Source organism: Notolabrus celidotus, chromosome 21 (genome assembly GCF_009762535.1).
Source record: "Notolabrus celidotus isolate fNotCel1 chromosome 21, fNotCel1.pri, whole genome shotgun sequence".
Taxonomy (NCBI): domain Eukaryota; kingdom Metazoa; phylum Chordata; class Actinopteri; order Labriformes; family Labridae; genus Notolabrus; species Notolabrus celidotus.
The window spans coordinates 27,827,629-27,971,807 of record NC_048292.1 but is presented as its reverse complement, the minus strand read 5'-3'; the positions used below and the strand labels follow the sequence as shown (position 1 = coordinate 27,971,807).

Genomic DNA, 144,179 nt, shown 5'->3' with positions numbered 1-144,179 from the left:
AAAAAAAACAGCTTTTTTGTTCTTTGGTTCTATAATATTCTCACTCAGGTACACGGTGCCAATAAGTGGCTTGTGAATGTGATTTGTTGTTTTTGTGCTAAAAGTTTGAATAATAATAGAAAAAAGAGACAATTCCTTTTTCCCTTTTTGTTGTAAAGCACCTGAAGGCATCAGTTTATTTTTAACAAGGACATCTTTTCTTTGACCGTGCAGCGTGCAGTCAGCAGTCAGCACCCTTTTTCTGTGTTTGGTGACTGCCTGCTCCCCCCTTGTACAGAATCCAATGGGACAGTCCAGCCAAGGACTGACCAGTGCAGCGTGGACTGTCCCACTTTGAGGGATTTTCAGGGGGGAGCGATGGGAAGTCTGTTCTTGGGTTGTGGAGCAGAAAACGAAAGCACTGTGTTGTGAGACAATCCACCCGTTTATCTTCTCGCTCCATCCCTTCTTCTTAACTTCTCACGGGGCGAGACGTCAGTACAAGTTCTCTTGAAACACCCCACAGTGTGAGTGTGTCTGTGTGTGTACTCTGTTCTTTTTTTTTATTTATCTATCAAGCTCTTCTTCTTCTGTGCAAGAAAAAGAGGTCGGAAGTGTATGATACAGAAAGACAGGCAACTTACTCTGCTGCTGTTATTTACTGTACCACGCACACACACTCACACACACACACGCACACACACACACACGTATACACAAACACACACACACTGCTGTTCTGCCCATGTTTTCCTGCTCCCTCCAACCAATATGGTCCTGCTGTTTCCAGCCGGCAGAGCTGAGATGAAGTCAGCCAGTCAGTGTTTCTGTTTGTATTTGAAAACTGTATTTTATTATTTCTCTTCAAACTGCCTCTAGTCTAATAATATTATTAACAATAATTATAAGGATGGTCAGCATTTCCTAAGTTTAGTAAGTTATGTACAGTATAATTTATTTTTCTCCTCTTTATCGGGTTTTTATGACCATATGAAACTATGACAGTCAATGAAACATTATTCTATTTAGCTGGTAGGTATTTAGATCAAAACAAAAGTTGTCCTTTTACCTTGCTTTGTTTTGCCTTCTTATGTTCCCTTCTTTTACAAGGCGTTCATTTTTTATTAATCCTCCGGACAGGCGGGTGGGCGGAGTCAGGACAGCGAGCGACTCGATGCCAGCCCTCCTCCTCCGAGCTGAAGACATAACCTTTTCACGTCCAGACCCGTTTCTAAGAAGCACTCAGACTCTGTGCAGTCAGAGAAAAAAGAAGAACATGATTTTTTTTTTATTAATGTTATTATAATTTTATTTGTAATGGTTATTATTATAATGTATAATGTGAAGTTTCCTCTCTTTATTTTCCTCCTCTCTTATTTTAAATCACTTTTGGAAACTGTTTCTGTGAACAAAGAGTCCCGTCCCCGTTTACTGGTTTGGCCACCTCACCGAGACACAGTGGAGCATCTTTGCCTTGGATCCCCCTCACCCTTATACACACACACATTTGTGCACAATCACTTACACACACACACACATTTTAAAAACGAAGAGATTATCCTGACAACCAAACAAATCCTATGCTGTGTTTTCTGTTTTCTTGAACCTGGTTTAAATCTTGTATATAACTTTAGTTGATGGTTTTTTTTGAATCATAGGAAAACAGTGTTTACTGTGATCCACAAGGATGTTCCACTGTCTGTGTGTGTGTGTGAGATGGCTAAGCTTATCTAACTTTAAAGTCACTTCTCATCACGAGCCCTTTGCTTTGTTTGAGCTCCACGCAATGCTACAGGAGCCATGACTACTCTTCAGGTGTGCTGTCACGTAGTGATCCCCACAATCATTCTCGCTGTAGATGTTTGCTACACGCCTCATAACGAGCCTCTGGGTCTTAATTTGCTGTATAGTCCCCCCTATTGTCACGCCATGGTTCAACCAAATGCTGGAGACAGGGGACTCAATGGATGAATCCATTTTTAGGGTATCAGGTGGGCGGGTGGGGCATTAAGACGTCAATCATCCCTGCTGGCAAGGTCAGTCCCCATACGAAGACAATGAAAATGATGAAGATGATGATACTATTATTATAAGACAATCAAAGTCATGAGTGGAGCTCAACACAAAGTGAGAATTATTACAAGTAAAAATATCTTACCATCTCAACTTGAAAAATCAAGAAAGATAATTATGTAAATATAACATAGAGTTATAGATTTATATTTTGTTCATAACACAGTGTAATATAAGTTGTATATTTCTTTTTTCTCTCCCTACTGTCTCTTTTATTGATGTTATCCATGCCACAGAAAAGCAGGAGTCGCAGTACTCTAACAAAAAAATGAAGAAAAATATCAAAGAAATAAAGAAAAACCAGGAAAAAAAAAGCCGTGGGCTGCCACCACCATCTGTTCTAAGTTCACTTTTTTTTCAGTATTACTGCCAGACAAGGCTCTAATAAAGACAGCAATGTGTTCGGTAAAAAAACTTGTGCTGGTCCTGGTCACTTCTTTCCGCCACACATGCATTCACACAATGGGTTTTTAAGCTCCAACATATTCACAGGAGCATGCAAGTTCACACTGCCACGGCCTTCTTTTTTACACAACACTGCACAAGTTGCTAAAATTAAAGCAACCCAGAGAACAGTTTCCATTCTTGCATTCACACAATGGTTTTTAAGTTCTAGCATATTCACAGGAGCACCGCCAATGGCCTTGTTTCCCATCAAAATATCAAAGCAGAGGACAGTGAATGCATCACATCTCACATTAGCTTTTAAAGACCAGATCATAAATACAATAAATCCTCTTTCATGTGTTTGATTTTTGGCTTCAAAGTCTCACATATTTCCCTCAAGCAGCCACACAATGTGAGTCACTGAGGTGTTGGCACTGCCTGTGTGTTGCCGAACAATTCAATCATCTCCATAACAACATGTTAATTAAGCCAAGTCCACCTTCTTGCCCCTCCAATCAGAGGGCCAGCTGGGAGACATAGAGTCGAATCACGGCCCGTTAGCAACCTGATAACCTAATTAAGCACAACAAGGGACAAGGGAAGGGAGGAAGGGGGGGGGGTGTGTGATGAAATGTGTGTATGTGTACAAATCACAAAAAACCCCAGAAGAGTGTGTACTCTGACCTTCTCTATAAGCTCCATCCGAGTGCCTGATGCCAGCTGCATGCGCTGCTGTTGCCAGTTTAAAAGCAAATCTTTAATTAATGCTCACTTAGAGATGTTGAGGATGTTCATGCCTCCACTTTCAAGGGTTAAAAACACAAAACCCCACTCAGTGGACCCATTAAAACGCTATCCCCATCTGTGTCCATATGTTCCACAATCAACCCCCACCACCCTCAATAATGCTTTGCACATAAAAACTGTTAAAGCACTCCGAGGAGATGATTTTACTTGGTTTGCTAATTACCATAGCTTCACAAAAAAAGGCCTTTTGATGCAATAAAGAGGCACGATGGGGGCAGATCCCCAACTCCTACAGTAAGTGAAGGACTTAGTTGTTCTCTGGGCGTTGTTGAATTTTTCAAAGCCTGCCTGGAGGTAAAAACCTGAGAAAAGGTTTATGTGTGAATAGTTGAGGAGCAAAAAAGGGATTCAGATTTTTCTTCTTCTTCTTTTATTGTCAGCAGAATACAAGATGCTGGAGGAAGAAAAGGGGTGGCTAGATTCACAGATTAAACCACGTGCACACACTCTGTTCAAACACGCCTTTAGGTGTACAGTAGCTCAGCTTAAACCACAATTATCCACCGGCTATTTCAGTCACAATACTTGAGACAAAAGCAGGAAAACTATTACAGTAAGCACAAATTTACATGTGAATGTGTGCTCAGAGTTTTTCCGTGCATATTCACAATATGATTCAATTTGCTCGAACTTTTTCTGCTCCAGCAAATCCTTCGAGAAAAAAACTTCAGTGTGAATCAGAAGCATGTTCTGTATGTTTATCTAAACGCTCGCCTCCTGCACGCATGCGTCTGGCAGACTGTGACTTTGAGTGCGGGCCTCTCTGTGCACCGGCTCAGTGAAATATGCATTTTTCGACCGTGGGTGTTTGGAAATTGAGTGAAAACGATGTCACATTAATGATTTAAAGTCGGTAATAGGATGTGCTGTGACGCTGAGCCGCCAGCTAAGCTGAGTTTAAGGCTCCGGCGTTAATGTATTCATGAGGAGGGGGGATTATACAGAGACAAGAGCAGTTAGAGAGCTGAGTGCAGCAGAGCAGCCGGGCCAACAGGCCTGCTAGATATTATATATAACTGCATACTGCGTGAGCACACATTGCAGAATGCAGGGGAAAGGACTTAACACAAACACAGAATATTGTGGCGTTGCTGAGTGGAATTACAAACATGAGCAATGCGAATGATGATATCAGAGTTAAATCACTGAAGATGTTATTCATATTTTTTTTTTTACTGAAGAAAAGAAATATTTGTGAATGAATTTGAAATTAAATCAAGATGCCTTTACTGACGGTATCAAACATGAGACCCCACAGGTGAAAACAGGACAGGCAGTGAAGTGGTTAAACTACAATTAACCACTAGATAGAATAGAATAGAATAGAATAGAATAGAATAGAATAGAATAGAATAGAATGTACTTTATTAATCCCTAAGGGAAATTCAGTAATATAATGTGATGGAACCCAAGGAAAGCTATATAAATATTTTTTTTCACAATAAAAGCACAATAATTGTATTTTTTTTAAGCACAGAAGCATTTTGATTGTTTAAAAAAATCACAGTCTTCCACTAACTCAGGCCTTAAACCCACTTATAACACAAATACATATTTATCTACTGCAGTTGTTTCTGCACAGCTCATCACAGACTAACATGCTAATGTACACACAAACTGCAGCATCATTAAAACTGTAAAAGGTGATCATAAAAGCCTCATAAAAATGATTTCCACACTGTACTTAAGCCACATATTTTTTCTCATTATTCATCATCATAGTGCCTCATTCTGAATCATGCAAAAATGTGTCTGCCTGGCTATTAATCTGCGGTGGCTGATACATAAAGAGTCCATAAAGTGATGCTATAAGAGAAAGTGCCTACTCTTAAACCATAAAAATAAGATAATATGATGCTGGGATGGAAAATAAAATAGAGATATGAGTTCATATGGTGTGTATTAAATATATTAGTGTGTTATCATGTTGGCAAATAGCCATTCTGTGACTTTATTTTCCATGATTTCAGTGTGTGTGTGTGTGTGTGGGGGGGGTTTAACACAGAGGATTAATGTGTGACAGTTCACATGTAGCACATATCACATTATCACGACAGCACTGCTCACTCCGTGTGTCGTATACATGACAAATTCTCTTCAACCGCCGCTATCTGGCATCTGTTGTTTCTGGGGGGGGAGAATCGGTGACTCAACATGAGACAGGCTGTGACATGATTGGGCAGGTTTAAGGAGACGTGGCCAATGACCAAGCAGATATTAGCCTCATTACCCGGTGTGACTTCCTCTCTACAACTTCACTCACTTCCTTCAGTCAGATTTCAATGAGCAAAGTAATCAGCGTGACAGAAGACAAACAATCACAAAGCGCCGTCAGTGTTTGAGCGACGGCCCTAATGTGACAGATCTGAGAGCTGCGGTGTGTGAGGGACAGGCGTGGCACGCAGCGGAACAGCGAGGCCTGCGGGCTGATCCCCAATCAAGACTGGGAAACTGGCTCGACGCCCCTGACACGTCGCCCCTCTGCACAGCCGCCACTCTCACATGAAACACTCACTGGCTTTATCAGCAGCAGCGGCGGCGGCATCGGCTGGCCTACTTTCACCCCTTTCTCTCTCTCTCCATCTGTCTCCATCAATACGTATAAATTCATTTATTTCTTTTTATACATTTCATATCTGTACACTTGGCCGTCATTGTTTCTTATTCTTAATACCAACTCTCTTCTTTTATCAGCCTTTCTTTATGTTTTGTCTCATGTGTTCCCTTTTGTCCCTTTTCTTCAACTTTGACCTCCATGAGTTCAACGACACTCTGACTAGAAACACCACATACAAATAAAACACACATTTACAGAACTTCTGTCTTTCTGGGGTTTGAATAAATGATCAAGAAGTTTTTTCAGATGGATTTAATTGTATGCATCGCTAAAGTGGTGAAAGTATGGACGTTTATGTAACTGATCAAATCATAATCGTGATATAACAAACCAGAACAGAAGCATCAGATGTTAACGTGTAGGTGGGCCAGTCACATAAGAGCCACCTAACTTTTCACAGCAAACTTGAAACATGATGTTGATCGCTGTGAAGCGGTATCAAAGCGAGGTAAAGAAGACCGTGGGCGCTTTTACGTCATCCCATGAAATATTATATTTTTTTGAAACCAGAAAAAAAAACCTGTAAAACTGTTATTTTCTCTCCCCATCAACACCCTAATGCACACATGCAAATATTATGCTAATGGTATGTTAATTGGTGGAGTAGCTGCAAAGCAGCCCTGCTGTTCAAATGACTGGTGAGAAAATAGGTGGGGTCAGTCGCAAGCTGTAAAAGCAGCTTCAACACAAATAAACAAAACCCTCGGGGATTAACAGAACAAGGGCCAGTGATAAACGGATGAGAAGAGAGACAGGGAATACAACAGGCTGTAAGCGAAGGGGACAAGGGAGTCGGCTCAGGGATATGGAAATACGAAAAGGCAGAGGGGGAAAGGAATGAGGAGGGAAGAGGGGTAAGAAGTGCTCATGAGGGAGACACGGGGATTAGAAGGGGACTCAGTACTGGGAATAAGAAACAGGACAGAGGTGAAACAAAACAGAGTGCAGAGGGCTGAGACTACAAGGAGTCAGGGTTTAATTCAAAGGATAAACTCACATGCAGTATGAAAGAAGAATACATAAGAAAGTATAAAAGATGAAGAGGATGGAGATGAAGACTGAGACGCCTGTTGATGTGCATCATTTGGGAATGGAATGGAAAACATAAAAAGACACGCAAGAATTTTAAACACTTGACGGCAAATCAATCAATCAATCTTTATTTGTGTAGTGCCAAATCACATCAAACATTATCCCAAGACACTTTTACAAACAGGTCTAGACCTATGTTGAATTATTAACAAAGACCCAACACCAAGACAGGACATGATCAAGTCCCCTCTTGATAATAATAATAATAATAATAATAATAATAATAATAATAATAATAATAATAATAATAATAATAATAATAATAATAACACATTTTATTTGGAGGCGCCTTTCAAGTCACCCAAGGTCACCTTACAGAGAATAAAATAAAAAACCTTCATCATTAAAACAAACAGACTAAGTAATAATATAACAGAAAAATAAGAAATAAAATAAAGTAAATAATAATAAATAAATAAAATAAAAACATGTGAAGTGCTCAGTGTTTAGTTAGAGGGGATATGCCAGTTTGAACAGGTGAGTTTTGAGTTGGGATTTGAATGATATGATGGAGTCTGACTGTCTTATGTGTGGGGGGAGGGAGTTCCAGAGTCTGGGTGCTGAGCAGCTGAAGGCTCGGGCACCCATGGTACTGAGGCGTGACGGTGGGATTGATTAATAGTCCAGCAGAGGTTGAGCGGAGGGAGCGGGAGGGAGTGTATCCATGAAGGAGGTCGTGGAGGTAAGTGGGGGCCAGGTTATGGAGAGCTTTATAGGTGAGGAGAAGGTGAAGTTTGATGAGAACAGGAGTGATGTGGTCAGATGATTTGGTGCGGGTGATGATCCGGGCGGCCGAGTTCTGAATGAGTTGCAGTCTGTTGATGAGTTTGGTGGGGAGTCCGGTGAGGAGGGCGTTGCAGTAGTCGATACGTGATGTGACTAATGAGTGGACCAGGATTTCGGTGCTGGATTGGGACAGTGATGGGTGGAGTCTGGAGATGTTGCAGAGGTGGAAGAATGCAGTCTGGGTGATGTTTTGAATTTGAGGTGCGAATGAGAGGGTGCTGTCCAGAATGATGCAGAGGCTCTTGACTTGGCAGGAGAAGGGTACAGGGAATCAGTTGACATGACATGCAGTACATGGTAGCGATCTTGAGTCCAACCAGCAACCTCTGCGACAAGGACTCTAGCCTCTGTATGTGGGGCGCTTAGACCGCTAGGCCACCAGCGCCCCGATCTTATCTCATCTTTATCCACCCTGAGCATTGCGCCTCGCAGTATTTAGCTAGTTACAGTAAAAACTTCCTTTAACAGGCAGAAACCTTGAGCAGAACCAGAATAACCAAATACTAAAAAGGATGACAAAAACTAAGTAAAGGGGTGTAAAGAGTACAGCTATGTTTGTTTTCGTACAAGTCAAGTCAACTTTATTTATATAGCACATTTAAAAACAACCAGTGTTGGCCAAAGTGCTTTACAAGGTAAAAAGTAAAAGTACATGAAGACAACAATAAACAACAACATATCAGGATATTAATGTCCTCTTCACCAGTAGAAGGTCAAAGAGAAGAGATGGGTCTTCAACAAAGATTTAAAACATTCAACAGTTGGGGCCGATCTTAATTGGAGTGGCAAGCCATTCCAGAGCTTGGGGGCCGCTGCCGCAAAGGCTCGGTCTCCCCGGGTTTTAAGGCGACTTTTAGGCACATCCAGGAGCAGCTGGTTTGTTGACCTCAGTGCTCGGGTTGGGTTGTGAGCATGGAGAAGATCAGCCAAGTAGGATGGAGCCAATCCATTTAGGGCCTTGTATGTTAAAAGTGCAACTTTAAAATCAATCCTGTGACGGACTGGGAGCCAGTGGAGAGCACGCAGCACAGGTGTGATGTGCTCCCTCTTTTTCCTGCCAGTCAGGAGGCGAGCAGCTACATTTTGTACAAGCTGCAGGTGCTGAACAGACGCCATGTCTAAGCCCACATACAAGGAATTACAATAATCAAGCCTAGCTGTAATAAAGGCATGTACAACTCTCTCTAGATCCTTAGGAGGGAGATATGCCTTCACCTTCACTATGAGTCTCAGCTGGAAGAAGCTGGACTGAACCACAAAAGAGATTTGTTTCCCAAATTTGAAGGCACTGTCAAAATGAACTCCAAGGCTCTTTACAGAGGAGTGAACATTTGCTGCAAGAGGGCCCAGAGTGCTCCCATTGAACTGTTGGGGCTGTCCAAATACAATGACCTCAGTCTTTTCGTCATTCAGGTGCAGAAAATTTAGGCTCAGCCATAACTTTACATCTTTCAAACAGTTGAACAAGGACTGCAGGGATCCATTCCTCTTTAAGCTGAACGGCATATACATTTGCACATCATCAGCATAACAATGAAATGAGACGCCATGTTTCTGGAAAATAGATCCCAGGGGCAGCATATACAATGAGAACAGGATAGGGCCCAAAACAGACCCCTGAGTTACAACATCATTTTGTTGTCTAGGACTAAAGTACTTCTTCAAGGTTCAAATTTCAGTGAAGCAGTGCAAAAACACCTCAATAGAATTACATATTTAGTCATCAGTCTATGAAACATTTTTGTATTTTTGAGATTGTCACAGCTACTTTCTGAGATTCCATGACCCAGCTGCTGCACAAAGTATTTTTCCCTTTGGACCATGACCATCAGATCTGTTTCAATATTACAGAGGTGTTCAGGAAGGAGGCATCATCACTGTCAAACTGTAAACACACACACAAAAAAAAAAACAGGTTTCATGAATGAAAATGAACCAGGAAGCTTTAACTGCCTCTCCGCAGTGAGGGTGGGCTCAATCTTTACCTCCTCCAGTGGGAGGAAGGAGGAGGAGAGTGTAAGAGTGTGAGAGTGTGAGTGCAAGGTATAAATCTAGGCTCCATTAACACCTGATATGAATATGTGATTTGTATCTGGATCCAGTCCTTTCATTCACACCTGGTGTTAATAAGCATTCTTCTTTCACTCTATTCTTCCATTGTGATTGAATCTCGATGTGCATCTTAAGCTGGCAGAGCCCAACACAGAAGAAAGCAAAGGATTGCACAGACTGGTGTCATTCATACCCAACAAAGAGTGACCTGCTGCTACCATGTGTGCCTTCTGTTGGGTTGTGCTCGTACAAGAAGGAGAGGAGTTGTAACTTAGAACTAGCTGGTCAGATCTTTTTCAGGTCTTTTATATCAGGGGTTCCCAAACTTTTCAGCCCGCAACCCCCAAAATATAGGTGCCAAAGACTCGCTACCCCCACTGTCCCTCAAAGGGATTTAATGTGGCTTCATTTAGCTGGTCTGCAGAAAATGACCCTACCTATATGAGCATGTGTCTGTGTTTCCTGCTCCTTTATGAATGAATCTACTGCTACTGATGCTTTTGATAATTAACTGTTCACTAACCCTAAACTTAGGAGTCATCTGGAGAAAAGAAAGGCAGAAAACTCATTACACTTTATATTTTCAAGGTTTTATTTTAAGTTTAGTACTACTTACTTACTGTTTCTGTCTATATTGTTACTAGAATTTGTAAAATGTACTATTTTTAGATAACTTTAAAAAAAAAAGCATTCTGGGAGACATCTCACGACCCCCCATTTGTGTCTCACGACCCCCCAGGAGGTCCCGACCCACACATTGGGAACGCCTGTTTTATATAATGCTCACAATTCCCCTTCAGTTCTGGTGTGGATGATCCTGTCAGATTCTTGTTCATATATGTGACAAACTGATGACGCATATTACAAAGAACCACAGGTTCACAGAAATCAGATGAAACATTTGCCTTAACAAGTTGTCAGTGTTGGGGATAACACAATACAAAGTAATCTGGGACAGTTCTTCAATCAATCAATCAATCAATCAATCAATCAATCAATCAATCAATCAATCAATCAATCAATCAATCTTTATTTGTATAGTGCAGAATCACAACAAACGTTGTGTTAGACAGCCTGGAAGGGGAAACAAGAAAAGTATTTTTGGACATGCTGGTCGTTTTTTCTGATAAAGCATCATGTGGCATCCTAGAAGCTGCTCCAGTCTATCTATATAGTTCTAATATAAAATTAAAATGAACTGAATGTTAAGATTTTAAAAAGTTAGAGTGCACAGCTTTGAATAAGTTCTGGTAAATTCCTCACACTATTACCAAGATACTCTTAACTCAGTTCTCCACCAGGATTTCTCCTCTCCATCCCACTATACCCCGTGGTGCACCATATAATTGTTTGGAGTATTGAGAGTTGTGAAACATTAAAGTACGGACACCCTAAATAAACAAGGCGCCCTATGCTTTTCTTATGAATCTGTCAGGGGCTTTGAAGCGCCAGGCGTTCGGTGCCTCTGGTCTGTTCCTGTGTGTAGCGTAATGTGTAAGAGCGCAGCGGGCCCTGGCAGGAAAACACTATTTGGAAACTGTCAGTATTCGCTTCATGCCAACCAGCCACAAGATACCCTCCACCCCCCTCACACACACACACCTCCTCCAAACCCTCCTGCAAAACATCCCCTCTGGAACCCCTATGGCTGCCAGTTTCTCAGACAGCCCACCGCTGACCCCTTCAGGCCAGGAAACTGTTGTCCAGCCAAGGAGCCAAGGAGCTCAGGGGCCTCCATTACCAACACAGCCCCCCCAAGATGGTTGTTTGGCGGCTTCTTCGGGGCTGGGAGAGAGAGGAAGAGAGACAGAGAAGAAGAGAGAAATGGGAGCGCTCAAGTTTGCATTTTTAATTTGATCGCCTCGTCACTTAATTTTGCTCCAAGATTAAAAAGCCCACTTACTCTTCACTTTGCATGTGACTTTTTTAATATGACAAGGATTTCCCCAGCATGCATGCTCTCCAGACTGTATCACAGACGCCACAAGCCATGCAGCAGACAACCATGTGTCCTGACAGTTGACTTTGAATCCGAGTTGAGATAAACTTGATATCACCAGCTTTGTTTTACTATTTGTGTTTATTTTTCGAACAGAGGTTGCAAAAGGTTGCGCAAAAGACACTCTGCCCTCCCAGTTGTCGTCACTTATTTGTCCTCCCCTGCTTTTGTGTCCCCTCTTATTGCAGCCAAATGTGACCGGTTGGCTCCGTTTCCCTGCCTCTGGGCGCTGTGTGGAATTGTTGAGACTTTTTCAATCGGGACAGATCAGGACAATCCAGCGGCGGCGGCGTGGCAGAGAGAGAAAGAGAGAGAGAGAGACAGAAAAACATAGGGGGGAATAAAGAGAGAAGAAGAGACGTGACAGCGGAGGGATTGTCGGTTTAAAGTTTAGACTTCAGACAGCTGTTGTACCATGAGGTCGGAGGGATTTCCTGGATGGAGGTGTCCTAATGGCTTGGTGTTAATAGGAATTCATAGACGACCCATTAGTGCCCCTCTCTAACTCTCCTCCTCCTCTTCCTCAGTCACATCATAATGGCCCTGGCTCTGTCCGCTAGTCTGCGTGTAGCGGATATAGCCTGGATTTATTCTGATGTTCCCAGGGATTACACCCTCAGTGAGCTGTGTATTATGAGTAGATTTAGGCCCATAACTCCTGAAGATAAGGGAGGATTGGGGCGATTGTTTAAACGGCATGTGTTAGCCATCATTGCCGGGACACGGGTCTGTGTGTGTGTGTGCGTGTGTGCGTGTGTGTGTGTTTGCGTGTGTGTTAGACAGAATAAATGTGATGGAAAGAAAAAAGGTTTAGTAAAACAAAATGGTCAGCAGTGATGTTCATTGAAATTCCAATCCAATCTCATTCACGATCTGAAACGCTGTTCTGAATTGCTTTAAATGAATTCAAATGAAGGCTTTATGTAACCAAAATGCTTTTCAGATAATGAAAAGCTTTTGGTTGCATTAATCAAAAAGTAAATTCCAACGATTATGCGCGATAACTGGAATTTATTTTCACATCATCACAGCTTTGGTCAAGTTTCATTCCAACCATTTGAGGAGGAAATAAAACAAAATAATGGATTGTATAATACAAATCAAATGATGGCTCCTTTTTTGCGTGGCCTTTGAGAGATTCTTGCTTTCTCACAATGTTTTGAAGAACTTTGTCATTATTTGTAAAAAGGCTTTTGTGATGGTAGAGTTGAGTCGCTGCCGTAGACATCCAGCTTCTACGGACGTGCTGGACTCCAGCGGCAACAGCCACTACTACTACTATCCGTCACATCACTATCATCCCTCTCTCTCTTATTTTCCTCTATCTCTCTTTCAAACCTCAACTCGGTGTGTGTCTAACATGAGTCTGGTTCTGCTCGAGGTTTCTGCCTGTTAAAGGAAGTTTTTCCTTGCTGCTGTAACTAGCTAAATACTGTGAGGTGCAATGCTCATGGTGGATTAAGATGAGATCAGACTGAGTCCTGTCACAACGTTTGTTGTGATTTGGCACAATATAAATAAAGATGATTGATTGATTGATTGATGGTAAAGTGAACCACAAAGGCAGACTGTTTTACAAGACAAAAAACGTACCCCTCAGTAAGACATCCAGTCTTTCCTGATGTCCTGTTGGGTTCCAAACATAAATTTTGAGCTCAGACACGCTGCTGCTCAACAGATGTGTATGTTCTAGTGTTGTGGTTGGAGCACAGTGCTGCTGAGCAGCTCTGCAGTGAGGAGCTTTACTAGGCCTCAGGGACGAGTGAGAGACCACACTGACCACAAAACGGCTTCATAAACACTGTCAGCAGAGGACTGGTGTGTACACAGAGCCAGGGACTGGAGGTCTGTGGGATTACTTCACCAACAATAATGAAGTCTCAAACTGACACAGCCGAGTTCTGGTATAAATCTGTGACACTGACAACACGGTTTGTTCTGATGTTCAAAGCTGAATTCACATGTTGTCTTTCAAATTGTCATATCTAAATCCAAACTAATATTCGAATGTTGAAACTGTTACAAAAGTTTCAAGATTTAATAACTGATTATGTAAAGTAAAGTATAAGTCAGTGTTGTGTTCACTGAACAAAATCTCAGATGCAACTTTTTTTTTTAAATGTAATACATTGAAATCAGATTCACAAGTCTGAAAAATGACATCTGGCTCAGACTAAGAGACCCAAATCAATGTATAGCTGTGAACAGTAGGTACAGAGTGTCCTATCTGCAAATGCACTTAATGCATCTGAAATGTTCTCTGCAAAAAGCATACACTGCTGTAAATATTGTAAAGCTGGGAACAGGGAATTCTTTTTATTTGGACATTTTAAGGAATTAATCACCCAGAAACTACATACTGTGATGTCAATAAACTGCATGTTGTCAGGTATTCCAGCTGTTTTCCCCCCTCATCTGTCATCTTTCATTCTACAATACCACAACATCCTTCACTGTCTCAAGAGTGGAAAATAGTAGATTCACATAAATAAGTTCTTGGGAATTACAACCCACTTTTGACTCAGTCTTTCTGTTGAGAGTTGTTGTGCATGTACAAGAGTAGTGATGGTTTCACTGTTAATGTAAAAAAAGAGAAGAGTGTTTCCTCACCAAATCAACCTGTGAGGTATCAGTCAGGCAAAGTTTCATAAGAGCAACAGAGGAGCATGATAACTAAGTTGAAATAAGTTGATTACACTGTCTTTCAGGATAACAAGATACATCTGCTTTCTCCTTTTTTTACGTCTGATGTTCAAGCTCCTGTGAAGGGTTATTTTATTATTATTATTATTATTATTATTATTATTATTTACAGACTGAAATGAACACTGATGCATCTGTCTAACCAACAAAAGCAAACAAGACTATCAATGTAAAAATTGCCTATTTTTAAACCATAATTCTTAATGGCTTAAACAGCAGGTGGGGAATAGATGCTAGTTGTGCTAAATCACAACACAGTGATTTAACAGTCTTACGTACATTTTCCATTGCAACATTTTTTTGATTGATTTGTTTTAAATAGTTCAAAAATAGTTAAAATAAATTAGGTTATTTGTAAATGTACAGGACAAGATCAGCAAAGAGATAAGAGGTACTGATTTGTACACAGAGGTCGTCTGAATCAACACAAACCAAAAGTTCCTTACTGGAGTTTTCAAAAACAGCAAATGAATCCATTACAGCTGTAAGTTTTCTATCATTAACCAGTACAAAATTACATCAACGTGCTTTATGTCCTCAGACAAATTCTTCATACCAAAAATACAGTGTATTTTATAATAATACATCTCTGGTTATAGGGTTATACAAAACATGGGGTAACATGTTACCCCATGTTTTAAATTAATTTTGCATTTTGAGCAAACTTTGATGCAGATGTGCTGAATTGCAGTTCTTTGACTGTCCACTTGAAGCTGGCTGCAGAAGCACTGGATACCACAAACTAGTGTTGTAGTACCTGAGACCGCTTATTTGAGGTCTTGGTCTTGTCTAGGAATCCAAAGCATTTTTACTCAGTCTTGTCTCGGTCTCGGACTGGGCGGACTCCATGTTTTATAGACGACCGGTCGAGACCACCACTGATGCTCTCTGTGTCCCTGTCATTACTGTGATAAGAGTATCCATTTTTTCCTCACCTATTACAGCCGCAACTTTCGAAGTGCTACGGTGAGTGACACCCCCTGCACTCATGCATTAATGAAAGGAGACAGACGACAGGAGAGACTGTGTGTGCCTGTGACCAGAGAGGGGTATAATTAATTACCTGCCACAGGATTACACCTACAACCCATCAGATAAAAACACTACAAATATTAACTAAAGAATATTAAAAAATGCACACAACTAATGAGAAAAGGAAGGCTTGACAAATAATCCTGCCTACCTCGTACCTCTCCTGAGATCACAGGCAACAGAAAACACAGTTTTCTCCTCTATCCCTCTTTCCAGACCCAACTCAGTCGAGGCAGATGGCTGTCTAACATGAGTCTGGTTCTGCTCGAGGTTTCTGCCTGTTAAAAGGAAGTTTTTCCAACACCGGGGATGATAGTTGCCAAGAGACTTATTTTGAACTAATGGAAGTCCCCATCCCCTCCTTCTTTTCAGGAATGGATTTCTAACATGATGTCAGTCATACAAATGGAGAGACTAAGGTTCCTGCAATCTAGCTCTGTGAAGACATTCTCAGCTATCTGGAGCCCGTTCCTTGCCTTTTTGGATGAGGCTGATGTGTGATGAAAGTGGAGTATTTCTTTATATATGCAGACTTGACGCATAGCACTCCAGAGTATGCATCTTAATTGGCAGCTTTGTATGGTCTTTTTATGTTTGTTTGTTTATTTGTTTGTTTTTGTTTTGTTTTGTTTTTCTCTCTACATTATTTATGTGTGTATGTATGTGTATGCATACGTATGCATGTGTGTGCATATGTGTGTTTATGTGTATATATGTATTTCTATTTATTTTATTACTTATCTTCATTTATTTTGTTATTTAAAATCATTTCTCAACTATTTTTCTTCACGTGTTTTCTATTCATTTATTTGTCTGTTTTTTATTTTTCATATTATCAATTTTATTTTATTTCATTTCACATGTCTGAGCCCCTGTTTGATTGTATTTGTTTTGTCTTGTTACATTACAAAAGTTATAAATAAAATATAAAAAAAAATAAAAATAAAAAAAGGAAGTTTGTCCTCTGTGCTGTAACTAGCTAAATACTGCAAGGTGCAATGCTCATGATGGATTAAGGTGGGGTCAGACTGAGTCTTACCCTGTCTTGGTGTTGGGTCTCTGTTCATAATTTGACATAGAGTGGTCTAGACCTGCTCTGTTTGTAAAAGCGTCTTGAGATAACGTTTGTTGTGATTTGGTGCTATACAAATAATGCCAAAACCAAATCTTGTTTGTTGCTGTTAATTGTATTTAAAGCAAACTTAAATAAATTAAACAGAAGTCTTTTATTTTGTTAACTCTCATAATGATTTTTCATTGATATATATGGTCTTGGTCTTGTCTGGGTCTTGCCCTGCCTTGGTCTTGGTCTTGACTCGGTCTTGATCCCTAAATGTATTGGTCTTGTCTTGGTCTCAGTGCACTCTGATCTCGGTCTACAACACTACCACATACACACCCATTTAAAGAAGACGATATTTACAGCTCAAATAAACATGTTTACAGTCTGGTTCAAAAAGCTGTTTTGTTTTGTATAGCAAATTTCAGCAACTCATTCATTTTAAAGATATTAAAATGAGAAGTTTTGCATAATAGGGGCTGTGGTTTCCTTGACTGACAGGCGGGCATGCTGTAGCTGTTAGAGAGGAGGCTAAAAGTTGTTGTATCTTGTTAGGTTGTGTCTGCATTTTCAAAATGCTGACGATAGGCTCCTACACGCTTCAGAAATCAATGGATGAAGTCACGGACCCTACGGCCTATTTATTTATACATACTGACTGTGAGGCATGTGGAAGCTAATTTGATTCTATGAGACTCTCCATACAAACACAATACAACAATTCACGTGCATTCTGTAAAGCAACAGAACACATTAAAGCTAAAAAAAATACAAGGGAGGGATATAATTTGAGAATAAGGAACACATTTCCAGTGTAGTGACAATAAGTTCAGATGGACCCATTTAAAATAGAGTTTAAAGTGATTTTAATTAACCCTTCTATTATCCTTGGGGTCAATTGGACCCCATTCAATGTTTAACATCTCTAAATTAATGACATACATCATTTGTTTGGCTTCATATGTCATGACTTTTCCTCATTTAATGAGGACAACTGGGAAAACATAAAATTAAAATTTTGATATGTTCCAATTTCCTGTAAAAAATATTTACACATCGGTGTTCCTTGGGGTCAATTTGACCCCAGGCTGTTTTAACTGTATATAACATAAGAAATATCAACATTTTACACACATTTGTTTTGGTTGTTTTGGATGAAATTGAGGTCACTATAACCAAGGACACTTCCACATGTGACTGCAGGAGCTGAGATCGAACCTCCAACCTTTATATTGAGATATAATATTTCCAGTCACCATGTCTCTAAAGACATTCAATGATGAGTCCTGTGTCATACGTTTTGATAACATAGAAACAAGGCAGGGCCGAGGAGAGCATGACAAACTCACAGCAGTTTGATGTTCTGTTTTATAAATAAAGTCCTTCTAATGCTTTAAATTGTGTTTATGCTTCAAATATATTTTATTTAAAGGGTTATTTAGGTAGTCAACAAAGAAACATAAAGTACCTGACACATAAACCTGGGTAACAATCAGTTTCTGGAGGTTTAAATTTCTGGGGTCAAATTGACCCCAAGGATAAAAGATGTTGGTAAATTTGAGGGTAACAGGAGGGTTAAGAACATAACAGAAATGCATCAAGGCAGTGCAGCAGTTTTTACTTTGGTAGTTTTTATAATAATAATAATAATAATAAATTTTATTTAAAGGCGCCTTTCTCAGCACTCAAGGACACCGCACAGATATAAATATATACATACACAAATTTACATTAAAGGAAACAAAATCAGAGTCAAAAATTAAAACAACATAAACTAATCTACTAAACTACATCTTTTCTTCCTGCTATGGTCAGACTCCATAACCAATAATATATATATGTGTGTGTGTGTGTGTGTGTGTGTGTGTGTGTGTGTGTGTGTGTGTGTGTGTGTGTGTGTGTGTGTGTGTGTGTGTGTAAGATATGCTTATTTTATAACTTTTTTTAATAATTGGTACTTAATAGGCTCTTGTTTGCTTTATATATTTCTTTGCACTGTCTACTCTGTTACTGTGACACTTCAATTTCCCCGTTGTGGGGCGAGTAAAGGAATCTCTTATCTCTTATCTCATCTGAACATGGTTATTACAGATGTAATGTATTCTTCTAGTTGTCTTTGATTCTAACTTGTAACCAGCAAAGGTACATTTTTAAACTCCATGATAAGCTATTATTGTAATGATGTAAACGTTGTGGTATCATAAATCCTCCAGCATGATCCACTATATTACGAGGTGTTTTTGGGGGGCAAAAGCTTGCCTCAATGATTTGGCACTTTCCTTCTGGAGGAGCTGCACAGCATCACCTAAAACTGCATTTTAAGCACTTACACTAACCACAGAGATGATTTATCCGCCCTTCACTGAAGATTCACGACTTCAGATTTGATTATGAGAAAATCATCTTTGTGTTATAAATATGTGTGCAGTTAAAATGTCGTACATGTGCAGTAACAGCCTTCATCCGAAGGAGTTTTCTTTCCCCCCCATCCTCGCCAATCAATCAGTCCTGATATTTAGCCACGGTCCAGAGAGCCTTTGCCTTCAGTATTGTGCCAATCTGTCAATTTCAGAAGTATGCTGGCTCTAGAATGTTCCAATAAATAAATATTACTGTGCAAAAGGACAGCTCTTTCTGTGTGTGTTTGTGTGTGCTCGTTAGGTGTGTTGCCAGATCCGCAGCCTACCAGACAGCGACAGACAGACATTATGTAGCTGCGTCACACACACACACACACACACACACAGAGGGAGAGAGGAGTGGGGACAGAACGAACATCTCGGCTTGTTATTCAGCTTATGGATTATGTTCTGTTTAAATGACATCTCCTCAGCTCGGCAAAAACAACTTTAAAGCCCCTTTTTTGTCATGTAACATATTTCATCAAAGTTGTTCCAAAAATAAATGCGGTTACAATGAACACGCTCAGAGGCGGAGCACAAAATGAGCTGGACGCTGACCAACTCGGAGGATGTCGACTAATCTTCTCCAGCCGGAGGTCAGAGGTCAACTTCCTGCTTTTGAAGTGGAAAAAAGAAGAGTTGACAGATGAAAGATATTATTGTCTCGTCACATTTTGTTTCAGTGTTTTTATGTGACAATTGTTTGCCTTCAGCTCGGCTTTTTTTCTCCCCTCGCACAAACTCACAGAAATGCCCCAGACGGGTGTAATTGGTGTGTAGGGACGGCTGCCGCAAATAACTGTAATTACCAGAAATGACTTGTTTCATGAAAACAGTCACGCGTGTCATTTTATGTTTGAGTGTGGGGGTCAGATGCCGGTGGAACTTTGGGTAACAGCACTTTGCGAGTCATTTTTTACACATTACAGCTCATTGTTTTCAGTCACGCTGCGGTGTCTGCTGAACTCTTCACACGCTGGTGTGGAATGAACTTCTGAGTGTTTTACCGCCGCAAAGCTGGTAGAAAGAGGGGTCAGCAGCTGCCCCCTTTGATAATGATAATGCATAACACACGCAAGCATACAGATACTCATAACAAGCAGGCGCGCGGAGGACAACAAGCGTGTATGCAGAAGCACTTGTCAACAGAGGCGTAAACACTCACAGACACAAAAGTCGCTCATCGTTTCAGTCGTGCCCTTTGAAGTCCTCAAATATCATGAAGCATTTACAATCTAATTATGTGCTTTCTGTTTTTTTCCCCCTCTTTTACTCTCACTCTCTGCTCACCCCCCATCCCAGCTGTGATTTAGGGGGGGGGGGCTCAACTATCAGGAAGAGGGGGAAAAAAAGCATGGCAAGAGACCGCACGGAGAGAAACAAACACATGGAGGGAGAGATGGAGGAAGAAGAGGAGGAGGAGGCGGATGTGTGTTGACAGTTGGTATGTCCGCCACTCTTTGGGTCATTAAGAAAGCAATAGCCCCGCTGCCCATGCCCCCTCTCTGGGAAGTTGATCTAGAAGCTGCAGGGAAGCTTGAACCAGGTCCAGGACTCATCAGCCAAACAGACCTAGCCCAGGAGCATGAAGGCAAACTGGGATAAGAAGAATCTGAGCTCCCCTTAGAGCTCCACGAGGATGGCTGAAGGTGCTTTCTCAGTGTTTAAGTTTAGTTATTAGATTTATGTGCAAATAAAAAGCAGCCTCGGGCTGCTGGGCCTCTCCGGCCACGTCTGCCTTCTTTGTAAATAAATCTAAAACTGCCTTTTCACCGTGAGCCATAAAGAAACATTAAATCAAAAACAAACTCTCACTCAGAGGGAACAAATTAGTAAAAGGCAATCTGGGTAACAAGCTGTAAGTGTTGTGTGTGTGTTAGGACAACTGCTCCTGTGTGTGAACGCGTGTGTCTGCTGTCGCTGCTCAAACAGTTTGAAGTGATACAGTTTTATTTGCGATGGTATGTGTGTGTCAGTATAACAAGAACAGAATCTATAGGAGGGTGCAAGGTGTGTGTCTGTGTATGTGGGCGGGCGATGGCTTGTGCCTCGAGTTTGTGTGTTTTTTTTCTTTCTGTGAATGCTAAGAAGGGAAAGAAAATACATTTAAAGAATCTGTGTGTGTACGTGTGTGTGAACAGGGGAGGATCATGTGCGTCGGATGTGTCCCCATTTCTAAAACGCTGCTCGTTTCTACCCTGTTTCCACCCTCCGCAAATCTCGGCGGTGGCAGCGGCGGCAGTGACATTTGGGAGCAATTTTTAAGTGCGCCTGCAAAGGTTGTCAAGGGATTAATCTCATCTCACGCTGGGGCGCAGAAAAAAAACGGCTTCCTCCAAGAATTAAACACAATTTACCCATCAAGACAAGTCTTTCAGGATGGGAGACAAGCATAAATAATATCTCCTCGGTCCAGATTCGCTAATTTACAAGCTTAGCATCTCCAAATGTTATTAGCGGGACTGACGAGGTTACCAGAAGGCGCTGTAGGGAATGATTTGTTATCCGGGCGAGCAGCAGCTGCAGCAAAAAGCGCATGTTGGAGTGCTGGGATAGAAAGACAGACATACCTGACACCCACTGCCTCACCCCTCCTTCCCCTCTCCTCCCCCCTTCACTGCCACTACAACACCCAGGACTGCACACACCTCAGGCTGGCAGATAGTGAACTTGGCATCTCTCAAGCTAATGTTCTTTTCCACTCCTCTCATTCTCATTTGCTTTCAGTCTCCCCTTTCTCCCTCTCTCTCTCTCTCTCTCTCTCTCTCTTATTACTGTTTATTTTCTCTTCTGTTTCCCCTCTCCCTCTCTCCCTCTGTATCCCTCTTTCTCTCCCACTTGCTCTTGAGGCTCGAAACATCAAATAGAACATTTGGGCAACCGTTGTCATCTTGGCAAGTGTTGAAGAAGCTCTTCGTCTGCAACGAAAAAAGAGAGAAGGAAGTTTTTAGATATTCACTCGCTCTCAACATATCAGTCAAAGCGAATACAGATGTCTCTATGCCTCGTCCAAAAATATGTTCATCTCTTCTAAAGATCTATATCGGCATCTTTGCTCGGTCACCGTCAATCACGAGGCGCCTGAGTTGTCTGGCCAAGTTTAGCACAATTTTCCATGATTAACTTTGTAAATAACCAGGTGCCTCCTGAAATTTGGATGCCGTACCTTTTCTAAGCTGACAAGGAGCTAACACCCTCAATCTGACGTTGTCGTTGTGTTAGATGGTTCACTCGCTCTGTGTGTGTGCCTTTGTGCATGCATGTAGGTGTGCATGCATGTGTGTGTGTGTGTGTGTTTAAGGGAGAGTATTTTGATCTGTGCTGGCTGTTTATCTTGCTGGAACAGGAGTCTCCCGTCACTCCAGCCCCTTTCTGATCCTGACAGATGAGTTCAACCCCAGCCTGCAGCCTCCGAGGGGAAGAGAGGAGAGAGAGAGAGAGAGAGAGAAAAGGAAAGGAGAGGAGGGGTGGAGGTAGAGGGGGGGGGGTGGAAGAAAGAAACAGATGGATATAAGAAACGGAAATAGGAGAGAAAGTGAGTGAAAGAAAGAAACGCGCAGAGAGATGGAGAAAGAGAAGAAGACAGACAGAAAAGGGAGAGGACTGGAGGAGAAAAGAGCGGGCGCTTAGCTTCACCTGCCAGTCTGTGTTAGCGGGGATGAGCCAGAGTTCCCTGCTTCTGGAAGCTTAGTGTCAAAGGTGGGACTGCAGGGCTCTGTCTGACGTTTGTGGAAGTGTGTACGGTACCAGAGTGTGTGTGTGTGTGTGTGTGTGTGTGGGCATGTGTCTCTGTGCCCAGTAGGGGTTCCCCCGCACATTCCCACTTCTCGCCTCTCCTTGGCTCCTCACATCACTTCTCCCTTTTTTCCTCGCATCACTCAGGGGTTTTGTTGGTTGAGGGATGCATGCGTGTGTGTGTCTGTGTGTGTGTGTATGTGTGTGTGTGTGTGTGTGTGTAGGTGTGTCTACAGTGGTGAAGATGGGTATGTGGCAGGTTGCGCCTTAGACACCCAAACAGAGGACCCCGATTTCTGCCAGACTAATTGGATGATGCATGTGTGTCTTGTTTTGACAGTATTTCATTTTTAACTACATTTTAAAATTATTTTCTGGGTCACGTTGTTTGGAGACAAATGTATTTCAAGAATTAAAAAAAGATTTCTGTGCTGTTATGTTAAAAAAAAAAAAAAAAAAAAGGATAATGGGAGTCTATAATAATAATATAATAATCTTTATTTATAGAGCCCCTTCAAAATCTTCATTACAAAGTGCTTTACAATGCATCAAAGGACAGGTGCAACACAAGCGGCAACCTCCGGTCTAAAAATATCTAATGCAGAAGGGTTTAAAAACTGCAGTTCATTGAGGATCCGCTTGAGGCTGGCTCCAGAAGTACCAGAAACCACATACACACCAATTCAAAGAGACGATCTTCACAGCAGAAATAAACATGTTTACAGCCTGGTTCAAAAAACAAGTGTAGTCTGGATAAATCATTTCTGTATCAGCACACTGTACGAGGGGGGGGGGGGGGGGGGGGGGGGGGGATTTGAAACTGCTCTCCCCTTGTTTAAATGTGAGTAAAAATCCCTTTTACAAATGAAACTGAAAGTGTTTCTCGATGCCATGTGACCTGTTGTGAATCTTATGTAAAGACATCTTACCTACTCAAATACAAAGTTCACACTTCCATTCAAAGATCTTGTATGACGCTGAAAATCCAGGCTTATAAAGAAAAGGGATGGAATGAATGTTCAGATTTGTGCTCCATTATGGCTCATAGTGACTATGTCAGATTGTGATGAGAAAAAAAATCAAACTTACTCTCTCCCTGGAATTCTGTAGTTCTGGCCAATTGGAGGCGTTCAAAACAAGCTATAGATATAACACTGATTGTCCTTATGATGCTGAAAAGGTACAGGGAAATATGCACTTTGGAAATAGCTGCCCAATTTCAAAGGAGCAACCATCGACTGTATAAAAACATAAAAACAGTGGAGATGGCGGCGTGAGGTCACCTATGGTTTGAGGACTTTTAATTTGAAACCTCAAGTTGGCTTTCGAAAAGTAGCATATTGGTTGCGTGACGGCTGCAGCTCTGCTGTCGTGGTATTAGTTTTTTCGACTGCATAAACACTAAAATCAAAAGTATTACACAATCATTAAAACCTTAAACTCAAGGAGAAAAACATCAGCCCAGATCTGCACCTCTATAAGCACAATGTCAGCCTCACACTTTCTGCAAAACAATACACACAGTGATTTACAAAAACACTAAACACACTTGTATACCTTAGACACAGAAGTATATCATGATGTCACTTCCTTCAATTCCAAAGCACTGACTGTCACATGACCACACCTATGAGCCAATCAGTTAACAGCCATCATGTGCACAAACACACAGTTATTTAATTGTAGACACACCAATCAGGTTTAAAGGTGACATATCATGCAAAATGGACTTTTTAATGGTTCTCTACCTGAAATATGTTTCCCTGGCATGTCTACAAACCCCCCGAGAATGAAAAAAATCCATTCTGCCCCTGTTCTGATTTCTCCACCTTTCTGTAAATGTGTGTGAAACCAGCCGTTTCAGACTTCAGTGTTTTTGTTACGTCACAACAATATCCGGTCTGTCACAGAGTCAGAGCTCGGAGCTTGTTCAGCCCATAGACTGTATAAAATAATACTGAATCCCCCCTCCGTTTTTCATTACCTGCACACATGTGCTAACAAGGAGCTTAGGAGGGAGGCATGCTAGTTGTAGGCTGTCTTAATAAACACAAAGGTCGATTTTACTCCCCACGTCTGCAGATTTGAAGATCTAGTGGATGATTTTTATTTATCATGGATAAGTGCTAGCGCTAGTTAGCATAGCCACATAGCTACATGTTCGTAGCTGTAGCTGTAGCTGTGTACCAAGACACACGTCTACATACTGATAAATAAAACAACAAGAAACACAGAATCTGTGACCAATCCTTCAGAAAAGGTCCTGCTGCCTTTCTGGTAGAGGTCAGTTTTACTCCCCACGTCTGCAGATTTGAAGATCTAGTGGATGATTTTTATTTGTCATGGATATGTGCTAGCGCTAGTTAGCATAGCCACATAGCTACATGTCGTAGCTGTGTACCAAGACACACGTCGACATACTGATAAATAAAACAACAAGAAACACTAAATCTGTGACCAATCCTTCAGAAAGGTCCTGCTACAGGCGCCTCTCTGTCAGGATCAGATTCTGGATCAGATTCAGAGGGTTGAAGTAACGTGATCTCTGAGCATCCGTGTATATTCAGCCAACATGTAAACATTAGATCAACGTGCTGGAGAGCCGAGGCACATCCACTTCCTGAGGGGGCGTGGTCAGAGAGAAAACAGAGTGTTCTGAAGAGGACTGAAGAAGAGGGCTTTTCAGGCAGACCAAAATCTGATTTCAAAGTGTTTTTTTTAGCATAAACTTTAAAGACATGTTTTGGGGACCTCTTAGACCAATATATATTGATGAAAAAAGCGTGATCACCTTTAAGCACTATAACAATACAGCAGGTGAGTTCACCTGTCTTCAGCTAGATACAGTATTTAATGTTCATCTGATATTTGCTGAGCCTACAGTGTTACACACACTACTGTAGTAGCATGAAAACTGGGACATGTTTTGTTGTGATTCTCCATGATGACATGTTTGGGTATACAGAGAGAAATTACAATTACAGTACTCTGATCACTGAGAAGTAGAATATAAAGTGTGTTAGGTTAGCAGCAGCAGCAGTGTGTAACTGGTTCAAACAGAATGAAGTCATGTGAAATGTGTGTTTCATATGGTAACAAAATATGGTTTTGATAAATTAGTTTTTACAAGAATGTTTGATTTTGCAAAGGATCTGAGGTGTTCTGCTACTTGTGTGTGTGGTTGTGTGAATTGTGTGTAGTGTTTTGACAAAATGGGCCATGTTTTCAAAATCGTGTTTAAACAATTTTAAAAAGCTGAAAAGAATTATAGAGAGAATAATTATCGAACTGTGTGTATTTATACTTATGTTGGCTCTGTGTCTACTTGTACTGTTTTTTAGTATGTGTAATAGGACAATCGTAGATGGGCTACTACCTTAGGAAGTTGGGAGGGTGAGGGTTGGTAGGGTACCGGGGATTTATTTTCTATTGCCTTATTTGTCCTTTCTATCTAATTTGGGATGTAAAATTAAAAAAAAAAAGCTGAAAAGAATATAACACTCTTTGGCATCACTTTGAAAAACACTCAACTTTACAGGACAAGCTTTCTTGAGGGTTTACATGAGAGGGAGGCCAAAGTACGTTTATCTGCAGCTTACAAATGCAGACGTACAACCCTGCACAGCCCAACAGTGACACAGCAGTGTCCCACCACGTGTCATGGACCTTGGAGAAGATGAAGTGGATGTTGACAGACCAAAGTAGTTCCTGCTGGCTGTTGTGGATGAAGTGATAAATGATGCCTTAATCAAAAACTTTTCAGAGATGCAAAATAATGGAATTTTAAATGTATGTTTATAAATGTCATTAATGGCATAACTACTGAAAATTAACATTTAATGCGGATTAAAAAAAATATTGAATGACAGCCCTAATATTTAAACAAGCTAGGAGTGAGAAAATGATAAGTTACCTCACTGCTACTCTTTACTTGTTCAGCTGAAGTGTGGTCAGAATGATTTTTTCAGAACACTGAATCATGGGTTAGTGACAGTCTATTAAAAATGTCCTTCCAAAAAGGTTCCATCAACACATTGTTCTATGCTTCACTGGAGTTCTGAATGCAAAGAATGGTTGTTTATGAAAGATGAGCTAAAGAGCTTTGAATTTAAATGAACAAGGATTCTGTATGTAACTAAATGAATACTAATGGATTTCATTTTGAAGAATTCAATTTACTCAGTTGAACCAAGCAAATGAAGCCACACATGAACATCCATCCATGAAATATGCAGTACTTGAAGAGACTGTTTGGAACCCTTTATAAACAATATGAACAAGAGAAGATATATTTGAATTCACTGAGGCCTCCTTTAGACAAGAGCAGCAACATCAAATACAGAAAAGTCTTTCCTTTGTGATAAAAAAAAAGATCAGTGCTCATATGACAACATTGTAAAAACTCTGGGCCTGATCTACTAAGATCCCAAATAATGAGCGCTAAATTGTGTGTGCAAACTAAAAAATTGCACCTGCTATTAATGTGCGTGTTGTGGGTGATCTACTATGACTGCGTGTGCAATTGATAACAGGTGCAAAAGTGGTGCAAACCGACCTTAAATGAGGATTTTGCGTGTGCTACCGGCTGACACCATGGAGAGTTTGAGAGAGCAGAGTGGCCGGAAACGAAAAATGAAGTTTGCAGCCATGGAGTTGGAGTTCTTGGTGGAGGAGGCAAATAAACACATGGGTGAACTCCAGCAGAGACATCTAAGCGTTGCCAGAAGAAATGTGACTTGGGAGGATTTTCATTATTTGAAAAGTGTTTTAGTAAGTTGTCCATCATGACCGTAAAAAATGAGAATCTCTTTTTTCTTAAATGGAGAATCTTCATCAGATGTCTGACATTCCCTGTTGCACTCCTCAAATCAGCTCAGACCAGAAAACACCTCAGCATTGCCTCGCAGGTGTCCAGATTGTTATGATGACATTGATCAGCAGTTGCTACAGCAACAAAGAAATCAGTTTGATGGGTTACAGACCACTGATCAGGAGGTAAGAGCTGTGTCCATTGTGGCGCGCGCCCTCCGCCGTGACACCCAGACCATCGTTGCGCACACGAGGCAGCTGGTCATTGCTGTGTCTGGGCTGACAATGGACATCAATGCCCTGGCAACAGTCAGGAGGTCATTAAGTGGCAGTCCTTCAACTGAGCCGCCGGCGAATGAAGAGGGAGTGGAGAGCACAGGAGTAGAACATTCATTACACACGGGTGGACACTGAGAGACCTCGGCACTAACTGCGATGGTGCGCTGGAATGACCCAGACTCAAGAAAATGCAGTGTTGAAGGAGTTTCTCCATAGGAGATATGGCATGGCTCCTTTAGTGATGGCTCCAAATCAGCCATTAATTAGGTCTTTCAGCAGCTCAAAAATGACATTACTGGATAGACGATATGTCTCTACTATTTTTATTTCTTACAGTCAAAATATGTTGACATGTGCACGGAGGATTCTCTCTCTCCGTCGTCTGTCATTGCACCTATGCCTCCTTCTCACCACAGTGACTGCAGACATTTGTGCGTAACGCTGTGCCAGTTTGCACCTGCCTTTCAAACATGCTAAATATAGACACAAAAACACCGCCCGCTATCTGCTTCAGGTTTGATAAATCACATTGCGTGTGCTAAATGATTACATTTGCATCTCCTCCTCCCAGTATTTTGCCCGTTCTGATGATCTACATGTATTCTGCATATTCATGAAGGCAAACACGCTAAATAGATAGCGAGTGCTACTTTGCTCATTTGACAGACGCAATCCTCGGTGCTCCCGGTTAGTACATCAGCTTTGCGCGCGCTATATGTTTGCATGTGTTTTTATAAGAGCAAACCTTTAGTAGATCGGGCCCACAGTGTGCATACAAATTACTGAAGACGATGTAGCAAGAATGCCATTCCAGTAGCTTATGATATATGTTAGTAATAAAACACCACTGAAGAATAAGTGCCTGCACACAAAGCTTCAACAGAGCGGTGAGTACAAACAAGAAGACAACGGTAAACACATCAAAGCTACACAATGCCGAGAAAGCAATAATAAATTCAGTAGAGTCAGCAGCCCGAACAGCTTGGTAGTCCTCCATTGTTGTTATTTGCTCCTTCAAATTGATCTCTTTAAGTCGTGAAGTTGTGTCGTTAAGTCACGAACAGGAAATGCTTGGTATTGGTAACTGATTGGGAACACCATAACTAGGCTTCCTCAATATTTCATCCGTTCACGTTAGCCATGTGGCCAACATGACTAAATAACACAGCTAATTTAAGCTAACGTCTCAAAAAGATGAGACCACTGGACCCATAGCGTTAATGCTACATCTGCATGACCAAAGGAAGGTTGTTGTTGTACTTAGGCTTTCACACGTTGTGGTATCGTCAACATTTTGACCAAAGATATTGCAAAACTATAAAAAGATTACTACATGTAAGTAAAACTAGATTCCATGGGCTCTGCCATTTCTGAAAACATTACATGCTTGTAACAACCATAGACTGTAAATAAAATGGACATCATCCGTCAAAATGAGACTGCCACAAAAACTGCTCCCCCTAGTGGCTGGCTGCAGTATAGGCCAAAACCTTGGTCTCCCCCATTCATTTGAATGGTGCTGCAGTCAAACTTTAAAAAATAAATCCACGTGGTACGAATGTTTCTCACATCCGTATGCTGTGGTGATATGTAGTTATTATTTGACTGTTTTGTGTTCAAGGCCTCTTTTTTCTGAAAAGTTAATTTTTTTAGTTATTAGAGGTTAAAAACAGGGTTTTACATCCGGGTTTACTTTGATTGACAGCTGCCGTAGAGAGAAACTCCATAGGACCTCGGGATGCTACGTTATAGGGCGGAGCTTGTTACCATGGAAACACACAAATTCCCTACTACGCAGACTCTGGTTGCAGGACATTTACAAGATGGCAGCATTCTGGAACGGGATATTTTGGCTTCAAAAGCGTACAATGGGAAAAGGCGGAGCAACGCTGTCCATTATATAAACATTCTATGGTAACAACTCTTAAACTTAGAGCTTTGTAGAAAAACTCAACTAACTGCGTTGTGAATACCTTAAGAGAGGAAAGGGCTGGCATAGGCAGTATAGGCAAATGCTAGGGGCGCCGGCTCTCTATAGGGGGCGCCACTTTCACCCTAAATGGGTGAGTAGGAAAATTTGAAAATAATAGGTAAAAGAATATTGTTTTATCTGATATCATTTGGGGTTAAATTGCAGAGTGATGCCAGTATACATTAAAAAGATTGTGATTCATTTTTTTTTTTTCAATGGTTTGCAAAGCAGTTTTTGAAGGTCATAAGTGTTTGTGATTTACTTGCTTTGCTTTGTAGTTTTTCTTCATACTTTGGAAGCTGTTAGCTTAATTAGATAGAAAATGCAAAAGCTTTTCAGTCATCACTTAATACATGACTGTTGCTTTGTTGAAAGTGTCTGTACTTGAGAATTTTTTTTTTTCACCGCTCATATGTTTTTGCAGGGGGACTCTGATACAGAAATTAAAGGGTTTTTAAAATTTTGATGTTTTAGTAAGATTTTAAGGATATGTTGTAATATTGCAACGTTGGGCCTAGTTGGGAGCAGAATTTCTGTATTTATACTCACCTTGTTTGGACAAATATACTAAACAACTTAGGTTTCCTTTGCAGTGTTGAGTGTTAGTGTTGCCTCATAACAGCTTATGTCATGGATAATAATCATAAAACAATCATATTTTTTCTGAAGTAATTTAATAATTTTTAAAAAACGAAGATAATACTGTATTTACAAAATGTACAAAATCCCTTCTGAGCATTCAAAGTCCGAGTGTCCCAGTGTTCAGCTTTGTTCATTTGCAGCAGTAGTCCCAGAAACAGTTCTTTTCCTCTGAAAGCAAAGACGAACATCACACTTGCTGCGTAGGGTGTGGGTATTTCGGACACAAACTTCTTGAAGTACTCTAGTGGTGTGTGGAGGGAAATTACATTATTGGTGATATCTGGACCAGAGAAATCAGTATTGGGACTAGTGAAATCCTTTTTTCAGCCAATAATACTGGTCGCGGGGCTTTTTGTGTTTGGTAGTTTGGGGCTGAATGTTCATATAATCATCAGCTGGGCAGTCAGTGGGCTGCAGATTTAATTTGTCCACTTTGCATGTTCATCTGCCTCTTGCACTGGTATCAGTGTCTGAATCCATCTCAAAATCCCTTTCTCCATTTATTAATCCCATCCTGCACACTGTAGAGAAGATATACCTTTGTTGGTGGCATTCTGAAATGGAAAAAGTGAAACAAACAAATTAATAATAAATATGTGCGTAAGCGAGTAAGACAGATGAGCATATATTCTCCAGGCTAAATAGTTTCAATTCAAATGTATCCTAATCTGACTTTCACATTCCACCAAATTTACACTATAGTGTGTGGATGGCCTATTAGGGTCTCTACTTATCATACTAAAAGGGAACACTTCACATCCCCACATTCCAGAACATTCTCACCTCTCCCTGAACAATACAACAAGCAACCCCCCAAAACATTCAGAACCTGTTTCTGCCTACTCTAATGCAACAAGAAGCTATTGGGCTAAAAAACAAAGCCCAGGATCAGTCAAATGATGTCTTTTAAAAAAATCTGTTAATTATTTACTGATGAGACATGGATGCAGTTTCAAATACTGCTACATATAGAATTTCATATACGGCAACCAGAAATAGTTTAATCAATTATAAGTCAAATTTTAACAGAAACCACATGAATAGATTGTATTAATAGTAATCATGATATAAATTATATTTTTAAAGCATATCTGTTCATATGTGAACATGTGAGAAGTACAGTGTCTCCATGGAATGTGTCAGGTGTAACTGCTATTTTGACTACCACTTTGACCCAGGGTTGTAGAATTACAACACAGACATAACATGCTTAAAATCACATTTGATGAATGAATTCCACAATATCTTAATATAATCATGTTATAGACATTGTAATCATCATCAAAAAAAATATTTGAGACATTTTACTCACTTGAATCATGGAAAATCCAGTCCAATAAAATAAAGAGATGAGTCTGGAGAAAAGTCTGCAGGTTGTGTGAGTTCATGGCTCACTTGCCGGACCTATGAACACATTGACCACCCAATGGCCATGCAGGGTGAAACAATAGGACCCGTTGACCATGTAAATGTAGTCTTTGTAAGAATATCTTAAACTGGGGCGCTGGTGGCCTAGCGGTCTAAGCGCCCCACGTATAGAGGCTAAAGTCCTCGTCGCAGGGGTCACTGGTTCGATTCCCGGCTGGTTGACCATTTCCTGCATGTCTTCCCCCACTCTCTACTCCCCGTGTTTCCTGTATATCTTCAGCTTTCCTATCCAATAAAAGGCAAAAAAGCCAAAAATATATATAAAAAAAAAAGAATATCTTAAACTGATGTTGTAATTTTGCAACAGTGGGTCTTACAGGGTTAATGAAGTGTATGAAGGTAATAGTTAACACAGAGTCGACTCAGTGTCAGACTAACCACTCTGCTTTGAGCTGCTAGGTTTTGAGTTTTCTTCAGTGTCGCTGTGAATCGATTCAGCTGAGTTTACATTCGGCTCCAAACGTCTTTAAGCCCCGACCACCTCTTACAATGTGAAATGATTGGCTGTTCAATGCAGTCTTCTTTCTTCTGTTACGTTGGGTGGCAACCATAGACTGTAAAAAATATGGACGTGGTATCCGTGACGTCACCCATCTGTTTCTGAAGCGCTGCTTTGAGGCCAGTCGGCGGCGGCGGCAGCCATATTGCTGCTGTCGAGCGATGACTTCAAGAGGCGGGCTTTGAGCCTCCTAGCCAACAGCTGCAGTGTTCCCGCCTGTCAATCAAGTCAGCTGTGCCTCTCATTGGAAGACTCATAATCTCAATATCTTTGAAATTGTTGTGTTAGAAAAAAATTCACCCCCCGAACAGTGTGTCGATCGAGACATGATCTATCCAGACTACACTTGTTTTTCTAACCAGGCTGTAAACATGTTTATTTCTGCTGTAAAGATCATCTTCTTTGAATTGGTGTGTATGTGGTTTCCTGTACTTCTGGAGCCAGCCTCAAGCGGATCCTCGATGAACTGCAGTTTTAGCACCTCCGCATTGGACTCATATTTCTAGACCAGAGTTTGCCGCTTGGTGGCACATTAGCGCCCCCTCCCTTTCCAGTAGTTGAGGGGTGTAATTACAGACGTAAATATATAGAATTTTTATCACATATTTGTTATATTTATATTGAGACAAAATATATCACAACAATTATCTTTATCGAATTATGTCCCAGCCCTACGTGATGCATTCACTGCACTGTGGGAAACAACTCCACTCCACTCGTAACCCTGAGGAACCTTAAAGGGGGGAGCACTGCTCCAGTCAATACTCTATAAACTGATACACAGTACACAATTCTGTTGTAAATGGAAATCAAAATATGGAAATCATCTGATAAAAATAAGAATCTATAAACTAAAACTTCACAAAAATCTCATCTTACACAAATAGACCTGCTTCCTGTTAGCACCGTCAGAAATGAGGGTTTGAAGAAGTTTATCAGAAAACTAAATCCAGATACAAGCTAACAAACCGCCTTCAACTTTCACTCAGGACCAACAATCTGTCTTTAAATTTAAATGAAATAATGATTTAATATTTATCCTGATAATTATCAACATCGACTGATATGAAAAATGTTATTGTGATAATATATTTTTCAGTATCGCCCAGCTCTAACTGGAGGTAAAATGTCTTTGTGGTGATTTCAGTTTAACAAACAATGCACAAAAACTCTTAATAAGAAGTTTTATGTACACTTGTTTTTATCCTGGAAGGTAGCTGATAAATCTTGATTTACATCTTGAAAAGGAAGTACATGAACCCACCGTTTAAAAGAAGGATACAGTCTGTTTACTTAAGACTCATCTCTGTGTGTATGTGTCTATATATCATTAATATATTAACATTTGCTATATTTTTTTCCAAAAAGTGGCTCAGCTGTGGCTTCTAATTCCATTCCATTACCTCCTTCCACCTTTCTTTACCTTTGTCACTCCCTCCAAACCTCCAACCTCACCCCATAACCCCACCACCACCTCCTCAACCCCAACATGCCCCTCTGACTGAGGTCTTGCCCCTCCGACGACCCCCCACCACCTCTCCAAATCATTTCATACCTCTGCCGCTTCCCGCCTACACAGACCTCTTCCTCGCCTGCCTCCCTGTGCCAAGTCAAAGGAGGCCCCGCTGATGCCAGAGGCTCCACAACTCTCTATCTCCCTCGCACACACTCACACACAGTCACACACACACACACACACACACACACACATCCCGGCCGCCACCACTTCGGCATCACCGGGCCAGAGTACGCTGGTGAGGCGGGCCAAATCACCTTGCTCTTACACAACTATGTTTACAACCTTTCACATGAGCTGCACATGCACACCTTCAATTAGCTACACAGTCTGCAACAATGTGCACCTTTGTGTGTGTTTCTGTTGGAGGTAGGAGGCTTTAGCTGTGTGTGGGGGAGTGGAAGTGTGTTTGTGCGTCTGAAGGAGATACTGTAGCAAGAGAGCACAAACACAAGGGGCCAATGTGATTTCAGGCCGTCTATTGAACTGGTGTAATTGGGAGCATGACCGACAGCGTAGCAGCTGGGAGGCTATATGTCAGACCAACATCTTTTAGCGCCGTCTCTCCCTCCTTTTCTCTCGCGTTCACGCACACACATGCACTCCTTCGTCTCTTACCGTCTCTTTACATTGCCCATTCTCACCTCCTACCCCTCCGTCTATGTGTCCCTCCTGAATGGGATGGCAGCTCATTCTTTTTGCCGCGGCATATCCTCGCCTTAAAGAATGCACTGCATTCGCAAGGGTTGGACCTCTCACCTCGATCCGACCTGCCCTGAAACAAGGAAAAAACAGCAGGTCTTTGTAATGGCTTGTAAGCAGGATCTGAAGTTTTCTCCCACTCAGCGACGCAGAGAGACCTTGACTTTGACCCTTTGTTGTATCTGGCGTTGCGAAAATGGGTGCTGTAAATGTAGAATAGTTTTTATTGAAAGGACGGTTGCACTGAAAGATGTTGATCGACAAATAGGCCAAATTGTCTGCAAACACCCCTCCTACAAGGTGTTCTGTTATTCTCTTCTTCTATCAGAGAGTTGTATTTTGTAAAGTGGTGATAATGCAACAGGACTATGAAAATAAGACCTTTCTGAGTTGTAGTTTGCCATTTATTCCACTTAAAAACCCTGCCTCTGAGTCTTTCTTCTGCCTTTTTTATCCTCTACTCTCTCTTATTATTTACCTTTAATGCTGAAATCTACCTCTGCTTTCATGTTGTTTCCCTCTCTTTCTCTGCGGTCTGTGGCGGATAGAAAGAGGATCACAAGGCCACGGAGCGGAGGCTGTGAAAATCTCACCACACTTTTAATGACTTATAATGAGATTCATAAAACATGCGGAAACTTGCAGGAAAAAATGGAGAGGGAGAAAGAAACAGAGGGAGGGACTGAGAGCGAGAGACGGAGGAAAAGATGCAGCACCGCCCGCCACCAAGCTGACAGCGAGCAGGCTTGACATTTGGCCTCTCGTAATTAGGGAAGTGCCAGATTCCGTCCCACTAAATCTCAGCTCAGAATCATTATTCACGACGGTGTTGACTCCGCAATGTCCAACCCGCTTAAGCCCTCCTCAGTGCTTTTTTGCCCCCCCCCCCCCTTCTCCCCCCTTCCCTCCCCCTTTCTCCCCCGTAAATATCCCAGCCAAAATTACATTACAGTTTTGCGCTTGCCTCCCCCTTAATTGCTTGCCCTCCAAACACAATCTGCTTTGGCAATACATAAGATGGTATGTGAGTTAACAGCGACAGTGAGTTGGCAGCGAGGCGGCTGAGCGGCGGTCTGTGAAAAAAAGGGAGCACTAAGACGAGGAGATAAAGTGTGGAGGAGAGCTGGAGAGGAGCTGATCACACACAGACAAGCTGGGGAGCAGCAGACAGATGCCATGAGAGCACGGCTGTCATCCGCACAGCCAGGATGGAGGGAGGAGAGAGGGAGCAGAGGGAAAAAGAGAGAGGCAGAGATGGAGGGGATGTAGGAAGGAAAAGGAAGGGAGGGAGAAAGGGAACTGTGATTGTGTGGATATGTATCAAAAAAAAGTGAGAAGGTGTGAGATAAAAGTCAGAAATGAAAACATGAAGAAACTTTTAGAAATTAGAGAAATAACAGGAAAGAAGAGGAGGAATAGATCCAACTTTTTTTTTTCTTGAAATGTATAATTTTCTTTCTGTCATTCTTTTTGAGAGATGCTTATTAAATTACATTTTTTATTCAAAGGAGAAAATGACATATTGTGGCATTTTGGAATAAACATTGTGTGCTTGTGTATGTTTACCAGAAAGCAATATGATAAAAAGAATAAACATTCTGATCTCTAATCATAAAAACATTAACTTTTTGTTCATGTTTTATTACATATAAAATATTAAAAGATGGGAGAAAAAAATCAACACATACTGTCATGTCGTATTCTTAATAAATCTCATTAACATTAGATTGAATGGATGAAATCACACAGGAAGTACAACAATAAGTTCTCTAATGCAATCATGAAAGCACAAATCATCACCAATCGTCTGCTTATCAATTTTTAGAATTAGATTAATAACAAAAAGACAAAAGATTTTTTTTTTCCATCAAAGGGATCATTCAGACATCTGAATACATCACTATAAATGCACTAAATACATGACACTGTCCTCTGTCCATCATTAGAAGACGATAACTAAACAAAGTACCAGCTTAGTCTTTAGTCTAGTTTTAGTCTTTAAGACCTTTGTTTTCCATAGGGCATCCTCCTAGTTTTCACCTGATCTCCCTTTCTGCTTTTTATCTGTTTTACTTAACCACACTGTTTTCAAAAAGTTGGCTGTTTGCAATTTTTATTCTTAATTTGTTCTTATCATCTGTTCTTAACATTTGCTGTTTTAATGATTTGTCCTGTAGCACTTTGGGATTTGCTTTAAATAAGGTTTGTAATAAATTCAATTTTATTTTTATTATTATACTTATTAGATTAGATTTTTGCCAAAGCATTTTCTATCTTAGCATAATTAATGCGGGGGCGCTGGTGGCCTAGCAGTCTAAGCGAGGCTTTAGTCCTCGTGGCAGAGGTCGCTGGTTCGACTCCCGGCATCGACCATTTGCTGCACGTCTTCCCTCGCTCTCTACTCCCCATGTTTCCTGTCTCTCTCCACCATCAATAAAGGCAAAAAAAGCCCAAAAATATAACTTCAAAAAAAAGAATAATAATAATTCATGTAATCGATCAGATGTTGGTATCAGGGTTGTACAAAAAGTTAAAATCGTCAAAATGTCACTCTTTTACCACCTTTACTTGTGTACTTAAGTTAAACAATTAAGCCAGTCCCTGCTATATAGTCAAAAGAAAACATTCTTCATGTGACTACTGCGTATATATATATTTTTTAATTCTCTTGATCAAATAAAAATGCCATGAACACAAAATACAATGGCTGTATTGCACATTTACGACCGTCCCTGAATGTACCTGCAGTGACAGGTGCACTGGACAGTCACTCTGAAATGCATCTGCATCTTTGATGACGAGGAGTTGATCTAAACTTACTAAATATGTCTGATGTATCACCAAACTGGATAAAATCAAGCTGTAGATGCAGAGCTCAAAAACAGATATTAAACAGACGTCCCCCGGTTGTGTCTTTGTCACTAACGCACACCGGGGGTAAAAATCCTCAATGAAGATGAGACAGATGCATGGAGGTGAGGAGAGCTGGTTCATAAAGCACACCTGCTGCAGGTAGAGACCAAGCTAACACTGAGCCCCTCAGATCATAACTCAGCCTGTCACAGGAAGTCATCACGCCATCTTTAAAGACGCACAGCACAGGGGAAACATGGATTCTTAATGTCCAGCAGTCCGCCACTAATGTTTTCGTCTCGTCATCACCTTGTCAACAAAATCAAAACACACGTTTGTCTGAGGGTTTTTTTTATCAGTGATGAACTTTAGCTCATTAAAACATTTTCAGTTGAATCAAAGAAGTTGGAGATAGATGGGTTGGAAATGAAAGAGATGTTTCATATTGTGGAAAAAGCTCTGTGTCAGAGCACGAGAGTTTACAATATGATTCCCACTGTGATCTGTCTGTCCCTTCTGTATTATATTTTCCAGCTGGTAAGATATGTAAGGAGGATGAGAGCGAAGCTGGAGCTTTCACTGACCCTGTTTTGGAATCTTCCACCATGTGAAGTAGAGTGCACGAGGTTCACGTCCTTCCCTATATCCATCCGAGTTCATCTTTCAACATCTGTTAAATCCAGAGGATCCAGTCAGTGTCATCATTTAAAAAAAAAAAGGAAAAAAGTACCATGATTTGTTTTAAGCCTTTGCAGTCAATCATGTTGCATAAAAAACACTTACTAAATGGGACACAAGCACAAGCTAATACCCCCTCCCAGCATGAACCATCATCAAATCACACATACAAAAAAAGCATTGCCACGAGCGTCTTTTTTTACCACTTTATGAGAAGTTTAGACAAAGTTCCCTCCTTTTCCTCACACTTGGAGGCTTGTGTCTTGCAGTGGGAGTCCATCACAAAGCGTCAGCTAATCTGGGAGATGGCAAAGAGGGGACATGGGTTTGACAGGGGCTCGCTTACTCCATAAGCCTGCCATTAACGCTAATCCTCCCGGGTGACGAGCAGAGGAGGGGCAGTGGCGAGCGAGGAGGGACAAGACAGCCTGTAAATATCAATAACAAATAGGGGATGTGGTAGTATTAAGCCCCCTCTGCCAAGTTCCACCGATGCCACCAAACCCCTTATCCCAGCACAGTTTGGCCCCCATGTCTTCGTCCTTTATCTCACAGGGATTGGGCTGAAGTTAATCTCTGCAGCCGTTATGACAGTCAATTAGCAGAGAAGAATGTATCCGGACTCAAGATGCTTGAAACTGAATGTATGGGGGGGTTCATGGGGTGCGTTTGTGTGTGTGTGGGTGTTTCGGTGAGTTAGGTTTGAGATGGGTGTGTGTGTGTGTGTGTGTGTGTGTGTGTGTGTGTGTGTGTGTGTGTGCCTGTGGAGAGATGTTCCACAATGACAACTATCTCTCTGTCCGCCCCCCTGGAGAGCAGATGGGATATGAGCCTGCCAATGAGACAAGAAGAAAGAGTGGCGTGAGTGTCTGTGTGTGCAAGTGTGTGTGTCAGTCATGCATATGCGTGCACACATGCACAAGGGCTCCTATGTGTGTGTGTGTGTGTGTGTGTGTGTGTGTGTTGCTATTTTTCTGTGCATTTAGAGCAACACTGTCTTCTGCTTTATGAGCCATTAGATGTAACTTAAAGAAGCATTAACAAAGACATCACAGTCACCAAAATGTAACCCTATGTGTATCAGATATCTGTCTTTATAGACTTCTATTATAGAGTAGTTTTAAAAGTTTGTCATGCTCATGATATTGTCGGATCAGTGTGAAATTGCACAATTACTTGAAGTGCTTTGGGCATGTAAGGAATCAAGTGTCCACACACTGCCAGGTAATTGAGCTGGACTCCAAGCTGTCCTTTCAAGAAAACAAGAAAGTTTATTGGAAATATTCTCTGTGACATTTTTCAAAAGTTTAATCAAATTTTTCAAACCTCCACAGACTTGGCTGTGAATTGAAGGTGGGTTGCAGTTTAACTTTATGGCTGCTTTGATTTCTTCTTTTCTCACACTTTTGAGGTAATATTAAGATCAATAGCAGCTGAGTGAATGATCTAACAGCAACAGATGGGTGATTCTGTACTTTTTCTCTGTCAGTGTTCTCCTTATGTAGGAGATAAGAGTGCCAACAGGGCCAGCACTCCAAAACTTTATGTATACTTTTCATCAACTGTTTCTTTTGATACTGCCAGTTTCCTGAGATGTGTTGCGTATCATCACTCAAATAATTGTTACTATCTCTCTGCGTGTTTTTAAAAGTAAACTTAAGACTTACCTTTTTAATCTAGCTTTTAATTTGGAGTAATACATTTTTACCCCTGGACTGCATTATTGTTTTAATTCTTTTGATTATCATTTTAACCATTATTATTTGAATCATTGCTTTAACATTTATTTATCTTATTTAATTATTCATTTATTTATTCATCTATTTATTTCTTGTCTTCATCTGATCATGTCAACACTACCTTATTTTTAACTTTTCTTTCCACTCTTATTTATTTTATTAATCTTTCTGTGTTAATTTTATTTGATTTTTTAAAGTATTTCATTTATAATCATGCCTTTTTTAATTTGACCATTGCTGTAGTTTTCTGTCTCTCTGTTATTTTGTGAAGCACTTTGGGGCTGCATGTTTATATGTCTGAAAGGTGTTATATAAATATAGTTGAGTTGAGTTCTACTGGATGTACGGTCTGTCTCTGATCCGTCACGGCACCAGAGTTGATAGGTATCTATTCTAGTCAATGTGTTAACTTCCACTGGATCCGCTCCGTTGCGTTCTGGCTACGTCTCTGATCCGGCATGTCAGAGTCCTCCAGATCAGAGACACAAGACTTCTATTTTTGCCGATGCTGGAGCACGACGCATCAATCTCAACAGAGCAGATGGAGTGGGACAGGAAGTCAGGTTTCACCAAAACAAAATGAAAACATCTGGTTAATTTTCAGAATAAAACACTCTGTGTTATCACCAGATCGTATTTCACTTAACTACAACAACAAACAGTCATGATGAGCGGAGCCAGGCCTGGAGTCAACACGTCAGAGGTTTTCAGAGCAGGGGTTCTCAAACTTTTTGGGGCCAGGGACCCCTTACAGGTGAGAACATTTTCAAAGGACCCCCTCACAATTGTAACATAGATTAAGCACATGCTTACATTTGCACTCTTAGTTGCCCTTATTTGTATTGTAAAACTTATCAATCTAAATACCTCCAACCTGTTCCACAGTGATAAACAGAAAACACTTCACCAGCTGTGTTTTCTGGCGGATGTATTCCTCGTCTTTTGCTGGAAAAAGTCTTTAGTTCTGTCCTTATATTCCGGGTGATCAGATGTTGCTTTAGCTTGGCTGGCTTCATAGCTTTGTTCGCTAGCACCTGAAGACACATGACGCATTTTAGTCTCCTGTCACTGTTCTCAATAAAACCAAACTCTACATACCTGTCGTCATATCTTTTTTAATTTAGCTAGCTTGGGCTTAGCATCACTTGACGATGTGAACTGATTTAGAAATGCACAATAGCTAGTAAGCAAAGCTAAGTAGTAGCAGGAACAGTTGTAAGTGGAGTGAAGTGTGTATGAGTAATACGTGACAGATTGATGTGAGTGTCACAATCATATCAGTTTCTATTTGCCCAAAGTTAACTAGGGTGGGAGTAATGGGCACAATATGCTGGTTTCATTGGCGCGAATGGTCCTCATCTGTATATATGCAGTTCTTAATGACACAGAACAATTTTTTTATTTATTAGATATTTATTATAATAATTTCACGGACCCCCACGCTATGGTTCGCGGACCCCCAGGAGTCCTAGGACCCCACTTTGAGAACCACTGAAAGGACCAGAAAGACAACATGGATGAGGAGAGGAGGAGGATATCCATTGATGCAGTAATTACTACAGGAAAGCCTCAGTCACATGCAGTGGCGGCTGGTGGAGTTTTCTCCAGGGGGGGCTATAACTCCAAAATAGTACATGTTTGCTTGCTTTTTGGTAAATGTCTGAGGTATCACACCAGTGTATTTACATACACGAAAACAGCAAAAGCAACATTATAAAGTCATGTACTGTTCTAACTTTTGTACATAAATTTTGCTCTTCTTTCCTTGAGAGAAGCAAATTTCTCAATGACTCTATGGTTAAAGTCAGGGATGCTTTTAACAAGTTTCTTCTCCATAGAGAGCACGGCCAATGCATTGAGACAATCCTGTGACATTGTGTTCCTGAGGAAGGTCTTGATTCTCTTCAGTGTTGAGAAGCACCTCTCAGATTCAGCGAGTTTCATTGGATTGTCTTGCTGCATCACCTGTAATAAATAAGTGACCATGGTGATGGTGTCTCGTGACTGTAGTATTCATGCTGCCACTGGTGCAGTAGGCTAAATAGCTACAGTAGATCATTGATTAATAAGATTTGTGTTTACCATGTGTATAAGCTGTGTAAGCTAATCATTGTCTCAGTACTTATTTAAAGAGGTGTAGATATTATTCATGTATCACCAATTAATGTGTGTGTAGTAATGATATTACATGCTCACCAGCAGAGGGCGCTGTTACATTATGTATAATGCTTGTTAACAAATAATCTGTCAAATAATAGCATTACTATTCCTGCCAGTTTAACTTTTCTGAAAAGTTCTTTAAATCAGTGATACCTGTCTTAATCCATGCTGGGTCAGATCCTGATGTTTGGAAAAGGAGGCAGGGAAAGCAGAATAACGCATTAGCATCACTGCAGTTAGCCTTGTTGCTAAACCAGGTCCTGGAAACAGACCGGGTGTATTGTCTCCCTCTGTCTTTGGACTTCTGATTAATGTTGATGTTGGGCTGATCAGGTCCGCGCTCTTTCACGTGGAGCTTCTCCTGGTACGTTCTCCTCTCTAAAGGTGATGTTTTGAGTGACTTTACTGAGTTATTTACTTTCTCTCCCTTCATTTTGCATCTCTGTCCGATCGTCTCCTACTCCCACGGCTTGAGCTGTCAATCAGCCGCACTTTGACGGCTGTGACGTCGGCCCCATGACAGGAGGGTGGTGGTATGTAAATCAAGCTGCATTCAGCTCTGGGCGCAGGGAAGGTGCGCCCCGACATGGCCCTATCTCTTGTACTGAAGAGGAGCTACTGCGCATGTACAACTTTTAACGAGAGTCTATGGCCAAAGATTTCTGCACCCCGGAGGAAAACCGGGGAAAACCAGTCTACGGGGAAAACCCATGGGGAACATAAGTCACCAATCAGACAACACAGATGAACGAAACAGCTTTACTAATAATTATTTAACTATATAATATTAATCTTGCTCATCTAAAAATATATATTCATACACTTCAGAATATTATTTTATTATTATTATTATTATTATTATTATTATTATTTTATTTATTTATTTATTTTTTAATGTCTTGTGGTGGGTGGTGGGGCGGCGCCCTAGCGCCCCTATTGGCCAGCCGCCACTGGTCACATGACTCCAGCTGTCTGGCGAATCTCCTCCATGCTGCGTTCTGAAACAGTGTGTGTTGACGGGTGAGAGAGCACAGAGCCGGATCGGAGACGGATAGTTAGAGCTGGCTCAGGCTTACACCAGCTCTTAGTTATGCTGCTAGATGCTTCAAATGCTGGGGGAGCTGGCACACTGGGATCCTATCCTGGGACGTTCCAGACTCCAGCTGCTACAAACGTGCAAGATTCCAGTGGCAACAGCTACTACTATTATCCGTCTCATCACTATCACCTCCCTCTTTCTTATTCTCCTCTATCCCTCTTTCCAACCCCAACACGGTCTCAGGAGATAGCTGTCTAACATGAGTCTGGTTCTGCTGGAGGTTTCTGCCTGTTAAAGGAAGTTTTTCCTTCCCGCTGTAACTTGCTAAATACTGCGAGGTGTAATGCTCATGGTGGATTAAGATGAGATTCTGTTGAGTCCTTTCAGTAAGAGGGAACTGGATCTTATCCTGTCTTGGTGTTGGGTCTTTGTTAATACTTTAACATAGAGTGGTCTAGACCTGCTCTGTTTGTAAAAGAGTCTTGAGATATTTGTTGTGATTTGGCGCTATACAAATAAAGATTGATTTATTGAGTGACACTGTATATTCAATGTCAGAAAACAGAGACAATTATTCTCCAAGCACTACATGAGAAAACAAATTATCTGACCCATAAATGCCAACAATTGTGTTTGATTTTTGGGAGTTAATGGCAGTTTAACATGAAGTTCCCTTGTGTAACTCTAGAATCAAATTTTGTACCATTCAAAAACAGATCAATCTGTCACTTTGCATCACATGTTGCTTATAGAATGACCATCAAATTTCATATAGCTAAAGTCAGAAGATGGCTGGTAATTTTGCACAATAAACAACCAATTCTAAACATTTTATAACTGACAGATGAGACTTATTGACTGGTGAACACTTCAAACTGACTTAAAACATAGAAGTTAGTTACAGGAATTACTTGGTCTTAAAATTTCACAGGCACAATTTTAAAAATTAGGCTCACTTGGAAATGAGTAAGATTGACAGCCATCAAATCAAATCTCAGTCTTAATCTCAAGCTATTTCTGAGTAAAAAGCTAAAAGCGTAGCTGCCCCCTTGCTTACCTTTCAGGATACTACAGTGCATCTCAGCTCTTTCTAGGCCTCCAGGGATATGTTAGGGCAGCCACCCAGTACCCTGAACCAAAATGAGAGGCTAAACTGGCCCACAGGATGCCCCCTGTTCCCTTGAATGCCTCTCCAAGGGAAGAAAGGATCCAGAGGCCACCCCCAGCAAGATCCAAAACTGAGTCCACCCAGGGGACCAGGACAATAGCCAAGAATGTGTTCACATGGTAATGCAATCAACATCAAATCTAACTAGAACAGATTCGGGTGTTTTTTGTTTATCTATGGTACTTTTTTAAAGTTTTGGAAGAGCACTTACTCTCATGCCCATAAACCCTGCTGAACTGTGGGTAAACGTAACCTTATACTCACATATAAGCGGGCTTGCACACACGCACAGATGAGGGAACACACACAGGAGCAGCAGTAGTAGCAGCTGCATAAGTCTTTGGGTGAGTGCACATCTGTTAGACTGGCTTAGTACGGTGAAACTGGCTGTTGACAGCAAATGTTTTCACCAAAGCTCACATTGTGAGTTATGTATGAGGAGGCTGCTGTGCAAGAAAAAGGACAAATTAATATACTCCTTTTCTTCTTCTGTCTCCGTCTTTCTTTGTCTCTCATGCAAACTCTTTCAGTTTCTATGTGGATTTCTAGATTCCTTTCATCGGCAGCTCGCTGGAGGTGCACTGGTCAGCAAGTTAAATCAATTTCAAGCAGTTGAAAATATTTTCAGCCATTTGAAATAAATGGTTTGCCCAGGTATCTCTTTAAAAACCCCCATTTCCACAGTGCAGACGGCAGGTCGAGGCCACATAACTCTGACAATCTATCATCTGCCACCTCAGTGTCGGCTGTAATAGCCTCTCTTCCTTATAATACCAGAGTGAATGGTCGCAGTGATAGAAAGGCATGTTTTTATGTACCTAAACTGTGGATAGATGTGATTGTATGATTGATTTGAAACCCGGTGTTCCTTCCTGTGAGTCAGAGTATTTGTGTGTAGGCAGCAAATGAAAAATACCGCTATGTAGTGATAGGAACAAAACGATCTGACCCTCAACCTTCCAATCTTTTTAAGCGTGCTGCAATTCAGAGGTAGCTTTCAGTGCATTGACATTCAATAGTATGATTACTCAGATGCAGCATGGTGTGTGTGTGTGTGTGAGAGAGAGAGAGATGTGTGTGGGTGTGGTTGTCCATGGGTAGATGGTGAAGTTTTTCAGTGTGTCTGTGTGTGACAATCACCTGTAGGCTGCTGGTTTCAGGGTGTTTGTGTTGAGGGCACCAAACAGGCCTTTCGAGTGAGGTTGAGTGAACAGCAGAGTCACACACACACACAGACACACACATACGCACACACACCCACGTAGCAGCCAAGTCCAAGCCAGAGCTGAGCCAAGACTCTGTGTTTAGAACAAGAAAAACACTTTGTTTACGCTTTAGGGCCCTTCACTGCTCAACCAGCGAAAGAGGGAAATCAACTCATCCCTGGTTCCCTAGCCACCGCCGCGTCGTCAACAGATGAAGTCAGCATCTCACACCCAACAGATGGGGTGCAGAGAACAGCAGCCTACTTTACCAAATGGACTTCTTCTTTTTCCTGCCTCCCGATCTACTAATCAATGCTCGTCGTCTGCGAGATGGCACCAAGAGCTGCAGGCAGAAGGTTAGGAAGTTGCTGGTTGAGGCAAATGTGTGATTACATGAGGTGCGTGTCAGCGTTAATCGCAGCTCTGCACACACCGTGGTTGCAAGCTGGGTGAGAAAAATATACATCATTTATTGTTCAAAAGGAAATGTCTTTTCTTGGAAATAATCCTGCAGGGCTTGGTGGAAGTGCATCTGTGGCATGAGATGTTTAATATCAGATGCAGCTTATTTGAAATTGTCTTGCCTTGGTGAGATCAGAGCATCCAGATGATAAGGACACGCCCACCTAAACGCCCTCAATCAGATGAACAAACAACTCTCGCTCCAGAGGAAAAACACACACACAATCTATTTATTTATTTTTTATCATTTATCCTTTAAGTCTTCTGGTGTTTTGTCTGTATAATTCCTTTATTCTTCACACCCAAATCAAGTGCCTCTGTGCGCAGCAGATAAATAGGAATTCCAAACTCCAATGGTTCATTTGTCATGGTGTGAATTCCAAGAGTGGAATCTAGAAATAGCTCGAGTGTTCAAGCGCGGTTGTTGCCTGGGGCTTGGTGGCATGTAGGAGGCTTTGGTGATATTTGCTTTTTGCATATTTTCTACTAGGGGGCTTTTTTGGAAGGGAGATATGCACTTTTCCCATTGCAAACATTGCAGAAAAAAAACACACATAGAATAGATTTTTTTTGTGTGTGTTCTGAGCTGCACGTTGTAGGAGGCTTTGCCCATTATTTTGGTATGACATTACAGTTTTAATTGAATTGAATGCAATTTATTCTTAAGAAAACTTTTAATTAAGTGCCATATGGACAGATTGTGGAGTAGTGGCCTCCATGATTTTCCCTTGGGGACATTTGCTGCATAATTAAGAATATGAACTGTAATGACACAGTGAGATTTAATGGAAACTTGCAGTCTAAATAGTCGACGTCGGAAAGCCATTATTACCCTGCTAGAGAGGGCTTAGTAGGGTTCTCAAGGGACAGCAGGCTCTCCAGAGTGGAACCCTGGGAATATAAACCTCAAGAGAACAATGTGGAAAGGAGGGGAAGAAGGAAGGAAAGGAAGAAAGGAAGGAAGGAATTAAAGAAGACAGGCAGGAAGTATAGCCCTTACTTTACAATGGTGTTACCCTTATATTGAAGGGATTTGGGAATTGTTCTACTTCCTGTATCAAAGTCTGGAGCAATTCTCCCACCCATCTCTTCTTTTCTTGTAATCTCTGATCTCAATACTGGGACATATTTTAGACCTGACCTGTTTTGTTTGTTTTGTACATACCTAAATGTTCTTAAAGTAATCGTCAAACAGTGACAGCAACATGTTTTTTAAGACTTTGGATCAAGTTCCATCATGTACAGATTACAGGAACATGTCTTTGTACAGTCGATAGCATCACAAGTTTGTGTTAGCCCATTGCTTCTTCTTGTTGCTAGTTTGCTAACATGCTACACCTAAAATTATCTTCTTACTCAGCCTGGACTTTCTGTTAGTGAGCGACTTGGCAAATACCTCTTGTTTTTTTTTTTCCTGACCTGAGAAACTTCTAGATTTAGTCTCATCTGCACTTGTGTACATTTGTTGTAGTTGGCTAGCTAGCTTCAAGGTACTTTTACCTTGAAATAAGCGACAAAATCTACCAGTAGATCAAGTGAAAATGTCCCTGGTAAGATTTCTTAAAATAAAACGTCATATTTAGAAAACTGTGATCTTAAAATTAGCGGGGAAAACTTACTCTCAGTAATATTGTACCAGTACTTTAAATCTTAGTGTCTCACAATAAGACAGGAATGATAACAATTAGTATTTTTTCACTCAAAAAAATATTTCTGCACTAATACATTTCATGTCACCTTCTTCATTTGAGATATATTCACCTTCATTTGTGTTGTATTATAGCAGCACTTTTCTAGGTTTAAGACCATCTTGTACTTGAAATAAGATGACAAAGTTGAATTTGAGCATTTTGAGATATCATGTCTTCTCATAGTGAGCTGGATATACTAATATTCAGTCATGTTGTTTTTAGGATAAGACAGCTATGCTCTAAAGTAGGTGTTTCATTGTGTGCATGTAGTTTGAGGATATATATTATTATCTGATTTAAAGAAACAGTGTCTGAAAACTGAAACCCACCCTTAAAAACAACTTCTCTTTCTTTCTTTCTTTCTTTCTTTCTTTCTTTCTTTCTTTTATAAATAGATCTGTTTTCTGATAGATTCTCCAATAAAATGCATTTACTTAAATCAAGTAAAGGGTTTGTCTTAAATCAAGATTATCCATCTTCTACAAATACGATCTCAGCTTGAAAAATGTCTGAAATGTTAAATAAACCTTGTTTCTTCTAAATTACAACTCAAAACAAGATAATTTCAAGATTGTTTGACTGAACAAGATATTTAAGATGTCTTAAAACGAGTCCCTCTATCTTGCTCAAATGTTACTTGTTAAGTAAATGTATCTTAAATCAAGTGGGAGAAGACATTTGGACTGAAAATGAGACAATTTCACTTGGTAAGATTTTACCCCACCTTAATCCATCATGAGCATTACACCTCGCAGTATTTAGCTAGTTACAGTGGTGAGGAAAAACTTCCTTAAACAGGCAGAAACCTCGAGCAAGACCAGACTCATGTTAGACAGCCATCATGCCTCGATGGTACTTCTACCTTGAAATACGTTTTTTTTTCTAGTTTTTGAAGGGGCATTTTTTCCACTGTACCAACACTGCTGGAAAGTACATTTTTGTCACACGGTCAACAGGAATAGGTGAAATCATAAGAGTATCCTCGATACTGAAGCTCCTTTCAGCGGATTGATTTGATGTGTGGAGTGTGTGATTTGGCTGTCTGTAGCATTGCATTTACTTTTCAGAATTAATACACATTATAAGGGTTTTGACCAATTAGAATAGAGTATTTAGCCAGGTAATAATAAAGGTGAATAAATAATCAGTGATCAAAAATAATTGAATGGAGGCCATCATAGAAGGACAGTTGTGAGCCCATCCAGGAATATCTGAATATTTTCTAGCTTTTTTGTTTTCTAAACATTTATTTTGACGGGGAGAGAATAGACTAAAACATAAAAGATGGTTCTTCCTGTGAAACGATGATTGAATCATGGGGGTCTTGGCTGTGGAAAAGTAAATGTCCTAGGATAAAAGGTCCCTAACCAACAATTTCTGGTCTTTAAAAGTAATAAAGCTCCATCCGATAGCTATTTATTATTTTGATATAGCCTCTCACACTCAAGCAATAAACAGGTGGCTTCAGTTAGGGCTCAGGCTCACACCTCTAGGGAAGCATTTTCATGTGACCATTACTGTAAATAGAAAGCTCCTTGTTCATCACTTTGGTTACTATTTGACACAGAACTACCAAATCTCTGTATGAGGGAAACTTGAAAGCCTCACAACGGAAGTCATCAGGTTTTCTTGGGATTCTTCAAATGCTGCTTCTTACTAATAGAAGTTAGGTAAGTACATCAGGATGAGGCTGCGGAATTCAAGGTACAACCAACACAAATAGAGAGTCCTTCTGTTGTCAGCAATGGGTAAGGATGAAGAAAACAAAGGAGGAGACAACGAATAAAGCAAAGATGTAAAAAGCCAGCAGAGGCAAAGAATGTGGAAATGAGAAAAAAGAGATATTGAGAAGAAAGATTATGAGAGAGGGTGCTGAGGGAGCCAAGGAGAGGGTAAATATGGAGGCCAGATAACAAAAAACAAAGGCACAGAGAAGAAAATCAAAAAGTGTGTGTATGTGAAAGGGAGAGAGAAATGAAAGGAAGGAAAGACACAGTTAGCCGCCCGCAGAACAGAACAAACTCATTTACAGAGCAGTGCCAGACTTGAAAACAATTATCTGCCATCTCCGTTGCCTCTGTAGAAGAGTAGCCCGTTTTGTGGGGCTCTTTGTTTTTCTCAAGGACATATTCATTATTTCAGATGAGACCCATTTGAGTCTAAATAAAGACTTTCTCTCCTCTCTGTCAGATTCACTGGTGCTGTGATGTTGCATCTGAGGGGATGTGAAAACACGTTTGAAAAGGAGTCTGATGAAAGCACTTCTATGCCACTAATGCATGTTCATTAAGTTCAAATTCTCTTTTATTTCCACCTCTCTTTTCACATTTGAGTTTGGGTGCTAATATTTGTGTTTTTGTGTTTTTCTGTGTTCGCGCGGTGCACAAGTTCTCCTGGAAAACTGAGCGTTCGACCAATCGGTGACATCTTTTTCTTTCGTTGGCCGCCCACGACAATGGTCTTCTGTCCAAACGTCTCTTTGAAAGCAGGCCGCATCTTCTCCGGTGCATGCATGGAAAAAAGGAGAGGAGAGGCTGGCGCTAATCACATCCAGACAAAAGACACCTCTGACAAACAGTAAACAAGGAGCCAGAAGTATTTTATGACTCATAGAGGAGAAGACACACACATTTACAGAAAGTGTTATTTCTCTCTGGATGAGGAGATTTTTGACATGGCAAGGAATAATTTGCTGTTGTGTTGAGCCTCCTCGTTTTCTCTTAGGGTCACAACGGCACACGCAGATGGAATCAAACTGACACGGAGGACGGCGTGGAAAAATAACCAAGTGGGTTTTCAGGTCCCGCCTTACCTGCTCAGTAGGTTGTCTTTGCCTCTGCTGAAAGACCTCTGTGTGTGGAATCGAAAAAGCAGGGTACGAAGACAAACAAACAAACATACATACACATGCAAACACAACACACTTCAAATGGCCTTCGAGAGTGCTGCATTCCACATTTAATTGGAAGCAAAAAAAAAAAAATCCACCCTCCAAAGTGAACTTCTCACAGCGGCAAGCCAGCCAATCATGTAGGGAGGTAAGGTCTCTGGGGCCCCGCCCTCCAGGAATAGGCACAGATCACCTATTGTCGGAGCTGGAACAGTGGTCACACACATGCACAAACAAAATGACCTTACATACAAAAAAACATATTTAGAAGAAGTTTTGAAACCACTGCAAGGGTGTTTTGTGAAAATCTGGATGTGAGTGAGCAGCAGGTAACTGTACGCGGGATGAAACAACGAATGGATGTCGGGAAAAGCAGAGGAAGATGGTGTAAAGAGTGAGCACTCTGTCAGAGGTTAAAATAATAAATGATATCTTTGGAAAGTAGTTTAACAAATATAATATCACATGTTACAAAGATGTGTTTCCTCTCTTCACAGATACCCCAAGAGACACTATTTCCATGTATTCTTAAATCCATACTTGTTAATTCAATGTGACATTTGCACTGCAACACTCAAATGACACCAGGTCTGCCAGCCCATGTGGCACAATTTGACACTTTGATCTAAGCTTGTGATCACAACATGTGTCAAGACAAAGAAATTCTCAAAGAAATATTATTTCACCTACGTGCAGAATTATCTTCATGTTCAAAATGAATTTGTCAGTGCATGAAAGACAAACTAAACAAGATGTTGCTGTTGCAGTTTTTCCTCCCATATTAGATATAATTTGGGGCATTTGTGTTTTATTCTGGCACTGTCTTTTTTTTTTTTTTGATGCACGATTTAAACTCTCACGCTCTAAAATAAATAAATGTGTCTGAATCCAATCTGGATTAAAACATTATAATTGTAAGCATTTATCCCTGAAAATCCACAGCTGAATTTTTAAGAGGATGTGAGCACTAGTTTTTATTTAACACAAACACACACAGGGGGGACATCTGTGCTGAACGCTGACCAAATCCGCAGCGACTTTACTCACAATACAATTTTGTTGGAAGTGTTAGAATTTGTTTCAAGTTGATGGCACAGCCTCCATTTTGAGTTGACTTTGATATCATTCTGCGAACAGTGAAATGTCTGGATAAGTGTTGCGTTTAGGCCAGCCATCTGTACCATCTCCAACTCCAGAGCAGTTACATGCAGAGTACCCTCGAATTAGAGGGGGAGAGATGTGGCAGTGTTTTAAATGGTTCACTGCTGGCATCTACTGGAGGAATGTAGAAATCCAGCATTCAGGCAACACTGCGAACCTCCTCTGAGTATGTGTTTGAGTCCACAGATGAGGCAACACCTCTTATTCCAAACAATAAATTAATCGTACAGTGTGGTTTATTGAAAAAATGAGGAACGCAACGATTGTTGACCATCAAAAATCAACAAATTGAAAGACCTCCACATGATCTTTTTTAGCTACAGAGAAAAAAGTGTTAGATTCATATATTCATATACATCCCAACTACACATCTTACCTCCTGCTAAGTGCAACATTGTGGACATGTGAGACTGAGCTGCAGCCCATTTTACACAACCTTTAATTTAGCACTCATAAGTTGTGTTTATTTCTATATCTTCACACTCTAGCAGTATATTAAATCAAGTTAGTTGTTCTTTTACGATGCTTATACATTGGATCTTTATTTATTTTTCCCTTTAGTATATCTGGGTTTTGTTTTACTTGTCAATAGATGTCAGATTTCTATATTTCACAGATTATCTTTTTAAAATTATTTTACCTTTACCATCTGTTGGCTTGTCATTTTGTTTATTCTGTTTATTCCTCTTCCTGAATCTTCTTCATTGTTCTCTATTCAGGGTGTGCTCTTGGTCAGGGGAGTTGGGTGTTGTACAAGTTCAGTATGTTTGTATGTGTGTGTTTATGTTTATATGTTGTATAAGCTCAAAAGTTAGCTTTTCTTTTAGCTACATTTTCACTAAAGAGGAGTCTTCCTTTGAAATGTTGAAACTAGATTGAGGTTGAATCATAGTAATGATTCAACATTTGAATACATGGATGCTTAAAATGTCTTACTCTTTGAATTGGACGATTGATTAATAAAAACCTCAATTTAACATTTTTCGGTCATAAAAATGTTAAATTGAGGTTTTAAAATCATTCCGATTTTACACATTTTGCTGTGATGATGGGATATGTAGAAATGCTAAGTAAAGGCAACACTTAGTGGGAATAACTGCAACATTTTGAAAATGTATTAGTCATGAAATGAATGAATTACACTTTTCCAAAGCATAAAACCTCACCATGATGTTAAATGTAATTTGAAATGCTGGAAAGATGGAGCAGGCATCAGAGAAAAAGTAGAAAAAATTGCCTTGAATGAAACTTTAATTCACAAGACACGTTTGTGTTTGCCCTCTTTTTCACAGCGTTTATTTATGTTACACTGAATATTCCAAATAGACGAATAAAATCACTGCAAATCCTGAGGGATTCACATGAGAATATAATCTAAATAACAGTGGTAATCTACCAGCGTATACTCTACGTGTATTTACTGGGCTCTATGAACAAGTGTACACTCTGTATGTTTATTTACCACAGCATTAGTGATAAACCAGCTGCTATAAATGCTTCTGCTTCTCAAGTCCGAGGCTTGTAATGTGCGTACAGGCATGACAGTGTGAAGTGCAATAAAAACAGTGTTAGAAACATAAAAAAAACCTTAATTAATAACATGCCAACAACATGTTTTAAGTAGTGCTAAACTGTCAATTGAGATGAATAATTATTGTACCGTCCATCAGCTGATCAAGTGCAGTCCTGATTGACAGTCAGCTGAGAGATCGTTCATTAAAGTGTCACCAATAAAGGTGATTTGAGAGTGCTAATATTTCTTCCCCTTCATATTTATGTGTGTGTTTCTGTGCATGCTCATGTGCGACTTGGGAAATGAGAGGGAAGAAAGGCAGAAACAATCTTGAGGGGAGAGGAGCGCTGGAAAAGATCTCCTGTGTGAAGGAATGTGATTACTGCGACTTCTTCGCCGAGCACAATTCTCATCTAATTCTTGTAATTGTTGCCTCATAATATAACACATTCATATCCGCAAATGCATTCAGCTCCCCGCCTGTTTAGGACGCTGCAGATTGAGTTAGAGAGTTCATCCATTACAATAAAGAACAAAGCGCTCCCCTATCTTTTTCAGCTATTTCTCCCTTTATGATGCTGAGTGTGGCTCTGAGGTTGTCAGAGAATTCAGGCAAACAATGTAATGCTTTGAGATGTATCAAGAGCTCCACAATCAGATCCTGTGTTTTTGATAATGCTGAAAGGATGGGGGGAGGGAGGGAGGGGGGGTAGAGGGGGGTAGACTGAGACAGAGACAAACTCCAGACAAAAGGGATTGTCTTGATTATTTGTCCGTCAGCGATGTCAGGAGCGTATTATGAATGTCGATGGCTGCGAGGATAACAGTGAGCAAGATTAGGCCCTGCTGAGGAGGAGAAAAGAAAAGAGAAAGAGAGGGGGCGAGAAAAAAAAGAGAGGAGAGAAAAGAGCGAGAGAAGAAGAGTGAAGAGTGGAGAATAGTGATGTGACTAGACTAGAAGAGAGCTCTGTGATAACTGCCAGCCAACAGCCTGTTTGATCCTGAGGGATGGCAGAGGGATGTAAGGCGTTTGAAGCTGACAATCCCTTTGTGATGATAACACATGTTTTTCAGTGTGCGCACTGATCCTCCCTCTCCTATTGTATTATGGGCAGCAGACGGCAGCTACCTTTAGGCCCAGTGCGGTTATGAGCAGCTGTCGGCATTGTAGGAAGTGCCGCTAATCTGCCTCAGTATCTTTAGCCCCTCGTTTAGCTCTTTGATCCGCTCCCACTATGCCTCCCTTCCCATCACAAGGCTCCACTGAGCCAGGCAAAGCTGTGCTGGAATGTTGGAGGGATAGGAAAGAAAGAGCAGGAGGAGAAAAGGAGGGAAAATACACAATGCTAACATTAGGGACTCATTTATTAACACGTCTCATATTGTTGTCTCCAAAAGTAGTATGGGAGGTAGAACCTTCAGTTATCAGGCCCCTCTCCTTTGGAATCATGTACCATTCAGGATCCGGGAGGCAGGCCCCCTCTCTACTTTTTTTTTTTTAAAGTTATATTTTTTGGCCTTTTTGCCTTTATTTGATAGGATAGTGAAGAGAGACAGGAAATGTGGGGAGCAGAGAGCGGGGGAAGACATGCAGGAAATGGTCGACCAGCCGGGAATCGAACCGGCAACCCCTGCGACGAGGACTATAGCCTCTATATGTGGGGCGCTTGGACCGCTAGGCCACCAGCACCCCCCCTCTCTACTTTTAAGAGTAGGCTTCAAACTTTCCTTTTTGATAAAGCTTATAGTTAGAGCTGGCTCAGGCTTGGACCAGGTCTTAGTTATGCTGCTATTGGCTTAGACTGACACACTGGGATCCTATCTCACCCCCCATCACTTACTCCTGGTCCCATTTGAAGTTACTAACCATAGACCTTTCTGGAGTCCCTGAGCTCCCTTGTCTTGTAGGTTCCTCTGAGTCCCTGCCGAAGACGGCCTGCTGCTGTGGACGTTCCAGACTCCAGCGGTAACAGCTACTACTACAACTATCCTTCTCATCTCTCTCTCCCTCTCTCTCTCTCTCTCTCTCTCTTATTGTCCTCTATCCCTCTTCAACCCCAACTTGGTCGAGGCAGATGGCTGTCTAACATGAGTCTGGTTCTGCTCAAGGATCCTGTCAACCTGTCTGTATGTAAGGAAGTATTTCCTGACTGCTGTAGCTTTCTAAATACTGCAAGCTGCAATGCACAGGGTCATGATCGAGTCCTGTCAGTATGAGGAGACTTGATATTATCCTGTCTTGGTGTTGGGTCTCTGGTCATAATTTAACATAGAGTGGTCTAGACCTGCTCTGTTTGTGAAAGCCTCTTGAGATAACATTTGTTGTGATTTGGCGTTATACAAATAAAGATTGATGATTGATTGATTGATTGATTGATTGATTGATTGATTGATTGATTGATTGATTGATTGATTGATTGATTGATTGATTGATTGAAGTTCTTCTTTCCTAGGCATTAGTTCTTGATAAAGGGGTAGAACTTTACATTTGTTCAGAAACTTTCAGGGTGGATTCTGATTGGTCAAGTACAAGATCATGTCAGCACTGCCCTGTCACTTGTCTTGAATGACTTTTTTATGCTTTGTGGTAGAGCCAAAGATAAGTACATTTCTAACGTATTCAGAATGGAGCTGTTGCTCCCGAGGAACCTTTTAGTTGGTTTGATCAGTTTCAGGGCATGGGAGTAAAAGTTCCATGGATTTCTGTTCAATAAGGCCTGTTTTTGAAAGATAAAAGCACCTGTTTTCTCATAGAATACATCCTAGCCAAAATGTGGTAAACTGGCAGGTTATTTCTTACAACTTATCACTGTTTTGAAGATGTTGCCAGCATCCTCAAAGACTCCTCATCCTGCCAAAATCATAATTATTCAGTCCAGTGCAGAAGATTTTATCCAGTTTAGTCAGACAACTTCATCCCTTCGAACAAAGATGCCAACAAGAAGACACTCTGTTTCCTGTCTAATTTTACAACACAGCATCATCCAAATTGAAGGTTTGTTATCTGGATCATTCATCTACAAAAATTATATCTATAACCTGTTTGTGAATCGTGAGGTATTCTTATGGATGGATTATGAAAGAATCAGAGGACGGCAAAATATCAAAATGATTCTAGTCCAAGAGCTGCAAATACTCTGATAAGAGAGGCCATGCTATCCCAAATGCCACACCTGAACTGCATCATAACGGGATCTTCCCATTCAATTGTGGCTCTTTTTTTTGTGGCCATCAAAATATCCAAAGAAAGAAAAACAAAGGTAGGACACACGTTTTCACCTCCTGCAGCGATGAAATAGTAGACGAAAGATCCAGGCTAATAGGCTAATTATCACTAAGAAACAAATAAGGTATGAGACAAATGATAGTCATTTAACAGCTTTGAATGTTTGAGCAAAACACTGAGTAGTAACCTATAATGAGATGAGGTGGGTGTAGCAGAAGTGTGTCGGTGTGTGTACCGTTGTGTGTGTCAGTCAGGGGTGCAAGCAAGTTGCAGCAAGCAGAGCGGATACAAGCTGCACACAATTAACAGAAACATAAATATCTCGCCGTGCTTAAGCAAGCCATTAATCAGATATAAATAGAGCAAAGGAGCCCTTTGTGATTAACGAGGTGAGACTCGTTGATAATTACTGTTTCCCGCTCCTCTGGTAATTAGCTTACTCGTTGAATGGGGATGAACGAGACAACCCTGACACCCCCCAACCACACACACACACACACACATACACACACACACCCTGCAATTGTTCCGGTTTGCTCTCTGCTCTTCTGTCTGATTGTAGTATTGTGTGAGTGTTTATGTGAGTTCCCGTCTCTCTTGAGAAGCATTGTTGTGAGAGTGTATGTAATTAGATAGCAAGGCTAGACATGGGGCTTTCACAAAATCAGATTTTAACCTCACAACTATTGTGGCCCAAAAAAAATAATATTGACAACATTATCACAATATTTATGGAAAACTTAGAAGAAAACATCGCTTTCATTCAAATTAAGGAAAGGCAAGACAAGGGTTGATCAACTGTACTTCATCAAATATTACAGATAACATTTGTTATGTATTGCTGTTATATAAAGAAAGATTAATTTACAGATTGAAATTAGGGAGGAAACTCTTTTTGTGTGGGTAGGGTACCATGCTTTCATCTGTGATTTCCTTCAATATGATTGTAGCAGCAGTAAGCCAAAAACTGTAGGAAAAGACAGCTAGCTAGCTGGCTACTGAGTCTTCTTCTGCTGCTGCCACTTCTTCATGATCTACCCATTTTATGGCAGATGGCCACTACTGCTTTCTACTCTGAACCAATTAGTTACATGGAATAACCTTTGCTTCATTTTAGAATAATATCAATATTTCTTTTTTTTTTTTTTTTTTTTAAAGATGGTCATTGTCAATATCAGTACATTGGGATAGTTTATGAGACATTAACCATCTTTTCTTATTTGTATGTAGGGTGGCAAAATTGCGTGAATTTTCAAAGTTGGAAACTTTCCACGGGAATTAACGGGAATAAACAAGAATTGACTAAATTGAAGGTTGGCTCTTAATAGGGAACTAAATTTAGTTGGGGAAAATATATTTGATCATAATCCTGACTAAAACAACAAGATTTCATGCACGTCCCCTACATGCACTGTGCACTCCTCCATCACATGCACACATGATTTCTAGAATCCTGCAGAAGCTTGAGAAGCTTGAGGGAAGATGTTTTTTTATTTGCATGTATAATGGGACTTTCATTTAACATTTTGAAATTAACTTTGTTGGGATTGCATTTTTGTTAATTTTTTTTGATAGTTCAATAAAATATTTCACACTTGGTAAAGTTCTACTAACAAATAAATATGTTTTAATTGTATTATTTAAACAAATATTGATGCTTGGCTATGATACCTTTCCTTTAAATTACCCTCAATTCCCATAATTCTCATGGAAAGTTTCCAATTTGGAATATTTCCAAAATTCCCCAGCTTAACTTCCCATAGAAATTTACCAGAAATGTTCCCGAAATTTACCGGAATTTTTCCACCCCTTTGCAACCCTATCTGTATGTGAAATCCAGTATTTTTAATACCAAATCAGATAAGTCCCTGAGCTCCCTTGTCTTGTAGGTTCCTCTGGACCTCTGCCATAGACGTTCCAGACTCCAGCTGCTACGAACATGCCGGACTCCAGTGGCAACAGCTACTACTACTACTACTATCCGTCTCATCACTAGCATCTCTCTCTCTCTTCATCTCCTCTATCCCTCTTTCCAATCCCAACTCGGTCGAGGCAGATGTGTGTCTAACATGAGTCTGGTTCTGCTCGAGGTTTCTGCCTGTTAAAAGGGAGTTTTTCCTTGTCACTGTAATTTGGTAAATACTATATCGATTTATATTCCTATGATCCGACTACATGGATCTGTGCTTGGCAAGTTGGCCTTCCAGACAACATATATGGATCTAACATTGTTTTAAAAGGTATTAAATCGATTGTATCCATACTAGGAAATAACACTTTATATGGATGGGGTTTTTTTTCTGCACTTTTAATGATAAAGACGTTAAACGTTACTCAATTCAGGCTGCCTGTCTGTGACATCATCGCCACGCGCCAGCAGACAACAAAACATAGCATGGCAGGCGGCAGAGGAGAAGCCAGTGAGCCAGAAATAAGTCGTTCAATGTTTGTAGGATATGTAAAGAACTAGCAGGTAAACCTGCTGTTGAAATGTTAGTTGAACTTACTGCACTTTTATTGAAAATGTATTGAATATTGAAAATGAGAGCAGAGAAGGTTAACCTCCTGTTAATTCTTGTTTGTTTATATCCATATTTAATTGATACCTGATTCCCTTACATAACAGGACTCTAGGACTGTCCAGTATCAAGGTGTTTATTTCACAGTCACACTGGTTGAATTTTTGGCTAAAAAGTTACTGAATCGATTTCAAGTCACTGAATCATTTTGGATCGTGTCGTTCTAAATGAACCAATATCGTCCTTTAATTATATCGGTAACCACAAATCATGATACGAATCAAATGGTTGTTAAAAAGAATCATTACACCCCTACTAAATACTGCAAAGGGTTCTGCTCATGGTGGATTAAGATGAAATCAGACTGAGTCCTGTCAGTAAGATGGGACTGGATCTTATCCTGTCTTGATGTTGGGTCTTTGTTAATAATATAACAGGGTACGGTCTAGACCTGCTGTGTTTGTAAAAGCGTCTTGAGATAATGATTGTTGTGATTTATTGATTGATAATTTAAGTCAAGTCAAAGTTTATTTATTTGTTGACCAAAGTGCCGTACAAGTCTAAAAATAGTTCTGTTATTAGTATTAAGAAAATGCAAATATAGGTAGAAAAATCATTAAGACACAATTAATAACACAATTAGAAAACAATTAATAAACACATACCATTTCAGAATTGTCATGCTTATTCAAGGTATGTTCAACAAGTGATTAAAAGTGAGCATCAATCACAAGCTAAACTCTCTTTACTGTCCAGCTAATATAGCTATTCAAATATAAGTAAACAGTAAAATGGGTTACTAGCTTACAAACTAAAGGCTTTGGTTAACTAGAGGTCAACTGGAATAGCTCCTAGGCATGTGGTAATGTGTAAGACTTCATGGTTTTCCTCATGCCTAACAGATTGTTATAGCTGCAGAGACATGAGACCAAAGAGATTGTTCTGCCTGCCTGAAATGTTGCTTTCTAAAATTCAACTCCACTGCAGCTTTGCCTTAAGAATTTGTAAAAATGACAGCTCTGACGGATGCTCATCACAGCTGTGTCAGCACTTCTCTTCTTCTCCCAGGCCTCAGCCTCTGACTAAAGACAGGCTTACTTCCTCAGCTCCCTGTGACACTCTCTGAGCCCTTGTGATATACAAGTGTAATCCATTACTACACACTTACAACAATTGTCTTCAGTTGGAAGTGGCTGCTATGACCTTTTTATGGGAAATGAAAATAAGTGAAGGCGCAGAACAGCCGATATTGGATTCTGTTGTTAATTAATGTGTGTATTATCCGGGTGAATGAAGCCGGGGGGAGGAAGTTAATTGAATTATAGTCAGCGAGTTGGATAATGCACTGTTGTAATTGTTCAGCTGTATAAGACAGTGCTCACATTAGGAAGACGAAAGGCTGGACTGATTAGCTCCAAGAGAACGGTAAGAAATTACTTGTTTGGGTTTCGGGTTTGAGGCATGAAAATGTGTCTAATTTAACTCTTGGGAGTGCAGACTGTACAATATGTGCCTGTCCATGCACTCCTTTCTTTTTTGCATTTTGGAAGCACATAAGAATAAACACAACAACCTGATCTTCATGTTTTCAGGCCTTGTATGACATCAGCTTTGAACCCCTACAGCTAACCATCCTAGTCACTCTTTGGATTCATTTCATATTGCCATTATTAACATTTTCTTAACACCATGATGTGTTACCAAATCTTGTCTTCCTCAAAGAAAAACTGGCCCAGAGATCAATGTTGCAAAACATTTTAAGCCCATTTCACTGTCATGTTTTCTCCATTAGATTCAGTATTTTCTTTTTTACCTTGAATTTGGAGGTTCAATACAAGGCACATTACGAATAACCCTTATTTTAGGTTCAAATAAACCTTTTTCATTAAGCATCCATATCAGAAATAATAGATGTTGAATAGGATTATGTCTGCACCATGTGATGATATTTCTGCCAGGTTTGAGAGCCTCAACAGTATTCATTCTAAGGGGTGTGCTGCCATCTTGTGGTCAACCCTGCTACTAACTCTTAGCAAGATGTAATATTCCAGGACAGCTCAGTCAGATGGTAGGATTTAGGACAACAGAATGCCTCAAGACACAAAGAAACTTCACAAAAACATTAGATGCCAGATATTTTAAACTGTCGCTTGTTCTGCACTATATTTCAAAATGTATTATAAGCTGTGGCCTATTAAAGCAGTCTGATCATTTTGAGAGAGCATACAAGAAATAAACATTACGTAGGATCATTTTTCTCTATTCTATCAACAATATATCAATATTAAATTGGTAAATTTATCAGCAACAGATGAAAAAAAGGTGTAAGTACAGGATTGTAGGATTTTTAAAGAATTTATTTGTAAATTATGGTGGAAAATAAGTATTTGGTCACCCACAAACAAGCAAGATTTCTGTCTCTCACAGACCTGTAACTTCTTCTTTAAGAAGCTCTTCTGTCCTCCACTCGTTACCTGTATTAATGGCACCTGTTTGAACTGGTTATCTGTATAAAAGACACCTGTCCACAGCCTCAAACAGTCACACTCCAAACTCAACCATGGCCAAGACCAAAGAGCTGTCCAAGGACACCAGGAAGAAAATTGTGGACCTGCACCAGGCTGGGAAGAGTGAATCTACAATAGACAAGCAGGTTGGTGTGAATAAATCAACTGTGGGAGCAATTGTAAGAAAATGGAAGACATACAAGACCATTGATAATCTCCCTCAATCTGGGGCCCCACGCAAGATCTCATCCCGTGGGGTCAAAATGATCATGAGAACGGTGAGCAAAAATCCCAGAACTACACGGAGGGACCTGATGAATGACCTGCAGAGAGCTGGGACCAAAGTAACAAAGGCTACCATCAGTAACACACTACGCCGAGAGGGACTCAAATCCTGCAGCGCCAGGCGTGTCCCCCTGCTTAAGCCAGTACATGTCCAGGCCCGTCTGAAGTTTGCCAGAGAGCATATGGATGATCCAGAAGAGGATTGGGAGAATATCATGTGGTCAGATGAAACCAAAATAGAACCTTTTGGTAAAAACTCAACTGGTCGTGTTTGGAGGAAGAAGAATGCTGAGTTGCATCCCAAGAACAGCATACCTACTGTGAAGCATGGGGGTGGAAACCTCATGCTTTGGGGCTGTTTTTCTGCAATGGGGACAGGACGACTGATCCGTGTTAAGGGAAGAATGAACGGGGCCATGTATCGTGAGATTTTAAGTCAAAACCTCCTTCCATCAGTGAGAGCATTGAAGATGGAACGTGGCTGGGTCTTCCAGCATGACAATGATCCCAAACACACCGCTCGGGCAACGAAGGAGTGGCTCCATAAAAAGCATTTCAAGGTCCTGGAGTGACCTAGCCAGTCTCCAGACCTCAACCCCATAGATAATGTGTGGAGGGAGTTGAAAGTCTGTGTTGCCCAGCGACAGCCCCAAAACATCACTGCTCTAGAGGAGATCTGCATGGAGGAATGGGCCAAAATACCAGCTACAGTGTGTGCAAACCTGGTGAAGACTTACAGGAAACGTTTGACCTCTGTCATTGCCAACAAAGGTTATGTTACAAAGTATTGAGTTGAACTTTTGTTATTGACCAAATACTTATTTTCCACCATAATTTACAAATAAATTCTTTAAAAATCCTACAATGTGATTTCCTGGATTTTTTTTTCTCATTTTGTCTCTCATAGTTGAAGTGTACCTCTGATGAAAATGACAGACCTCTCTCATCTTTCTAAGTGGGAAAACTTGCAAAATCAGTGGCTGACTAAATACTTTCTTGCCCCACTGTATATATATATATATATACATACATATATGTATGTATGTATGTGTGTGTGTGTGTGTGTGTGTGTGTGTGTGTGTGTGTGTGTGTGTGTGTGTGTGTGTGTGTGTACATATTTACACATACAGTCGTATGAAAAAGTTTGGGCACCCCTCTGAGGCTGCATAATAATTGACTCTGTCTTCACAGAAAATGATCAAAGTGGCATGTCATTCATTTTCTAATCAAAGCTGAGTACTGGGGTGTTTTCCAGACAAAAACTTTAAGTGTAGCAATACTAAATTGTATGAAATTAAATTAGATGTCAAAAATAGGCTGTGCAAATGTTTGGGCACCCTTTTTTTATTGGTTGAATACCTGTAACTACTTAACACTGATTTATTGGAACACAAAATTGGTTTGATGAGCTCATTTAGCATTGAACTTCATAGACAGGTGCATCCAATCATGAGAAAAGGTATTTAAGGTGGCCAATTTCAAGTTGTTTTTCTCTTTGACTCTCCTCTAAACAGTGGCGACATGGGGACCTGAAAACAGCTCTCAAATGACCTGAAAACAAAGATTGTTTAGCATTATGGTTTAGGGGAAGGTTACAAAAAGCTATCTCAGAGATTTCAGCTGTCAGTTTCCACTGTGAGGAACATAGTGAGGAAATGGAAGGCTACAGGCACAGTTCTTGTTAAGATGTGGCAGGCCAAGAGAAATGTTTGAGAGGCAAAGGTGAAGGATGTTGAAAATGGTCAAAAACAACCCACAGACCATCTCCAAAGACCTACAAGATCATCTTGCAGCAGATGGTGTCAATGTCCATCGTTGAACAATTCAACCTTGCACAAAGAAAAGCTGTATGGGAGAGTGATGCATAAGAAGCCTTTTCTGAGCACACGCCAAAAGCAGTCGCTTGAGGTATGCAAAAGCACATTTGGACAAGCTAGCTTCATTTTGGAATACGGTGCTGTGGACGGATGAAACAAAGATTGAGTTATTTGGGTATAACAAGCACCGTTATGGATGGCAGCGGAAGAACACAGCATTCCAAGAAAAACACTTGCTACCCACAGTCAAATTTGGTAGAGGTTCCATCATGCTGTGGGGCTGTGTGGCTTGTGCTGGTACTGGGAATCTTGTTAAAGTTGAGGGTCGCATGGATTCCACTCAATATCAGCAAATTCTTAAGAATAATGTTCAAGAATCTGTAACGACCCAAAACACTGCTCAAAATGTTCTCCGGCATTCATGCAGAGGAACAAGTACAAAGTTCTAGAATGGCCATCCCAATCCCCAGACTTGAATATCATTGAAAATATGTGAGATGATTTGAAGCGGACTGTCTATGCTCAGAAACCATCAAGCCTAACTGAAGAGGAGATGTTTTGTAAGGAAGAATTCTCCAAAATACCTTCAACCAGAATCCAGACACTCATCACAGGTCTTAGGAAGCGTCTAGTGGCTGTTATTTTTGCAAAAGGAGGCTCTACTAAATATTGATGTGATTTTTCTGTTGGAGTGCCCAAATTTATGCACTTGTCTTATTTTGCTTTGATGCAACTGTATAGCTTATGTGTGTGTACAGTCTAGGGATGCAGGGGTTAACCGGTTTCACTATTAACCGCGCTTACAAATGTCACGATTAATCAACCGCAGAGACTCTGCCACACCGTGTTTTTATTGTTAAAAAAATGGGCCGATACACTGTGTTTGGCGCAACCTGCACGGAACGAAAAAAAAGTGACACCTGGTGCGTCAGCTTAATGTGCCGTACCTATCAGGAGCGGGAGTCAGGACCACCATACAGTCTACGCGGGAGACATGAAAGCTGTGCTGCATTAGCGCAACAATGGCAGAGGGATCTAGCAACGAAGTGTTGTATCCACCCAAAAAACGATTGAAGTCAGCAGTGTGGGAGCATTTTGGATTCCATAAGAACGACCAAGGAGTTATACAAGACGACGGAGCACCCGTCTGCAAAACCTGCCGCAAAAAAGTTATGGCGAAAGGATCAAACACATCAAACCTGATACAGCATCTGCGAGATCACCACCCAAGACTTCACGCTTTAATAAAGGTAACGCAATATCTGGTTGATATATCTGCTTGAAATTGTGTTAGTGGCAATTTACTCAATGAAACAGTTAGTTTACAGCGAATTTAATATAAGCGCGTCAATTACAATCGAAAGCGTCAGCTTTTAGTGAAAGGTAAACAAATGCAGCACAGCTGCAAAAAGGTGTGAGGTCTATGGAAGAGAAAAGAGTGCCTAAGAACTTTGGTCTGTGACTTTTTGATGTTGCGTCTCCTATCTCTGTGTATGGAAGCAAATAGGTTACAATATTAAAATGAAAAAGCAAATTTGAAAATTAAATTGCATTAACAGAAATGCTTATTCATTTTCAAATTTGTTTTTTCGTTTTAATATTATCTATTTGCTTCCATATGTGTGAGGTAAATGCTAGGCATTATTTCATTATTTGCAGTCCAATTAATAACATCAGTGTGTGAGAGATGTACTCAATTTCTTTCAAGAATTTATACTCAACTTCAAACAAACCAAAAATGTTAATAGACATTTTCTTTGGCCCCTTTTAAGATTATATCTTTTTTTAAGACTGTTAAAAAAAAGGCATGGTTGACAGTAAATAACAATAACACTTAAGTTAACCCGTATAACTAAATTCTTGAGAGATTGTTGAAGTTCATCTTAGTCTTTTATTAAATGCTTTAAGTACCAAAACAATTCTACTTAACTTCAGACAAACTTATAACATTAATGGAAGCTATTTTCTTGGGATATTTATAAGAATAGTTACATTTTCCAAATAGATGGTAAGAAATAGGCTTGGATGACAGTAAATTACAGTAATACTGAATTCTATTATCAGCATTGGTAAATATACCCCCAAGGGATCTCCAAATTTCATTTTAGTCTCAAATCATACATTCAAAATACTTTAGTTTAAACATTAAAAATCAACTTAAGTAGTTACTGCAAGTCCATTCAGCTCATCTTGGCTCGGATTATTTATTTTCATTTTTCCTATTCACTTTTAGCCAAACACCACCTCTGGTATTGCTGCAGCTGGGGTTAATCAATCTACTGTTGCTGAATCCTTTGCGAAGTGTGTGACTTATGCGCCCTCCTCAAAACAAGCCCAGGATCTGAACAATGCTGTGGCCTATTTCATCTCCAAAGATATGATGCCATTTCAGATAGTGGAAAAACCTGGATTTCTTCATCTAATGAAAAAGGCTGTACCACAGTACAAAGTTCCGTCAAGAAGCTACTTCTCCGCCAACAAAATCCCAGCCATGTACAATGAGGTACGAGCAAGTGTTGAGGAGCAGCTGGCAGAGGGTGTGTGGTTTGGTGCAACCACAGACCTGTGGACCAGCACTGGTGGTGGAGGAGAACCCTTTATGAGCTGTACAGTCCACTACATCTCTTCGGATTGGAAACTGAAGTGTCACTGTCTTGAGACTCTTTATTTTCCAGAAGATCACACGGCAGAGCATATCACAGAAATGATGGAAAACATGCTCCTGGACTGGAACATAAAGAAAGAGAGTCTGTCCGGAATTACAACCGACAACGCCAGTAACATGAGGAAAGCCTTTGAAACATTTCCCTGTGTTTGGTTTTCTTGTTTTGGTCATAATTTAAATTTGGCCATTTCCAAAGTCCTTAAGATCTCAAGGGTGGAATCTGCCATCAGATCATGCCGGCATTTGGTCCAAGGATTTTCTCGAAGCTGGAAACGAAAACGTGAACTACACAAGAAGCAGGAAGAGTTAAACATCGCTGAACATTCCCTGATACATGATGTGGTCACCAGGTGGGGATCCACATTTGAAATGATTTCCAGGTTCTTGGAGCAGCAGCAGGCAATCTGTGGTGTGCTTGTAGGTAACAGAAGCACCTGGCATCTTATGCCCAAAGACAGTGACATCACTGTCTTGGAGGAAGTGCACAAACTGCTTTGCCCTCTCCATGACTTCACTGACATTCTGGCCTCAGAAAGACAAGTCACACTTTCCGCTCTGCAGCCAGTTTTGGAGCACATCAACAATGTGATGCTTCAAGATGAAGAGGAAGACAGCGCTCTTACTAAACAGATGAAGCATGTAATTAGAGATGACCTGCTAATGCAGCTGAGATATACAACAGAAATGAAGAATGTGCTGAGCATTTCGAGTTTCATTGATCCCAGGTTCAAGGGAAGCTTTGCTGAGAATCTTGATGACATAGTCAAGGCATGCAGTGATGAAGCAACTGCTCTTACAGCACAAGAACTTCCAGACACAGAACAGCCTCCAGCAGCAATGGCACAGAGCACCAACTCCACCACCACCACCAAAAGGAAAGAGAAGAGCCTGTCTGGGTTGTTACAGAAAATCACCACTGCAAGGAAGAACAGGTCAGCAGCAGCCTCAGAGGGACCACTGCCAACAGCCCTGGAAAAGCTTGATACTGAGATGAGACTGTACCTGTCTCTTCCTGCAATCGATGCTGAAGCGGACCCACTGTCTTGGTGGAAGACACATGTGGAAGAATTTCCAATGCTATCAAAAGTGGCCAGAAAGTACTTGTGCATCCCTGCAACAAGTGTGCCTTCAGAAAGGGTGTTCAGTGCAAGTGGCCATATCCTGTCCCCTCAGCGTTCAAGACTTAGCACTGAAAATGTGAACATGCTCACATTTCTGCACTTTAATATGAACTGAAAGGACTGGATCAAATTTTAGGTATGTGAAAAGGGCCTGCTGCATTTAAGTCCTTGTTTTGTTCAGAAGGGAATATATATTATATTTTTACTGTTACAGTTTTATTTATTATTTGAAAGGCAGCTACACTGTTGAAGTTGAATTATGTTTCCAGGTTATCTGGTTAAGTCCAGCAGTATTTCAGGCAAAACATGTCATCTTGCTTTCTGTTAAAAGCCAAATGTATTTATCCTCACTGAATATTTGCTGTTCAAAATGTTAAGAAAAGCTGTTTCTTGCAAGTGAAGTGTCTATCATCTGGTCTGACACCTACCCCCTTGAAATTGACAATATTTTTGCTATTAGTCTTGTTTGCTTTTGTGGGCCATGAAAAGGCATCAGTATTTGTTTCTTTCTGTTTTACAATATGTTAAATACTCGTCACAGTGGCTTTAAAGTATTATTTATGCTTCAAAGCATAGCAACAGTTTAAATTAAAAAGCCAACAATCTTTGTTTCACCATCAAAAGGAGAGAAATACATTTTGTTCCTTTTTTTTCATTGAATTATTTCATTACTGTGATATTTTTGTTTCAAATGGTAGCAATAAATAACACGAAAACTTCCAGTGTTATGTCATTTTATACATTAGCGATGTGAAAATATGAAAAGCATAATAATCGGGATAATCGTGAAATCGTGATTATTTCTCTGACAATAATCGTACCATCAAAATTTATAATCGTTGCATCCCTAGTACAGTCATGGCCAAAAGTTTTGAGAATGACACAACTATTCATTTTCACAAAGTCTGCTGTTTCAGTTTTTATAATGGCAATTTGCATATACTCCAGAATGTTATGAGGAGTGATCAGCTCAACTGCAATTAATTGCAAAGTCCCTCTTTGCCTTGAAAATGAACTTTATCACCAAATACACATTTCCACTGCATTTCAGCCCTGCCACAAAAGGACCAGCTCACATCATTTCAATGACACACAGGTGTCACACACATTAACACAGGTGTGGGTGTTGATGAGGACAAGGCTGGCGATCAATCTGTCATGATTGAGTGACTGGACACTTTAAAAGGAAGATGGTGCATGACACCATTGTTCCTCATCTGTTAGCCATGGTTACCTGCAAGGAAACACGTGCAGCCATCATTGCATTGCACAAAAAGGGCCTAACAGGGAAGTTTATAGCAGCGAGTAAGATTGCACCTCAGTCAACCATCTATCCAATTATCAAGAACTTCAAGGAGAGAGGTTCAATTGTTGCCAAACAGGCTCCAGGGCGCCCAAGAGCCCAGAGCTTGCTCAGGAATGGCAGCAGGCAGGTGTGAGTGCATCTGCACGCACAGTGAGGCGAAGACTTTTGGAGGAAGGCCTGGTGTCAAGGAGGGCAGCAAAGAAGCCACTTCTCTCCAGTAAAAACATCAGGGACAGACTGATATTCTGCAGAAGGTACAGGGACTGGACTGCTGAGGAATTTCTCTTTTCTCTGATGAATCCCCTTTCCCATTGTTTGGGGCATCTGGAGGAAGGCTTGTCCGGAGAAGACGAGGTGAGCGCTACCATCAGTCCTGTCTCTTGCCAACAGTGAAGCATCCTGAGACCATTCATGTGTGGGGTTGCTTTTCGGTCAAGGGAGTAGGCTCTCTCACAATCTTGCCTAAAAACACAGCCATGAATAAAGAATGGTACCAGAACGTCCTCCGAGAGCAACTTCTCCCAACCATCCAAGGGCAGTTTGGTGATGAAGAATGCCTTTTCCAGCATGATGGAGCACCTTGCCATAAAGCAAAAGTCATAACAAAATGGCTCGGGGAACAAAACATTAAGATTTTGGGCCCTTGGCCAAGAAACTCCCCAGATCTTAATCCCATTGAGAACTTGTGGTCAATCCTCAAGAGGCGGGTGGACAATCAAAAACCCACAAATTCTGACAAACTCCAAGCATTGATTATGTAAGAATGGACTGCCATCAGTCAGGATTTGGTCCAGAAGTTGATTGACAGCATGCCAGGGAGAATTGCAGAGGTCTTGAAAAAGAAGGGTCAACACTGCAAATATTGACTTATTGCATGAATTCTGTGTAATTCTCAATAAAAGCTTTTGATACTTATGAAATGCTTCTAATTGTATTTCATTATACCATAGAAACATCTGACAAAAACAGCTAAAAACCCTGAAGCAGCAGACTTTGTGAAAATGTAATATTTGTGTCATTCTCAAAACTTTTGGCCATGACTGTATATATTAGAGATGTGACTTTCGCGAACGAGTCAGCCTTTTGAACGGCTCTTTTAAGTGAATGATGAGAACCGATTCGCAGTTGCAAGCCATTCATTTGGGAGCCGTTTTTATATGCAGATTGCCCACGCTGCCTTCACGTGTCACCTGCGTGCCCCATGAGTCTTTTGTTCACACTTATTGTCTACACTTTGTTCTTGTTTATGTGAGAGATCCAACAAGGACCATTTAGTTGAATTTGTTATAGTTACAGAAGCTAATGTATTTTCCTGAACTGCAGTGTTCATTTCACAGCTGATGTTTACATGTGATTACATGCGCTGTATTATTTACACCACTAGGTGGTACCTGTTGGCACAGGAACGGAGCAATACACAGACGTTTGGTGAGAAGAAGAGTATTTTTTATGGAATGTTGAAACTGAAAGATGCTGTTAGCAAGAAGCTGCAGTGTTCTGTGAGCAGCCGGAGAATATGTCGACAGAGTTCTGTGAAGGTAAATAAAGTTGAGACGAGTGAAACGTCCGTGCAGAGTCCGACTGTATTCTTGGCTGCAACATATTTTGGCGAGCCACCCAGCCAGGAGTGAAGTCCTACGAGCGGCTGCCTTTGAGCGGGAGAAAGGAGCTTTACTCCGGAGACGAACCGAGAAAAAGTAAAGAACCACGATGGATTTGGAGATTCTCCTTGATCGGACCTCTACCGCTTTATTTTATTTATTTATTCAATTTATTTGTCAAGGGACCGTGTACAATATTTAACATAAATGTCACCATCTGATGCATTGTACCAGAGTTAGCTTAAAGCTAATTTACATCTGCAGTCCCTTGGCAGGTCACAATTGAAACATCACATTGTAAAAACACTTGCTTGCACACACACAAACGCACGCGCACACGCACACGCACACACACACACACACACACACAATCAAACAAACAAACAAACAGTATGTATTTCAAGTTAAAAGTATTAAAACTGTGGTTGCAGTGTTGAGATTCCTTTAGCAGACTTTTCAGTTTGGTTTTGAAGCTGCTGAGAGAATCACAGTTCTTAATATCCTCTGGTAAGGTGTTCCACTGAGTTGTGGCTTTCACAGAAAAAGCTGACTGCCCAAAGGCAGTACGGCGAAAGGGTACATTGCAATTTCTGAACGAAGAGATTCTTGTTGATTTAACGGAGTCCACTGACCGAAAGTTGATAAATTGACGCAGTGGAGGCGGGGCCAAGCCATTTAAAATCTTATACACAAGACACACATTTGAATACAATTTAAAATTCTCAAAGCTCAAAAGATGATGTTTCCCCAGTATCCTACAGTGGTGGTATTGCATTGTTTTTTTGTCCAATATTTTTAAGGTTTGTTTATACAGAGAGTGAAGTGGTTTAATGACCGTCTCCCCAGCCTGACCCCAGCATGTGATACAATATGACATGTGGGAAAGGATCATAGCATGCATAAAAGTCTTGGCTGCATCCACTGAAAGACAGCTTCTTATCAGTCTAAAGTTTGTCAAATTATATTTGATGGTTTTTATCATTTTCCTAACATGTTTCTTCATGTTAAGGTTTGAATCTAGGACTACACCAAGATATTTAAACTCACTAGCTATTTCAATCCTCTCAGCTCCAATGACAATGTCAGCGTTGATGGGCTGCATACTGGTTTTAGAGAAAAACATGCCTTTAGTTTTACTTACATTAAGACTGAGACAAGATTGGTCAAGCCATGCTGTGATCCTTTCCATGACAGATTATGTCAGCTGAGCTGGGACCGTATTCTGGAGGTCTGTAAATACCTGAAATGCATTGACGAGGAAGATGAGAGTGTCAACAAAGTAGACGAGCACTCATAAAAACTGATGAAAATTACTTGGACGAGCTTGAACAGAGTGTAGAACAAGACGAAGCAATGGACACTGTTAAAGAACTTTTGATATTCATGGAAGACAAGATGGCGGAGGCCAGCGAGGGAAGAGAGCAGGAATCACGCTACATGAAGGAGATGAAGTGAAAATATCTGGAGCTCCGACAGTCCCGCAAAGCCCTTGATGAGGAAATAAAAACCATTGTTGAAAAGTTGAACATACCAGAGAGTCCTCGAGTCAGTCCAGTCCAGAACCTGACTCCTGTTAAAGTGCCAGAAGTGACAATTCGCCGGGAGTTCAGGATTTGTGGCCAGATCGGTGAAGGAGGACAACATGATAAGTTGTCTTTCACCAACCTCATGGCCCGCGAGATAATATCAAATTATTTATAGAGCTGGCCCGACGGTATTTTGCACGCACCACTAAAACTACAAGTCCCACAATGCACTGCATGTCAATCTAGGGCCCGCACGCGAGAGCAGTTACCCTTCTCCGCTCATCATCAGCCTTATGAAGCGAGTCACCTGCAGTCAACTTTCAGCTATCCCTCTCCCCCAAAAATGGCGAAACAAAAGGTGGACTTTGAAAACAGGGGGGTTCAAGACAGGTGGGAGGCAGAGTATATGCATGTGAGTAACAGAGGAACTTTTGGGATTAAGATCAATGCATGGCACAACTACGGGGAAAGATCTCTTTGAAGAGGTATCCAGATGTGTAAATGAAATGAGGCTGCCTTGGGATAAACGTGAGGGACTGACGACGGATTGAGCGGCTGCAAAGTGCAGGCAAAAGAGTGGATTAGTGGGCAGGATCCGGGAGAAGATGCGGGAGGAAAACAGCGCAGGTGAGCTGACAGCTGATCACTGCATCATACATCAGGAATCACTGTGTGGCAAAGCCTTGAGAATGGAACATGTGATGAGCACCATAACACGAGCAGTTAACTTCATAAGAGCCAAAGGTTTAAATCAGCGCCAGTTCAAGTCTTTTCTGGAGGAGTTGGGTTCAGAATATGGTGACTTGCCCCATCACACAGAGGTGGAATATGGTGACTTGCCCCATCACACAGAGGTGCGATGGCTGAGTTGGGGAGAAGTGCTGTAAAGGTGTTTCGAGTTGCGTGAGGAGATCTGTCAGTTCATGGAGAGCAAAGGGAAAGACACAACAGAGCTCCGTGATACAAAGTTTCTGTGTGAAGTGGTGTTTCTGTGTGACATCACGAGCCACCTCAACGCGCTCATCCTGCAGCTTCAGGGGCGGGGCCGTGTGATCACAGACATGTACGCTGCAGTGAAGGCTTTTAAAACCAAGCTGCGTCTGTGGGAGACGCTGATGCTGCAAGAAAACTCGAGCCATTTTCCGTGCTGCCAAACTACCTGTGTGAACAACTGTTCTCTTTGATGAAGTTAAACAAAACATCTCACAGGAGTCGTCTTACTGATGAACACCTTCACTCAATCCTGAGGATTTCCTCAGCTCAGAGCCTGACCCCAAACATTGATGAATTTACATCCAAGATGAGATGCTGAGTATCTGGCTTAGAGTAATGTGCATCACAGAGCAGCCGACTGAGCTGAAATATGTTTCCTTTTTGCACTTTTTCTCACTACCACAGGGCATTTTTGTTTTTTCTTTGCAGAATTTTTTTTGTTAATGTTATTGGCCTGTAGAAAAATATTTTCATAGGAAATTAGTAAAGCTCATTCATTAGATAAGCTGCAGATTGAGCAATAAGAAATATATATTTTTCATTTTTTAAATATTTATAGGCAATAACTTAAGCTTTGCTAATTCAATGTTCAATATGTGCAATAAGTTCATTTTAATAAGTTTTGCAATAAAGATTAAACCAGTCCGGCCCTTGACTTGCACCGATTTTTTTATTTTGGCCCTCTGTGTATTTGAGTTTGACACCCCTGAGATAGAGGGTGGGCTCCGCAAGGGTCATGGTGAGTCAGAAGTCATTGAGGCTGTGATACGGGCCATTAGCCCAAGGTTAAAGCTTTGTGACATGCTAGAAATAAAGACTGATCTGACGTCTCAGCTTACAACAATATTAAAGGGACATTACAAGGAAGATGACACATCAGACCTGTACCAAAAACTGATCAGCATTTCCCAAGAGCCTAAAGAGTCAGCACAAGATTTTCTGTTCAGAGCTATTGAACTCAAAGACAGACTGCTTTTTGCATCCAAGGTAATCCATTACATTACAGTGCAGACCTAATCAAAAAGAAGTTCCTGAGGTCAGTTGGGACAGGACTGCTTAATGACAATATTAAATATCAGATTAAACCCCTACTGGATGACCCAGGTGTGACAGATGAAACCCTGATTGAAAAGATAACTGAGACGGAGAGGCTCAATAAGTTGAAAAGACACGGCACAAAGGTTACCAGAGTGAATGAGCTGCAGACAGCTAGCAACGCTTGGAATAGTTCGCATGGCTCCTCCTCACCTCAAAACACCAAGCCTGAGAGAGGCTCATCAGAACTTTCCAACGAAAAGACCAAAGTGTCTCACCCCCCGCCTGAGCCTGAAGTTCACTCTCTGGTAAGAGAACTTCAAACAGAGGTTGCTGAAATGAAACGATTGATGCATCACTCCAAGTGTACAGAGTCCAAAGACATTCGTAGGAGGGGCTGCAGGACCTGTCAGGACAAAGCAGAGGGAGAGAGCTGCAGCCACTGCTTCAAGTGTGGTCAGCATGGCCACATCTCCAGAGGATGCAGAGGGTTACGGCAGGTGCAGGACAACTCCAGAGAGTTGCTGCCAAGGGACCAGCAGGGTTCCAGCCATAACCATCAGAGTCCCGCCACTGCCACTACTGCCTACAGCAGGAGGGCATAGGCAAACAGCTCAAGATATGTGCAGGGTGTTCAGCCACAGTGTATTGCTCCAAAACATGTCAGAAGTGTCAATGGCAGGAAGACAAACCTCTATGTAGAGCAGTTAGGCTAGTTGAGCAACACTAAGCTGAGACAGACACACAAAATAATCATCTTCTACTGTTTTTTTCTGGGAGGGATGCCACTTAAAACAAGAATAAACAGAGGAGGGATATAAATAAATTACTGACAAGCTGGACAGTAGAAATCCTGGGTGGTGTCTGGCCACCCCATGCACCACGTGGTACCACCGGCCACATGCTGAGCATTCAATCTGAAAGAATAGGATGTAATAATTAGCTACAGCATCCTCAGCAATGCACTGTGTGTGAACTGTTGTGCAGGATGCCTACCCAGTGGTCCACTGTTGAGGTGTCTGCCTCCCCAGAGTTCCCCTCCGTTACGTTTTTTTCACCACACATGTGGCAGAGGTCTGTTAGGTTGTCTACAGAAAAAACAAATATATGTATCCAGGTTTAGTGGTGAATTAGGTAAAAGTCAGTGCCCTCTGAAAGTAACATCCAATTACTTACCTGAATCTTGAATAAGTCTGAAGGCCATTTCAGAGCGTGCGCAACTGATAGCTGCCTCATCCACAGACAGAGTCACAGGACAGTTGTTTAAGATAAGCTCTGCAATCTGTAATTGTACATTGCCATTATTATTGCCATGTATAACACTTCATATACCTGCAAGGGTGCAAATTCTAACCTTGCAAACAATGACTCCACAGTTTGTAGTGTCCTGCTGGTGGGGATGTGGCACAGTCTGGCACTTCCACCTGGACACGCAACCAGACTTTTTACGCATAAAAGCCCTGAAAGCAAAAATACAATTTTTCCACTTATGGCATCAAATTTTTAAACTGTTGCACATGCATAACAAATTAAATGCTATATTTAATTTTTTTTTACCTTGTTGCGCCGCAGCAGTGTTTGATTTGGGTTGAAGTAGCTTTGAACGGGTCCACAAATAGATAAGAGAAGATAAGAAGTCCTTTCATGGTCCCACAATGGGGAAATTCAAGTGTCCCAGTAGCAAAATAGACAGTGCAAAAAATATATAAAGCAAACAAGAGCCTATAAAGTAACAGTTATTAAAAAGTTATTAGCAATTTAAATTTAAATTAAGGAGGTAAAAATAAGCATATCTTATTGGTTATATAGTCTGACCACTGCAGGAAGAAAAGACCTGCGGTATCTCTCTGTGAGACACCGCGGGTGAAGAAGTCTGTCACTGAACGAGCTACTTAGTGTTGTTATGGTCTCCTGGAGGGGGTGTGACATGTTGACCATCAGAGAAGATAGCTTTGCTATCATCCTCCTGTCAGCCACCACCTCCACAGAGTCCAGCGGGCAGCCCAGGACAGAGCTGGCCTTCTTCACCAGTCTGTTCAGCTTCTTCCTGTCAGCAGCAAAGATGCTGCTTCCCTAGCAGACCACTCCAAAGAAGATGGCTGATGCCACCACAGAGTCAAAGAAGGACTTCAGATGAGCCCCCTCCACACCAAAAGACCTGAGTGGGTGACTGATCAAATCTGTTGAAGAAAATGTTCAGGTCGTTCACCCACTTTAGATCCCCCCTCAGTCTGGGTGTCCTTGTACCCAGTGATGGTTTTCAGGCCCCTCCAGACTCCACTGACATTGTTCTACTGCAGCTGTTCCTCCATCTTCCTCTTGTACTGTTTTTTGCCCTCCCTGATCTTCCTCCTCAGCTCCCTCTGAACAGTTTTCAGCTCCTCTTTGTTGCCTTACCAAAAGGCTCTCTTTTTGTCCTTAAGCAGGGCCTTAATGTCAGGTGTAATCCAGGGCTTGTTGTTAGGGAAACACCGTATAGTCTTGGTGGATACGATGTTATCCACACAGAAGTTGATATAATCCGTTATGCAGTCAGTGAGGCAGTTCATATCCTCCCCATGAGGGTCATGAGTTCTTCCCACAGAGTTGTTTCAAAACAGTCTTTCAGAGCCCAAAGAGAGGTTCCTGCCCTCCTTTGGATAAATCACCTATAGCAGACAGGACGCTTTAACAAAACTTCCATTGAGAAAAATGTATACTGTATACCAGTAATTAGGATGCTCTTACCACAAGGGTTCAGTGTCCATTTTTGCAGACAGCCCCAGCAAGGGTATCCCACTCTGTGGGGTCTAGCTGCAAGTGATCATTTTGTCATTTTAGAATACTGCAATTGGAACAGACACCGATAAGAGGAAGTATACCCTTAACTTTTTCATCACCCTGAAGGTGCCATCCCAAATGGCGGTCATTTGAAAGGTGTCTATTATCTGCACAAGTCCTGGCGCTCCTTTTGCAGCCACTGTCAGGTAAGCATTTACGATCTACACACACAAAAATATGAAAACAATTTCAAATTGCCTGCAAAAATCTGAAACAACTTAAATCCAGAATTACCTGGCTCTCTAGCTCCCGCCCAGGTGCGAGACCCTTTATGTTGGATGTCAGCATTTTGCATGGCCCCACCTTTGACCACAGGACCTCCCCACTCATGGCCCAAATGTCTTCTGGAGCTGCAAATTGGAAACATTTTAGTCACTGAAGGTTTACATGGGAAAGAAAATGTTTGATAACGGTTGTGTACTTTTATGGCCAGGGAGACTCTCCCCTCGAGGCAAGGCTGGAGGGTCAGAGGACACGCTGGTTTCTAAAACACGGGGGCTGGAGCAGCAAGGTCCTGTCGGGGACAGGGATGTATCTCATTGCTTCTGCAATTTCCCCGGTACGCTCTCCTCTTGCTCAATATATCTGCAGAGCTGGTCCAGATTTGCCACTTTTCTGACCTCCTCCAGTTCTAAGGTCATAATTTTATTTTGGATGCTGGAGATCCTGAAGGGACCGAGCATATCTGGGGCCGCCGTATTCTCTCCTTTACTTTTGTGTGAGATGTTTCGATGTGCTTTTTGACCTGCTGGTACACTGTCTCTCGGTCCTCAAGTCCCTTGAATGGGTCTTCCTTCAGAACAAGCTCTTCTGCCCTTTCTGTTGTAACCTGACGTGAAAAAACACAGAGTGATGTTGCATTGTTGAATGAACAGGACAACAGTAGCTAACCCCAACTCCAAAAAAGAAGAAGTCACTTACCGAGTAGCCGACTGGCACCTCTGACGGGTATCTGGCCTCCCTCAAGTTTATTGAGAGACCTGAAATGTGCCACACATTACATAACAGCTTGTGATTTTATGCAAGTGGTGTATTCCTTTGAGCTTGTATTGCAAAGACTTGTGATATTTGTATGATGCTGTTGAAAAGTTACCTTTGAATTGTCCCGTTGAGCTTCTCAACCAGGCCCTTTGTTTGGGGGTGGTATGGTGAACAGAAACTCCTCATTATGCTGAGCGCTTTGCAAAGCTTTGAGTTGACCTGAAATTCAACAAAAAAACAACATTTGTATAAACACAGAAGTATAGGCAACAAGTACTGATTACTGGCATTCAAAATGAAAACTTACCTTGTATCACAAAATTTGAAGCTCTTCTTTTTATGCCATACCTCTGTTGCTATGTCAGACCCTCTGGTAATATGTTGTGAACTTTAAAGTTCACTATTTCACTCACAAGTGATGAGTCCATGTCTTCTTTCCTCAATAGTGCTTACCTACTCCAACACGGCTCTGAGATTTCTGACGTCTTATATAGGTGTTCAATTTTGTTTGGTGCTGATGACTTAATGTGGCAAAGGCTGTGATCACACCAGATTTTTCGATTAAAATGAAGACTTGCTACCTCATTCGTTTTCAGTGGTAAAATTTTCTTTACCTTGCTAAACAAGAAAAAGCTGCAAAATGCTAAGGACAAGATAGCCAAGAACAAAACTGATATCTCTATAACACTTCTGAATAACCATACAACCTGTACAAACACAAATTAGATAAAGGTTTTGACCTATACAGTACTTCTCCCTTGATGCAATGACATTTCTTCCTGTCTGCCATTATCACTCCCATCACTGAGGTCTTCTGGGTCCTGATAGTGGAGCTCACTTTCACTTGGGGAAAGTGGCGCTGTACGCACTAAAATATATGAACAAAAGAAGGATATGTATATATTTATATATGTACACCAATATCAACAAATTAAGGCATATATTTATGTATTTTTTCTGACACATTTATATCATGACAGTTGAGAAAACTTTCCTTTTCACAATGGCAACAATGCCATTTTGTACTCTGAAACATCAGGGACAATATACACATTTAAGTTCTTGCAATGAGAAAATAACTGGCAATTATCTACCTATCAAGAAAACAAATAAGATTCTAATTACAATGTCGACCAACAGGAAAAATCAACATTCATCAAACACACCTTTTCTCCTCTGCCTGGCTGGACTTTCAAAGTCAGACAGCTCTTCAGGTTCCTGTATGGGGGGGGGACGACACAGAGATACTTATTGTATATATTTCTATCCGCCTTCGATTGATATATTGTTATCTATCAATCTATCAATGTTGCAGGATAGAGGAATTGAGAGTTATACAGTTTAACATTGACATCTGCTGAACATTGTAAGACATGTTTTACCTGGGCAGGTTTGTAGATTCTTGCCATTATGTACAGACAGGTGCTGGAGGAAATCGAGCAAACTTCTCCCCCCCCCCATGAAAAATTGTTTGACACATTTGGTTTCATTAACCTTTTAGATCCCCGGATTGTACTCAAGTATTGAAATGGAAAAGACTGGCCCATGGGTAATGCAAATGTCTTTTTGAATATGGCAGTTATTTCCTCTTGAAGTTGTGTTTCACACCAGTCAGATGTAAAGGAGATCTTTCCTATGAGGCCATCTCGTGCCAATTTAGTTCTGGAGTCCCCTCTTGGTATACCGAACATTGATTGAGGAGAAAAAGGCAAGCACACAATATATCTCTGGTGTAATGTTTGCAGGCCTTGCTTTTCCTCACAAAATGTGGGCATGCAGCTTGTCTCGGAAATGATGGAAGGGGAACCTATAATAAGGAAAAATATAAACCCAAACAGAGACATACATTACCAGACGTCCATAGCAAGTGCTGGTTTGGAAACAAATACATTTTCAAAAAATATCTTGTAAATACTCTCTTTAGATTGCCAATGTTTTAAAGTAAAAAATGTAATGACTGAATGAAAACTTACAGAATGATCATTCAGTGTGGGGAAATTTGATCCTGGTGTCAATGGAGTTGAGTTACTGGTGCCCTGAGGAGTAATAAAATACAAATTAATGACATTTGCCGTTATTATGTTGTGTCAAATATGTTACACTGGTGAAAATGACAATAAATCATTTATTAACATAATCTAACTATGAGTATGAAAACCTACCGCGCGTTGTGTTGTCAAGGTGGAGACACGGGATGTTCCTGGTCCAGGTGCGGTACTGGCAGAACCCTGGGGGGCATTTATGTTTTAACTGCATTAAAAACACTTTTTGTGTGTGTGTGTGTGTGTGTGTGTGTGTGTGTGTGTGGGGGGGGGGGGGGGGGGGTAATGTGCCTATCACCAACTAAATATATAAAATAAAATGAGGGGACATCGTTCGTCATCTAACAAACCTGACCCATTTTGGCTAGCTTGATATGCATGATAACACCATAGGCTAACACTGAACACAGTCCATCCCACATAGCTTCAAAAGGAAACTTACCGAACGATGTGGTTGTTGTGTGGTCGTCGCTGCCGCCGAGGGTACATTGTGGAAACTCCGAATGGCGTCCAAAACAGCTCTTCCATTTTTTTCTGCCACCTCTGACGACATTTTCCACAGTGGCTGGTCCCACTAACAGTCCGTCCAAGTCAGTCCTGACTCTCCTGACAGACTATGGTTGACAGCGATATCTGTATCGCTTTCTGAAGCTTTTCTTTTGGTACTTCCGCTCAGCAGCAGTGTGAATTTGCATATCAGCTAAATATTTAGGATCACAGAGCAACATTTAGCATTTAGATTTATATTTAACATTTAGATTTATATTTAACATTTATATTTAACGATGAACATTTAGATTTAACTTTTAACATTTAGATTTAACTTTTAACATTTAGATTTAACTTTTAACATTTAGATTTATATTCAACATTTAGATTTAGATGTAACATTTAGATTTAGATTTAACATTTAGATTTAGATTTAACATTTAGATTTAACAGTGATTTTAACTCAATATATTTTTCACAACAAAATTAAATGTGAAGAAAATCAAAAATATTCCTCTAAATGTGATTAAAAAAAAGTGACTTTTAAAAATGCACTCTGAATTTTCAGGACATTTTGGAGCTAAATGTGGAGAATTGTAGCTGTTATTTTCAGTGTGCACAACTTTACAAATGGCGCTCCATATGCATGCACCTGTAGAAAAAATTGGAGGGGGGGGATCTCCCGACCAATGTAAAAATCAAACCTACGCCCTTGGGTCGAGCTCACTGGAGCCTTGGGTTTAGCCCCGAGCCGTAGCCAGCGGTCCTCGGGAGCCTTGCCTGGGGCAGGAAGAGGAGCAGCGGCGTGAGCAACAGCCGGTGGTGTGGACGCTGTGGCCCGTGAAGTGTAGGGTGCCGTGTCATTCAGCTCATCGGCTCTGGAGGTGTCTGATGCAGGGCCGAAGAGGATTGTGTCGATGTACTTCTCGGATTCTTGGATTTTGTAGAGTGTGGATATTCTTTGCTCCAACTCGAGGATGATCTGGTCAAGACTGACACAGCTCTGGCAGCTAGAGGCGAGGTTTGTTTCTTCAATAACCAATTATCCAGGGAGTTGATTATTGAAACCCCACGTGCAGTAAAAGGTATAGTTAGAAGCAATTGGAGTCTGAAAAGTGCAGCGTAGAGACAGTTGTGTAAAACCGGTTAAAAGTTAGTTCAGGACAGAGCACTTGGCGGCTGAGACGCATCTCCAACTGTATTATATTAATTATTATTAATTATTTATACAAAGACCCACTGTATCATACTGATTAATGATATATAAATCAACTGTATCATACTCATTAATGATATATAAATCAACTGTATATTATTATTTATACAAAGACCCACTGTATCATACTCATTAATGATATATAAATCAACTGTATCATACTGATTAATGATATATAAATCGTCTGTATTATATTAATTATTTATGCAAAGACCCACTGTATCATACTGATTAATGATATATAAATCGTCTGTATTATATTATTATTTATACAAAGACCCACTGTATCAAACTCATTAATGATATATAAATCCACTTTATTATATTGATTAATTATATAAATATATATCATGTTGAATTGTTACAAATTTAAGTTTCAGTGTGATCTATGAAAAAAAAAAGTTATTATTGTATTTTTTTTTACACTACTTTGTCAATAACTGAAGTGTTCATGCCAATAAAGCAATCTGAACTGAACTCATACTTTGATCTAGTTTATCTTAAACATGTGAAGAATGTTCCCAACATAGTGTTATGAGAAGGTAAGTATGGGCTAAAGTATAACTGCTTGAATTAAATGAATATATAAAATAATACCAGTTTGCTAACATCTACACCTGACTGTAAGTTGACCTCCTGTAACCCCACCACTAACGTTCCACTGGTTGTCATGGTGACAGGAGGGCCGTATCTTTTTGAAGGACACAGTTTCTCTTTCTGAGTTGTTGGAAAGTTGAATGTTGGTCGTTTTAAAACACGGACTGAATCGTTCAGCAGTAAAACCCTGAGTTAAAGTTGAACTGAGGACATCTGCAGGAAACAGCTGTTGAAGTGTCGTAAACATGCCCCACCCCGCCGGGTTACGTCGTGAGAAGTACCTGCTGAGCACCGGCATCGTGCGCGTGCTCGATGAACGCTATGGTAAAATAAAGTAGCCTCCAAAATACTTGTTCCTTACTTCTCCTTTATAGAAATCATGTGAGCATAATAACATGTCAGATAACACACCTAGCATTACAGAACATGGTTTTATATGAAGAAGTTCTTTCATTGGGACTGTGTGAAATATAGCCTAGCTAAAAGTGTGTCAATAATTAGCTTCAAACTTAGCAATCAAACTTTGTACAGAGTCAGAAAGTGTCATTCTGACGGATTAAAGTATTGTTCTAACTTATTGACTTCAGTAAGTGATACTTTAATGTTCACTCCAGCCTCTCTTACTGTCATGAGGCCAAACTAGAGGGACATATACATCATTGTCATTTCAATCATGTGTCATGGCATGGCCCTTACTGCTGCACCACTATGTTCTAAATGATGATACAACTCAACTGAACTCCTTTTTATTTATATATCACCTTTCATACATTCAAGCATGCAGCCCAAAGTGCTCCACAAAAGAACAGAGACAGAAAAGAACAGAATAGATCTATTGCTGTTGTTTTGATCTTTCTCTCAGTTAATGGACATTTTAAAGAGATTTGTTGTCACAGCTGTGTGATTTGTGACTGTGTTGAAAAGATGAAAAGCAAACATTTAGATTTTTAACTTTACCCTTTTTCCTTGAGCCTCTTCTTTTTTGGGGAGGGGGATTAATACAGCATTTTTATTAAGAATTTTCAGTCATTTCAAAAAAATAAAATCATGATGATCAAATCAATAAAATAAAATAAGAAAACTAAAATAATATGAAAATAAAATATGATATAATAACAAAGAATAGAATAAGTAAATGATGCTAAAACAATGGTCATAGTGGTAATAATGCAGTCCAGGGCTAAATGGAAATGACTCAAAGTTAAAAGCCAGATCAAACTGACTTTACTCATTTATTTACTTTAGTTCAAGACCAGACATTTTTGGAGGATTTGTTTACAGTTGAATGATAAAGTTGGATTTAAAGTTGCGCTATGCAAATCTGTATCTTAGACATGTACTTACACACTGTAAAAAGGGTAGCTTAAATATAGGGTAAAAAAACTTAATTCAAGGTGAAAATTTCTTAAAACTAGTGAAATGATCTGTCCATGCAGTGAGTTAATTCTACTTGATAAGAAATGTTAAAATGAGATTGTTAAATCTAGAAATAAGCAGACTCTGAAACATATTAAAAGGGTTGAAATAAGTAGAATATGATGATTTTTAGCTCAAACTACTTAAAAACAAACTTCCTACAGCACAGTTAGAAGTGAAATATACTGAATATAAGCAAAGAAAATCTCATGTATTTATTTTGTATACTTAATTTGAGCAAATTAAGGCCTGGGGAAGAAAAACATCAATTTAAGTAAAAAATGACTCACTATTAGAAAACTCTGATTACACTGTTTCTTGATATAAGCTGACTCATCTTAAAATAAACCCTAACCCATCTTAAAACTAAAATCTTTAAACCAGGTCTTATTCTTAGAATATACCTCTGAAATGTTTCTACAGAAACCACAACAGCAAACTGGATTACTGGCAACATTTAATACATGTCAGGATTAACAACATATAACATCAAGAACACTTTAATAGTGGCTCAGGGTTGATGGATACTGAATCAACAGTCTTTAGAGCCAAACTAAAACAGATATATCACCATACAGCAGAACTATGAGCATCAATAAGATACAAGCTGAACTGTGTCTTGAAGAGATGCCTCATGTGTTATTCTTAAATCAACTTGAAGTTGTTACTCAATCTTGAAACAAGTTTTATTTTGATGAGACTTTAGGTGAGACAACCAATGTAGCTTATTTTAACAGTCATTCACTCAATTTAAGATTCCCAGACTAACTGAGACAAAAAAGACATGTTCATAATCAATTTAAGATTCAACCATACATCCAAAGATTAAAAACAAGTAAAGAACTCTAAAAACAAGGTCCTTCATCTAACATGTCTCAATCTAAGAAGTAAAATCTTGGCAGGTGATGAATTATTTGAAGTGCAGCACTGACTGTCATCACTCTCATGTATTCACAGCTATCTAGACATTTTTATCCAGACTTAAATGACTCCAGTCATGTCCAAAGTTACCTAACAAATGTTTTCCTTTTTCTTTTCTTTTAGTGGAGCTCCCAAGGCCAGGACCAGTTCTTCAAATGCTTGTTACAAACTTGAGGAACCGGCCTCTGTGCAGCTCAGACACTGAGGTCTTGAGTCACTCCATGTTGAGCCTTTACCACGACCTGGTCACCGGTTCAAAGGACTTCCCTATGATTCAGGCCGAAGTGTTCCTTCGTGTCAACTTGTTGACCACACCCTTTGGCGAGCTGGACGTGAGAGAGAACACCAGACCAATGGATGGACCAGATGGTGTGATGGTGCCTCCTGCAGGCTCTGGCTCTCCCCCTCCGAACATGCAGACTCCAGTTCTTCCTGAGAGGACGGACCTTGGGACCCTGATGGCCGACCCTGATAACTGCGTCACTTTCACGAAGATTGATGACCGAACTATCAGCAGAGTCATCTCCACTGTGTTCGACGCTGATGGCACTGAGCTGACCAACCGCTGGAGAGTAACCACCTACAGCCAGGATGGACACCTTCTCATGTCAGTCCTCTGTGGGTTTGTCAGAAAGTCTGCAAGGTATGCGTATACTCCACAGACACAGAAGAAGAGGAAGAGGGATTCAGAGGAAGAGAGCCAGTCTCCACCAAAGAAACACTTGAGACTGTGATGAAGTGCTGAAGCTCTGATCTATCCAATGTTGATTCAGCATCTGGCAGGTCCACCATCTAGATTATTGTGAAGACTGGGGGCTGGTCTTTGCGTCTGGCAGGACCAGCACCAATCCAGTGGTCTTCTACTTTGGCACATGTACCCACAAGAAGAACATGTCTGACTGTGGGTTACATATTGTACATATGTATATAGTTTATTCCATCATGGTGGATGTTCTCAGGTCAGTGTTTTTGGTGCGTCTTGCACCTTTCTTTCTTTCTTGGAGCTGGCCTGTGTGTCCAACATGGTGGCAACTTTGAGGGAGGTTTTGAGGACTGTGACTCTTTTTGAAGAAATTGGACTCATTACAAAATTCAGACTGAAGGTAAAGACAGAAATAAAAGGATATATGCAGCAACTATTTAAAAAAAATTACAAAACAAGACAGCCAAGAGGACTGTAGATCCAGCAAAGAAAATACAAGAGGATGAAACAAAGAGGTCTAAAGAAGAAGCAGGAAAACACAGGAACAAGAGCTTTTGGTGTGTCCTTTGTGGATTCAGCATCTGGCAGGTTAATCAGGTGGAGTATCCTGACCCCTGAGGGCTGGTCTTTGCGTCTTGCAGGACCAACACCCATCCAGTGGTCTTCTACCTGGGCCCATGTACACCTGCTGAGGGTGACATAATGTAAATAGTTTATTCCATCATGGTGGTGGGACACAGGTCAGTGTTTTTGGTGCGTCTTGCACCTTTCTTTATTTCTTGGAGCTGGCCTGTGTGTCCAACATGGTGGCAACTTCAAGTTAACTTTGGGAATGGTGACTTTTTGTGAATGAATCTGGACTCATCAGAAGCAGCTTTAGCCTCAAATTTCACCTCAAGAAAGGAATGAAAGGATATATTACAAAACAACAAAGAGACAACTACAATACTCATCCAACAAAGAGAGGAAGAGGATGAGGACGATGAGGCTGCCAGAAGAATACAGAAACAATTAAAGCCGCAAGCGGCGATGTGCGGGCCCTCGTTCAAGCACCGCCTGATGTGCGCGAGTCCCAGATGTGCACCACCGCCTGATTTAAGCCACCGCCTGATGTGCTGCAGGTGTTGCTGTGCTGCCGAGGCTGAAACTGTGAGCTTACCTGTGCAGTTATCAGCATAGTGTACATTGCAGTACCACCTGTCACCAGTAGGTGCTGCTGTGTCTTGAATTATGTTCTGAAGGATTGTTCATCACAGATCATTATAGAAAGAGTTGTGATCACAAGCATGTTAAAAACATGTTCTGAGAGTAAATACTGCTTGTGTCCAATAGGTGGCGCTATTCATATGACAAACATGTGTATATAGATGAGTTCAGGCTGGGCCCATGATGAAACATGTCAAATTTGGAAGAGATCGGGTATTGTATGTAAATGTCAGTACCATGTATTTCCTGTGGGTGGCGCTATGGCTGTAGTAGATAAATGAGTCCATAGGTGTGTTGAGGGATGGACCCTGATCATGTGTATGTAACTTCAAACAGATTGAACACTGTATGAAGGAGCTATAAGTACTTCCTGTTTCATGGCGAGACATCAGAGTTTGAGGCGTGGCCACGCCCACATCCATTGACTTAGAGAAATTCTGTCTGATGACTTTTGATCGTCAATGTGTCTGCTTCAAAATGTGCGTGGTTGGGAGTTGATCGGAGCAAAATTGTAGGAGCTATTTACATAAATACATACTTTAGAGGTTGAAAAAATGTACTCAAAGTTTAGCGCGGTGCCACGCCCACAAAAATTGAGTTAGAGAAATTCTGTCTGATATCGTTTGATCGTTAATCTGTCCACTCCAAAATGTGCGTGGTTGGGAGTTGGTGGGACCAAGACTGTAGGAGGAGTTCGAAGAAATACATACCCAAAATAATGGGGTAAAAAACAGAAAATTCAAAATGGCCGACTTCCTGTTGGGATTTCACCACGACGTTAAGAGGATTTTTTGTAGGTCTTGGCATGACACCTTCCCAAAAAAAATTTCATGCATGCATGTTGAACCGTCGTGAGGGGCTGGCCCTCCGAAATTTTCAAATTCAAGGGGGCGCTGTTTAGCCATTTTGGGGAATTTTTTTTCGGGACCACCAAAATGTCGAAATTTTCGCCAGGCCTGGTGCATGTGCAGCGGTTGGGGACTTTTGCACCGCGTTATGGCAAGCACATTGGGGTTTGAAACGGCGTAATAAAGAAGAATAATAATAATTAAAGCCGCAAGCGGCGATGTGCGGGCCCTCGTTCAAGCACCGCCTGATGTGCGCGAGTCCCTGATGTGCACTACCGCCTGATGTAAGCCACCGCCTGCTGCAGGTGTTGCTGTGCTGCCTAGGCTGAAACTGTGAGCTTACATGTGCAGTTATCAGCATAGTGTACATTGCAGCACCACCTGTCACCAGTAGGTGCTGCCGTGTCTTTAATTATGTTCTGAAGGATTGTTCATCACAGATCATTATAGAAAGAGTTGGGATCACAAGCATGTTAAAAACATGTTCTGAGAGTAAATACTGCTTGTGTCCATTAGGTGGCGCTATTCATATGACAAACATGTGTATGTATATGAGTTCAGGCTGGGCCCATGATGAAACATGTCAAATTTGGAAGAGATCGGAGATTGTATGTAAATGTCAGTACCATGTATTTCCTGTGGGTGGCGCTATGGCTGTAGTAGATAAATGAGTCCATAGGTGTGTTGAGGGATGGACCCTGATCATGTGTATGTAACTTCAAACAAATTGAACACTGTATGAAGGAGCTATAAGTACTTCCTGTTTCATGGCGAGACATCAGAGTTTGAGGCGTGGCCACGCCCACACCGATTGACTTGGAGAAATTCTGTCTGATGACTTTTGATCGTCAATGTGTCTGCTTCAAAATGTGCGTGGTTGGGAGTTGATCGGAGCAAAATTGTAGGAGCTATTTACATAAATACATACTTTAGCGGTTGAAAAAATGTACTCCAAGTTTAGCGAAGTGCCACGCCCACAAAAATTGACGTAGAGAAATTCTGTCCGATATCGTTTGATTGTTAATCTGTCCACTCCAGAATGTGCGTGGTTGGGAGTTGGTGGGAGCAAAATTGTAGGAGGAGTTCGAACAAATACATACCCAAAATAAAGGGGTCAAAAACAGAAAAATCAAAATGGCCGACTTCCTGTTGGGATTTCACCACGACGTTAAGAGGCTTTTTTGTAGATCTTGGCATGACACCTTACCAAAAAAAATGTCATGCATGCATGTTGAACCGTCGTGAGGGGCTGGCCCTCCGAAATTTTCAAATTCAAGGGGGCGCCGTTTAGCCATTTTGGGGATTTTTTTTTCGGGACCACCAAAATGTCGAAATTTTCACCAGGCCTGGTGCATGTGCAGCGGTTGGGGACTTTTGCACCGCGTTAAGGCAAGCACATTGGGGTTTGAAAAGTCGGGAGAAACAAAAATAATAATAATAATAATAATCCTTAGGGTTTCAATAGGGCCTCGCCGACAATTGTCGGTGCTCGGGCCCTAATAATAATCACTCGGGTTACAAGAGGGCCTCGCCGACATTGTCGGTGCTCGGGCCCTAACAAGAAAGAAGCTGGTGATGATGTTAACCTCTCCTACACTCCTCTTCCAGTAAACTAGAGCAGCCAGTCAGGTAAGAAGGGACACATACACTATATATAAACTCTACACATAAACATACATATACATTTACTGCACATATGGCATCATGTTCTGACTCATGTGCAATTTGTCTTATAGAAAAATAAGAGGAGTCCAATCAACAAGAAAAGAAACAGCAGACTTTGTGATTCCATTCATTTAAAAAAGTATGTTTTTTTATTGATTTCAAGTATTTTTTTCTCCAGTTTGTCAAATCTAGAAGAAGTTGTTTGTTGACTGTCAGATACCTTGTCTATCATTTGTCTTTTAGAGAGAGGACGCTAAAAGACATGAGGACACCTTGGTTCAAAGACAAGACGAGACCAGAGTCTTTGGACCAGGACATCATACTCAGTGACTCTCTTTAAATACAAAGATAAGTATAGATTTATTCAGTTCTTCATCAGTGTTTCAAAATGTTAAATTTAGGTGTGAAACATTATTTTTACAGGACAAGTTAAAATGGTATTCTATAAACATTATTCAAAATTGATGATCTGTTTTATTAGATTTGATGTAATTTCATCACCAATCAACAGTTGTAACATTTAAACTGTATGGAATAAGTTGTTGACTTTTATCCTGCCTTGTCTGTTTGTCTCCATTGTGTCCATTATATCCAGTAAAGACCAGCAGCCTTAGACGTCCCCCTGATCTGCTGCACCAGCATTCATTGTAAACCACATTTAAAAAAAAGATGAGTATATACTTTTAAATCTGATTCTGTCTGAAAACATATTTGAAGAGTTCATTTGCAAAAACAGTTAACTCACTTTTGAAAAATTAAAAAAAATATTTCAAACAACATATTTTTTCTAATACTAGCTTTTTGTTTGATCAATCAACTGAGGTTGGGTGGCTTTGACTAAGTCAAAATGACTTTACTAATCAGAGATATCTTGAAAATGTAACTTTATTAGGAAATATGTTTTTTGAAAATTTATAAAAAACGGAGTTATCTGTTTTTGCAAATTAACTCTTCATTTGTATTTAGAGGTAAAAATGTAAAAGTGATACTCACTGCACCTTTTTTCTGAATGTATTGTTGTTCACACACATCTGTCTCATATGTCTTAGAAAAGCAAGGAAGCTCAGGAAGCTGAGTCCATGACAGAGGGAAAGCAGACTGGAGAGCTTTTTAAACCATTGACTAAGTTGTTAACTGATGTTCTGCCTTGTCCGTTTGTATTCATTTTCAGCAAAGACAAGCCGTCTTAGATGTCCCCCTGAACTGCTGCACCAGCATTCATTGTAAACCACATTTAAAAAAAGATGAGTATATACTTTTACATCTGATTCTGTCTGAAAACATATTTGAAGAGTTCATTTGCAAAAACAGTTAACTCACTTTTGAAAAAGTAAAAAAATATTTCAAAAAACATATTTTTTCTAATACTAGCTTTTGGTTTGATCAATCAACTGAGGTTGGGTGGCTTTGACTAAGTCAAAATGACTTCACTAATCAAGAAATAGGTTTTTTGAAAAGTTATAAAAATGGAGTTATCTGTTTTTGCAAATTAACTCTTCATTTGTATTTAGAGGTAAAAATGTAAAAGTGATACACACTGCACCTTTTTTCTGAACGTATTGTTGTTCACACACATCTGTCTCATATGTCTTAGAAAAGCAAGGAAGCTCAGGAAGCTGAGTCCATGACAGAGGGAAAGCAGACTGGAGAGCTTTTTAAACCATTGACTAAGTTGTTAACTGATGTTCTGCCTTGTCCGTTTGTATTCATTTTCAGCAAAGACAAGCCGTCTTAGATGTCCCCCTGAACTGCTGCACAAGCATTCAATGTAAACCCACATTTAAAAAAAGGTAAGCATACTGTATATTTCTAGAGTTTTTATCAGGACTTGAATAATGAATTATCAAGACATCCCATGAAAGATCTGATCCGAGGGAGAATTTATGTGTGATGTCATTTTTACAACAGAACGTGGAAGAGAAGTCCAGAGACAGAAGGACAGGAGACAGCATGCAGTTCCCCCCACCCCCCAATCTGCACCAGATCATGCATTATGCTTCTGCTTTTGCAGTCATATGAAATAAATGGTTACACACTGTTCATTTAAACCTGGTTATTTGTCATGATGTCAAATCAGTCATCAGGTGATCCTTAGCTGCAAATCACAAGGAAAAAAAGGTTGATGATTTGAAATCATGGGTTGGAGGATGTTGGAGTTGAATGATTGAAACATTTAAAGTTATACAGTTGTAGAAAAGTCTTGGTGGCATCACTGAAATTCAGTATGTCTTACTGACAAAGTGAGGTTAAAGTAGAATTGAAGTATTAACAGAAAAGGATGTTAAACATTTGTGTTTGGTTCAAGGGACTTCATGTTCTCTAAAGTGATACAGTAAGGGAACTTTGAGGACGTAACAGTTGTTTGGTTTTCAGCTTTTCCCAAACTAAACAGTCCCAGTGAAAATACTTTGACATGAACACTGGTCTTTACTGCCCTCTAGTGGATTTAGTCAGTAAAACATTGTGAACACTGAAAGATCAAACCAAAGACAAAGTTATATTAAGTATTCAAATATAAGAATTAACGTCCAGATCATCCACAGCGCTGTCTGAGCTGCTCTTTTAAGGTTTTGAAACACTTCAATTAAAAGGAGTCAAATCTGGACATAATATTTATCATAACTACTGACTTACAAAGACTATTCAGTTTCTCAAAAGAAACAAAGTTAGTGTACTCAGGGAGGTAATGTGGGAAACTCCAGGTAGAAGCCAGTCTTGAAGAATAATGCGAAAAAGCTCTTTGGAAAAAAGGGGAAACCTTGGGGGCTGTCATCAGGCACACCAGCTGGAGTCCAGGAAAGGGTTAAAAAGCCTTTAATTCAATCAGGGTGTAAGTATGAACAGGTAGTGCGCAGAAAAAGGCAACCGGTTTGGACCCTCACTGGGTCTTCATCAGGGCGTGGTGAATATTTAGTCTTTCTGGGATAATCTAGTGCAGAGAAGTTTTAGTATATATTTGTTAAGGTCAAATGATTTGTTACTTTAAAGAATAAACATCCCTTCCAGTCTTGAGATAATGTTTGTTGTGATTTGGCGCTGTATAAATAAAGATCGATTGATCAAACAAATGTAATCAACAACTGGTACATTTCATTAGAGACACAAAATAAAGTGAGGATTCAGATTAGGGTAAAAAGACTTTATTTTTTATAGGATGTTTACAGTTTTGAAAAAAGTCATTTTTAATGATCACCTTTTACCCCAAGTAGCTATTTACGTAAGCGTTATTTTTAGAAAACAAATGAAAAAAAACAAAAGAACTCCCCCTATGTACATTCATTCACATTGGAGAACAAGCAAAGATATTATATTTGTTTACTGTACATATAAATACATGTGGCCAGAGAATTAAGGACTTTTTACAATGTTACATAAGAAACACACACACACACACACATACACATACGTCCATTTGAAATGTTGTGGAGGCTCATATTATTAGCAGTACTGAGATGACCCATGTATGATGAGCAGTCAAAAGACCTTCAATAACGTTAGAAGAATGGCTATTGTAACCCGAAGGACATATTTCGGCAGTATTACTTTCAACATGATGAAAAATGTTATGTCCACTTTGACAAACTGCATTATGTATGTGGGTTATGTGTAAACAATCTCAACCGACAAAACTTCCGCCGACCCTCAACATGATCCTTGGACAAAAGTCGAACTGGTAACTTCATCCAAACAAATGATCATCTCACACACATTCATTTTGGATTCAACTCAAACTCCTTCAGCTAGATTTACCAGCATGAAAGACACATAGAAGACAATAAAGACAGAGGTGAAGTAACAGGTCCATCCTTCAATGCTGAAAACTACTGGTATAAAATCAGCTTTCACTGGCATACGTAGAGTAATAATCTGATATCTACTCCTTGGCTACTACTGCAGGGTCTTTAACAGGAGTGGACAAGCCAGTCTTATCATTAATGGTCTCTTCAGGAACTTCTTACAGCAGAGACTTCCGTGCAAATGTTCTTTAGTAAACAAGAAAACGTATTTCACCACGTTCTACATGTGATGCTTCTCGTAAAAGAGATGATGATTCAGTAACTGTACGTCTTTCTTTTGATTTTTGAAAGAGTTAAATTTGCCCAAAGCTGTCAGTCGCTTTATCAGAAAACATCCACCAACCCTGAAAGATCCCAGCTTTAACATCGCTCTTTAAATAGGTTTAAAAGATCACATTTCACCAATGCCCTAAGTGCTACATGGAAAATGATACAGTGTGGACTATTTACAAGCAGGAAACAAATGTCAGCACTTTGGTGTAGGCTTGTAAAAGTTACTGTGAGATGAACTTGTCTCATCTCTAAAAAGGCCTTCTAAAAAGGTATTTAAAAAACGTTGACATTTGGCATGAAGGTCTAAGGTGATAACCACAACAGCTACTGACAACAGCTTTCTCGGTTTCTCTCCAGCAGAGGGCGCTCTCTCTCTCTTCAGGTCAAAGAGCAGCCGACTTGTGAGTCATTCTCGGGTTTCATTTTACCAAGCAAAGATAACCACCACCACTTTCGTTTCCTCTTAAGGTTCAACTTTCCTACAGATCAGCATTTTGACATGTGGCTCTTCAATGAATGACAGAAAGCAAAGCCATATCATAACAAGACAATGAAACTGCTCTACAGGTGTGTACAACTGGTCAGTCCTTGGATCACTGGAACTTAATAGATGTGTTTTGTGACAATAAAGATGATGTATGCACTTTCCCTGACATACAGCAGACAATACAATGGTTTGGTCTCGTTTTGCACAGGATGTTTTACATAGATGTACAGTCATAAAGTTCCCAATGCTTCTGGCTTGCTATGTCGTCTACAACCAAATGTGTTTTTTTGCATTATGAACAAGGAATGTTCAAATTACAGTGAGATGCAGACTTGTCTCCAGTTTAAGATGTATACAAACCCCTAGTGTCCGAACAAAAGTGTAAAGTACTTTACAATGAAAATGTCCCTTCAGTCAAAAGAGTGCTTAGTCATCATGAGTACAACTCAAGGTAGAGGTTTGGTGTAAACACAATGTCTTCTCCTACAACTCCATGTTTCTAGCCTTAATTTAGAAAAGCCAAAGACAAAGGCCCTCACCGAACTACACAGCAACAATAAACACATGGCTAATCTGGTGCACTCCCCAAACAGACTCTGCCTGGGAGAAAATAAGGGCAAAAACAAGAGAGTCACAAGGCAGGCCACAAGTTTGGAGGGTGCTGTGGCTCATATCACAAGATAAAAGGAACAGCACTTAGCGTTCCGTGTTGGCATTTATTTTTTTTAATCTTGGTTACTCAGAAAACAAAGCCGACTTTGTCCTGCTTTAATGTCTATATTAATTTGGTCAATAGCTGGGCTGGGCTAGAGAGTTTTCTCCATGACTGTGCATAACAGAAAGATGTGTTGGGGCAATTTGTGTACAGCTTACCCCCCTGTTAGTCATTTAGATGATTATGTATAGTTTGTGAAGGACTTCACATCAAGCCTCTGCTGTTTTCAAATGAGAAGAGCTTTGGAAAAAGCTTCTGACAGGCAGAATAAGCTGAAGTGCTGTTACTATCCTCAAGGATATTAAGAATCATTTTAAATTATCAAGGTAATTTAGTTATGTTGGCTTCACATTATCGCAGCGCTTAAGTTCCTACTTCACACAGAGTCACAGTACAAATGATTTGTCCTGCCCTTTGCTGAACAAAGGTACGACAGCATGATGGAAGAGTATTGTCCTTTCATCTGCAATGAGAAGGACACATAAAGGGGACCAGTAGGAACTCAGACTTTCGGTCTGTCTCGTCTCTACATACAACCCCAGTGTGGCGCTGTGCAGTCATCGTGTGAGGCACAGAGCTGGTTGGAAGGGAAGGAAGAGCAGGTGAAAATAGAGATGGCGGATTGGGGGCATTATTCTGGTAAATGCAGTTCAGCCATCTCCAGTTTCATCTTGAAGTACTGGTTGAAGCGCAGGACTGCGTATCTAAGAGTAAAGATGCACAGACAGAAGAGCAGAGTCAGTGATAGATAAAACATTAGGGATGTCCAGAGCCTGCACCCAAGAATCTCAACTATCAGATCAGAGACGATCTGGACCTTTTTTAATTGATCAGTGATCTGCATTTGAGCTGACCCTCTCATTCGATCATTTACGTCAGCTGTCAGCTGAAGGCTTGAGTGTAATGGAGCGTTCTGAGTTCACTTAACTGTGTATACATAATTAGAAAATACTAATAATTATAATAATGCTCTACGCACCCTATAGTGACTCTGCAGGGACATATGATTCAAAAAGGTGAAAACATAAACCAAACAGGACAGTCTGTTACATTAGCATTAGAAACCTTGTGGCTAGCTGCTGTTCTCTATACCGGCATGTTGCTCTACAGCTAGTGGTGTGTAACCGGGCGTGTTTCCATCTCACTGTCACTCCAAATATTAACATTCTCTGTCACGCAGCATGATGCTAACATTGTGAATCACGCACTGTCTCATGAGAGTTGCGTTCAGAGCAGCCTCAGGTTTAAGCGTGCTGTAATGCATACGCACCAATTTGGTGGGTCTCATACAGCAGAGCTTGTAAAACAGATTATGAGTTTTACAACAATGCTCGCTGGATTAAGTTGAATGGAATAAACAGAAGACATATTTTAGTTACTTTTTTAATTACTTTTTTTTAAAGAAAAAAAAAAAACAGTGTGCAGCTCAACTCTCTTATCTCTTGTGGAACTATTATATAGACAAACATGAGCATCGGATCGGGACTCTGAGTCTGCAAATATTCAATATTAAAAAATCAGAGATCGGGTGCCAAAAATGTTGATATGGACATCCCTATAAAATATATGATAGAATTGTTGGAGAGCAGAGCAAAACTATCTGACTGATATGACACACTGAACTCTGATGACAATATTATCTATTTGGTTTGCATGTGTTTTTTTAAACATGATTAAACAGCTCTATCTGCCTGGCACGGTCAAACAAAACAACTCATGTTTAAGTGCCTTTGATTGTTTAGTTCGAGGTCAACATACCCCAAGAAGTCAAAGTCGATGGTGGAGAACTTGGCCTGAATCAGAGCCCACAGACCCCAAAAGAAATGAGATGCCTAGAGACGGGAACACAAAGGATTAGTATGTAGACACTAAAAGTAAATGTCATCTCTAATTACACAACAGTCAAGCACTCAAACAAATCCATAGCCAGCAGAAGCCCTATGGCAACAAATAGCAGACTTACAAATACAGTTCACTTCACCCGCCCATCCTCCACACTGCCCTCTTTTCCTCCTGACAGTAAGTAAGGCACAGTGTGGCTCAAGGGAGCTGGAGAGAGCTCCAAGCCTCACGAGGGCAACAAGTTGTCGTTAAGAGCACCTCCCATATGGCAGGCTGCATCAGTGAACAAACATCCCTCACTCATTTCCAGAGCAAGTAGAGCAAGTTTATAGTTTATGGCCCACATCTCTCCTTACTCTGTTTAACCCACATCGCACCATAATTCCATGTTTATTAATCCAACACCTGGCAACAGGTCTGGAAAAAGCCCACAGGAGGCGTACTCTGCTCTACAAGCGTTTGATTTCATATCTTTGTTTTGACTTTAACAAGAAAGAAGAAAAGGGCAGAGTACAGCAGTTATAGAGAATAAATGACTCAAGCTGTAAATAGAGCCACTTGTGTTTGGCCATTCAGCACATTCAAAGGCCAACTTTCAAAGCCTTGAAATGTGCATATTAATGCTTTACATTATTGGTTTGTCATCATTTTACCTCCTGGACTCATTAGTGCCCAACTGATAATAGATAGAATAGAATAGATAGAATAGAAAGCACTTTATTAATCCTGAAGGGAAATTCACAGTCATGATTTTTGAATAGTCTTTAATTTTTTTTTTTTTTAATGCTGTACAACAATGGACGTAGAATCCGTGATGTCACCCATCTGTTTCTGAAGCCTTGTTTTGAAGCCAATCGTCAGTGGGTGCCATATTGAAATGCTGAACACAACCAACTTCGTCAGAGCTAGTGTGAGGTAAAGATGCGGGACTTTAGCCTTTTTGCTAACAGCTACTGCAGCTTGCCTGTCAAACAAGTCAGCTGTGTCCTTATTTGGGCAAAACTCGCAAGTTTTGAAAATACAGAGTAATAAATAAATTCACCCCCCGTACAGTGTGTGCCGATAGAGAAATGAGCTATTCAGACACAAACTGTTTTTCGAACCAGGCTGTAAACATGATTATTTCTGCTGTAAAGATCGTCTTCTTTGAATGGGTGTGTATGTGGTTTATGGTGTCTCTGAAGCCAGCCTCAAGTGGACTTTTAGCACTTCCACATGAGCTTCATATTTTAAGACTGGAGGTTGCCGCTTGGTATAAATACACAAGTATAACAATCTACTATCCATTCAAAATCCATCTCCATCTAGTGCTTTAAAAATGTGAACATTATTGACAATTAAGACAAGCCACTTAAATGTTCTTTTTTGTAATGGATGTGCTTTTTAAACGCTTACCAAGGCAAAGCTGTTGACTTGGACGTAAAGGATCTCCACCTCTCTCTCAGACACTTCATTGCCCTGGCCTTTGTGTTCTTTGTAGGCCTCCAGATAGGCCTGAAGCCACTCAAGCTGAAATGCTCGATCTGGGTAATGACTGTAATCCACCTCATTAATGCCTGCAACACAAAACAAGAGGTGAATTAAATGTGGCCTGGACATTTTCACACACGCAATCTTTCCAAAACATCAGTGTCAGTTATACTCACCAGCAAACTCATTGAAATGGTTCCCAATGTCATAGGCTTGATAATTGTACCCAGCGTACTCGTAGTCAATGAACTTTACATTACCTGGAAGAGAGGCCACATTTTTTAGACTGAGACACAGAAAGCACACATTCAATGATTATGATGTGATTTCCCTTTTCATTACTCAAAATGTCAAGGATTTACATATTCTTAACTCTGTCTTCCTGTCTGACTGGACTGGCTGACTTTTTTAAGGCAATTGTTGGGCAAGGAGTAAGAGCTTGCACTTTGAGGAAAGGAGACTGTAGAAGAAGACTTACGCACAGAAAATGCAACAAAGAGAATTAACAGAGAGATGATTGGAAAAAGGGATTTCTTCTTAAATAACATCTAACAAACAGTTATAAGACATGCACTACAATGCTGTTAAGGCCAAAGACAGGCAAGCTGGTAAGATTCAGTGAAGCAGCAGTCAACATACAGTACATACAAAATGAAAGCTCTTGTTAAATCAATGTTGTTCTTTTTGCAACACCCTGACAAATGTGGAATTTTTAGAAGAGTGATACAGACCTAAGGGGACGGATTCACAGATCACAAATGTGATAGCGGATACAACGATTTTATGGGCCAAGTAAAAATAGACCTTGTCCATTTGGATCGCTCCTGGATATTTCCATCAGTATAGCTTCAAAAAGGGTGCCCAATAGGCTGTTTCCTTAAACATTTAACTTACAAGTCAGCTAATTACATTGCAGACTATGTCCAATCTGCGCCAATGTGATGTTAAATGTGCTGGAATCACTGGTTAGAGTATGAGTATGTTATCTTGGAGAAATCCAAAAGAGAATGTGTCCAAAAGATAATACTAAATGTGCTGGAATCACTGTTTGGAGTATGGGTGCAGTTTGCTGAACTTCTTCATAACCACATTTCTAAGCTGCCCTAAACAACACTATATTTTCCTAAGGAGAAATAGTTTTTCCAAGTCAGTGTATATGGGATAACTATTACACTGACAGGATCATATCTGACAATAGTATCTGCAGTTTTTATGTTGGTCAGGCTCTTGGAGAAATCCAAAAGAGAAAACATAGTTAGCTAGCAATTTTGAAAGAAACTATCTTCAATGACCCAGTTAATAACAACATTAGATCTACCAGTTTCTGAGCTATCAAGATGAAATAATGGCCAGGTGGGATGTTTTAGCAGAGACGTAGCCTAATGCAACACATGGAACACAAATTCAATTCATCCGTTTGATACACACTCTTTTAGAACTTTGTTTCTTGCTGGGTAGTGGAGCAAAAGCTCTGAAGACACACACTACACGTATTTTTGGAAATGTCTTTTATTCTTGTGATGGTTGAAATTGTGTCCTACATCTTGACCATGACCCACATTGGAGTGCCAGACAAAAGGCTTCAAAACAAATTGTACACTGCATCAGGGCGTGTCTCTTGGACTGTATGTTACAATGGCCAAAATGTTTTTTAAAAAGCGTGTCTGCCTGTAATGTTATGAAAGAGGAAGTATCAAAGAATGTGTTGCTGTCTGTCTGCATTTTTGGCTACTGTAAAGATGAGGTGTTAAAAATAAACAAAGAGGGAAGCATGCATTAGTGAAGTGGTTGATCTCAAAATACAAACCCTTACTTTCATAAGCCCTGTTTTTAAAGCAGTACTAACATAAAAATACAAAACAACATATGAAGTAAATTTGTTCTCCTCTTAAATCTTTAGTTTTTTCTTTTTTTGGCCTTAGCTAATTTCCTCACCCTAACTTATTGACTATTAGTTTTTGAGGTAGTGCTTGACTACAGAGAAAGACACTTTGAGGTGGGTTACCAGCCGGCGTGTAGGTCCTAGCGGAACACAACTGAACACCTCCAGGCAGTGGCTATAGCCCTCCTGTGCAGCAGATGAAAGGGTTGGGGCAAACACATCTTCCACACATGCTCACTCTCTCACTGACATTATTTGTCTTTGATCCAGTCTCACTCACATGCACAGTGTTGCAACATCAGGCCCTGCTGCAAAACTCCATTTTCTTTCCCCCCTTCAAAATGTGACTTTACCTCCCCTTCTCACACACACCCCCTCTAATGCTGCCTCCCTATTGGCCGATGGGACCCAATAGCGTGACACCTCAGCTGCTTCTGCAAATGACTGAATATTTTAGAGGCTCGCTGGTGGCTTCTGAGCCGCAGACGTTTTGTCTCTTAAGCAAGAATAAATGTGTTGATTTTTTTGGGTAATATCTGAACAAAGTAGCAGGCTGAGACAAACTAAAGAGAGATAAAAGAGAGTATGTCACTGAGTGACAGATAAAAGAAGCAAGGTAGCACTTCAGTCTGATTTCATGCCTACTTAGTTTTTCAACTCTCTTCCATACTCTACTCAGTTTTTGAACTAAGTAGGCTATGGTAGGATTTGAACTTTCTCTGAGATGGTTTTGAGTCGCTGTTGACAAAAGTATATCCAGGTAAACATGTTTACTCCTCTTCAAGAAACTGCTGAGTAACTCAGCAAAGGCACTCCCCTGCTGTTTTCATCGTTATCCTAAGCTTAGAGGATAAAGATGCTGATACTCTTTGTAAATATTAGTTAACATGAAAAGGCCAAAAACCAACAGTACATGTCTGTGCCTTGTTATTTTCAACATGTCTAGCTTGTGGTGGGTATTTGTGTTGGGCCAATACAATGGTGTATGTGTGTGTGTGTGTGGATTTAGTGGTTAAGTACATTTCAAATATCTAGCTGCTGTGGTTCTAGCAAACTTGACTCAAACATTATTATTAAGTGTATTAATTACTACTACTTTAAAGGCTACTTTATGTTACTGATGAAAATAGGTTTGTTTGACTGGTAAGTATTAGTAGCAGTAAGGACATATTATGAATTGACTAAAGATAATTTGTTGCAGTTAGCAAACTGTGTGTTGACTGATGTTTGTGAACATATAAGGTTGTTGATACTTTCATGTCAAATATGTATATCATTAGATTTGCAAATACTATTGTAAGTCTGATCAATTGAATGTATATTTGTAGAGTTTATTGCTAGTTTGAAAAATGCAAAGTAACACAAAACGTATCTTTATTCTTGTAAACGATTGATCGTTTAAGTACTGATGCAATGAAATGGAAAGTGTGGAATAAGTAGTATTGTCATGAGGAGCTTTGTGGCTCATAACAAGTGCAATCCAGTAAAACCTTCCAGTAATAACCAGTGTCTTAAGTAGTCTGGGTCTCATAGAAAGGAAACTGGTGGGCAAGTAGCATTGAAGGGTAATAGGTAGATATGTAGCGTCTACTGCTACCATGAACTCATCCCGATTAGCCTGAGCAGTGGGAAGACTACGCGAGGGCCCTCAGAGCTGACTGTGCGTGAGGTTTGTCTCTCTCCATTGCCTCCCCAGCGCAGCACAGCACAGCACAGCCACAGCCTCAGCTGTCATTCCTGGGGGAGAAAGGCTAGACACAAGGAGCTATGAGAAGGGCCCCGCCCCCCGTCACAAGACGAGGGGGACTGACAGCTCTTACAACCCCCCCCCCCCCCCCCCCCCCCCCCCCCCCATCCCACCTCCCACACACATTGAAAATCAGAACCCGCCCCCCAACCCTGCCATATTTCTCACCATCTTAGTGTGCAGTTTCTCTATTACACAAGACAAGACTACAACAGTTTCACTTATTTGTACAGTCTCGTTGACCCAGAAAATGAAGCTAGTTAGTGCTAAAGTTAAGTAATAGTTCTGCCAGTGACGGGTCTTTTGAATTCTATACCAACACAAAACACAAAACAAGTGCTGTCAATATTACTTTGACATGGTATGTGTTAAGATGTAATAGCAACTTTGTTCAGGCCGTTCAGATTGTGGATTACATCGAATGTTTTCATCCGAATCAGAATGATAGATCAGACAAAGTTAAGGGAAAATAATGAAATCCAAACAGATTTAAAAACACTTGACTCTGCACAAGCCGAACGGTTCTTATTACAGGGAGCAATAAGGAGATTGGGGAGAGGGGTAAAGTTTTCTTGAGTTTCAAAATTTAACATCCACTTAACAGAGTTGTCTTTTCTGAACATTCTATAGATACGCCTGCAGTATCAGTATGCAAAAAACTGAGTATGAGTGATGCATGAGACAAAAGTGAGGGAGTGCACTGAATGCAGTTCACAGAACATGTCACACAGCTAAGTTTATCACTACATTTGTGGAGTTTGTACTCACCTGCCTCCTGGTTATAGATGATGTTTTTGCACAGCAGGTCATTGTGACAGAGAACTACTGGGGAGCCCAGCACAGACAAGCTCTGTTGGAGCCACACCAGCTCTTCTCGCAGGCACCGTGGGCTGGGCACCTCCTTACTCAACCTGGTGGGAGCAGAGAGTCAAACATGATGAATAATGTACACTGGGAGAGGTAGGAGGCTTTAGAATATTAATAGAAAACAGGAGGAGGCAAAATTGTCGTGTAAGACCTGAAGGTAGACTTAGCAACAGAACTTAAACAGTGATACAAAATATGCAGCGTGAGCAGGAAGCAGGAAAAAATCTCATTATTATGTAAGGACCTCCATGTAAGAACATACCTTGGCAAATAAGGAAATGCCATGCCAAGTTTGGGTGATTAGTTTCATTGTCAGACTACACCAGGTTAACATTCCTTTGAACCAGTAAGCTAATACAGTCAGGCATCATATGATGATGAGTGGCAACTATTGAGCATGCTCAGTCATCATGACACAAAGCAATCCACTTCTGTCAGTATTTTTTTTCCTGCAGATAAACAGATAAACCCTGAGGTACTGCAGTTATCAGTCTTTGGGAAGTCTTATGCCTGATTTATACTTCAATTATATGATTATAGAGACCACTCCATCACTTACTTTAACTCTCCCTGTCCCTTTAAGTGACTAACCATAGACCTTTCTGGAGTCCATGAGCTCCCTTGTCTCGTAGGTTCCTCTGAAACGCTGCCGTAGACGGCCAGCTGCTGTGGACATGCCAGACTCCAGCGGAAGCAGCTACTTCTGTTGAGTCTTTGTTTATATTTTAATGTGGGTACGGTCTAGACCTGCTCTGTTTGTAAAAGCGTCTTGAGATAATGTTTGTAGTGATTTGGCGCTATACAACATACTATGCTGCCTAGCGGACCAATCACAGCATGAGGTCCACAACATTTCAACACATAGTTATATTTTGAAGGAGGTGTGGGTCAGGTTAGGTGCATAGGCTTCTGTGTCGATACAGGGCTAAGCCGATCTATGAATTTTAACCAGGCTGTAGTGAGCCTTTGTGTTAATATTTGGGTTGCCTTTGAAGAAATCAAGAGCTTAATACCAGGTTTGTTTTGGATTCATTTTGGATGCCATCATACAAGAAGGTAGATTTTACTCCGTGGGTAATTTTCTAATAAGCAAGGCATTTTAAAGCACAAGTCCTCAACGTGTATTATAACAAGAATTATTAGAACTCAATTTGCTGGTGATATTTTTTTTGACTGGTACTGATGTTTCATAGAAATACAACCTGCATTTCTAAATAAGAAGATATAATTTTAGGGTTGGGAAGAAGATAGAAGATTGAATGCAGAAATTTGAAATCAGCCTTTTTAAACTGTCTACATGGGCGATCAGAGCCCCCTGTAAGGCTTTTAGCTTATACCAGATTATTGCCAAATGCTGAGTCGTTGTACCCACTGTTTACAATATCAAAGCGCACACGAGTATGGACCATGACTGACATTAGTAAAATATTATATGGTTTGTGATGATTCATAGTTTTAGTGTGCTGCTCCTTTATGTTTCATGCCACTCACTCTGTGGTGTTGTCACGATTGATGTAATGTGAAGTCATGCCTGCTGAGATAATGACAGGAGTTTCGTGTACTTCCCCAGACATGTGAGACACGGAAAGCTGATAATGAATACTCGTGTTGTTCCGGTGCGCACAGGGGTGTGACTGATACAAGAGGTCAAGGGTCATAGTTCTGACTGGGAACAGAGAAATACAGGAGGCAAAGCCTTATCTCCCAAATAGATGTAGTTAGCACTGTAGTGTAAACATTTAGACCTTTTAGGTGTCTCTGAAAGGTCTACCATTGACACAACCTCCGGTCCTAAAATATGAAGTCCATGCGGAAATGCTAAAAACTGCAGTTCATTGAGCGTCAGCTTGAGGCTGGTTGCAGAAACACCGGATACCACATACACACTAATTAAAAAAAAGACGAACTTTGCAGCAATAATTAACATGTTTACAGTCTGGTACAAAAAAAAAATGTCTGAGAAGCTAATTTCTCTATCAGCACACATGGTATGGAGGTGAATTATTCTATAACTCTGTATTTTAAAAGATATTGAACTTACGAGTTTTGCCCAAATAAGGATATGGCTGGCTTAAATAGAAAGCGGGCACACTGTAGCTGTGAGCAAAAAGGCTTAAGGCCCGCCTCTTTACCTCACACTAGCTCTTACAAAGTTTGGTTGTGTTCAGCATTTCCAATATGGCACCTGCTGACGATTGGCTTCAGGAACAGATGGGTGATGTCATATGACTGATACATACAAACATTTGAATATCAACAGTGGAAAGTCTGACAGTCATTTTATGTAATTTTTATGTTGCCTATCGGTTTTATCTTTCTTTCTGCATGTCTTGTCTTTGTAAAGCACTACATAAATAAAGCTTACTTACTTACTTACAGTCAATCAGACACATGTGACAGGTTAAAGTGTCATTAATCTCCTATATGGGCTCACCTAGCATTCCGCTCAGGCTCCTTTAAGTACTTGGGGATGAGGGCAAAGTACTTGCCCATCTTCAGCCACAGGTCAGACTGGGGCACCCAGCCGTTGTGGGCATGGATGACATGGTACTTGGCCAGCTGCCTTGCAATGAGCCTGAAGGAGACAGAACATAGTTAGATTAGAATTCCATCAGTAAGCAGCTTTAGGCGACTGGGTTTCATAATTAGTTTTTGAGAGGGACCATCATTTAAATGTTCAGAAACATGAAGGCATGCAGGATAATACTGTCAAAAAATAAACAAAAAACAGCGCAGGGCAAGTTTCAGGCTGGAGACACAAATATTCAAATATTTATGTTTACTCGATACACCTTGACCAAACTTGTACTTCTTAAAGTAAATGATTGAAGTGTATTTATCACGCTTCATGTCTATGAAATATATTTTAGAATTTGCAGTCCTTTCAACATTTTTGACTGCTACATTAGCTTTGCTTTAAATCAAATACTACAATAACTGGAGCAGGTAAATGATCACTTTCTGAACCTATAAAAGAACTTTACCAGACACCATTGTAAATAAGATAACATGGTAGTCTTTATCATTTCTGGTGGGTTGCAGCTTTGACGACTCTAGAAATAAAATATCAATAATCAAGACAGAAAGATCATTCCTTCGCTTTGCCAGAACTGCTGCACCACCTCCAAGGTAACTTTTCATAGATGGTGTGTTAAGGTTGGAGTGGATTACACAGCTTTAACATTTAGTTTAAAAAACATGGAAGGAGAAATAAGAGGGAAATGGAACAAAAAAGAAATAACTGGAAAGTTAAATCTGACAAGCAGAGGAATATATGCAGTGAAAACATGTTATGGAGCAAATAGCCTTGGGGTACCAGGTGTTTACAGCTGACACGCCCAACTCTAAAGTCACATGACCCTCTAAAAACACATTGAGAGCCTTTGATGCACATGAACGGACTTTTTGTACCTGAAGACAGGCTGGCTGCGAATGTCCTCAGGCTCCAGGGCAGTCCCTTGCAGAAATTCATAACACAGGCCATTGTTGAAGGTACAGTACAGGCGAGGGGCACAGCGGTGCGCTTGTAGTACTCTAAAACTTTTCACCTCATTTTCCCTGTCAACCAACAGTTCGGTTTTATTGCCATAAATTCGGACCAGAACCACATCCTGCATGGTTGAACCCACATAGCAGCCCAGCAGCTTATTGGTTATCCCATCTGTGAAAAACTGCAGACACACACACGAGGGGAAAAACAGAGTTGAAGTAAGGTGAGAATGTGTTCAATGCTGACAAACGAGCCACCCTCCTCCACAGTATTTGAAAATCTGCTTTGTTTTGAGAATAACCTCTGCTCTCTGCAGAGTGTGGACATGAAACAATGTGAGGAATGAATGCAGCCATGAAAAATTAGGCCATGTCTGGTTTGATTTAAGCTGAATGTCTATGCTGGGAAGCTTGGAGTATTTCTGGGGGGGGGGGGCTTCCAACATACCAGCCCCAATTGTTCACTCTATAAGGGATCCAGTGAGAAAAACAGGACTGTCAGGAATTTTATTTTGCATGAGAAAGCAATGACAGGCATTTGCTGAGCTTCCACTTTGCACTCATTGATGAATATAGGCAAGAGTGGCAGCTCATGTGACCAGCTCTCATCCTGCGTTTACGCAGTGGAGCCACACCCCCAGTCTTATACTGTTAAGGAGAATATCTGACTCTCTAGTGTCGGTCTAACCTGTTGAATGTTAATGTCACTCCATGGTGGGATGTATGAGACACTGCTCCTTTGTGCTGCTAGCTTAAATTCAGCTACAAATCACTGTTTTCAACTCATGGTGGGCGCAGCAAAACAGTAACTGGAGGTTACATGTGTAATAACCTCAAATACAAATGTCTGCTTTTATCATGCAGTACTTCCCGGACACTTAGAAGAATTGAAACATGATATGGTGCAGTGTTTGTCTGCAGTACAGGCCCCCCCACTCACCAACTCGCAGTAACAAGCTCTCGCTCATTAATCATAAGCAGATGTGACGCAGATACTATTCACAGAGGTAAACATTAACACCTGTGTGAGGACAGCGTATCAAAGTATAAAGTCAATTAAGTACCATTAGCTAGCGACTGTGGGCGGCTACTTGTTAATGTACTGCACTTATTAGCATTACAACACCCCGTACACATCGCAACAGCTTGTTTTATGCTCTGCTACTTAATCAAACTCAACATCAACATTCAAGCTAGCACCCAGAGTTTGTGACGTAAAAACGTCACTAGCTAACATGTTTTAGGGTGTTGAAGTACTGATACAGAGGAGTATTATACAGTGAGTACAGTGAGTATAAAGTAGACTGTAAAGAATCAATATTAAATATGAAAGAGGCAGCACCTTCACTTTGACCTCAGATGGCTTCCAGTCTGGTCTCAGCTCCTTGATGAGCTTCATCGCACCGGATCTGTAGTCGCTCTCGTCAACTGTCACATCTATTTTAGGCACCGCGGGAGCCTCGTCGGGGACGTGGATGTAGTTAGCCATGATTCAAGCTTGTATTTCCTCCAAACTCTGAAACTCTCTCGTTGCAGCTCGCAGGGGGAATATTCGCAATTCCTGAAATGTGTAACGGCTGCCTGTATTTAATGCGAGAGAAGTCTGTGTGCGGCAACGCCTCTCAAAGAATCCCACCCACCTGATAAAAAATGTGCTCCCGGTGCATGCTGGGAGTCCAATGACGCAGTGCATGCTGGTAGCTGGGAGTCCAATGACTCAGTGGAGGCGCGTGTTGTATGCGCCGGCTTGACACCGGGCGGAGTTTAACCATTAAAAACACGTTTTCACAAAGTGGCAAACTGTGAGGCCCATGTGGAGGTGTTCTAAACTGCAATACATTGAGAATCCGCTAGAGGCTGGCTGCAGAAACACAGGAAACCACATAGACATGAATGGGAAAAAGACGATCTTTGCAGCATTAATAAACATGTTTACAGCCTGGTTCAAAAAAACGGCTTGGCCCTATGAAGCTAATCTCTCTATCAGCACACACTGTACGGGGGCTGAATTTTTTTCTAACGCGATGGTTCAGAAGATATTAGGTTTACAATTTTTTGCCCAAATAAGGACATGACTGACGTGACTCCCGGTCGGGAACCCATAGCTATTGGCTAGGAGGCTCACACTACGTCACGCTCTGCCTGGTTGACTTCCGCATTTCCAATATGGCTGCCGCCGTCGACTGGCTTCAAAACAGCTCTCAGGAACAGATGGGTGACGTCACAGATACTACGTCCATTATTTATACAGTCTGTGGACTGAACGTGACATGATATCTGATACTTGCAAGCTGTTCTTGCACAATAATAATAATAATAATACATTTTATTTATAAAGTGCTTTTCTAAAAACTCAAAGACGCTGCACAAAGGATAAAAACATCATATAAAACAACAGAATAATAAAAACATGAATAAAATACATATAAAAGCAATATACGTTAAAAGCAATTCTAAACAGGTGGGTTTTGGTGAGTGATTTGAAGGTGGACAGGTTGGGGCAGTTTCGAATGTTAAGTGGTTAGGAGTTCCAGAGGGTGGGGGCGGCGACAGAGAAAGCTCTGTCCCCCAAGGTTCGGTGCTTGGTGTCAGGTGGTAGGGAGAGGAGGTGGGCGTTGGAGGATCGGAGGTTACGGGAGGGGGTGTGGTGATGGAGCAGGTCGGTGAGGTAAGAGGGGGCCTGGTTATGGAGGGCTTTGTGGGTGAGAAGGAGGATTTTGAAATGTATGCGCTGTTTGATAGGGAGCCAGTGGAGGTTTTGGAGGACAGGGGTGATATGGTCACGGGAGCGGGTGTGGGTGAGCATGTAATGGAAAGCTATATACTTTATTGGCTTAATACATTTAACTTTTGTTTTGTGATACAGTGTAACTACAGTGTTCCCTCTTATTCTCTTCTCTCCCTCTATTCAACCCCAGATGTTTGTCAAACATGAGTCTGGTCCTGCTCGAGGTTTCTGCTCAAATCTCCCCCCTCCCCCCATCACTTATTTTAACTCTCCCTGTCCCATTAAACTTACCTACCATAGAACAGCTTGGCCCTACGAAGCTAATCTCTCTATCAGCACCATAGACTGCAAATGCAAACGGACAGCATTGCTCCGCCTGTTCCCGTTGTACGAGTCTGAAGCCAAAAAATCCCGCTCCTGGGCGCCGCCATTGTGCAGCCAGAGCCTGTGAAGCCACTGTAACAAGCTCCGCCCTACAGCGTAGCGTCACAAGCAAGCGGCAAACTCCGGTCTCAAACGTTAAAGCCAATGCGGAAGTGCTATAAACTGCAGTACATCGAGAATCCGCTTGAGGCTGGCTGCAGAAACACCGGAAACTACATAGATATGAATAGGGAAAAGACAATCTTTGCAGCATTAATAAACATGTTTACAGCCTGGTTCAAAAAACGGCTTGGCCCTATGAAGCTAATCTCTCTAATGGCACACACTGTACGGGGAGTGAATTTTTGTCTAACGTGACGGTTCAGAAGATATTAGGATTACGAGTTTTACCCAAATAAGGACATGACTGACGTGACTCCCGGTCGGGAACACACAGCCATTGGCTAAGAGGCTCACACTACGTCACACTCTGCCTGGTTGAGTTCTGCATTACCAATATGGCTGCTGCCGTCGATTTGCTTCAAAACAGCTCTCAGGAACAGATGGGTGACATCACGGATATTACGTCCATATTTTATACAGTCTATGGTCACAAGGCGCTGTGTGTCCTTTGAAGTTTCCCTCTACGACGGCTGTGAATCAAAGGAAACAGGAAGTAAAACCCCATTTTTTAACCTATAATAACTAATGAAAAAGAAACTTTTCAGGAAAAGAGGCCTTGGACACAAAACAGTCAAATACTAACTACATATCACCACAGCATACGGATGTGAGAAACATTCGTACCACGTGTATTTATTTTTTAAAGTTTGACAGATTCTTTGACCTATACTGCAGCCAGCCACCAGGGGGCAGACACACTGCTGAAAGCTTCACCACCAGGGGAGGATCCGGCTTGCTTGATCAGCACAAACTCTACAAGCTCCGCCCCTTTATGTCACACTCTGCCTGGTTGAGTTCAGCATTTCCAATATGGCTGCCGCAGTCGACTGGCTTCTAAGCAGCACTCAGGAACAGATGGGTGACATCACGGATACTACGTCCATATTTTATATAGTCTATGGTTTTCGCCAGGTTTTCGCCGATTAAACTTTCTTCACAGATTTTAGCTCAATGCCTAGTATGGAAGAGGATTAGGGCCACTGAAAAAAAAAGAAAACTAAGGTCCAATATATTTTTAATGTTTTTGTTCTGAGAAAAAAGTCAGTAGGCCTATTCTGAAAAAGAAAGTCAGAATTCCGAGATTTAAGTCAGAATTCCGAGATTTAAGTCAGAATTCCGAGATTTAAGTCAGAATTCCGAGATTTAAGTCAGAATTCCGAGAAAAAGTCAGTATTCTTAGATTTAAATCAGAATTCTGAGATTAAGTCAGAATTCTCAGATTTAAGTCAGAAGTCTGAGAAAAAGTCAGTATTCTTAGATTTAAGTCAGAATTTAAAAAAGTCAGTATTCTTAGATTTAAGTCAGAATTTAAAAAAGTCAGTATTCTTAGAATTAAGTCAGAATTTAAAAAAAGTCAGTATTCTTAGATTTAAGTCAGAATTTAAAAAAGTCAGTATTCTTAGAATTAAGTCAGAATTTTAAAAAGTCAGTATTCTTAGATTTAAGTCAGAATTCTGACTTTTTTCTCAGACTAATAATAAAATATATTGGACCTTAATTTTTCCCCCACTGGATTAAAGTAAGGATTCTGAGGAAAAAGTCAGAATTCTGAGATTAAAGTCAGGATTCTGCCTTTTTTCTCAGAACAAAAACGTTAAAAATATATATTGGACCTTCATTTATTTATTTTTCAGTGGCCCTAACCCTCTTCTGCACCTTGTTGTTATCTATTTTATACAGTCTATGGGTGTTATCGATAACCAAACAGCCAAAGCTTGAAGACACAAACGCGTTATAACCATATATAAAATAGGTTATAACAAAAACGTGAGTCTAAATTCTCACTCGCGGCGGCTCCAGGTGTAAACATACAAGCGCACCCTTATTACATACGTAGCGAGCTATGCCGTTGACGTCACTTCCGTGATCTCCTTGAATGAAATAAGCTCAGCCTGAAAAATGTAAATGTCAGAGCTGCAAACGCAGGTTGACCCAGTGCAGCAGTGGGAGGGTAAATAAACAAGAAGTCACGTTAAGCCTGGGTTAGTCATCAGAGTCAATGTAGCTGATGCAAGCTGATTTATGGTGCGTCATGATGAGGGCTTGATTTTGATGTCTGCTCGCCCGAATAGAAAGGAAATGTAATGGTCCTAAAGAAACAGGGATTCACTTCGAAACAGAATAGAGTAGAATGTACTTTATTCATCCCCGAAGGGAAATTCAGGTGTCTGGCAGATAAAATGATAAAAAAAAATTACATAAAACAAATAATTCAGGTGTCTGTCAGCTCATCTCCCATTGGTTAGAGAGTCATGAAGCCTAATGGCTGCAGGGATGAATGATTTTCTGTAAACATCAGTCCTGCAGAGCAGAGGGATGAGCCGTCCACTGCTGCTGTTTCTCTGGTCCACAAAGAAGCTGTGAAGTGGATGATCTGTGTCATTTAGAATGGCCTCTAGCTTCTTCAGTGTGCATCTCTCCACCACAGCCCCCAGTGGGTCCAACCCTTTTTATTTAGTCTATGGTCTAACCTGGTTCCAATCACAGTGTCAGCTCTTTTCATTAGTTTGTTTATAGGCTGAAAAAAAACGTATGTTAAAGTGAGATAAGGTTGCTGCATTGAAAAAAATGATGTCAGCAAGCTGTTGGAACACCTACCAAAGGCAGCTCTTCTATAGAAAACCCACAGAGGCTTAGCTCCTCTAAGTATATCAATCTGATATACTTTATGTCGACTCTGACACCCTTTCTGTCATTATACAAAGGATAATGCATCAGCAATGATTCTAACCTTCATCTTGCAACCTTCATTTCCAATAGAGACTTGCATTCTGTTTGCAACTGTAGCCAATCTTGACTCCCCTCCTTAACAAAGCCTTGCTCTCCACCCACACAGGTACACACTTAGGTTTGGGTGCAATCTGTCTGTCATTTCCTGCTGGCCTCTGGGCAGATCCATTTCGGCTTAATTGAGAGCATCACTGTGTCCAGGTTGACCTTATCAGCAGCTCAAGGCTATTTATTACTAATCCCTTTCCCTTATCAAAACTCATTCCTTATTTCCACACTTTCAAAGTAAAGAACTGGTAACTGGTTATATTCCCATTTCCTCACTGCTTGTTGGCTTATGTCACAATACCTGTGACCACACAATAATCTCTCACAGTTTTCCATATCCCTCTCTCAGCCAATGGGAGCAGATAAATAAACGTGTTCACATTTCCATTGATCCAGAAACCTAAATGTATAAGACACAACTTCAAAGGCAAGTGGAAAAGCTTGTTTTCTTCTTCTGTTCATTTAAACGCTTGGAGACAGGTCTCTCCAGTTTACTTCTAATGTTTCTTGACCTTTCAAAAAAGGAATTTTCAAGCAACATCCCTGAGAGCAACACATCCAAGTAACAGAAGACAGCATTGTACAAGCTTGATATTGTCTATTGTTACAATGCCTGCTGAGGCGTAGGAGGAGACGTAATGGATGTCTAGGGAGAAATATGATCAAGTGTTGCTTAGACAACATCACAGCAAAAGGATCACATTCTTTTGTACCATGCAGTATTCCTGAACGTGTGCCACTCTTCTTGGTAAAAAAAGGTCAGTGGGTAATGTCTGCGAGAATTTCTTATCCAAAGTCTAAAAAGTGACACATGAATGTGTGCAAAAATAACAGTAAGTACAGCTGGTTTTAGTTAGTTCTGTTTCTCCTTCCAATTCCATTCATATCTGACACACCCATACGCACAGTTGTTAACTGTTAACATACAGCATGTTTTATTATCAGACTTCATTCAGGTTTAAGTGTTCTCTTAGAGAAAAGAGGACCAGTATGTAAGATTAAAGGAGGTCTATTGGCAAAAATGTAATAGAATATTTATCAGGCCCCTCTCCTCTGGAATCATCTACCAGTCAGGGTCCGGGAGGCAGACACCCTCTCTACTTTTAAGAGTAGGCTTCAAACTTTCCTTTTTGATAAAGCTTATAGTTAGAGCTGGATCAGGCTTGGACCAGCTCTTAGTTATGCTGCTAGTAGACTAACTGACACACTGGGATCCTATCTCACCCCTTACCCACCCACCCCACCCTTAACTTACTTTAACTCTACCTGTCCCATTAAAGTCACAAACCATAGACCTTTCTGGAGTCCCTGAGCTCCCTTGTTTCGTAGGTTGCTCTGAGCTGCCGTAGACGTCCTCCTGCTGTGGACGTTCCAGACTCCGGCTGATATGGACGTGCTGGACCCCAGCGGCAACAGCTACCACTACTACTACTACTACTACTACTACTACTACTACTACTACTACTACTTCTATCCGTCTCATCACTATGATCGCTCTCTCTCTCTCTTATTCTCCTCTATCCCTCTTTCCAACCCCAACTTGTTCGAGGCAGATGGCTGTCTAACACGAGTCTGGTCCTGCTCGAGGTTTCTGCCTGTTAAAAGGAAGTTTGTCCTTGCTGCTGTAACTAGCTACATACTGTGAGGTGCTCTGCTCATGGTGGATTAAGGTGAGATCAGACTGAGTCCTGTCAGTAAGAGGGGACTGGATCATATCCTGTCTTGGTGTTGGGTCTCTATTTATAATTTAACATAGAGTGGTCTAGACCTGCTATGTTTGTAAAAGCGTCTTGAGATAACGTTTGTTGTGATTTGGCATTAATAAAGATTGATTGATATGGGTATGTTTACATTACTTTATGATCACATTTAAATGAGCCCTTAATACCCATATATGGAGCATGTTTTGTTCCGCACAGCCTGACAAGAGCCTGAAAGGAACAACCATACTCTGGCTTTAAGATGGTCCTTCAGTTCAAAAGGTTTTTCATTGGTCTAAATCTGACAACATACCACCAGATACTACCAAATTGTACATAATAGTCCTTTAATTTATTTTTCAGCGTAGTTTTTTTGTGAATTTTGCTCCACAAACAAGGCGCTCAATCAAAATAGTCCTCTATATCAATATCAGGGTTGAGCAGCTCCTCTCCGTACGGGGTCAGATCCATCTGGTTGAGGATCAGGTTCTCAAAGGTCTCCTCCAAGTCAGTTTCCCCGATCAGCACTGCTCCGACCATCCTACCTCCACTGAGAACGACCTGTAACAGGAACACGAGGTTAAACTAGGTAACAATCATAGACTGTAAAAAATATGGACGTAGTATCCGTGACGTCACCCATCTGTTTCTGAAGAACTGTTTTGAGACCAATCGGCAGCGGAAGCCATATTGCTTCTGTCGAGCCAGTGTGACGTAAAGAGGCGGGCTTTGAGCCTCCTAGCCAACAGCTACAGTGTTCTTGCAGGCAGCTGTGCCTCTCATTGGAAGACTAGTAATCTCAATATCTTCCAAATTGCCGAATTAGAAAAAAATTCACCCCCCTCACAGTGAGAGGACATTGAGAAATTAGCTATTCAGACTACACTCATCTTTTGTACCAGACTGTAAACATGTTTATTAATGCTGCAAAGATCGTCTTTTTCCCATTCATGTGTATGTGACTTCCGGTACTTCCGGAGCCAGCCTCAAGTGGATCCTCTATTAACTGCAGCTTTTAACACTTCCGCATTGACTCATAATTTTAGACCGGAGGTTGCCGCTTGGTAACAATGCACATACAACGTGACACTCTCTCTATGGGTGGATGAAATTCTGATAATGACGTGAGAACAGATCTTCAAATGCCTGCCCTTCAGATCAATTAACTTGAACTAGTTACCAGCTGATTCTGTTTTACTCCTGGCTCGTTAAGAGCAAAGGTTCTTAACACAGAGAGAAACAGTAGCTCCTTTCTGGCAGCTACATCAAACCAAACGGCAAAAATGTCTAAGAGCAACTAAACAACTCAAGCTTTGATATCATTAAATAAACTGAATTTGTGCATAAAATAACAAATCCTTGTTTTATTAAGTGAATAATTAAAAGTTTTTGAATAAGCAGCACGTAAATTAGTGTTAAAACAACTGATGCATGAACACATAAGAGTAATAGCTTTGCATTTTTCTCTTCATGATCACCTTGACATATTCGTGGCCTTTGGTACAGCGTACAAGCAGCTCCTGGTCGGGCCCCAGGCCCTGCCCATTAAACTTTCCCAGCAGCACCACCTGTGGAATGAGCCGCAGACAGGGAGACGTTTAAATGCAAATTGTGATTTTGCCTGAAGGCAGTTAAGAAGAGTAAATGCTGTAAAGTGGCCTTGAAGGGTCTTGAAAGTCATGGTAATGGCCACAATATTCATGATAGGCAAGGCAAGGCAGCTTTATTTGTATAGCGCATTTCATACACGAGGGCAACTCAATGTGCTTTACATTAAAACATTAAAAGCATTGGAAACATTCAAACAAGCATAAAAGAACACAATTAAAATGACAAATATAATTAAACAGAAAAGAAAAGGAAAATTAGAAATATGCTAAAAATTACATTAAAATTTTAATTTAAAGTGGGTTAAAATAATCTAAGATAGGAAGGCAGTGGTAAATAAAAAAGTGTTAGTCTTGGATTTAAAGAGGTGAGAGTTGGAGCAGACCTGCAGCTTTCAGGGAGTGTGTTCCAGATATGTGGGGTTTAATGACTAAATGCTGCATCACCATATTTCGTTCTGACTCTAGGAACTGAAAGCAGACCAGTACCTGATGACCTCAGAGGTCGAGGTGGTTCATACAGTAGTAGCAGATCAGCAATGTATTTTGGGCCTAAACCATTCAGTGGTGTTGCCAGAACATCGCTAAGGCCAGACATAGTGCTGATCTTGGAAACCTCCAAGCAGGTCATTCTCTTGGAACTCACAGTGCCTTGGGAGGACCGCATTGAGGAGGCCAATGAGAGGAAGAGGGCAAAGTACACCGAGCTGGTGGAACAATGCTGAAGCAACGGGTGGCGAGCAAGGTGCGAGCCCATTGAGGTGGGATGCAGAGGGTTTGTGGGCCAGTCCCTATGCAGGGCCTACAATATGCTCGGCATCACAGGGAGCAGTAGGCAAAGGGCCATCAAGTCGGCCACAGAGGCAGCAGAAGTTGCTTCAAGGTGGCTGTGGATCTGGAGAGGAGACCCGTGGGTGGGGTAGAGCTACCTGGACACAAGCCGGGGCTTGATCAACCCCGGCTGGGTCGCCTGGTTGAGGGTGTCTGATTGTTGAGAGACCCGAAACACCCAATGACCCCAGGTTACATCACTGATGTTGTGTCCAGGTGCATCACAAGTTGATGTATTTCACAAGTGCTTTATAAACCATCAGCAGGATTTTAAAGTCTATTCTCTGACAGACAGGAAGCCAGTGTAGAGATCTAAGAACTGGAGTGATGTGGTCTACTGTTCTGGTCCTTGTTAGGACTCGAGCAGCAGCATTCTGTATGAGCTGCAGCCGTCTGATGGACTTTTTAGGGAGTCCTGTAAAGACCCCGTTACAGTAGTCTAGTCTGCTAAAGATAAATGCATGGAGGAGTTTTTCTGCATCCTGCTGAGACATAAGTCCTTTAATCCTTGATATATTCTTAAGGTGATAGTAGGCGGACTTTGTAATTGTCTTAATGTGGCTGCTGAAATGAAGGTCTGAGTCTAAGACTACACCAAGGGTTCTGGCTTGGTTTGAACATTTCATCGTTGCAGATTGGAGCTGAGCAGTAACCTTTAACCTTTCTTCCTCCAAAAACAATCATTTCAGTTTTTTCTTTGTTTAACTGAAGAAAGTTCTGTCTCGTCCAGTCATTGATTTGTTCAATGCATTTACTCAGTGTTTGTATGGGAGGTATAGGTCATTGACAAAGCTGTTATTAATAAAGTCACTTACCTAACCATCCAATTATATGTCATTTACCTTGTAGTTGAAGAATTTGGTGATGTGTGAGAAGAGTTCAAAGCAGAAGTCCAGTTCTATCGGCTCTGACAGAACATGAGCGGCCATGCAGCGGCCGGCGTACCAGCCCATCTGACGGGCCTGTGTCCACAAACGCATCTGTACACAACATGCAGTTAAATCAACTCGTTATTAAGTAGAAAAATACACACATTCGATTTTTTTGTGGAATTGCAACAATTAATTTTTTTCTTATTGACATGATTCAGGACAAACTGACCAATGAAGTAAAGTGGTGACATAATATCCATCACAAACTTTTTACAGGCCAAAGTCAGATATGGAACAAGACATTTTGTCAAAAGCGGTCTAGGATTAGGCTTCAAACTTTCCTTTTTGATAAAGCTTATAGTTAGAGCTGGCTCAGGCTTGGACCAGCTCTTAGTTATGCTGCTATAAGATTAGATTGCCAGGGGAGCTGACACACTGAGATCCTATCTCACCACCCCAATCACTTACTTTAATTATCCCTGTCCCATTAAAGTTACTAACCATAGACCTTTCTGGAGTTCCTGAGCTCCCTTGGCTTCCTCTGAGTCGCTGCCATAGACGTCCTGCTGCTGTGGACATTCCAGACTCAAGCGGCAACAGCTACTACTCGTCTCATCACTATCATCTCTCTCTCTCTTATTCTCCTCTATCCCTCTTTCCAACCCCAACTCAGTCACGGCAGATGGCCGTCTAACATGAGTCTGGTTCTGCTCGAGGTTTCTGCCTGTTAAAGGAAGTTTTTCCTTGCTGCTGTAACTTGCTAAATACTGCAAGGTGCAATGCTCATGGTGGATTAAGATAAGATAAGATCAAGTCCTTTACAGAGGATCCTTCAGTTCCAAGGGTTTTTCATTGGTTTAAATCTGACAACTTACCACCGGATACTACCAAATTGTACATAATAATAATAATGGTCCTTTCATTTATTTTTTCATGATCTTTCTTGTGAATTTTCACTGCTCAACAGGCTGTTGCAATGCTGAAAATTCAAGTTTGTAAGTGAAATGTGTAGTTTATGGACTTGCTGCTATTTCCTCACTGAAACCTCTAGACGCAGTTTATAATTCAGCCCTCTGATTCATCACTGGTGATAGCTATGATACTCACCATGTCAGTTGTATGATAAAGTTGGTTGATCCTCTCTTACAGAGAGACGTGATAAACATTGTTTTTTGTTCATTTACAAAGGCCCTCATTGGTGGAGAGAAACAAGAGTATGAAGGGCTAGCATGCAGAAAGATACATTTTCATTCATGAAAAGCTGTTAATATCTACAGAACTTGTTCATTTGCTTCGTTTTTTAGCCACATCCCACTTAATCACCCAGCGGTTCTGCTGGATTCCTGCTGGATTCCTGCAGGAGTTCAGATCTGGTTGAAGACCTGTTTTTAGGTTAGCTTTTGTTCACTTCTCATTCCTGCTGAGTTAGAAGAAACCTTTTCATACTTTTTGCTCTAATCATATTCCCTTTGAGTGTTTAATGCATCTAATTTCCCGTCAGAAAACATCCTGCAGTTTGACTACTGGTAATGTGAGGTTAGGAAGCTCCTTTTTTTTTTTTCATTCATCTGGGGATGAATAAAGGAGTATCTTATCTTACATTAATATGATGCTGGATTGGAACTCCATTCCCTTTCCAACTTGTTTAAATGACTGTAGAACACTAAAGGTGCACAGAGTCTACTTTGAATTTGGAAAATCTGCCATTTCCTTTAGTGCTCCTGATTCTTGGAATAACCTCCAACACTCTTTAAAGATCAACAGTCTTCAAAACCATGATCACAAAACACTGTGCATCATTCTGCAGCTGTTTTAATTGGTGTCTTTGCTTTATCGTGCGTTTTATGGGATTTCCTCCATTTTTATTATTGCTTTATCATTTGTGCAGCTTCCTCTGTTTTTACCTTGCACTTTGTATTTTTTTGTGTAATTGTGTTTGACTTGTGTTTCACTGGACGTCACTGTAAATGAGGGCAACCACAGGGAATTTTCAGGTTTAAATAAATGTTATATAAATACAAATCTGACTCACTTTCCAAAATAAAGGCTATCGATAACATTATTAGATTAGGTATAAGTAAATTGTATTTATTTTTATTTTGTTTTTGTATTTTAGTACGTTTTGTCTTGTATTTTGCTTAATTTCCTTCTGTGATTCATTTTATATATGTGTGTGCATGTATGTATATCATTATTTTCACTATCTCTATTATTATATTTGTTATTATTTTGCTGTTATCTACTCATGTAATTGGTTATTTATCCTTTTTTACTCTTGGTTTGTTGGCCAGTCTCCTAGGGGGGTGGGGTGGGTGGGTTGCAAATGTTTTGCATAATGTATAACTTGTAATTGATTGAAAAAATCCAATAAAAACATTTGAAATAGATTAGGTATAAGTGTTTCAGTGTGTATTTTATGACAGATGAAAATATTAGATGAGGTGGCTTTAGTCATTTAGATTTTGAAGGATTGAATTTAAGTAAAGTGAGTTTTGGACTGTGTGTTTTTACTGATAAGACAGGGCTTTTCTTTCACAGAGTCATTTCCACCTGACATCTTCACACCACTCGTAGGTATTCTGACAAGAGAGAAACATGTTGTAGTTGTTAGGCAACAAACAGGCTAAACAAGTCTGACAACAATAAATCACTTAACTGTCTCCAGGCTGTACAGAACTCTGCTGCCAAGGTTTTAACTGGAACCAGAAAACACAACCCTGTTATAGCATCTTTACACTGGCGCCCTGTATGTTTTAGAATAGATTTTGAGATTTTACTGATTTCTTTTAAAGCTCTCCACAGACTTTCTCCAAGCTACATATTACACATCTTAATTCAGTACAAGCCGACACAGACATTGAGATCCTCAGGCAGACGTCTAATGTGCATTCCTGATTTTACTTGAACTTGATTATATTTGATTTGATTTTAACTGTTTTAAATATAAATTAAAATGATTTTATTCCTTTAGAGTTCTTTTAAAGGAGTTTTATGTATTTTAGAATATGTTTGATTTCTTTATCTTGCCTTGCGGAAGTGCTAAAGACTTCAGTTCATCAAGCGTCCACTTGAGGTTGGCTGCAGAAACACCGGAAACCACATACATTCAAAGAAGACGATCTTTACAGCAGAAATAAACATGTTTACAGCCTGGTTCAAAAAACAGTTTAGGTCTGAGTAGATCATTTCTCTATCAGCACACACTGTGGGGGGGGGGGGGGGGGGGGGGGGGGGGTATTTTCATAACTCTGTATTTATGAAGATATTAAAGCTTCTGTGAGGAACTTTTGGTTTGTATAGATTCTGGCGCCCCCTTGTGGACAACATGATACCTCTTATCTCTTATCCTGTACATGCAAAATTTTAATCTTCAGACAATAACCTCATCCTGTTCTGTTTAACATACAAATGTATCACACGGTGTGATTATTTGCCATGAAAATAGACATAACAGGGTGTTTCTAAAGCGAGATGTCAATCATCTGATCTGACACCTACCCCCTCAGAGCGGTGTCAGGCATTAAGAATGACAACAGAGAAGCTATCAGTGTTGTTGTGGATGGTCTTGTTTGCTTTAGAGGGTCATAAAGAGGCATCAGTATCAGTTTCAGTCTGTTTCTCAACCACTTAAAAACTCCTCATAGTGCCTTTAAACTTACAAGTTTTGCCCAAATAAGGACACAGCTGACTTGATGGCCTCTTTACCTCACACTAGCTCAGACAAAGATTGGTTTTGTTTAGCATTTCCAATATGGCACCCGCTGACGATTGGCTGGAACAGATGGGTGACGTCACAGATACTACGTCCGTTTTGCATACAGTCTATGTTTGTAACCCAGTTTTTGAAAAGTTCTCTGTAAACAAAATGATTGTAATGATTATTATTATCATTACCTGCTGCCACAGTGGACTATGTTCCCAGCATGCAGTGCACACATCCCCTGCAGCATAAATATCTGGCTCTGATGTCATCATTTGGTCGTCTACTTGCAGGCCTCCATCATCTGCAACTGCAAACTACATGTAAAAAAACAAGAGAAGAAGTGTTTTATTAAGAGCAAATGTGTCAGGAATAGTTATTTCTAACAAATGGACATAAAAATGAAAACTCAAAGTACAAAGCAAACTCTTAATTCACTCAAATATTTACACTGATTTTGATGAGGTTAGTACTGGATATCTGAGTAAATGGTAAATGGACTTGGTAAATGGACTTGTACTTATATAGCGCTTTTCTAGTCTTTCTGACCACTCAAATCGCTTTTACACTACTCGTCACGTTCACCCATTCATACCCATTCACTCACTGATGGTAGAGGCTGCTATGTAGTGTGGGACCATCAGTGTTAGCTGATCTCATTCGTTCACATTCACACACCTCTGAACAACAGAGGGAGCAATTCGGGGTTCAGTGTCTTGCTCAAGGACACTTCGGCATGTGACTGCAGGAGCTGGGATTGAACCGCCAACCTTCCAATTGTTAGACAACCGACTCTACCCACTGAGCCACAGCCGCCCACCGAGTGACAAAGATCACCTGCCCTCTACTGACATCCGAAGGCATTGACCCCCAACTGCAGAGAGCTAAACAGGATTTTCTATTGTACTACTCATTATTAGTGCACTCTAAGAGTTCAAGCTTCTTCAAGCTTGTTTGTGAAACTGCAATGACCAATGCATCTGTCTGTCTGGAAGACTGATTCTATTCTATTCTTAGTTCTTATCTACTTACATTGTTGCCATGAAGAAACGGCTCCGTGTTTGGTACAACACCGGTGGCACTGACAACAAAATCACACCCAAATGTTTTGCCATTAGTCAACTGGATGTAAACTGGCCAGGATCCTCCTGAGAGGAGACAAAAGCACGATCTGTTAGAGGTTGTAGAGGAACAAAGAAAGCGTTTAAGATTGAATGGAGTTCAAATCCAAGTGAATCTACTCCTCACTGTTCTCAGGACTGAGTGTTTGCTGTTGGGAATCAAGCAGCTCCTCGGATGTGAAGATCCTATCTACCTCACACTGGTATTCCAGAGAAACTCTGCGGGACGCCTGAGAAAATATCAGAGGGGCGAGGAGACACAGGAGAAGAGGAGAAGGATATAACAACAAATGGTCATGACTGATACAGAATTACAAGCAGTATCACCCATGCTGACTTCATCTAAGGATATGAAAAGAGAGGTTCAGTCAATCAATCAATCAATTAATATTTGTATAGCGCCAAATCCCAACAAATGTTATCTCAATTGTTTTTACAAACATAGGAGGTCTAGACCACGCTAAGTTCTATTATTAACAAAGACCCAACACGGAGACAGGGTACAATCCAGTCTCCTCTTACTAACAGGACTCAGTCTGATCTCATCTTAATCCATTATGAGCATTACACCTCGCAGTATTTAGCTAGTTACCGCAGCAAGGAAAAACTTCCTTTAACAGGCAGAAACCTCCAGCAGAACCAGACTCATGTTAGACCCATATCTGCTTTGACCAAGTTGGGCTGGAAAATAAACCTTGAGGATCCCAGTGTGTCAGTGCGCCAGTTCCCCCGGCAGTCTAAGCACTATAGCAGCATAACTAAGAGCTGGTCCAAGCCTGATCCAGCTCTAACTATAAGCTTTATCAAAAAGGAAAGTTTGAAGCCTACTCTTAAAAGTAGAGAGGGTGTCTGCCTCCCGGACCCTGAATGGTAGATGATTCCAAAGGAGAGGGGCCTGATAACTGAAGGTTCTACCTCCCATACTACTTTCAGAGACTTTAGGTACGACCAGCAGGCCTGCATGTTGGGAGTGTAGTGTTCTAGAGGGGTAATAGGGCACTATGAGCTCTTTAAGATATGAAGGTGTCTGATCATTAAGAGCTTTGTAGGTCAGAAGAAGGAAGGTACAGTACCAAAGACGCACACATTATCTTACCTGCTCTGCTCCTCTCAGAACTATTCCTTCATGCCAGTCCGGGCCAAGAGCACTTCCAGACTCTGTAGCTGTAGAACCATGACCTTTTGAATTTCTTTCTAAAAAAAATAAGATTATAATGATGTTGGGAAAGATTTTGCCGCAAGATTAAAGCAAACTTTTGGACGGTCTACAATGATCACCTGCTGTGAAAGTTTGGGCCTCTCCAGGTGCTGGTTCCTCTGTGGTGTAGCGAGTTCTCTTACAGGGAACAGCTCTGTCTGGTTTGTCAGCCTCCAGGGACGGTATCAGGAACTGTGCTGCCCCAGCATCAAAGAACGTGTTTCCAATGGCTTTGTCCTTCACAGCCCAGATCACCTCACAGCCTTCCACTTCAAACCTAGACGGGAGATGTTCAAGAAGAGTGAATGACCATGACAATCACTGAAAAAAGGGGACGTTTTATGAATGACTATTATATAAAATTGTGTAACAAAAATCAGAAAACAATTACATATTTCACAGATAAGTGACATATTTTTAAGATCAAGTGTTTCCATTTGGGTTTCTTACACTAATTCCAAGGCAATCCCTCCATTACCAACCACAACAATCCTCTTTGCTTTGGATAACCGCATCTGGAACTCCTGAAACAAAATGCAAAGAGGACTGTTAAAAATCCACAATGGAGTATTATGGCCACACAGAATGAGGAAAAAAAATTGAGATTTGGTGAATTAAGTCGTAATATCGCAAGAATAAATTCACACATAAGAAAAGAAGTCAGCATGTTAGTCTAAGGTGAGTCTGTATGCTATTATGAAGGGGGAATATCAGGAAATGAGCCAGCTACCTGCATTAAAATGAAAACCAGGGGCTTTTTGTGAAGTAATACATGTCCTAAGCTATTAAGTATAACTCTATGGTAAAACTTCACAAGATAATCCTATGTGGTTATGTTAGAGCGGGCTGCTGGCTGCCCTTCTGATATCCTCCTATATGTCATTTAACATGGAAATTAATCAAAGCCTGTAATTGCAACTTCTGATCAAATTACAACTCTATTCAGATAAATACATCAATCAATCAATCTATCTATCAATCAATCAATCTTTATTTGTATCATGCCAAATCACAACCAATGTTATTCCATGAGACCCAACCCAAGACACTGACAGGACTCGATCTGATCTCATCTTAATCCACTATGAGCATTGCACCTCACAGTAGTTAGCTAGTTACAGCAGCAAGGAAAAACTTCCTTTAACAGGCAGAAACCTCCAGCAGAACCAGACTCATGTTAGACAGCCATCTGCTTTGGCCAAGTTGGGGTTGGAAAGAGGGATAGAGGAGAATAAGAGAGAGAGAGAGCAATGACAGTGATGAGATGGAAAACATGACTTTCCCTCACTTAATTTGCAGCTTATTTTCATGTAAAGTTATAACTTCTTCTTGTAAGTTATTTGATTTTTTTTCTTTTTAAAATTACAACTATATTCCATTATCATTACAACTTACATATAATCCTCTATCATCTATCTTGTCAACTAATGTGTTTTTTGATTACTACTATGACATATTAATGCAATGTATATTCTAAAGTGAGAAAAAACATATACACTCTGCTATAGCTTTTCATTTTTCAAACACAAGATACATCGAGAAGCTTCTATTGTTAAAATTAAAGTGGATGCACTTATATTTGTTCTCTTCAAATAACTGGCAGATGACTGTCTAACATGAGTCTGGTCCTGCTGGAGGTTTCTGCCTGTTAAAGGAAGTTTTTCCTTGCTGCTCTAGCAAGCTAAATACTACAAGACGCAATGCTCATGGTGGATTCAGATGATATAAGAGTCCTGTCTGTAAGAGGGGACTGGATCTTATCCTGTCTTGATGTTGGGTCTCTGTTCATAATTTGACATAGAGTGGTCTAGACCTGCTCTGTTTGTAAAAGAGTCTTGAGATAAGGTTTGTTGTGATTTGGCACAATACAAATAAAGATTGATTGATTTATGAATAATGGAAACATCCAGGGTCATGGGGTCGTACCTGGGCACTGTCTGTGTCTCGTATACCCAGCACATAAGGGTTATCCTGGGCGAGGAGCTTGGGTCTGCCCCCGCTGCAGAGACACAGCTTTTCGTAACCAAAAATCCGTCCATCTACAGTTTCCACTGACTGAGAGAAGAAAGAAAACAGGACACATTCATTAATTTGACACTGATTTGTAAGTGTGTGTTTTGACGTTTAATCTGTCCTTGGACCACATGCTGCAACCTTTTCTCCACAAGGTGGCAGTAGTAGACAAATAATCACCAGATTAACTGTTACATGATGCAAGACATGACAGAACTGTACAGCACTTGCAACATTATTAGGGGTGGAAAACTGATGTGTGGTTCTGTTATTAATGTGTGTTTGTATATGTTTTTTCTAGGAGTTGATTTACTTCCCCTCTTTCCCGCAGTACAAATATAAAGAACAGCACACCACAGACAATTCTTTGAGGAAGTCCTCCTACAGCTTCTGCTTATGACAGTATTTTCTTTCAGTTTTTTACTCTCTGAAAATTTCTGCTTACATGTGATTTTGTGTTTAGTGATTTAACAGCAGAATGGATGATGGTCAGGTTGGGAAATTTCTCTTCCAAAACGCTGGACGGTCTCTCTTCAACATCAAACTCTTCTAGTGTCTTGGATACCTTGCCAAGGGAAATACAGGGGGGAACAATAGTGTAGCATTATTAGCAGAGTCATCATGAGTTAACAAAAGAGGGCAAATGAACAATAATAACACGTTTTCATAAAATATGTATTTTCAGTGGTGAAAGAAATGAATACATGAGATCATACATTTCTTAAAATGAAGCAGGGAATAAACCCTCCAGGTCAATGTATGAAAGTCTCCCCCAGCATTACCATCATCCTAACCTGTTTATAATTGGTCACTGCCTTGATATGGGAACCTGCTGTAATCAAAGCCACATCAGCTGATGGAATCTGGGATGACAGCTGTCAATGAAGATGAAGATTTCAGTTAAATGGGAACATAACATGCAAAACATTAGAGCCTCTGTGTCAAACGTTATGTTTATAATCTGATGTAATATTGCTCTATCAGATAATCGATTATTTCACCTGTTCAACGCATGTTACACCCGCGATGCCACCACCCACGATTAGAAACCTAAATGTCCTCTCTTTTTTAGCTGCCATTCCTCATATGATATTCTACTAACTGCAAAATAGCCAGTTGTGTCCAGCTATTACTAGCTGTCTTGCGTTCTTGGCCACGCGGACATGGTTAAACAGTCAAAATTAAGATATATGTATATCCTCTCTCGACGTAAACGCGCTGACAAAGATGTCAGACCCAAACAGTTACTTCTCAGGGTGTTAAGTTGCTCTAAGAAAGCTCTTTTAGTTGCTAGTTTACCAAAAGCCTATTTCGCACAAGAAAACAGAGCACTGAAGCAACTTCCGTGTTTACATGGAACTACGGCAAGCCGCAGGTAACGTTAAAAAGCGCACGCACCAGAGAAATGGTCGCTCTCTGATTCAATCTTGATGCGACATCACTTTTATATCTACAAATAATATCTCTTCAACTTGCCATGTCATATTAATGCATTATCCCCACAGTGTGCTCACGTGGCGTTATCTTTGTCGATACGTTTAGTTGTTTCGCACATCATCTTCAGTCAGAAACAGTGGCGTACACAGGCTTTAATTCACTGGAGGGGCATCCGAAGGGTGCATTCAATCCAATGGATAAGAACCCAAAGGGCACATTTTAACAATGAATTGACTGTAAAGCCTCTGGAGTGTATATTTCCACATTAAGTTCAATAGAAGTGCATCCAGATGGCGCTTTTTTTACGTTTCGTACATTGGAGGGGCATCTAGAGTGCACTTTTTCTACGTTTTGTACTTTAGAGGGGCATCGAGAGGACACTTTTTCATTCGTTATCCACTTAAAAGGCACCTTAGAAGGCAATTTTTAATGTTTATTTACTGCAGTGGAATCCAAGTGGGAGCTTAAGCACAATAAATGTCTTTTGAACATGAGGGCACCAGGGGGGGCGATTCCAAGACACAACACAATAAGCATTTCATCTCAACGATGATTTTAAAGTACAAACGAAGCACGGGCCAAGCAGGTAGTATACATAAAGGATATGAAATTATTTATTTCATCATAGACCTATGTAAGTGAGGGCTCATGCAATGAAGACATATTCAGATTGCATACAACAGGACAATATATTTTCATGTTGCACGGTCAAAAACATAGGTAGGCCTATATCCAATGAGATGGTGTCCTATAATAATAAGAAGCTATTTTTTCACGACCGTATTGATAGCGAACAATTAGGCTACATCCTATTTTACTGCTTATAAACAGTAGACATCTAGACATTAGAAGAAGCCCAACTATTCCTTTTTTTTGGCACGATAATTCATCATTACATAATGATTCTAATCAAATCAGAGTGAGTCTAATCGATTAAACCCATTCAGTGATAGTTTAATGCATTCCTTTTTATAGAAATTTTGCATTTGCATATGTTGTACATATTTTGTCCGAGTAAAACTGACAATGAGTATTAGAACTTCAGTTTGTTTTTATTATTTATGTGTTACAGGTCATTTAGGATTTTTGTAGCAGTGCAACCCTTATGTTTATATTTGGATCCCAATTGTATCTTCAGTGTCAGAGATTAATGTGGTCACAGGGCCATGAATCAGATCTATATTCCATCATAGCATTAATCAGCTTTTATTACTGCAGGGATAAAACACTCACCACCACATAACAGCTGAAATACTGTACCTTTTGTGATTGTACATGAAGGCTTGGGCATATCTTGACATGAACCCTGTTAAGATAATAGGATAATGGCAGATTTGTTTTTTGATTCATCAGCAAAAGCAGGTACTTGTTCTATTTTTGAAAAACCTTTTATGCCTGTGTTGGCCTTGTTTGGATGTATTGATGGTGGGCCTGAGATGAGCCGGTCACTGATAATCAAACAGGGTTAATGCTGTGCGTCATACTTCCCCTCTTAATCCTCATTACATTTCCCTGAATAACCCCATCACCATTTTACCATATAGAATACAGTACTGTGATCACAATTCTGTCATACTGATGAATTGGAACATATTGTTTTTGTTTATTAAGTAGACACAGAATATTAAAAGATGTATTTTTTTATTGACACAAAATGTATCCCCCTGGCTTTAGGGATGTTTTTAGGGCCCTCGAGTGGGGTTGTTCTATTATTGAAATCATACTGCATCTGAAAATAATGAAACAGTATTTTCTTTGCCTTAAGGCCAATCAATGCAAGAAAACACCAAAAACATGTCTGACATAATGCATCAATTAGACCCAGCAATACACATAACCAGTAATTTTGAAATATGTAGAGGTATCCCTTCCTTGAGATTTTGGAACAACAATGAGTTAAACTGATCATGTTAATTGCACCATTTGTTAAAGCTCCAGTGAGGAGTTTTGAGCTTCTTATGAAACAGACAGAATGAAATTCAAACTGATGCCCCAACATGACTTAAAAAAACAAATAAAGCCACCAGGAAGAAGCTGGATTATTCCTTTATGGTTCATTTTGATGCCTGTAGTAGCTGCCAGGGTGGTAGGTGTCACAGGAAGTGGTAACACTATCCTACCAAAACATCCTGTTTTACAGTCTGAGTCAAAGAGTCAGATTTTCAAGGTGAACACTTGACATACACATGTACTGGACGAGACCATCAGCGATAAAGCCTGGTATTTTGTCCACAGGGGGCGCCAAAATCAACCTTACCTAAAGGTTCCTTGCAGGAGCTTTAAGGATAACTTTTAATTAGATAAAAGGACATAATGTGCGCATGTTTATTTTAGTTAACCTTTATTTAACCAGATACAAGACCCATTGAGATCAAGACCTCTTTCACAAGGGTGACCTGGCCAAGAGAGGCAGCAACATGTATGCATGTTTGTTGCATATTTAAGTTGGGTAATTTCACTGAAGTATCTGTAAACATTAACATGAACTTTTCTTTAACTACACTTTTTGAAAATGTAATCATTGAGACTGAAGTCATTAAAAATAACAATTTTGCAACAGAGACTTATCGCTAAAATCTAAATCAATAGAACTCTAAAAGTAGAGTTTTTACCCAATATTAAAACAGAATAAAAAGACTACTGATGCCTCTATCTGACCTACAACTGTAAACAAGACCATTAGCAAGAACATTTGCTTAAAGAGTACTACTCATGCATGTACAGGACAGGATTGGCAAAACATTAGGGACTAACGCATTGTACATAGAGGTCACCAACATGGATCCAAAATGAAAGCTCTTAACAGTAACTTTAATTATAGATGTAGCAGTAAAAGTAATCAAGTGAATTGTTTACATTTGTCATGCATAATGGCCTGTCAAATAATGACATGAAATCTTCTATAAAATAAGAGTGTCAGTTTGTATCTTGCTTATAAATGAAACTGAATTAGAAAATGTTGTAGTTGTGAGAGAACAAGTCTTTTTACAAGTTTTTACAGGCAATAGATTTGAAATGTTCTAGTTCCACTGCCACAGCAGCGATAATGAGAGCTTATCTTAAAATCTGGGACCAGCGAAACAGGTCTGTTCAAATAGAACAAAATCAATGACTAAATAACGCATCATCCCACCACGGAGCAAGACTGAACCCTTCAGGTGCTCCTTTGTGTCCACCGCCACCACACTGTTTAAGGGAGATGGAGACCACAGACTGTTACCTTGCTGCCCCCCCCCCAACCCCCTCCTTCTGGACAGATTCATACCATCCCTGCATTGTCTGTCACACTCCATTGTCTCATCCTGTACTCTCTGGCTGACGGTATATTATAATGCATATTACATTATATCATATAATTATTATTATTATTATTATTATTATTATTATTATTATTATTATTATTATTATACTTTGTTGTATTACATATTTTATTATTAATGGTTATTGCAACTGATCATGGTACTATTATATAGTACTTTCATACTGTTCTCTTTATCTTCATACAGTCACATTGTATACCCATATATATACGTATATATATATATATATTTATTTAACATATTGCTTACTATCTGTCATAACCAGAACCTAATCACACCATGTCAACCTCTCACTAGGGAATAATATTTGCCTACTGCCTGTAATTATAACTGTTTACACAATGTGTAACATTTGTATGTACTTTAAATTTGTATTTTTATCTTTAAGTATCTATTTATTTTTCTCTATTTGTGCTTGTGTCTGTGTTGCTGCAACAACAGAATTTCCCCCCTGGGACCAATAAAGTATTATCTTATCTTATCTTGTCTTAAAACCTCAAAAATCTCTCTAGATAAACACACTGAATGTAATGTATTTAATCTGATTAAACACTGAATTTAAAAAAATGGCAGCTTGCTGTATTGAGGGAGGTAAGAGGGTCATTCCCAAATTGTTTATTGGTTGGAACCACTGACTTCCTGGTTTAAATCCAGTTTCCAGCTACTATCCCAAACACAGCTAGCTTAAATGCTATGACAACATGATAGCATCAAATTTAAAATATCTAACCAGATTTTCCAAAACGTTGCAGAAAGAAAACATGACAGTTGGTGTTGGATTTGATGCAAAAAAATTAAAAACATAACGTTTGTATTTGGTAATTTCAAGCTAACAGTGTGTTGACTACAATGAAGGCTTCCATTTTCTCAGACAATGACTTGTGAAAATTAGCATTAAGGTGGTAATGCATTCTTTAGCCTACAGAAACGTCAGCATTAAATTAATGTAGTAACTGCTGTAGTTTGAGTGAGACATGGAGAAGCAAGTTGGGAGCTGGTTAACGGAGTTTAATACATTTGATTGTTTTAATAAACATGTCATGTTGGCGCAGCAGCTTATAAAATGCTACCAGCCCATAGCTTCTGCATGCAGTTGTCTTGATTAGGAATAATGTTGCTTAAAACACATTAAGATTTTTGTAAATATATTTACATATTTTTATTATCAAAAATCCACAGACATTTCTTTCATATGACTGTACATCTGTTGTCTTTTATGTTTTATTTGCTATTTTCATTCACTTATTTTTATTCACGTGCCATAAATGCAGCATTAACAAATCCACAGCACACACAAAGCCAGAAAAAAAGTCATACATTGACAAATTAAAGGCACTGTTTCTTTAAATGTATAAAATGAAAATACTGGTCTTCATTGTTTCCCTCTGTGTCATCTTTTCCAACACCATCTCATAATTATTGTTACACAAGATGTTATTATATCATCAGAGCAGGGAGTGTTGGTGGAGCTTCCCAGCTTGGGACTAGAGGGACAGGTATCTCGGAGGCTGCATCAGGTCCCTCTTGCCGTAGGTGGCAGATCCTACGTTAGTCGGTGCATAGACAGTACCAATAGTGTTACTGGAGCGGACCAGGAAGTCTGCTAGCCTTTGGGTGACGCAGGTGGCTGTGTTGCACTTCCTCTTCTCTAGGTGATGACTGGCAGGAAAAGAGAAAGCACAGAAACTGAGGGATGCACTGACATCACAATAACACTCATGGACGGATGTTTTTCATTCGATAAAGCTGTTTTCTGCAAATCCAGTTACCCATTCATAGCTGTGAGCCCTCTTTGCAGCCGTGTCCCTACAAGGTCAAGGAATGGGTTGGAAATGAGCCCAGCAGCGAGCCAGCCATCACTGTCCGGAAAAGCACTTTCCTGCTCGCTGGATGAGCTGGGACTGAAGTACCTGAATCACAGAGGGGAGAGGACCAAACACTAGTTAATGATACCTTCTTCAAAATCTACTGGTTCTAAGAGGGAGTAGAAAGAGTGGCCACTTAGTGCCCAATGAGTTGCACAGTGGAACACTTTCCCCACAGATAGGCACAATTGGCTTCCACCTCAGGAGTTATCAGGGCCCTGCTGCTCCTCACTCAGAACATTTCAGCTCCTCTTATCCCACAATTTCTGTGATATTCAGCTACTTGTGTGCTGACCGCAGGTTAAACTCCTATATTGGTTTCCTGCCACTTGAGACTGGAGTCGTTTCAGATATCTGATATGATCACTGTATCAGTTTAGATAAAGTCTGCTGACTGCTGCCACTGACTGAAGTCGGCACATAATCTTAAGATGAAATAGATAACTTTACAGGTCATAGCACAGAAACAGACACACTTACCTGTGGCTTGGGGCAGTGGTGACACAGCGCAGCAATACAAGCAGAACGAGGAGAAGCACAGACAGCCGTAGGTGATACATAGTGTAGGGTGAATACCTGGATGAACACAGTGCATACCAAAGAGTTTCTTTAATATTACAGATCTACTGTATGATCCAACATTTTGATTCAGCCTTGAGTTAGTAATTGACATTTTTGAACAAGAATGAACACAGCTAGAATTATACTAGTGCATGAAAACCATTTATTCATCATGTCAGAATTTAATTCACTTTCATTCAGTTCAATACAATGGTGTAAAAAAAAGTGAACAAATGAGACTGTAAAATGTAAGGTAAAAGATTATCAGTATATAATGAGTCATCAGAGAGGTAGCATTCATTTTTAAAAATCTGTTCATCAGCTGAATGATTCTACAACAATTATTCAACAACCAACATATGAAGCACTGTGCAGTTATTTCTGATGTCATACATTTCATTCTGAATCGTAGTGTATCAGTTATGAAAAGAGCTGAGAACAACATTTCTCATTATGTGCAAATGAATCCAAAAACTCCTTTAACATTGTAAGCTAAGAATCCTTTGGCTTTGGTCATAATTCTTTCTCAATGTCTGTGTTGTATGACCAACTGTTAAAAAAAAACAAAGACATTTAATAAACTGGGTCATAAAAAATCAATGCTGACAATTTAGAAACTGTTAAAGAATCCAATAAATGTTACTGGACTGTAACTTATCCTGTCTATTTTATTTATTTAAATATATATACTATTAACTATTAACACTGTTTCATGCCATGTTGATTTTGTTATTTTTTTATTTTTTTATTTACTATTTGCATTGTATCATGTCTTGTTGATTTTATTTTTATTTTGTATTTATTTATTATTTGCATTGTATCATGTCTTGTTGATTTTATTTTTATTTTGTATTTATTTATTATTTGCACTGTATCATGTCTTGTTGATTTTATTCATTTAATTTGTTTTTTTAACTCTGCATTGTAAGGTGACCTTGCATGCTTTTAAAGGCACCTTTAAATAAAATGTATTATCATTATTATTATTCCTATAAATGATTAGAATATAATCTTAATTTCCTTTTTGCATTATTTGTACAATTCCTAAAATCTAGCAATACAAACTTTTTTTTTTCAGATTTTTGTTTTCCTTACTTTTTCAATAGATTGTAAATGGTAAATAGACTATAATGCTTTCTCTAGTCTTCTGACCTCTAAAAGCCCTTTTAATTTCATGTCACATTCGTCCATTCACATCACATTCATACACTGATGACAGAGGCTGCTTGGTAAAGCGCCAATCTGTATTAACTAACCCCATTCACACATTGCTAGCTCAGCCATTGGGGACAGTTTGGGGTTAAGTGTCTTGCCTAAGGACACTTTGGACAGCGGGGATCAATCCCTCAACCCTCCAATAGAGAGACGGCTAACTCTGCCACTGAGCCACAGTCGCCCCTCTCATGCATAGACAAAATTCAACAAATGTTTAGTATTCCTCTCAACATGAATCTATACAGTCAAAACAACACACATTAAGTATAATTATATATTTCCTTTATATATTTCTTACAGTGCTAGCTTTATAAAAGAAGAATTCACACTAATGCTGTTCTATCAGGTAAGACTCTTAAATGTAACAAATGAATGTGACTCTATCCTTTTATGCACACGCTGTAGTGCTTTTTTCAAGCTTCTGTACATCATACTTCTGAGCAAAATATATAATATTAATATTTGTGATGGATTTTGGTGCCTTCTTACATTTTATTAAAATCACATGTTTTTAAATAAATGTATGCAACAAGACATATTATCACTAAAATTAAAAAAAATCCCATCAAGAGGTTGAAATTTAGCACAATGTGCTTCCAACTTGCAAAAAAACACATAGTAAGTCCCTTTATTAAAAGTCATACATTCTTTGAGCACTCCATTTGTAAGACATAAGACCTCTATAAATGCCCTTAAAGCTTAAGAGAAACAGAGTACTTACTGTCTTTGTGTTTGCATGCAGCCAGCAGATCCCAGCCGTCACTGGAGCCGTCCAGGGTTTGTCAGACTGTCACACATACTGACTGCAACAGTTATAGGCTCATCTCTCAATCCACTTGTGACATCAGCTCTGTCCAAATATAGCCTTGCATTTTCAATTACACAGAATGGGGAGGACAAGGGGGGAAGAGGTGTGTATGGGGATGTCTGGGAGGGTCATATGTATGTTGAACACACACCATAAGCTAAACCTCAATTTTTGCTCTTTAACCTTTTCAGGTTAAAAAAAAATTAAAATACATATACACATCTTTGTACGTCACCATCATCATCATCACCATCGTCATCATCGTCATCCTTGATGTGTTGGCATTGACCCACCATAAACCTTCACCAGGGATGGGAAAGCTGTCTTCCTATTTACCTTGAAACAAAGTTTTATATCGCCGAACTCTGGCCCTGCTTCGTCCCTGCGGGCTTCATCAACAATAAATAATAAATGCGTAGACGATATTTCATTTATAATTAATCCTATCTCATTATTTCAGAGGAACATGTCACAAACAATTGAGGAAGAGCTAATTAAGGTGCTGGGGAAGATGAAGAGCAACACTTTAGAAGCACGTGATCTGCAACTCTTATGAGTTTGAGAGACGGTTCACAAAAACAAATCCTTGCAAGCATAGCACAGAGTTTCATTTTTTTCTGCAATCTTAAAGCTACTATGAACAATATTTGTATGTCACCAAAATACCAAATACACATGAGTAATCTGAAAGGTGTTACTGGTAGTGACAAGCCCACAGGGAATTACTGACAGCCTTATTTCTCCTTAGCTCCTTCAGTGATTTCAGAGTCATTCGGCGGAACTAAATGTTTGGCTAGCTAACGGTTGCTGTTGAAGTATCTGATAGTTAATAAGCAACTGATGTAAAACAAGTCAAAGAGAAACCTATGTTGCCCCAGACATTCAAGGAATTTTGGTTGAGACCCCCTTCCAATTTAGTGACATGCATGGACAAGTTTTGTAACCATTAGGCTAGCAGAGCCCAGGAGGGTATAGTAGATAACTAGAGATCAAGATAAGTTTGGGCTTTGCAGTAGGCTATGTCATTGGCTCAAAGACCTATAAAAGGTGCTGGTCAACAGCATTCTGGGAGTCAGCAGATTTGCAGAGCTGTTCTCCCAAGCATTCCGCGGTGCTTGTTCGATACTGGTATTGTTTTCTTGTAATAAACGTATTACTATGCAAGCAAGCCAGTGTCACGAAGATTCCCTCTGCATCTACACATCACGGGCGGTCAAGATAAAACACTGTTATCATGGTAAAATTAAATGACTTATGATAATGATAGGAGTAAAAATTATCTACATATACGTCACTCATCCATTCACTAACTCTATCTTTATTTAATCTGGAGAAATAATTGGGTGCATGTCCTCATTTCCACTGACATTGAGATTACAATTAAAAGCAAAGAGACTGAAAGAGAAAAAAAAACACTCCAAGAGTTAATAATAAATAACAAGAAAATTAATATTAAACTAAGTTGGATTGCTTTTTTGCCTGATTAGATTTGTTGTCAGACCGGCTAGCAGCATCTACCTACTTTAGTGCAAAGTCATGATGTGGCCACAAAACTCCAGATTCATCACTAAATAACTCTGCGATTGTCATGAATTGAATCAGGTCTACTGAACTTTGATTGGTGCATGTTAATTCACAACATGGACTTTTCCAACTGCTAAATAAATGTCACCATCTGATCCAAGACTTGTGTAACGTGAGGGTTCGATATGTGGTGGTTTGATCGGCTTAACCAAGCTGCAACCTCCGTCCATGAGAATTGAAGCCAATGCAGAAAAAAACTGCAGTTCCTCAAGTGTCCACTAGAGGCTGGCTCCAGAGGTACCGGAAACCACATACACAACAATTCCAAAAAAGACAATCTTTACAGCAGAAAGAAAAGAAAGGTACTTTATTGATCCCCAAGGGGGAAATTCAATTTTTTCACTCATGCCATTTTCTGGACATGCTACACATACAGTTTTTTTTGGTATATACATACTAATGCACAGACATGCAGTGAACAGGGAAAGATGTCAGAGTGAGGATACTGCCATCAACCAGCGCACCCAGAGCAGTTGGGGGTTCGGCAGTGCCCAGGCAAGTGAACCAGCACCTCTCCAGCCACCAGTCCACTTGCCAAACTTCTTCCATACTGGGACTCGAACCGGCAACCCTTCGGTTCCCAAGCCAAGTCCCTATGGCCTGAGCTACTGCCGCCCCTACAGCCTGGTACAATCAGCACACACTGTACAGGGGTTGAATTTTTTCATAACACTGCAGTTTCAAAGATATTAAGATTATGAGCTGACTTTACTGACAGGCTGGAACACTGTAGCTGTTGGCGAGGAGGTTCAAAGCCCGCCTCTTAACCTTACAATAGCTGGACAGAACTTAAATTAGGTTCAGCATTTCCAATATGGCTCCCGCCGACAATTGGCTTCAGCAACAGACAGGTGATGTCACGGATACTATGTCCATTTATTATACAGTCTATGGGCAACACATTAACACTTCCTTGTAACTCAGTCACATGTCAGAGAACCAACCAATCAGAGGTTAGGATGACCAAGCTCCAGGTAAACGTAATGAGAACCACAGAAGAACATTCAGCATGTTCTGGTCACAACTACAAAATGCCGAAGAAATTATTCTAACATCATAAATAAACAAAAAGTAACTTTGTAAACTTTTATATAAATTGTTCACTGTATAAATAATATTAATATATTTGAAATTGAACTCAAATGCATAAATTAACTCTAAAAATAAATGGGCTTTGTTGTCAAAGCGTACACATGGTTTATGTTGCCTTCTAGAGAACACATCATACCCATTTTAAACTTGCTTCACTGGCTCCCAGTCCGTTTTAAAATTGACTTTAAAACGATGGTGTTGACTTTTAAAGCTTGTAGGGGGTCAGCTCCAGATGACATTGCTGACCTCCTGACTCTCTACGAGCCTTCATGTAACCTCAGATCCTCTGGTAGGTCATTACTAACTATTCCACGCTCAAACAAAAAAACTAAAGGTGATCGAGCATTTTCAGTTCGGGACCCGAGGATGTGGAACAACCTGCTTGGAGGAGATCCAGGAAGCTTTTAAAGGTGACATATCACACTTTTTTCATCAATATATATTGGTCTAAGAGGTCCCCAAAACATGTCTTTAAAGTTTATGCTCAAAAAAACACTTTGAAATCAGATTTTGGCATGCCTGAAAAACCCTCTTCTTCAGTCCTCCTCAGAACACTCTGTTTTCCCTCTGACCTCAGGAAGTGGATGTACCTCGGCTCTCCAGCACGTTGATCTATTGTTTACATGTTGGCTGAATATACACGGCTGCTCAGAGATCACGTTACTTCAACCCTCTGAATCTGATCCAGAATCTGATCCTGACGGAGAGGCACCTGTAGCAGGACCTTTCTGAAGGATTGGTCACAGATTTAGTGTTTCTTGTTGTTTTATTTGTCAGTATGTCGACGTGTTTCTTGGTACACAGCTACAGCTACGACATGTAGCTATGTAGCTATGCTAACTAACGCTAGCACTTATCCATGATAAATAAAAATCATCCACTAGATCTTCAAATCTGCAGACGTGGGGAGTAAAACCAACCTTTGTGTTTATTAAGACAGCCTACAACTAGCATGCCTCCCTCCTAAGCTCCTTGTTAGAACACATGTGTGCAGGTAATGAAAAACGGAGGGGGGATTCAGTATTATTTTATACAGTCTATGGGCTGAACAAGCTCCGAGCTCTGACTCCGTGACAGACCGGATATTGTTGTTATGTAACAAAAACACTGAAGTCTGAAACGGCTCGTTTCACACACATTTACAGAAAGGTGGAGAAATCAGAACAGGGGCAGAATGGATTCTTTTCATTCTCGGGGGGTTTGTAGACATGCCAGGGACACATATTTCAGGTAGAGAACCATTAAGAAGTCCATTTTGCATGATATGTCACCTTTAAGTCACTTTTAAAAACTCACTATTTTAGACCTGCTTTTTATTGATTTGATGGTTTATTGCTTTGATGCTGGATTCAGTACTACTGCTGGATAATGATATGTTCTTAATTACTGCCTACTGCTTTTTAAAAATTGTTTGTAAAGTGCTTTTTAATTTGTTTTGAAAAGCGCTATATAAATAAAGTTAGTATTATTATTATTATTATTATTATTATTATTATTATTATTATTATTATTATTATTATCATACTCTTCTACTTCAGGTAGTTGAAAGTCCTCTTTTGAAAGAGACTTCGTATGTTTGCAGATGACACAGGGCTTTTCATTGAGTGCACAGAAATATACCTTTGGATCTCCAGTATATCATGGAATCTTTCATGGATTCCGTGATATACTGGAGATCCAAAGGTATATTTCTGCAGCCACAGGAGTGAAAAGACAAGTGCTCATAAAAATGTAATTACCGTAGGAGGCATGAGAAGAATACATTCCATTTTTAACGATTACTATGTTTCTGATGAACATCTCTGTGTGTCTACCACCACTCGCTGCTGGTAAGTGCTGGTGGTCATCGCCGCAGCTTTGAGCTAACAGATGTGCACCCGTAATGGACATTTAACACCCTAAAACCCACCAAGGCACAAGTAACACCTCCCTGTATTTCCTGTAAGCCTCCCAAGAAACCCTGCAATTACTGCGGATGGAGAGAGTGACGTGAGTTGTTTCCGTTTCCTGTACTTTCCTGTACGTGGATTGAATAGTTTGGATGTAAGAAATATGTAATTATAATTTGATTTACTCCCCCAATTTCCTGGCTTTTCTGCTGATTATTAATCAGCAACAATGCAACTATTTTAATGTGACAACCTCAAATCAATTAACAATTCAGCCATGTCCAACTGATGGGTTTTTTTGTTATATAATTAAAAAAATTCTAATTTATTTAATGTATAATTCATCTCTTAAATATTTAACATCTCCAGTGAATTTGAACAGCTGTTAGGATTTCTAATAAGCACAAGCACAAGGGCTGTTTAGAAGAAAAGAAAGAAAAGAAAGGTAAGGTGGGGAAGAAGAAAAAGAGAGTGGGTGGCTCATGTAGGATTTTAAGTCTATTTTTAAAAGCTTTAGTCTTGGGAAATATGCCTATCACATCATCCTGTTATCTGTCCCTGGATTTCTTTGGTAATTGTTGGAAGCCAGGTGTTACATGGGTGGCAGTTCAATTTCAAATCATAGAAAAGACAGTTTACCGTCCGTTTACAGGGAGTTCAGTGAGTCTCCTCAATCCTTTAGGAGTTAGAAACTCTGCTTACATTATTTTTGTTTCATAAGATTAAGGGGCAGCTTTATTTCGATTTTTACATTTATTTTAGAAGACTCCGGAAAGCTTCAAAACAGAAACTTGTTAGTTAGTTTTTCTTCTAAATGTGTATAGGGAGGGTCAAAAGTCAACAGGGAATGACAATATTCCAATAAGCCAAAAACGGTTGACTGACAACAACAATAATGCCTTGAAACAGCCAATAAAAGCATCGACACTATTAGGAGTACGATTTCCTTTGCCCATAGAGTTATTTTTTAATGCATGTCACCTCTGCCACCAGAGATATTTTGTCAGAAAACGCCATCAAGAATAGGGATGGGACTACACAGGACGTACCTTACTCTGCTCTGCCTAAGAAGGATGTTTCCAAATCCCCCCCAGCATGTCATTGTTGTGAAACATGTATAGGGACAATTATGCAAATCTTTTAGGAATGCAGAAAGTTAAAATACTTCTGAAAGGATGTACATGACCTGACTGTCAATGTTGTGGGGACCTCACTGGACTGTACACCAATATGTTGTTGTTTTTTAGTACAGAACTGAACAAAACACTAGATCCTACACACAAGAAGAGGATTGCTATGATATCCTACATAGCGAAGAAATGTATCCTTCTCAGATGAAATCAGCACAGACCCCCTACATTTAGCCTGTTCAAACAAACTTTGAATGAAACCTTACGTCTGGAACAACGCACCTAGGGCCTGATCTACTAAGATCCCAAATAACGAGCGCTTATTTGCGTGTGCAAATAATAATTGTGCATGTGTTATTTCTTGGCGTGTTGCGGGTGATCTACTAAGACTGCGTGCGCAAATGATAACGAGTGCAAAAGTGGTGCGGACCGCCCTATTTTACGAGGATTTTGTGTGTGCTATCGGCTGTCACCATGTAATGCTTGAGAGAGCAGAGTGGCCTTAAGTTTGAAGACATGGAGTTGGAGGTTTTAGTGGAGGAGGGAAATGAACACATCGGTGAACTCCAGCAGAGACATCTCAGTGTTAGAAACGCAATGTGGGAGGCCATCTGTGAAAAGGTGAATGATGTGAGAAAAAACAGAAGATCTGCCGATGAAATAAACACATCTACTCTACTCCAAAACACAATCAGTGTTTTGATGGAGTTTAGAGAGCGATTTGATGAGGCTTAGTCTGCCACTCTTGCTCTAGAAAAGTTAGGCGTCACTTGGATGAACACCGTCGCCTCACTGTCCCAGGGAGCAACTTTCAATGCCTGATATCATCATCCAGCAACTGTCCCAAAGATTCACCAGCTTAAATGGAACTGTGAACATGTTTGAGTCAATTCACCCCAACACACTGCTGCAAGCACGAGATGAGGAGTTAAACCAAGCTGCCTTAGTGAGCGCTCATTCTCCAAGTTAAAACTAACTAAAAACCCCTTGGTGAGCACGATGGGACAGAATAGACTGAGTGGACATGTCATGTTATCTATTGAGAATGAAAGATCAAAGAAAATGGACATATAGTGCATCGTGGACAAGTCCGCGGAGCTTAAGGCTCGTCCAGACAGTGGTGAGTAGGCCGAGTACTTCATATTGATTTTTTGTTTGTATGTGAACATGTGGGCCGCTGTGCCAATTTTACTAAAATGTATATCTGTTGATACAGTGACCTACTGTGCTCTCATTATATGAAAAAGTTAAAGTGGGTGTCAGAATGATGCGGTCGCTATCCGTGGTGCTGAACTGCTTTGAATTTGTGTTGATTTATTATTATTATTTTGTTCTCTTGGTTTGATTGACTAAAACATGTAGTAATGCTTGTAAGCCCAGCTGTTGTGGGCATGTTGTAAAGTTATGATGAGCTTTACAGTGACCACAGCCATGTGTGCGTAACGATGTGCCAGTTTGCACCTGCCTTTCAAACGTGCTAAATATAGACGCAAAAACACCGCCCGCTATCTGCTTCAGGTTTGATAAATCACATTGCGTGTGCTAAATGATTACATTTGCATCTCCTCCTATTTTGGGCGTCCTGATGATCTACATGTATTCTGCATATTCATGAAGGCAAACATGCTAAATGGATAGCGAGTGCTATTTTGCTCATTTGAAAGACGTAATCCTCGGTGCTCCCGGTTAGTACATCAGCTTTGCGCGCGCTATCAAGTTTGCACATGTTTTTATACACGCAAACCTTTAGTAGATTTGGCCCATACACTCTGAAAAACAAGGGGGATGTTTTCCTAAAAGTTTGGCAGCCACTTATGGACCATTTAAATCTACCCAGCATGGCTGGCCATGCTTGGACTCTGAGTACAAAGAAAAAAGGCACTGTAAGTATTTGCACTAATTATTTGTACTTATTATAAGGTACGTATTTGTGTTTTACAAACTGTTTTTATTTGTTTTATTTTATTTATATATTTATTTTTCCCACTTTTCCCCCTCTTCTTTTGACTTTCCTCTCATTTGTTTTTCGTCTTGTATGTTATAAAATGTTGAAAATAAATAAAAAGATAATTGAAAAAAGAATAGGGGTGGGACAAAATATCGATATGGCAATATATCATCATCCTGACTTATTGGGCGCAGTTTGTAAAGTTGTGTGAAATGCAACAATTCTCCACACTTCTTTAAAATCACATTTAAAGCAATATTTGTGATCTTCTTCACATTCAATTTTGTTGTAAATATACGTATAAATGTTAAATATAAATTTTAAATGTTAAATATAAATTGTTAAATGTTGCTCTGTTATCTTAAATATTTAGCTGATATGTAAATTCAAGATGCTGCCTAGTGGAAATACCTAAATAAAAGCTTTATAAAGTGATACAGACTTAGCAATATCCACTTAGCTCTCCATACCATAGACTGATTCAGTCTCTGAGCGTTGTGAAATCTCAATATTTTTACAGCGGGCAGACCGGCTAGTCACCCATGGGAGTCAGTACTGACAGACTTTGGTTAGGATATCTGTATCGCTTTGTGAAGCTTTTACAATACAAATTCACACTGCCGCCTAGCAGAAGTACCAAAATAAAGGTTCCTATAAGCGATATAGATACGAACGTGAATCCTGCACTTTTTCTTTTAATGAGCAGTTTTACTTCTTTGGTTAATTAGATATTGTGATATATTGATTATTGCAGTATCGTGATATTATTGTTATTGTGGGCCAAGTATCGCGTATCGTATCGTGAGTCACCCAGCGATTCCTTCCCCTACTCAAGAATGCACAGAATGAGATAGTGGGGCAAAAAAGAATTTAGTCAGCCACTGGTTTTGCAAGTTCTCCCACTTAGAAAGATGAGAGATGTCTGTAATTTTCATCAGAGGTACACTTCAACTATGAGAGACAAAATGAGAAAAAAAATCCAGGAAATCACATTGTAGGATTTTTAAAGAATTTATTTGTAAATTATGGTGGAAAATAAGTATTTGGTCATCCACAAACAAGCAAGATTTCTGTCTCTCACAGACCTGTAACTTCTTCTTTAAGAAGCTCTTCTGTCCTCCACTTGTTACCTGTATTAATGGCTCCTGTTTGAACTGGTTATCTGTATAAAAGACACCTGTCCACAGCCTCAAACAGTCAGACTCCAAACTCAACCATGGTCAAGACCAAAGAGCTGTCCAAGGACACCAGGAAGAAAATTGTGGACCTGCACCAGGCTGGGAAGAGTGAATCTACAATAGGCAAGCAGGTTGGTGTGAATAAATCAACTGTGGGAGCAATTGTAAGAAAATGGAAGACATACAAGACCATTGATAATCTCCCTCGATCTGGGGCCCCACGCAAGATCTCATCCCGTGGGGTCAAAATGATCATGAGAACGGTGAGCAAAAATCCCAGAACTACACGGAGGGACCTGATGAATGACCTGCAGAGAGCTGGGACCAAAGTAACAAAGGCTACCATCAGTAACACACTACGCCGAGAGGGACTCAAATCCTGCAGCGCCAGGCGTGTCCCTCTGCTTAAGCCAGTACATGTCCAGGCCCGTCTGAAGTTTGCCAGAGAGCATATGGATGATCCAGAAGAGGATTGGGAGAATATCATGTGGTCACATGAAACCAAAATAGAACTTTTTGGTAAAAACTCAACTCGTCGTGTTTGGAGGAAGAAGAATGCTGAGTTGCATCCCAAGAACACCATACCTACTGTGAAGCATGGGGGTGGAAACCTCATGCTTTGGGCCTGTTTTTCTGCAAAGGGGACAGGACGACTGATCCGTGTTAAGGGAAGAATGAACGGGGCCATGTAGCGTGAGATTTTCAGCCAAAACCTCCTTCCATCAGTGAGAGCATTGAAGATGGAACGTTGCTGGGTCTTCCAGCATGACAATGATCCCAAACACACCGCTCGGGCAACGAAGGAGTGGCTCCGTAAAAAGCATTTCAAGGTCCTGGAGTGGCCTAGCCAGTCTCCAGACCTCAACCCCATAGAAAATTTGTGGAGGGAGTTGAAAGTCCGTGTTGCCCAATGACAGCCCCAAAACATCACTGCTCTAGAGGAGATCTGCATGGAGGAATGGGTCAAAATACCAGCTACGGTGTGTGCAAACCTGGTGAAGACTTACAGGAAACGTTTGACCTCTGTCATTGCCAACAAAGGTTATGTTACAAAGTATTGAGTTGAACTTTTGTTATTGTCCAAATACTTATTTTCAACCATAATTTACAAGTAAATTCTTTAAAAATCCTACAATGTGATTTCCTGGATTGTTTTTCTCATTTTGTCTCTCATAGTTGAAGTGTACCTCTGATGAAAATTACAGACCTCTCTCATCTTTCTAAGTGGGAGAACTTGCAAAATCAGGGGCTGACTAAATACTTTCTTGCCCCACTGTAGGCGAGGTAAGTTCCTTACAGAAGATGGGGATAAATCCAATGTTGCATACTTTACTACAACAACGACTGATAATCCTGTGCTTGTGCAAAACTAGATGCAACTAATACTGATCTTGATTGAATAAAGATCTAAGAGAGATTCCCTCATACACTGAACCATGTGTATGGTCTTGTTTCACACCCATGACTCATGCATAGTCACAAATAAACAGTTAATTTCATCAACACCTTCTTTACCTCTACAGGGAAACACATGCCACTTGTCAATTAACTGTATGAAAGCTCTTAACAACTCATGACATTGTAGCAAATAGCATTAGTTTAAAAACTCCATGGGTGTTCACACCAAACGCGAATAAGAAAGAGATTGTCGTGGACTTCAGGAGAGGCCGACAGCAGCACCTCCCACTGACCATCAACGGCGCTGCTGTGGAGAGGGTGAGCAGTACCAAGTTCCTGGGACTGCACATCTCTGATGACCTCTCCTGGACTAACAACACTGCATCGCTGGCCAAGAAGGCTCAAAAACGGCTTTACCCCCCACCCCCCATCATGTTCTCCTTTTTCAGAGGTACT

General features: G+C 40.4%; 5 protein-coding genes and 2 long non-coding RNA genes across 20 annotated transcripts in view; 3 read left to right on the top strand and 4 right to left on the bottom strand.

The window, feature by feature from the left end:
• sox5 (SRY-box transcription factor 5) overlaps positions 1-1,325 on the top strand; it is a 112,723-nt gene extending 111,398 nt beyond the window's left edge. For all 9 annotated transcript variants that reach the window (XM_034674083.1, XM_034674086.1, XM_034674084.1 and 6 more), the window contains one exon: positions 1-1,325. This exon is cut by the window's left edge and continues 794 nt beyond it. The gene's annotated coding sequence lies outside the window, so the exon portion shown is untranslated.
• Positions 1,326-74,306: 72,981 nt separating this feature from the next.
• LOC117805488 lies at positions 74,307-75,025 on the bottom strand. The gene is made up of 3 exons (XR_004629438.1): positions 74,908-75,025; positions 74,728-74,819; positions 74,307-74,648 (listed from the first exon to the last, which is right to left on the bottom strand). It is a non-coding gene; the product is annotated as an uncharacterized LOC117805488 (long non-coding RNA).
• Positions 75,026-80,873: 5,848 nt separating this feature from the next.
• Positions 80,874-85,903, top strand: LOC117804779. 3 transcript variants are annotated; one of them, XM_034673136.1, is made up of 2 exons: positions 80,874-81,084; positions 84,337-85,903. In XM_034673136.1, the coding sequence occupies exon 2, from the start codon at positions 84,369-84,371 to the stop codon at positions 84,945-84,947; it is 579 nt and encodes a 192-aa protein (XP_034529027.1). In that variant the 5' UTR covers positions 80,874-81,084; positions 84,337-84,368; the 3' UTR covers positions 84,948-85,903. The 3 variants fall into 3 exon arrangements, with proteins under 3 accessions (XP_034529027.1, XP_034529025.1, XP_034529026.1); XM_034673134.1 differs by lacking the exon at positions 80,874-81,084 and adding an exon at positions 81,930-82,200; XM_034673135.1 differs by lacking the exon at positions 80,874-81,084 and adding an exon at positions 82,263-82,462.
• Positions 85,904-88,526: 2,623 nt separating this feature from the next.
• LOC117804732 lies at positions 88,527-90,683 on the top strand. The gene is made up of 5 exons (XR_004629238.1): positions 88,527-88,599; positions 88,707-88,774; positions 88,879-89,282; positions 89,807-90,425; positions 90,544-90,683. It is a non-coding gene; the product is annotated as an uncharacterized LOC117804732 (long non-coding RNA).
• Positions 90,684-91,759: 1,076 nt separating this feature from the next.
• On the bottom strand, positions 91,760-106,908 carry etnk1 (ethanolamine kinase 1). 4 transcript variants are annotated; one of them, XR_004629251.1, is made up of 9 exons: positions 106,547-106,900; positions 105,127-105,386; positions 104,150-104,290; positions 100,699-101,759; positions 99,225-99,287; positions 97,396-97,479; positions 97,145-97,305; positions 95,666-95,739; positions 91,760-94,611 (listed from the first exon to the last, which is right to left on the bottom strand). XR_004629251.1 is itself a non-coding variant. In XM_034673147.1 (8 exons), exons 1-8 carry the CDS (start codon positions 106,691-106,693, stop codon positions 94,539-94,541), a joined length of 1,083 nt encoding a protein of 360 aa, XP_034529038.1. In that variant the 5' UTR covers positions 106,694-106,882; the 3' UTR covers positions 91,760-94,538. The 4 variants fall into 4 exon arrangements, 1 of the variants encoding a protein (XP_034529038.1); XR_004629250.1 differs by having other exon boundaries at positions 99,225-101,759; positions 106,547-106,908; XR_004629249.1 differs by lacking the exon at positions 99,225-99,287 and having other exon boundaries at positions 106,547-106,895.
• A 6,378-nt stretch (positions 106,909-113,286) lies between these two features.
• On the bottom strand, positions 113,287-125,675 carry pyroxd1 (pyridine nucleotide-disulphide oxidoreductase domain 1). Its single transcript, XM_034673667.1, has 13 exons — positions 125,300-125,675; positions 125,093-125,173; positions 124,744-124,863; positions 124,212-124,340; positions 122,736-122,809; positions 122,366-122,562; positions 122,184-122,281; positions 121,215-121,317; positions 120,999-121,114; positions 120,161-120,283; positions 116,237-116,374; positions 114,435-114,524; positions 113,287-113,517 (listed from the first exon to the last, which is right to left on the bottom strand). The coding sequence occupies exons 1-13, from the start codon at positions 125,375-125,377 to the stop codon at positions 113,359-113,361; spliced, it is 1,506 nt and encodes a 501-aa protein (XP_034529558.1). The 5' UTR covers positions 125,378-125,675; the 3' UTR covers positions 113,287-113,358.
• A 4,534-nt stretch (positions 125,676-130,209) lies between these two features.
• On the bottom strand, positions 130,210-134,184 carry LOC117805084 (calcitonin gene-related peptide 2). Its single transcript, XM_034673666.1, has 4 exons — positions 133,418-134,184; positions 131,401-131,496; positions 130,825-130,965; positions 130,210-130,714 (listed from the first exon to the last, which is right to left on the bottom strand). Exons 1-4 carry the CDS (start codon positions 133,432-133,434, stop codon positions 130,540-130,542), a joined length of 429 nt encoding a protein of 142 aa, XP_034529557.1. The 5' UTR covers positions 133,435-134,184; the 3' UTR covers positions 130,210-130,539.
• Between the last annotated feature and the right edge of the window lie 9,995 nt (positions 134,185-144,179).

Excerpts from the sequence above, each read along its gene's own strand:
- LOC117805084 (XM_034673666.1), bottom strand. Across the intron at positions 130,966-131,400 it reads ACCACTGCCCCAAGCCACAG|GTACTTCAGTCCCAGCTCAT; the intron begins GTAAGTGTGTCT and ends TCTGTGATTCAG. Across the intron at positions 130,715-130,824 it reads GGGCTCACAGCTATGAATGG|TCATCACCTAGAGAAGAGGA; the intron begins GTAACTGGATTT and ends TTTTCCTGCCAG.
- LOC117804779 (XM_034673134.1), top strand. The coding sequence starts at position 82,122 with ATGCCCCACCCCGCCGGGTTACGTCGTGAGAAGTACCTGCTGAGCACC. Across the intron at positions 82,201-84,336 it reads CGTGCTCGATGAACGCTATG|TGGAGCTCCCAAGGCCAGGA; the intron begins GTAAAATAAAGT and ends CTTTTCTTTTAG.
- etnk1 (XM_034673147.1), bottom strand. The coding sequence starts at position 106,693 with ATGGCTAACTACATCCACGTCCCCGACGAGGCTCCCGCGGTGCCTAAA. Across the intron at positions 97,306-97,395 it reads CCATTTCAATGAGTTTGCTG|GCATTAATGAGGTGGATTAC; the intron begins GTGAGTATAACT and ends TTTGTGTTGCAG. Across the intron at positions 95,740-97,144 it reads AAGTCAACAGCTTTGCCTTG|GCATCTCATTTCTTTTGGGG; the intron begins GTAAGCGTTTAA and ends TCCCGTCTCTAG.
- pyroxd1 (XM_034673667.1), bottom strand. The coding sequence starts at position 125,377 with ATGGCAGCTAAAAAAGAGAGGACATTTAGGTTTCTAATCGTGGGTGGT. Across the intron at positions 120,284-120,998 it reads CGTTTCTTCATGGCAACAAT|TTTGCAGTTGCAGATGATGG; the intron begins GTAAGTAGATAA and ends TTTTACATGTAG. Across the intron at positions 114,525-116,236 it reads CCAAATTCTTCAACTACAAG|GTGGTGCTGCTGGGAAAGTT; the intron begins GTAAATGACATA and ends CTCATTCCACAG.